The sequence below is a fragment of the Dermacentor andersoni genome, chromosome 8, assembly GCF_023375885.2.
Source record: "Dermacentor andersoni chromosome 8, qqDerAnde1_hic_scaffold, whole genome shotgun sequence".
Lineage (NCBI taxonomy): Eukaryota > Metazoa > Arthropoda > Arachnida > Ixodida > Ixodidae > Dermacentor > Dermacentor andersoni.
Window position 1 is genome coordinate 125,036,863 of NC_092821.1, and position 116,445 is coordinate 125,153,307.

The following is a 116,445-nucleotide window of genomic DNA, read 5'->3' on the forward strand; positions in this document are numbered from 1 at the left end:
TGGTTCGTCAGGCCCCAGGCTATTTTCAAGCGCCACAGCTCCTGCTCCGAGCCTCACACTTACGTGGAAAGGGACTGATGTTGTCCGCGATAGTCGGTGGCCATGATACGCACACGACAAACTGCCTTAAAATATTTAGACTTGAGGGAAAGCTTCTTTAACAAACGATAGTACAGCAATCAGCACTCGTATATAATTATAACCCTAATAATAATTGTAAATATTCATCTCATCTATGGGATCTAATGCGCGCGCTGTCATACATATACATATAGGGCGCCTTTTTTCGGCTTCTATAAATATATATCCTCTTGCCATATGGTGTGGCATTTGTTCCTTTCGCTTTTATTTTTGAACAAATAATTCCTTTCACAGTGACTATCTGTCACGTATACGTCAAAGTTCGCCGTTATTTTAATGGAGGACATGCTGGCCTAATTGGTGCCATTTTGTACTAGTATTGTTAAGTGTTTTATTGAGAAAGAGAGGTGCATCTGTGAACTGTTCTCTACGAATATGTTGCACCGGCTCCGAACAAAAATTCTTGGTTTCTCCGTACAAAAAATCGGCCGACAATTACGCTTCTTGATAATGCGATCTTTGAGCGCCGCTGCTGCCTTATTTCAACAACAGGCAACCGCATACGGGAAACCCAGTGCCGAACGGAGGCGGTTCTGCGTTTTGAATTGGGCGGCACACACGGCGATCCGCCGCTGGTAGGATGAGGAAACGGGTGGAGAACAGGGGCACTGAGTAGCAGTGGCGTAGCCGGAAACTTCGTTCGGGGGGGGGGGGGGGGGGGGGGCTCATGTTGCAGCTCGACCTCCTCCTTACGTACTTTGTGGAGGGATCAAATACATAAATACTAACTGCATTGCCATTGCCAAAAATGCTGCAAACGAATTCTGCAACGCTACGCACTGTCAAACAAGCAAAATATGTATTTTTTCATAAAAGAATATACTCGTATGTCCCAAAAATTGTGCCCAAGTTAACTGATATCAATGCTTCCATATTTTGTCTATTATATAAGTAAAGAAAATATCGCACGAACTTTAGAACTATATCAGTTCGAAACCAGGAAAGCAGTACATGCCGCAGATAATATGAAAAATGGAAAGGCCATGAGATAAACAAGTTGCGGACAAATATGTTAACGAAACTTTGTCACTCAAGAACCTTGCTTACATTCTTGTATATATGCAACGGCCAGCGAAAAATCCCAATGACGCTGTCATTTGTTCGAATGTATCAAGCATGGAGCAGCTGTCATCGGTCGTGTATTGTGAGTAATTGCACTGAAATTCTAGTCGCGACAGAGAGCACGCATGAAAAGCAGGAGTTGCGCAAAACATACGAGGGCGGGTGAAACGAAACCGAGCCACTGCGAGTATATGACAAACGGGGTACATTATTTAAAAGTAGTCTCCATGAGCATTTAGACATTTGTCCCATTGACTAACGAGACGTGTGATTCCTCCCTCATCAAACTCCTTGAGTTTCTGCTACAAGAAGTCTGTAACTGACTCTTTCACGTCATCGTCCGTAACGAATCTGGTTCCCTTGAGCTGGTTCCTCAGTTGCCCCAAAATATGGAAGTCGCAAGGCGACAGCTCTGAGCTGTATAGCGGATGTTGCAGCGTTTCCCAATTGAACTTTGCCAGTTTTGTATTAACCACATCAGCGACGTGGGGACATGCATTGTCGTGGAACAAAATGACACCATTCTTCAATTTTCCACGTCGTTTGTCCTTGATTGTGACACGCAGCCGATCCGGCGTTTCATAATATCGGAAACAATTGATAGCTTCTCAAGATTTAGGAAATTCTATCAGTAATGGCCCCTGACGATCGAAAAAAAAGTCAACAACACCTTTACGGCGGAAATGACGGCCTTTGCTTTCTTTGGGCATGGTGGATTCGAATGTTTCCACTGTAACCTTTGCCGTCGTGTTTCAGGCTCGTAGTAGTGGCACCATGATTCGTCCCCGGCCACATTTGCAGAAACGAAGTTGTCACCCTCGTTGTGATACCAGATCAGATGAGTCAAGGCAGCGTCGAAGTTCTCCGTCTTCTGGCGGTGGTTCAAAATCTTGGGAATCCATTGCGCACACAAGAGCCGATAACCGACACGTTCATGAACTATGGCGTGAACCCAACCGTAAGTGATGTTCACACGCTCTGCCAGTTAATCGATGCCTATCCATCTTTCTTGTCTAATCAGCTCATCGACCTTTGCGATTGTGTTGGGGGTGATTGCACGGTGGCTTTGGCCCGGTCTTGGATCGTCTTTGCAACTTTCACGTCCTTCTTTGAACCGCTTGCTCCAACACTTCACAGTGGCCAATGAAATACAATGTTCAACGTACACGTCAGCCATATGGCGACTAATTTCCTTTTGGGAAACACCTTCAGCTGTCAAAAATCTCACGGCACCACGCTGTTAAACTTCTGGAGCGTTCATTATATCACGCAACCATATTCAACCCAGTGTATTAGACCATTAAAAAACATTTATCCTCACACCTGCGTGTCACTTCTGTAAATGAGAGATGCATCTGTGCTACGCGCATGCCTCGCACATGATGAACCGAACAATTATTGCGCGGGGTGGGTAGGCTGACTTTCATTTGACTCGCACTCGTACAGTAGAAATGCGAAGACACAATGGAATATATAAATAGGAAGACAGAGCTTGATAAAGGGCAAAAATGTGTCACTGGAAACAAAGTTCACTGCACGTATACACACAACCTCGCAACAAGATATCTAAATATACGTATAAATCTCCAATAAGTCTACGTATATAAGAAAAAGTCACTGCATATAATGCGTCAAACAAAGCAAATAAACAGGTTGCGCTATCACAGATTCACAGATCACAGAATCCTGTAGATCCCGCCCCCATTCCATCTACTCCCCACGATGTATCGCACGCGGCGGAATGCGGTGCGCCTTCCTCCCCGCTTTTCTCCCTTGCGCACACAAGACTCAGCCACCATCGACGCGTACCGGCATTGTGGATTGGGGTCGAGCTTGCTTACGCTCGGACGCTGGCTGCCGGCGCGGTAAAATAGGTGAAGCAGCGGGCACTGACGCCCTGTTTGGCGACTGCTGTGTCGGACAGACTGTCTCGCACCTGTGGCGCTCATGCTAAGTCAGTCGTGGCGGATCATAGCTTTGCCGCGCCTTACAGCAATGTACCTTGTAAATAACATCATACGTTTCTGTGGGAGCAGTAGCGAAAGTAGTAGAGTCCGGGCCGCATATATTGAAAATCTAGAAGGCATAGCGCCTTAGCAACCGTGGTTGAACGCAAGTAGCTGAAAGGCCGCCGGTGACGATTAAGTCAGCACCAGCGTCGCAGGCGCGAGAAAGTCAGTCCGACGTACCTTCAGAGGCAAAGTTCTGACTGGTGTTGCAGAAGTCGCGGGGCGCGGTAGTGCTGAACTTAGCGTCACAAGTTGGCGGCTGGATGTAATTATATTTATTCAATCGTGTGTTTTACTAATTGCAACAACTTGTCATTAGTTCGCATTATTGCGGCGGCTCCAGGACACCAGAGCGGCAACGGGGACACCTAAGCTAGAACACGGACCGCCCTGCTTCCAGCTTTGATACCCCCCCCCCCCCCCCCCCGCGACCACTTGGGTGCCCTGGAAATCCTGCGCCGCTTGCTTTATATAACCTCAGGTGCTCTCCTGAGGCCTCTGTATGGCGTTTGGCCGTTACATGTGCCCTCCTGGAGCAGTGCTTGTAAAAAATCTAGTCTATCGTCGCGACGAAAAAAGCGACCCACGACTTATACAACAACCGTCAAAACCATGACTTTTCAGACACAGCGATCACCAAATGGGGCGTCCCTGCCCACTGCCTCACCGCGCGGGCAGCCAGCGGCGGAGCGTAAACAAACTCGACCGCACTCCGCAATGCCGGCATGTCTAGGGGAGAAACACATACAACACACGCTAAGAAACCTCCTCCGTAGTGCCTAGGCAGAGTCATATATTAAAGGAGCAAAAGCCCCCACACTTTATCTCTTACTTGCGCCTGCGCACAAAGGGCTGGCGATTCCTAAAATGAACGTCTCGTCAAATGAAAGACCACAGCGTTTCGTCACATCGGACCTCGCTACGTGCTTTGTGAACTTGTCTGATAATGTGTTGATTTGTCGTGTCTCGTATGTTACGATGTACGACATTAAAAAAGTCAATGCCCCTGTGGCGTCAAATGTTTATAGCATTAAACCCACAAAGTTCCGGAATTGAAAATCTAAAGCACAACTTTGGAAATGCCAATGCACCTTTCACATCACAAGTTTATGATAACTTTACACCCATAAAGTTTCGGAATCGACAACCATGCGCTCCGTAGGTTCCGCGGCCTCCGCGAAATGCCGCGGCGAGCCCGTTCGCAATAAGCCCCTTAAACTTCGTAAAGTAGCGACACTCTCCTCCTCCGCCTTCACTCCTCCTCGTTTTTCCTCTTTTTCACGCTCCCTCCTCGACCGTGGCCAACACCTACCTCCTAGACAAGAAGGTCCGAGTGCTCGGCGAGTGACGTCACGGAGAAGAGGCCGGCGGCGCGCTTGGGGATACGGGTTGAATGAAGGAATCGCGGCTTGGCTCACCTAGCAGCAGTATGCTTCCATTGACTACTCCACACTTTTTTCTTCAGTCGAAACTGCGGAATGAGCAGCAGAACCCTTACAAAGAATTTATTTAGAGGCACAGATACAAAACAGCTTTGTAAAGCTTGTGCAGGTAATGATGCCAGCAGATTTTTATAGCTCACGCTTTGTCGTCGTTGTAATATACGTTTTTTGTGAATTATTATTATTATTATTATACCCCACACATCATACCTATTAATTCAAATAAATTGAACCCATAAAAACGGTTCCTTCTGTATTTTTGTACTTATGGTATTTATGGCGCGGCAATGATGAATGTAACGCACTCGATTAGCTTCAAAATTGCCCATGAACAATTATATTGGGAACACATGTACTTATTCCAATCTAGATTATGCTTAAACGAATAATTTCGCTTTCGACGCACTAATTACCGCAGTCCACTAACTTACAACAACTCAAATAAGTGTAGAAATGGGATATAAAACATTCGTGCAGCTATTTACAAGGAAACAGCTGCCTTATTGCGCAGTATTAGATTTGTCGGACGATCCCACCGCTGTTACCAGTTGTAAGATTTGGGAGGTCAATCCCACCACTGGCATACAGTTGTAGAAGTTGTCGGACGATTCCGACGCTGCCACCATATGTAAGATTTGAAGTCGGGCTTGTAGGACGATCGGAGGAACTTGGGGCGACAGAACTAGGCGAGCAGGATTTATTTACAGTATTTGCATTTGAACATAGGATACATTTACACAGTCTAGCGTCACTCCCAAATGGCACCTGCAAGACGACGCATACAGCAAACGAGCACACAGCTCACGAGTACATTAACGAGCACAGAGCACGACGACGAGCACACTCTAGCCGCCGACAACAGCTCGTTATATCCACTTCGTGTTCCCTAAATCCCTAGGTGAGGCAAAACGTTCGACGGCATTGTAAACAAGCCGCCTCTCTGCGGGACGTTTTACAAACACACACACACACACACACACACAGGTTTCAGTGCCCCCTCCGCGGGCAGACGACCTTTGCAGCGCAGTCGTCATGGTGTCCATTGTCCTGCGTACCCGTAGCCAGGTGGTCACGTCCGAACACAGCCGGCGCCTCTAAATTCCAGAGCTGCCGTAGTCCGCAGTTCTCGAAAGGAAGTTCACGGTTGGTTAGCGCTGTCCTCACTGGTTCTCTGAAGGGCGCCCCCACCGCGGGTGGATCAAAACAAGTGTAGCGGGCTGCAATAACTTGCACGTTCCCACCTAGGCAGGCCATTCCTAACAGCTCCTCCATGGCCCGGAAAATCTCGCTTGACCAGTGCTGGCAACCGCTGGGCAGGAAGAGAATGGCTGGCGAGCAAGACGATGGCTTTGCTCTCTGCAACCCCTGCGCACTTGGAATGCTTTCAACCATCTCACAACAACTGGCACAGAAGAGTCGATCCCGGCAACACAATACCACTCAGCGTACAAACGCCCGGAATCAGCTGTTAACCCACCAGGCTTCCTATCAAAATTTCAATGCAAGCCACTCAACTGGGAGCCCCAAATTTTGCCCCAAAAGTTTGTGCCGCAAGCGAGTGTTCTCGTTCCCCCTGAGTTTAACCAGATCTGACTGTCGTGCTGCACAAGAGCAAAGGTTTACGCAGAACTAAACCGAAGGCTCTCAAATACTAATAACCAAGCATATCTTAAGCAGCCTAACTTCACGAACAGCCTGTTCTTACCCTATCGCAGTGGCGTACTTATCTCACATACTGTTGCCACTGAACAGTCTGGCCAACTCCATAGGTACGTAATCACAATCGGGCTAGCTTTGTGGTCCCTTTTCAGAACGCGCACTTGCGTCATACGTAAGAATTTCAACACGCTTACTCACATTTGTTCCTTTAGTCTATACAGGACCCGTACCTTAAACGAGCAACTAAACTTGCGTAACTCACGCACATCGCAGAACCCTTTAAAAAATGCGTCTGCTAATAACTCGTTCTACGCACGCGTACTAGAGAAGTCAGAATACGGCCTCCCTAAACACAGACGAGCAACCCAGTCAAACATTCTGCTTCCTTCCGTCCGCCCAGGACACGCGCTAAAGGAACTAAGAACGCTTCTCAGTGCAAATCATGCACTCACTGAAAATCTACGCGCTTAACCTTAGAAAATAAAAAAACACATAAAAACGAAGGTTAGCTAATACACACGCGCGTTACGATAGGCCTCTCAATGATAACCCTGACCTTCAGGTTACTCACGCACACAAAAAAGAAAGCCTGTCCACTCATTAACTAACAACTCGCGAAACTACATGTTTACATAAAACCCTTCTTTCAACTCTCGGAGCTTCTCAAACAAAGCATAAACAAACCTCATACCTTACCTATTGAAAGAAATTCGAGTCTCAAATCACGAAAAGTTTCAAAATGCTCAAAAAAAAAAAACACAACACATTTCAGTTCTACGGAAGCTCTCTTGGCCTCCCATTTCAAACGCTTACGACTGACTCACTTTTGAGCCGTACTCGAGGTGGTCGTGGTTCGCAAGCTACTCTGGCTACCGAGGAACAACAAAGGGGCTGACTCACTATCAGCTCCTCCAAGGAGTTACAGTCTCCGGCCGATTTGCGTCCTGGCGCCACGCTTTCATCGCGGACTCGACTGACCTCGTCTCGTCTTGCCACCTTGCGCTCCTTCGCCTTACACGCTGAACTTCGAAAAGAACGACGGACCGACAAGGAACATAACTGCCCCGTGCCGTTTGTCCGCGTCCGTGCAGAACATGCTTCTCGGTCTCTTTTCGACCGGTCGCTCGAATATGCTTGATGCGTACACGTCGTCAACGACGACCGCACCTTTCTTCTCCTCGCGCCCTGCCCTTTTGGGTCTCTCGCCGTCTTTGGCTGCGCTACATTAGTCACCGTCTTTCGGTCTTTATCGCCCTTCTTTTTACGGCGCTTTCTCTGAACTCCCTCTCATGTCGCCTTCTCGCGCCTCGTGCTGGCCGGTACACATTTCGTCGGCCCGGATCGGTCTCTTACCCGCACAGTCTGAATGATTCCTAACTAAATCATCGCTCTCGTGGCTACCTAGACTGGCGGTGAGCTGCACCGATCTCTGAATAATGCAGTGGTTTTCTCTTGAGCTACGGAGCTCGCAATCCTGCGAACTACCCTCAACTGCGTCGTCCAGCTCGCACATCACTTCGGCACGCAGATCTGACTCGACATGGGTGCTCGTGTCTGTCGGGTCAACAGTACTCTCTACTTCGCTAGCAACCTCGCTAACATTACAAGCGACGCACACGCGCGGTAACTGTGCCAATTTGTTCGCAGCTGGCCTAGCTCTCTCTACAGTCCTCTGTTGGCACAGCAACTCGTCGCTCTCACTCTCGCCTTTAACGGCCTCTGCTGCCACTAAGGCATCATTAACTGCTAGCACTTCAAGTTCACTTATGAACGTGCTGCTAATCTCGCAAGTGCTACTGCTTTCCTCGGCTTTCGATTGAAATCTGCTGTCGACTTCCTCCCACTTTCGCAGCGTCCAGCCTACAGATTCCTCAAGCCGCTGTTGACCTCGTGCGTTTAACTGCTGCAAATTTTGTATCCGTTTCTTCACTGCTGCAATTTCTTTTTCAACCTCTTGCCGTTTTTGCTCACGCTCTTGGCGTTTTCGCTCGCGCTCTAGCATTCTTGCCTAATTGATTCCTGTTCCTGTCTTTTTCTTAGAATTCGGTTACCTAGTTTTTCGATGACTTTCAAATCATCGCCACTTTGCAGAATGGCCTTACGAATCTCTGCTTCCGTCAAGTCCTCCTCTACGTCTACCTCGAGCTCTTCACACAACCACAACAGGTCAGCTCTCACTAAACACATTAGGACCATGGTCGCTACCTTAAGTATTGGCTCTGCTGTCACACAATACTTGCTGCGATACCCACGCAAATCAAAATACAAGTAAAAGATTCCCAGCGAATCAAATCCAAAAACACAGAGAAATTGAAGCCTGGTAAATCTTACAGCCAAAACCAAACGCTTACCCACTGAAGCAGCACCGTATCACCAGCCGTTCTCCGCCGTACCCAGTCAGTTGCAAGAGGTGATCAATCCCAAGTCACCTCCAACTTGATCAGGATACCGGTCGGTCACCATTTGCCAACGTCCGTGAGCTGCAATTGCTGTCCCCCGAGTCGTAGGCCGATCTACGAGCCGTAGGCGGATTCCATTGCTGTCAACCAGTTATTACATTTGTCGGACGATCCCACCGATGTTACAAGTTGTAAGATTTGGGAGGTCAACCCCCCGCTGGCATACAGTAGTAGGAGTTTTTGGACAATCTAGCCGCTGCCACCATATGTAAAATTTGGAGTCGGGCTTGTAGGACGACCGGAGGAACTTGGGGCGACAGAACTAGGCGAGCAGGATTTATTTACAGTATTTGCATTTGAACATAGGATACATTTACACAGTCTAGCGTGACTCCCAAATGGCACCTGCAAGACGACGCATACAGCAAACGAGCACACAGCTCACGAGTACATTAACGAGCACAGAGCACGACGACGAGCACACTCTAGCCGCCGACAACAGCTCGTTATATCCACTTCGTGTTCCCTAGATCCCTAGGCGAGGCAAAACAACGTTCGACGGCATTGTAAACAAGCCGCCTCTCTGCGGGACGTTTTACCTCTCTGCGGGACGCTTTACAAACACACACACACACAGGTTTCAGTGCCCCCTCCGCGGGCAGACGACCTTTGCAGCGCAGTCGTCGTGGTGTCCATTTTCCTGTGTCCCCGTAGCCAGGTGGACACGTCCGAACCCAGCCGGCGCCTCTAAATTCCAGAGCTGCCGTAGTCCGCAGTTCTCCAAAGGAAGTTCACGGTTGGTTAGCGCTCTCCTCGCTGGTTCTCTGAAGGGCGCCCCCACCGCGGGTGGATCGAAACACGTGCAGCGGGCTGAAATAACTTGTACGTTGCCACCAAGGCAGGCCATTCCTAACAGCAGAGTTTCAGCTTTTCTCTTCCTTGCCTTAGCATTGGCATGCAATATCTTGTCATTCATCTTGAAGCCGTAGTTCTTCAATAAAATATTCGTGCTACACCACAAAACGTGCCTTAACACAAATTCACATTTGTGTCCATCCTCTCAGGCGTCGAACTCTGATGAATCATCACTTTCTATAAAGACACTTTCTGTAATTGAGTAATTAACTTTCCGTATTTTTCAAAGGTAACTATTTAAAGAAGTTCTGAACATCTTAACCTGGAAAGCGGTAATACAATGAAGTGTGCACGTCGTAGCGCCCTAATCCAGGCACTCTGGGCTTGTTGATCTTACGGAAACTTGAAGACATGATTTTTCTGCCCCGATTTGTACATGTAATTGCTCCAGCAATTGGGCACGCAGTATTTATTAGGCATATCTTGGCATGACACTCCACATTCCGGGGCAATGAAGACTCGCGGTACACACAATCGCAAGCACAGCACAAGTGTTAGACTACAAGCACTGGTCACGTCTAGAAAAAAATGTGCGTTCGGAAGCATCCAGCAGCATGGCCGAGCATGCTGGGACTTGTTTAATACCGAAGCTATTCAAGGTTCAAGGAGCGGCAGGGCTCCTGGAACTAATCGAATTGTCACCGCCGTCGTCCCCTCGGCCTTCTCCGAATAGCCGGGGTTAACCATTGTACATATTCCGCGCTCCATTTTCAACACAGGTGCGCTGCTCGTAGCTTCGTAGCACGCTGCACGGAACTTCTATGTAGGCCTCTTTTGCGTGACGTAGCTCAAGGGGAGAGGGTCAGCCAGAAGGCCTTAAGTTCTCTAGAGGGTGTTGCCGTGGCGCCGCCTACACTGCTAGAGCGTAGCAACGGCGCCAACATGCGCTCCTCGCCACTCTGTAGACGCTCCTCGAGCAATAATGGCGCTGATGCACGGCTCGAGGGTCCACGTGTTGCCATTAGGCCAATAGCGTCGCGGCCTTAGCCTAGGCCAGAGCGCGCGAGGAGGAGGCGGCATTCTTCAAAGCGTGGTCGTACTTTACGAAGTTTAAGGGGTTTTAGTTCGCCATCAGCACGCCCTTGAAAGTTTGTGCTCGGATGGGGCTGCTTGCGTTATGTGACTCCCGGTGCATGGGCGCTGCCACAAAATCCAGCCCGAGTTCGCAATGTTCGCCAGGAAATGTCTTTTCAAGCGTGAGAAATACATTCTATACAAAATCCAGAATGATTTCCGGAGCCAGGGGGTTGCTTTGGTTGGCGGTGCATGGACAGCACGAAAACATTTCGGGGGGGGGGGTAGGTGCTCAAGCCCCATAAGCCCCTTCCCCTGGCTACGCCCCTGGCTCCTTCCTATCTTTTTACTTCCTCCATGATTGTAAGCTTGTTTTGTCTAGGGACCTTAAGTGGTGCACGATTGAAGCGCCACTAGGTGAGGGGGGGGGGGGGGGGGGACAAACACAGAAACAATAAAACTTATCTGAAAAAAATGCTCGAAAAATTTTAATCAGGTTACTGTCATACGAGTAAATATTCCGTTTCAAATATTCTTGCTATACTAAAAGAACGAATGTTAATTTTTTCTATTTCCCAACCTATTAGTTCGTTCTTGGTGACCCCTACCAACCAGTGATTTTGGCGCAAGACGTAGCGAGGCTGTGTAAGTCAGCTTATGTTGTGCTCATTTGAACGTCGTGGTTTCAACCGTGTTCTTTTATTTCCTTGCACGTTTGTTCAACGTGTGGCGTGAATTCGAATTTACTTCAAATTGTGTGTGACCGCACGGCATTCATTGGCGAAAGGTGTCAGTGCAGGATTTTTGTGGTCGTGCAAGTTCACGCTGCGACATCCGGCGCGCTGTCTCGTCGTGACGATAAATGCGGAAGGCTTCGCGAAGAAGCGTCGTGCTATGTTCGTTCACTCTCCGTAACACCGTAATTTTGCTGCCCATAACGACGGGCAGCAAAATTAGTAAGTCGAATGTTTTCTAAATGATAATGCGGGGCAATGTTGTCTTGTCTGATAACTGTTGGATATGAATACAAGGTGCCGCACGGAATTGCGAATGATTCTGCGAAGAGGTTTTGCATGTGTTGCTATACACTACGACTGTGTGCTGGCCGTAGTACTTTTCATCCATTGAAACATGTTTTGTTTGGCCAATTATATTGGTTGCATTATTCTAGACGAATAAAAGTGAGGTTACTTTTGAAACATCTGTGGCACTGTCATTTATTTCCAACCTACTCACTCGCCTTCCTAAGGAACCGACTGGAGCAATTGCCGTCCATAACAGCCTAATTATGTTCACATTAAGACACACGCCACTCCTATAGTTTAATGACACGCTGACACTTCAGCTGAGGGGAGTCGCAAGCTCGCCTGATCCTCAAAATAAAACTGCTGGCGTAACGGTCGAAATGTCGGACGCTAAAGAAATTCAAACATCCCCCCGCCAAGCAGCATAAGATCTTGACGTCACTGTCATTTTCGTTTGTGAAGTCACTTTTTTTTTTGCTTGATGTTAGTTAAGCAAAACCAGCCTCGCGCTTACCAGCCCAACATCACAGCCGCTAAGCAACCACGGCGGATCATTACAGCGTTGCTGACGGCTGCAATTAAGTGGTGAGGTGCCTTTGCCAGGGTGTGCGCCTCCTCGTTACCCGACCGGACGTGGGAGGGGTCCATTGCAGCGATAGCTTGAAGCCGCTCGAGAGAAATGCACGAAGCTTTCCCGCCAACAAGGCGACGTCAAGGCCGCGATGGTCTCCGATCGCTAAAGGGTCCCCCACCAGGCCACATAGCAAATTTTGGTTATACGCTGGAAGTTGTTAAGTGCTCTCTAAAGAGTGTTTTACCACAACATTTAAAAAAAAAATTTGTTCATTAGTAGCAGAGATATTTGAAAGGGCTCAGACACTCTCTCCACTTGCCCCGTCTGGTGCCCGCAAGCGAAATACGTTCCCTGCGCTCTCCCATACCGGAGTCGGAAGATCACCTGACCTACCTGCCTTGCGTTCTTTCGCTGGCCTTGCGAAAGAACGCAAGACCAGCGTTCTTTTTAAAGCGAATGTTTCTTTCCCTCTTCCTTCGACTTTTCCACTGATGCTGCTGCCTGGCGCACTGCGTCGAGGGGTAGTCCAGAGCGAGTGTATACATGACCGCAGCGTGGCAGAGGAAAGGCGACGCGAGAAACTCGTTACCTTTGCACCGCGTTGAATGTGCACAGTGCCCTCTGGAGCTCCCTGAGCATCGCCACATTGGCCTCTTGATAACTGTAATTATCCGTGACCTCCCACAAAAGCATTTTAGAAATTACAGTGCTTACCTTTTTCATCTATGCAGAACCACACGAGGCCTACATGCCTTTCCCGAAAAGCGTGTGCTGTTGAAATCCCTGGCGCTTTTCCACCGTCGAGAAGACATCCAGGTAGTGGAAGATTTCTGCAGCAAGATTGCAGGTCAATCAACGTGCACAGGATCTCTCGGTACGATTTCATCATGCCGCATTCACTGGATTGGTGCATGGACTTGCCTTTCTCCACTGAGGAGCTCGATGCGGCTCTTGCTTTGTATAACCGGTCGTCGTCACCTGTACCAGATGGCATATCGTGCTGCGTCTTGTGCCACCTGGGTAAGCAAGCACGAAATGCGTTGCTGGATATATTAAATGAATCCTGGTCGGATGTAAATGTCCTCGAGGATGGAAGACAAGCCGTCTCGTACCACTCCTCAAACCTCGCAAGTCACCACTACAGCTCATGTTATACCACCCAATCACTCTGGCTAGTAGCGTAGGGAACGTGATGGAACGCATATCTTTGCCAGATTGGAGTGGTACCTCGAGGTCTACAAAGTTCATCCAAACGCTACGGCCGGTTTTCGACGCCTCCGCTGCTCCATTGATAATTCAATCGATGTGGTCACATAAGTTTAAAATCAGTAGAGATTTAAACGATATGTGGCACTATGTTTCTGCACATAAAAGGAGCATATGACAATGTTGCTCATGGCGCCATACTTGATGCTCTTGAATCAGTTGGCCTTGTTGGTACAGTGGACCGCTGGATCCGCAGCTACTTATACGTGATGTATTGCTTTGTGCAGACTGGTGACCGTCTGATCTCTCAACACTGCACACACAGTGTTCTCCAGGGTGTCGTCTTGAGCTCCACACCATTCAACCCTGTTCATCTCGTTCTTGTGGAATGCATACCAAGTGCTGCACAGTTATAAACGTGCGCCGGTGACATCTGCGTGTTGTCAGGATTAGGGGCTCAATCCCATCACTCGTGATCCGTTGTCAAGATTGGAGTCCGGCATTAATTAGAAGGTAGCTGGCCCATGCCGTCGTCCAACTTATCCACGCTGAGGACGTTGATGAAGGGAAGGACTGCTTCTCATCGAGAAAGAGTAATATGGGTTTATTTACAGTATTTACATGCAGTTCATCAGTCTAGCATGACTTCGAGAGAAAGTACGTCAGTCTAACACGACTGCTTGACAGAATGTCTCAGTCCAACATGACTGCTTAAGAAAAGTGTGTCGAGCATCCGCACAACAGCGGCTTATAAACACTCGGCCTCCCCCACCTTGATTCCAAGGGGACGGAAACGTTCGTCAAGTCATTGTATACACGCCGCCTCTCCCCGGGACGGCTTACACACACACACACACACACACACACACAGGTGCACGGTCCGGAGCCGACGTCAGAGGGGCTTCGTAGAACTCGGAGCTGACCCGGGTAGCGTGACCGAGTAGCCATAGTCCTGCGTCTTGGTCGGCGCGTGGGAAGGGTCCCCGACGACGTTCCCGCGGCAATTCCCCCGCTCGCAGCCGACCCGGTTGGCGGTGTCGTGTTGCGGCACAAAGCCTGCTTCGTCGAACTAATTCAGTCCCAATCACGACGAGGCCGTTTACTTACAATGGCGACGAGGTGACGCCGTGGCTAGAGGTTTGCGGCGGCGCTCCAAGAAAAGATGACGCCCGTTGGCGCAACTGGCAGGCAAAACTTGCACGTCATCGGGCCGTTCTTAACAGTGTGGACTTAAGGTGTAACGCGTCCTCAGGTGCGCGCGAGACTTCCAAAATTTGGCAGCCATTCCATTCTGTGAAGGTGGATGACCAGTGAAGCTGTATAGATGATATAACATACAACACAGAGATACGTAAATATTTTGGTGTTGTTCATTATTTCCTGCAAGCTAGTGCAGCTTTGTGATCGCTGTGGTAGACAGCCAAGGGTTCGGTGACGACGATGGACAGCTTTTTGGAGAAAAACACGAGCGTGTCGTGGGCTTTGGCACCTTGGGATCGGTGTAGCACTGTAACCCGAAACGCTCGAGCATAAACGAGGGCAGCCAATTGTCATCTGACCGCGACACGTCCACGTTGAAGTCGCCAGCGACGAGGATTAGAGTTTGATCGTCATCGGCCGGACAGAGCGGCCATCCAAAGCGGTCGTTCATGAAGTCCTCTACGTCGTGCTTGGAAGAGGCAGGTCTAACGTACACAGTGGCAATCAACCTCCAGTCAGCGTTCTTCACGGTACACACGTCGGCACGCTTTCTAGTTCTTGCATGGTGGACGAAACTTCGTAAGGCCCAACGGCGGCGGCTACGTCGTTCCAATGACGTGTATGGCAACTCCGCCAGCTCGCGAGTATATTCGACGGGCGCACGCGTTGCCGGTGTAGCCGCCGAAGAAATTGGACCACGTCTCGGAGAGGCACAAGACGGATACCTGTCGGAGTAGGGCGTCATAGGACACGTCCGCCACGTACAGACGCAGCGACCTGACGCTGAGAGCCACCAGCGATAAGTATATCGAAATTTTACGCTGGACCGATGAGCTGCAACGGAATAAGCTGTGGAAGAAGACGACGACGACGAACACGCGAGCATAAGGTCCCTAGATAAAACATTGTTTTATCTAGGGATCTTACGCGAGCATAGACGGCATAGACACGAGCGCGTTCGCGCGGTTGCGCCGAGGGGCGCCAACGAGGTAGTTCGCGAATTGTTCGCCGAAGATGGACGATGGAAATCCACTAGACATGTACAGCTTCGCTGTAGAAGCCACGACTTCAATATCGGCGTATGTTACCCAACAAGGCCTCCAGATTCCACCTCAGAAGTGTGCGCTGGTTGCGTTTACGCGCAAGCCAATGACGTCGTACGCCATATCTTTCAATAGTCAAAATGTTTGTTAGGCCAGGACGCATTTTTGGTAGTGATTATTTATGTAGACCTCAGCTTTAGTCTCTATGTGGCCTACCTAAAGACACGACATTTCACACCATTTCAAATTTATTGGAGGAAAAACGCGGGGTACGTATACAAGCGATGTTACAACTCTATAGGACGCTGTTTCTCGTATATTTGAGATACAGCTTAGCTGTACTGAGCAATACCTGCACAAGTAACATCCCCATAATCGAGAGCGCTCAGGCGCAGGCACTCAGGATCTGTATTGGATTGCCGCGCGGCACGTCAACAGCGGAAACCATTGCGATAGCCCAAGATTACCCAGTCGCAAGGCAATATCATCAGCGAATCGCAAATTACTAAGGTATTCTCCATTAACTCCAATGCATGCTCACTGACCTGGAGAGGCAAAGCCGAAGGGTGGGTCTAAAAATTAATCTGCAGAAAAGTAAAGTAATGTTTAACAGTCTCGGAAGGGAACAGCAGTTTACAATAGGTAGTGAGGCACTGGATGTGGTAAGGGAATACATCTACTTAGGACAGGTAGTGACTGCGGATCCGGATCATGAGACTGAAATAATCAGAAGAATAAGAATGGGCTGGGGTGCGTTTGGCAGGCATTCTCAGATCATGAACAGCAGGTTGCCATTATCCCTCAAGAGAAAAGTTTATAACAGTTGTGTCTTACCAGTACTCACGTATGGGGCAGAAACCTGGAGGCTTACGAAAAGGGTTCTACTTAAATTGAGGACGACGCAACGAGCTATGGAAAGAAGAATGATTGGTATAACGTTAAGGGACAAGAAAAGAGCAGATTGGGTGAGGGAACAAACGCGAGTTAATGATATCTTAGTTGAAATCAAGAAAAAGAAATGGGCATGGGCCGGACATGTAATGAGGAGGGAAGATAAGCGATGGTCATTAAGAGTTACGGCATGGATTCCAAGGGAAGGAAAGCGTAGCAGAGGGCGGCAGAAAGTTAGGTGGGCGGATGAGATTAAGAAGTTTGCAGGGACAACATGGCCACAATTAGTACATGACCGGGGTAGTTGGAGAAGTATGGGAGAGGCCTTTGCCCTGCAGTGGGCATAACCAAGCTGATGATGATGATGATGACTCAGTCGCAACTCATATGACATTGAAAGTGCTCAGAGCACACATCAGGCACATTGCCCGCGCCCATTCCCACCACCTCGCCGCGCCGCCGGAAGATCGGCTCGGTACTTCCTTTTGCCAGATCACATCGGCGTTCTGTGACTGCTTCCCTAGAGATTATACGCCTACCGAGAGGCCGCCATCACCTCCTTGGTATTTGGCTCACCCGCAAGTTATATTCTCGGTACCAGCATTCCGACGAAAGCAGCAGCTATCTTTACTTACGCTACATTAAACATATTAAGGAGCATCTACATATTTACACTGATGGTTTGACAACTGTGGAGAGAGCTGCAGGAGCTGTGATCTTCCCAAAAAACGTCATGACCATTCAGTTTAAAACCGCTCACTGGACAACGTCGACTGCTGCGGAGCTTGTTGAACTTCGCAGCGCACTTTGCATGATTCATGAAGAACTACCACGAATATGGAACATATTTACCGGTTCCAAGGAATCCTTGCAATGTCTTCCATGCGCTCTACACCGTGGCCCACAAGGCCAACTAGTGCTAGAAATAAGACCACTATGTCACCAACTAGCCGAAAAAGACATGACACCACTCTTCAGGGGCTTCCAGGCCACTGTGCCCTCATGGGCAACGAACATGCCGATGAAGCTGCTAAGAGGGCTCACGAAGCTACTGCAAAAGAACCCACACCGCTATCATGGACCGATGCAGCAACAAATCTTCGCATACTCGCGCGTGACGCCACGCGATCCATGTGGAACACGCCACGTGTCCGGCCCACTCACCTGCATGGACCCATCCATCCGACTCCGCATTCAATCTGGACTACTCCGAATCGAAACCACTGTTCTATACCGACTGTGGCTTGGAGTATCTTTCACGAATGCATTTGGTTGCCATATCAAAGTTGCTCACAATGCTGCCTGTGACAGCTAGAGTAGCGAGGAAGCCATCGAACATGTCCTCTGTTATTGTCCTCACTACAGCTCCCAGAAACAGTCTCTCGTGACGGCGTCGGCACGCCTCGACGACCGGCTATTTTTCGAGCAGACGATCTTGGAGTGCCGGCTGGTGCAGTCCTTACGCCAGAAGCCGACGAAGGCGCTACTGAAGTTCTTTCGGTCAAGCGACCTGTTTGAACGAATGTGACACTCCCGCGTTCCTCTCTCTGCGTTGGTGATTTTTTTATCTCCCTCTCTTTCTCTGTGTATGCTTTTCTTGGTCTTTCTGTTTCTCCTTATCCCTTCTCCAATGCAGGGTAGCAAAATGGATGTCTATCTTCCGGTTTACTTCCCTGACTTTCGTATCTCATTTATCTCTCTCTCTATCTCTCTATTTCGGCCCAAGTTTTCAATATCACTGTCATCAACTAAGTCACTACTAAATAAACACTAATTGTTCCAAACTCGAACATGCTGCATTACTATAGAATGCAACTCATTTAAACGTGATTGAATCACCTAGAATAGCAGAAAAGAACTGCGCTCATTTTGTACTCTGTATTAAAAGCCGCAACCGCAAACACACCTTCAATAACTTTCAGTCAGAGCTTACCACCCTTTTCATCTTGCAGTCAGGTCTTTCGTGTAGGAATTTTTCATAAAATATGTGATTACGGGCCCTGCGAGTGAACAAACCTCTTGTCCCCTTTATATTTCATAACGACAAGATCTTTCTTGCAAGGTTGTGATGCCACTGTGCGAAAGTCATGTTTTCTTTTTTCTTTTTCAGTGCTTTTAACCACGCCAAGCGAACCACCTTGCCGCACCCGTCCAAGATCATGAGCAAACTATGCGATCTTTAACTGATATGTTATATATTTTATTTTTGTATTTGTATTGTTTATAACCGTCTTGCCTCAGTGATGTCAATTTGATCCCGAGGTTATATGTAATTAGCAAAAATATAAATAAATGCAAGAGAAGTCTCGAGAAGCTACACTTGACGTACCGCCGACCGATTCTTGTTCTGTAAGACTTGCGTCCCTGTCCCCGCTTTGAAGCAAATGTAAGGAGTATGCACACCATGTTTTCCTTATGCACAATAAAGATTGTATTGTATTGTATTGTATGAGGGCAATGCCAATAAATAAATAAATAAATAAATAAATAACCAAGAAGGTACTCATTCGCTTGTTATTTGTCCTCAAGTAGGTTTGTGAGCCTGTTTCCTGGGAATTTGACAAAGGGGAATGCGAGAGGGGAAAAGACAATCGCGTTTTGTAACATACTACTACGGCATTCTTCGCCAGATGTCCTGTAGGCAACAAACAAACTGCCCTACAAGCAATTTGCGCACAACATATTTGCCACAGAAATAGCTTCCTTTAGAGTGCATAGTACCAAGCTAGCCAAGAGTGCACTTACTCCATTGCGAAAACTGCACCGAACAGGAAAAAAAAAAAATAAGGACCCTTCTTCTAGCTGCAGTCACCGCAACGATCTTTCTGGAAATTGTCTATGCTGGTGAGTCGGACATATTGCACAAGTGCTACTTCCTGGGCCAGTTCGTTCATACCGACATTTGAGAAAACCAGCGAGAAAAATGAGACGCACACAAGACGGAAATAAACATTGTAGTATTTCTTCTTACCACCGTGTTTACGTCTCAGTTTTTTCGCTGGTTTTTCAAGTTTCAATATTGCAGAACTTTCCTTTTTTTTCACTGCATGAATTATTTTCTTACGCTTAGCAACTTTAGCTGCTGGAGAGCTATTGGAAACAACAGATAAACACAGCACACACACACACACGTGAATCCTAAAGGAAAATGAGAAACGAATCATAAGAGGTATAGTAAACAAAAAGAACAACATAACAGCGAGGACGGACGCCAGAATAAGTGAGATATACTTTGTAATATGGACGCTCTGTACCTGTAGTGTCACTTGTAGTCATTTTGATACTAAAATTACATTTCTTGTTGTCTAAATGAAGAAGCTAAGATGGCTGGCTACACTTGCTAGCAAGAATTTCAAATGTCAATGGGAATTCCCATTGGTTTCACAACCAATGGGAATTTCTGCTCTGTTAAGACATGACACATCCAATTTAATCGATCACTGCGTAGGTCGCAATGCCTGCTGCACACTGAAACTTCGAATTCGAAGCTATATCTGCCCGGCTTCGCTGGAATTCAGCTTTTTTCGCTAATCCTCATGCCCTGTAAAATCTTGTGGACGACTGCACGTGTCCCCTAATTTACGACATCTGAAGGTAAGAAGTTTAGGTAGCCCATATTTGTATGGCAAAAAGTGTCAGAAGACAGGAGAAAACATTATTTCTTACAAAATGTCTCTATTTGAAAAGAAGGCTTTAATACTCCGTTTCATACATTGAGGGCAATGCTTCTCTCACTGCTCGCATTCGCTACTCAAAGATAGTGCGTCACATATATGAAAGACATCTATATACATGTAATGTAATGAATCTCATCGCCCATACATTGTGTGATATTTATATGTAGCGAGATATGACGTAATTATTACTTGGAATGCGTAGCTGATGCGAACCTATTTACCACCAAAACAGGCGTAGTGACGGTTTCTTCGACCAGTAGCCACAGAAAGCGCAGACATTGCGCTCGCGATCAGAACATAGTACGTCGCATATTGGAAGCAAAAGGCTTCACCAATAATTCGATGTATGACGTAGCCTTGCATCCGCAAGTTGTAGCTGTAGTATACTAAGTAGTTAGTCCGTAGATAGCGCCGCAAATTTAAAACAACTAAATTGCAAAACGCGCGCAACGAGTCAACTGTGACCGCACTACTTGCGTAATTTCTGCAGCGTTGCTACTATCTGCTGCTATATACGAAACGTACCGCATTTCCCGGTGAGTGAGACGCGTTGTTTTTCTAAAACAGTTCGTCGGTGCGTCTTATATACGATTCATACCCTAATTGAGATAGGAGATGCCATATGGCTGCCCTAATGGTTTCGCCTAGACAACTTTCACTTGACGCGAATAAAACAGTTTCAATTTTGTGCATACAGAAAAATCGTGCGAGGTGTCTTTTTTCCTGGTTTGCCTAAATATCTGATAAGTGGCGCGCAGGAGTTGCGCTCGTCAGAATCAGGCAAGTACGGCATTTCGCGACGAAGATATGTGCATACGAACCCGTTAGCACCTCGTTGCAAAGTGTGTACTTTTATTAAACGTGTGTCTCATAGAAGGGTGCGAGTTATACACGGAAAGATATGGTAGTTGGTATATGAGAACTGTAGCGTGCAGCCGTAATTTACGGAAAGGAGGCAACACGACACTATAGCGGCAAGTCTGTGCACGCCAATGGTGTGTTGGGAGGGACTGAGGCATGGTGCGAAATGTTGCCGTGTGAACTTAATCTCGGAAATGTGCAATTTATTTTTCGTGGATCATTGCTACATGGTGCCCTTAATTGCCGAATATTTTGATGAAAGCTATGATATCTCCTCTGAACCTTTTGTGAAAAAGTCACAGGTGACTGATATTGTCAAGTCTAAAGATCACTTCGTGTGCATTTCTCTGGAGGCACAAAATTCACCAACCATGTCAATAACGTTTCGCTGAAAGCTTGAAATAAAGGTGACTCCGTATAATTGTTGAATTGAATTTTTTTTCACATATGCAGTCTACAATATACCACTTACTTAGCTTTCACCATGCTCATTTTACTTCTCAAAACTAGTGCACACAAGCTTGGCCACGATAACACATTTCATATGAAAAATAACTCAATCCTGCACAACAGAGCTCATTGTGTAGTTTCTAACTTTATCAGTAGACACTCAACTAACCACTTGTTCAATTAACTTGCGATTATTGATTTTTTCAATTTACGCACCTATGTAGGGTACGCTTTGGTGCACCATTCACGCAATGATGCACCAATACGAGTCACTTTGCCCTCGTCGTTCCGAGCAACGCGCAGAGCAGCTCCATCATTTAATAACGTTTATTTATTATGTTTTCAACAATACTGTCTCTCTCTGAACTGCTAGTGAAAATGCAGAAAACACTTATGATATGGTCCAAGTTGCATGGACGTGGTAGGGAACGACTATGAATAGTTGCAGACTTCGCTAACACCTTCAACGAAATAAATCACAAAACTTTCCTTCAAAAATTTTAGCACATTAGCATGCAAGGGCTAATACTCGACATTTAATTTCCAGCCCTATCTATAATCGCACAGTAAAATGATCGTTGATCTACATATAAAACTTTGAAGCACGGTGACCCCCAAGGTGGCTGCAGGCCATTTGTCGTTCAAATTTAACAAAGTTGGTTGGTTGGTTAATTTGGGTTTAATGGCACAAAGGCAACTAAGGCCATGCTGCGCCAGACACAAGACAAAATGAAATGCAACGTTAGAGTAGGTAAACCTGTATTACATTATAGTTGGTGTAAATCACCAGTTTTTTCTAAAAAGTCGAACAGGTTAGCAAATGGCACTAGGAGGTCATCTGCTAGTAATAGGGCAGGGTGTAATGGAGTGTGAAAATTATATAGGCTGTGTAAAAACCTCCGTCTGAGTGTGTAGATGTGTGGACATGTTATTAGGATGTGTATGACTGTGAGAGGTTCAAGGCATTTTTCAGAGGTTGGCGGGTTTTCTTTTCGGAGGAGGAAATTGTGCGTCAAATGTGTGTGTCCAATTCGAAGTCGACACAATATCATCTCGTAGAACCGTTGCTGGTGACTGCGTGATTCCCACTCGCCGATTACAGGTTTAATAAGATGTAGCTTTTTTTCTGTACAATGGTCCCATTCGTGTTGCCACTTTGACGTTAAGGCCTTCCTAATGACACGGATACTATCTTTATATGGGAGTGTTGTGTTTGTTATGTCTTTGTGCGCTGCCATTGATGCGCATCTATACGCTGCTTCGTTACCCGGTATACCAACATGGCTTGGTACCCAGCCAAACCTAATTGACCTGCCGTATTTGTTTATTGTTATCATGTTTAAGATATCCCCTATCAGGGGTTCACATTCGGATTTCATGTGAAGAGCCTTCAGCGTGCTTAATGAATCAGTGTATATGATTGTGTTTTTGTGTTTTTCAGCGATGATCTTTTTAACCACAGAGCATAATGCATAGACTTCAGCTGTGTAGACAGAGGCGTGCTGTGGCAAACAAATACTTCTTTCCCAATGTTCTGTTACGGCCCCCACACCCACGTGTTCTTTTATTTTAGAGCCATCAGTGTAAAATTCCGTGTAATTTTGATATTTGTCCTGTAGAAAGCGGAATTCTTGTATAATGTGTTCTTGTGGGTGTCTTTTTTCTTTAAGTGTGTCAATGTCCAGTCACATAACGGTGCGAAATCGTGCCACGGGGACAAACGCTGTGGTTTTCTCGAAACCTGAAGGACTTCGCGAGGAATGTTATAATTCCGAATATATTCCTCATATCGTAGGACAAGCGGCTTAATCATGTTTGGTTTGTTCGTATAGTGTAAGCGTGAGTTACACTGTGTGACAATGTTGAAGCATATGTGTTGCGGTGACGACTGAATTCTAAAAATTAAAATTAAATTATGGGGTTTTACGTGCCAAAACCACTTTCTGATTATGAGGCACGCCGTAGTGGAGGACTCCGGAAATTTCGACCGCCTGGGGTTCTTTAACGTGCACCTAAATCTAAGTACACGGGTGTTTTCGCATTTCGCCCCCATCGAAATGCGGCCGCCGAGGCCGGGATTCGATCCCGCGACCTTGTGCTCAGCAGCCCAACACCATAGCCACTGAGCAACCACGGCGGGTGACTGAATTCTAAGTACGTAAGAAAAAGTTAGTAGCACTCTGCGCTGCTGTAGAGGAGGTTCATTACAGTCAACATACAAACTCTGGACAGGCGATGTTCTGTAAGCGCCACTTGCCAGTCGCAGTCCAAGGTTACGAACTGGATCAAGTCGACGGACGTAACACTGTCTGGCTGAACCGTATATGATGCTACCATAATCTAGTATGCTGCGCACCAAAGTACGGTAGATGCGTAGCAGGCATTCACGGTCAGAGCCCTAGCGCTTCCGGGACAGGACTTTAAGGACGTTAAGTGCATTGTTCGCTTTTATTTTAAGGCTCTTTATGTGTGCCAGGAAGTTTACCTTTTTATCAAACAGAACACCCAGAAGCTTGTGTTCTTGTTTTAGTGGTAGTGTGGCTTCTTGTAGCTTAAGGGTGGGATCCGGTTGTAGGCCTCTTTGTTGTGTAAAGACAACACTAATAGTTTTTTCACTTGAGAAACGAAAACCGTTTTCAGACGCCCACTGCGTTAGTTTGTTTAGTGTAATTTGAATTTGCTGTTCGCAGGATGTCAGGTTCGATGCACGACATGCAATTTGTAGATCATCCACATATAGTGAATGAATTACAGAAGATGGAATTACCTTATTGACCGAGTTCATTTTCACCACAAACAATGTTGTGCTTAATACGCAACCTTGTGGCACACCATTTTCCTGAATTAATACACGTGACAACGCCGTTCCTAAACGCGCCTGGAATGTTCGGTCTGACATGAAATCGGCTAGACATTTGAGCATTCTACCTCGGATTCCTAAATCTGCTAAGTCCCTTAACATACCAAACCTCCATGTTGTGTCGTACGCCTTTTCTAGATCAAAGAAAACAGTGAGACAATACTGCTTGTGTAGAAAGGCCGCACGTAACTCGTGCTCTAGCCGGACTAGGTGGTCCGTTGTCGAGCAACCTTTCTTGTACCCACACTGGTGGTTATCTAGAAGGTTTTCCGTTTGAAGGACGTATGTCAATCTTATGTTTATAATGGCTTCATAAGACTTTGCAAGGCAACTTGTAAGTGCTATAGGCCTGTAGCTGGTTGCTGTTGTGGGAGGTTTTCCAGCTTTCAAGAAAGGGATAATGATGGCTTGCTTTCTTCCACTCTTTCGGCATTTTCCCCGTTTCCCAGATTATATTTAAAAAAACGAAGCAAGGTTTCAACTGCATTAGGAGATAGATGAGCGAGCCTTGCGTAATGTACTCTGTCCGGACCAGGTGCAGTTCTTTTGTCAGTGGTGAGTACTCTATTGATTTCCGGTAGTGCTAAGGGGGCATTATACGACCTCTCTGAACTTCCAGGACTCGGAAGATTGAGCTTTTCCACTGATTGCTTATATTTTAGAAATGCAGCAGTATAGTTTACCGAGCTTGATATATCATGAAAATGCTGCCCTAATATGTCTGCTTGTTCTACTAAATTTGATTGTGTGTCTGGGGGTGAAAGTATGGGTATCGTGTAAGGAGCGTAGTCGCCTCTAAGCTTACGAACCTGATCCCACATTCTTTTGGAAGTTATCGAGCTATTTATTGACGAGACATAATTTTTCCAGGACTGTCTTTCGGCTAGTCTGCGTATGTACCTGGCTTTCGCTTCTGCTTTCTGAAGGAGAGTAGATTGTCTTGTGTTGGGTATCGCCGAAAGATACCCCATGCTTTGTTTTGTAGTTGTCTTGTTTGCGTACATTCCTTCGTCCACCAGGGTTTTAGGTTTTTTCTTAAAAAGCCAAAGGATTGTGGGATTGTTTCTGCTGCTGCAGCAAGTATACAGGTGGCGAGCTTGTCATTCATTTCGTCTATGGTTAACTCAACCGATATGTTATCCAAAGTGGCCTGTTCAGTAAAGAGAGGCCAGTCTGTTAGATGGAGTTTCCAACGGGGTGGCCTCAGTGGGATGGTAGGAAAAGGAGATGTTCTTTTAATGATAGCAGGCATATGGTCACTACCATAGGGGTTATCAATAACACGCCACTGATCATCTCCAAAAAGAGAGGGAGAGCACAGTGCCAGCTCTAGGCAACTCATAGCTCCTGTGCTTGGGCAGTAGTAAGTTGCCGTACCGGTATTTAAAAGGCATATGTCGTTTTGTTAGGATAAAATCTTTAAGTGTTTGACCCGTGGTGTCAGTTGTTTTGCTACCCCACAACGTGTTATGTGCGTTAAAATCACTGCCTATTAAAAATGGTTCAGGTAGCTGGTCTAAAATTACCTCTAGATCTCTTACGGTAAAATGTGAATGTGACGGAATGTACATTGAACAAATGGTGGTGGTTTTGTGAGATAAAACGGTGACAGCAACGGCTTCTATGTGAGTGTTATTGGGAACTTCTTTGGCTGCTATACCGCCTGGCACAACAATGGCTACACCACCTGACAGCCGGTTCACCTGAGTACGGTCGCGCCGTTCAGCAATGAAACCTTTTAAAATGTTTTTGTGTTTTTCGCCTAGGTTTGTTTCCTGTAAACACAGGGCCACAGGAGAGAAGTTACTTAACATGTCTTTAATGTCACCCAGGTTGTGTAAGAAACCTCTACGATTCCACTGGATAATAAAAGCCATTTTGCAATGGAAAGGTAAGAAATGGCACTACGAAAAAAAGTAAGAGTTGAGATGTTAGGTGACATGGATATAAAAAGGCTAATACAAATGAGTGATAACCTTTAGGTTATCGCTTTCTTATTTTGGGTGGTTATTGGGATTTTGTCCCTCTTACCGCGCTCGAGAGAGCGCTTGTCCTTCGGTGTTAATGACACCGGGGTTTTCGTGTCGATCTCCATCGCTCTCTCTGAAGCGCTGGACGACCGAGAATTGGGCGCCCAAACACGTGTCTCGGGCCTTGGAGTTCGTTTGATCTTAAGGCCCTGCGGGACTGGTGTCTGCAGGGCCTCTGAAGATGATGGAACAGCACTGGCTGCTTCCACCACGGGGTCGGGCGGCGTCACTACGGGACCACTGTGCGTGGGCTCGCAGGACTCCACAGGCCTCTGTGACGATGCCCCCATCTTCGTCACATCGGCATAGCTACGTCGCGAAAGGTACCACAGTCGCTTTCTGGCTTCGAAGAACGAGATTTTTTCTTTAACAGTTAGCGCAATTACTTCTTTTTTCTTTTTTTCCAGCAAGGGCAAGACCGCGAGTAAGCGGGATGATCTCCTTTGCAGTTAACACAATGTCGTGAAGAGGTGCAATTCTCAGATTGGTGATCGTTGGAGCTGCATTTAGCACAAGTTGTTTGTCCTCGGCATGCATGTGAAGCATGTCCAAACCTTTAGAAAGGGGGTTAACCGAGGGGCCCGATTTTTATTAGTCATATCATAAGAAGCCAACAAACACTGACACCAAGGACAACATAGGGGAAATTACTTGTGCTTAATAAATGAAATAAAGAAACGATAAATTAATGGAAATAAAGTGGATGAAAAAACAACTTGCCGCAGGTGGGAACCGAACCCACAACCTTCACATTTCGCGCAGGTTCCCAACTTGCGCAGGTTCCCACCTGCGGCAAGTTGTTTTTTCATGCACTTTATTTCCATTAATTTATCGTTTCTTTAATTCATTTATTAAGCACAAGTAATTTCCCCTATGTTGTCCTTGGTGTATGTGTTTGTTGGCTTCTTATGATATGACTAATGAAAATCGGGCCCCTCGGTTAACCCCCTTTCTTCTGGTTATTACATAACGAGGGTCTCGAATCCGGCAACATTGATGCCTTCAGGTAGCATATGTGGGTTTATTGACCAGTTGCCTTCACCCTAAAAGATCCCGTTCTCGTGACGCCTGCGGCAAAAATGACGTTCCACGTCCGCCGCCAAGGTCTGTGAGTGGTGGCACTGGCTAACACTCCCAGGGTTCTACTAGGACACATATATACCCAAGAAAGTGGATGGGAAAACAGCGCCGCGGTAGCTCAATTGGTAGAGCATCGCACGCGAAATGCGAAGGTTGTGGGTTCGGTTCCCACCTGCGGCAAGTTGTTTTTTCATCCACTTTATTTCCATTAATTTATCGTTTATTTATTTAATTTATTAAGCACAAGTAATTTCCCCTATGTTGTCCTTGCTTGGTGTCAGTGTTTGTTGGCTTCTTATGATAGGCCCAAACCTTTGGCACTTGAAACATCGTCTGGGGTTCGGGATATATGGTCTCACATTGACTTTAACATAACCTGCATCGAGTGAAGTAGGCATTACGCTTGTTCCGCAAGTCGGTATGTTTGGTTGGGATCTCTTGGTCATTCCTGCGGATGACAATTCTTTGGACTTTGGTAACATTTTGTTCCTGGAAACCTTCCAGCAGTTCTTCATCGCTCAAGCCAATAAAATCTTCCTCTGATATCACACCCCTGCTTGTATTTACTGTCCTGTGTGATGAAATTGTTACTGTCGCGTTGCCAATACTGGTAAGTTCCGAGAGCTTTGGCGCTTGATTATTGTCACTTAGTTCTAGGAGGAGGTCCCCGCTAGACATTTTTAAGGCTTTGTATTTAGGTCCGATTTTTTTCTTTTAGACACTTGGCCACTAGGAATGGCGAGAGCTATCTTACTGGTACGTTGTTTTCGCTGTGCAGCACATAGAACTTGGGAAATGATGGAGCGTTGCTCCGAAAGCAGAATTGAAACGGTACTTCGGTGCGGCATATTTTCAGACGCCGATCATGGACTACAGAGGCTTGCGCTGCCATAGGAAAATGTGCATGTTCGGCAACAGCGCCGACCACCCACCACGGAGCCCAACGAGGGGACGTGGCAGAGCTTGTATACAAGCCTGCCCGACGCCAGTCGTACGCCATCACTATAACCAAATATGGCGTAACCAAGGTAGAATAGCCAGGTTAACCCTTGCCGCCAAGGAGAAAGGAAGTAAACAGAAGAGAGAAGACAGGAAAGGCCAGAAAGTAAGAGAGAAAGACGAAGATTCGAGGAGAAAGAGACAGAAAGAGGCGACTGCCGATTTCCCCCGGGTGGGTCGGTCCGGGGCTGCCGTCTACGTGAAGCAGAGGCCAAAGAGGTGTGTTGCCTCCGCCGGGGGCCTTAAAGGTCCAAACACCCGGCATCGGCTCAACCCCCAGGATCCCCCTTTCCCCGGACACCGCTGAGTCGCGCACGGCTACACGCGGGAGGGTCCAACTCTCGTGTGCCCGGGTACGTGGTGTCGCAACACACCAAAGGCCTGCTGACGAGACGCCCCTGCGGGGCAAACTTAAGAGGAAGCTTTAGCTCGGGCCCAACTCCGACGCGGCCTATTCAAATACATGTAAAAACGCAAAAACGTTTTTCTGAGATAACCCCTGGACCGATTATAATGAAATTTGTTGCATTTGAGAGACAAAGTTAAATTCTAGTGACTGTTGGAAGCGGAATTTTGATTTAGGGCTTGAATTTTGTTAAAATGATTTTCAAAAATTCAGAAGTTTGAAAGAAATAGACGCACGATGTTTACAAACTAATAGCTCTGCATCAAAAACAGATGTCGCGATTCTGTAAACGGCGTCCATTCGACCATTCAAAGCGGACAAATTTGATATGTCAGTTTACATCTTACGTGAATTTGTTACGTTGTTTACGAAGGTTCTGCAAAAGTTGTAATTACACATTACTCCATTTTTTGAGGTTCATGTGTAACATACCAATTTTGTCCGCTTTAGATGTGCTATCAGGTACAATTCACAGAATTGCGATATCATTTTTTCTTGCGGAGTTACGGAGTTGTAAACTTGATAGTTTTGTTTTCTGAAAATTTGCGATTTTTGCCAAATTTTTATAAAAATTTGACGACCTAAATCGAAAATTCGAATCCAACAGTCACTAGATTGTAAGCTCTTCTTTTAAATGCAGCAAACCCCGTCAAATTTGGTGCAGTGGTTGCCGAGAAAAACGAATTCTCCTTTTACATGTATTTAGATAGGAGCACCCGAGCTAAAGCTTCCTCTTAACAAAATTATTTATTAAAAACCGTCAAAATTTTGTGTTGGACGTCTACACCAAACGCTATATATACAGTGTGTGCCGAAGTAAATTTTGATGCTATATAACGCGTCCAGATTATGCGCGTTTAATTTTATCTGAAGATGACGCGAAATTTGTTAGTAGAATAATAAGATACACAGTTTCCTAAGCTAGAGTCGTGGTCTGTTTAGAATACTCTCCTGATAAGCTGTGGTAAAATAAAGACTATATCATACAGTTAGAGCTAGAAGCTTGAAATATTTCATGACTTCTCTCTCACGTACCATAGAGGCAGTAAAGAATGCAATATACAGTCATATAACGCAGGCATATACTTCAGTGAATCAATTCAAAGGGAGTCTTAAGGGACACTTGCTCCAAATATCTCCAAAGTAAACTCGTTCTTGTAACCCGCATTCTCAGAAAATTTCGGTATTTATAGCCTACAGACACGAAGTTTGCGTCATACTATGCGTATAATGCGAAAGCGTGGGTTCGTGCCCACCTGCGGCTAGTTGTTTTGTTCATCCACTTTCATTTACATTAATTTATCATGTCTTTAATTCAATTAATAAGTATATGTAATTTCCCCTATGCTGTCCTTGGTGTCTGTTTGTTCGCTTCTTATGATATAACAAATAAAAAGCGGGCCCTCGGTTTCTTTTCTTCTCGTTCATGCGCTATAGAATCGCATGTAAACCACTGCAGTCATTCTGCACAAACGTCACAAATATCACGTTTAAGCGATGTACTTGTTAGCATTAGAACTTAACGGTCTATGCGAGGCCCCATCAAGTAGTCCTGACTAGAGTTCCCGTTATTCTAGGACGAAATATTGTTCTTGTATATGCAGGGAGCATTTGCCGGGACACTAAACCAAACTAAGACCAAACGTAATCGCTGTCTAATCTAGTGACCAAGCTCCCTTTGTCAAGACATCGCTCGGCAGTGTTGGGACACATTAAGAGGAAGCTTTAGCTCGGGCCCAACTCCGACGCGGCCTATTCAAATACATGTAAAAACGCAAAAAACGTTTTTCTGAGATAACCCCTGGACCGATTTTGATAAAATTTGTTGCATTTGAAAGAGAAAGTTAAATTCTAGTGACTGTTGGAAGCGGAATTTCGATTTAGGGTTTGAATTTTCTTAAAACGATTTTCAAATATTTCACCGTTTGAAAAAAATAGAAGCACGAAGTTTACAAATTCATAGCTCTGCATCAAGAACTGATATCGCGGTTCTGTAAACGGCATCCATTAGATCATTCAAAGCGGACAAATTCAATATGTCATTTTACATCTTACGTGAATTTGTTACGTTGGTTACAACGGTTTTGCAAAAGTTGTATTTCCCTGTGATTAATTTTTTTTATATTCATGTGTAACATATCAATTTTGTCCGCTTTAGATGTACTACTAGATGCAATTCACAGAATTGTATTATCATTTTTAGTGGTTGAGTTACAGAGTTGTAAACTTGATAGTTTCGTTTCTTGAAAATTTTCATTTTTGCCAATTTTTAATAAAAAATTGACGACCTAACTCAAAAATTCGAAACCAACAGTCACTAGATTTTAAGGTTGTCTTTTAAATGCAACAAACCTCGTCAAATTTGGTGCAGTGGTTGCCGAGAAAAACGAATTCTCCTTTTACATGTATTTAGATAGGAGCACCCGAGCTAAAGCTTCCTCTTAACAGCTGTACATGGACACACTGCTTTCTGGTGGGTGTGCCGTTGAGCGAGTTGACATTTTATGACGTTTTTTTTCATTTTCTCTTTTTTTTTCCCTTTTTTCTTGATTTAGCGCAACTTGAAATGAATGTAGGAAACAAGACAGCGTTTTGTTTCTGAAACGGACACTTACTTCCAGCATAGAGCAACCAAGAAAGAACATTTATTGAGGGTAGCAGTGCATAATATAAAACATTTGGCCAGGAAAGGAAAGGGAAAGAAAAAAAATCCCCGCCCCATCCAGTCCGTGAAGAGTGTCACACCATGCAAGTCAAACTTCGCAAGCAGTCTATATTGTAAATATTTTGCTCCACCATTATTTCACCTCATTTTCACTTTTGCGTGCTTCGCGTAGTAAGCATGCTTTAGGAGGCAGAGATAAGCCCGTGCGACGAGCCCGTTCACAAGCCAACTCTCGCTTCACAGTATAGGCAGCCTCCTCCTCAGGAGCACGCACTACTCGTTGTCTTAATTAATTAATTAATTATGGGGTTTTACGTGCCAAAACCACTTTCTGATTATGAGGCACGCCGTAGTGGAGGACTCCGGAAATTTCGACCGCCTGGGGTTCTTTAACGTGCACCTAAATCTAAGTACACGGGTGTTTTCGCATTTCGCCCCCATCGAAATGCGGCCGCCGTGGCCGGGATTCGATCCCGCGACCTCGTGCTCAGCAGCCTAACACCATAGCCACTGAGCAACCACGGCGGGTCTCGTTGTCTTCCCATAGTTGTAGCTTGGATGAAATGTGCGGAACCACTAAGCCAAAGCTCCGTATATTGGGCGCTAGGACCACCACTGGAGATGTGGGCGCTGCAATCGTTTTGAAGGTCGGTTGGATTGGTCTCACGATTGGTGTGGCTGCTCAGTGGCTATGGTGTTAGGCTGCTGAGCACGAGGTCGTGGGATCGAATCCCGGCCACGGCGGCCGCATTTCGATGGGGGCGAAATGCGAAAACACCCGTGTACTTAGATTTAGGTGCACGTTAAAGAACCCCAGGTGGTCGAAATTTCCGGAGTCCTCCACTACGGCGTGCCTCATAATCAGGAAGTGGTTTTGGCACGTAAAACCCCATAATTTAATTTTAATTGGTGTGGCTGCCGGCACTTCTTGCTGGCGCGAGAATTGCCGGCAGCCAGGCGCTCCTAATAATGCGTATCAATCGCTGGGCACTGTTCGTTGGCCGCAAACTGCATGCCAGCATAACATTTGTTTCTTTCGCGGCAGGGTGGAATCAATCGTCGATAAATTCGATGTTGATCTGGCTTGATCGCCGAAAATGCACCGTGTGACAACCGTATAAGATCCGCGTGAAAGATAGCATTCTCGATCACAGGGGGAAAGGGATCACTCCAAACCCTTTCCCCCCTGTTGAGCTCTTTTCTTCTCCCGCTAGGTCACGTGGCCCCTGTTTAGCGAAGTCCGACAACGACGGCACAGCTTCCACATAAACAGCTTCGCTGCAAAAGGAAGAGGGAAAGGCAGCGACAAACAATTACATGTGCACCAATAGGAGTACGACAACGGAACGTTCCCCTTCCAGTTCCTCGGCGGTCACCATAAAATACCCCTCTACAGTTTGTATCCGTGCTTCAGTCCATGGGTCTCCGACACAGCCATAGTAATTTGCACCTAATATAGTTTATTTTTCTGAAAAAAAAGTCTCCACAACGGAGTGATTGTCGCGCTCTGTAACTGTTTCTGGAGGCAACACGTTGTCCAGTCTGGAGCTCAGCTCGTGCCTTATCAAGACCATGGCGGTTTTTTCACGCGATTATGGCGTTCATCGGTAGCTCTGCAAGATCCTAGACAGCTGCGTTTGCATTGGTCCTTTGCTGTTTGCCTGCAGGCTTTGTTTTATGACACACACCGCTCGTTTCACTAAACCATTCGTTTCTAGGTGATACGGGTTGATGCGCACGTGATTTATGCCATTCAACTATCTTGAATTCCCGGCTTGAAAACTGCGGTCAATCATCTCTGACGATTGTGAGCGGCAGCCCAAAAGTGCTAAAGATGGTGCGCAAGGCACCGACGGTTGTCCCAGCAGTGTAAGCCTTCAAGGGCACCGCTTTTTCTACTTGCTGTGGGAATCGACCAGAATTACCACCCTGTAGCCATCTACCGGACCGGCAAAATCAATGTGAAGACGCGACTACATTTGCCTAGTTTTGCACCGCAAGTACCATCCCGGACGACGCAGAGCAAGGACAAAGACTCTCCGCAAACGTTTCACTGGCGTCGTATTCAAACGAATACATGCCCCAACCTGCCCCACTTACACAGAATACACCCCACGAGGTTCATTGACGAGTGCCCGTGGTGCACAGACACACCCACACTAAGACACATCACATGGGAGCGGCCCAGGAGGCCTCCGCACATAGACAGCCCCCCATTACACCAACATCCACTAATGAGGAATGGGCAGCGGGAGGAATGGCTTGCGGACGAGGGTCGGGAGAGCCAGTTGGCTCCTCTGGACCAAGCCCAGCGAGCCGCTCGTGCCAGTGGGGCCCTGGAATAGGGGTTCCAACCATCGTGCCTTATTTCATTTATATTCAATAACGTTTTTACTCATTCACACAGCCCCGATAGTGGCATCAGCTCATGCATAATAGTGTAGTGGACACACTTTCATGCGCTAAGTGTGGGGCCATTGGCAGTTTTTCTTCCCCCTGATTTGGAAGGTCGACGCACGGTGTTGAGGCGACTTTCATGCAATATTTTTGTGGTTTCGCTTATTCTTCGTCGCAGCCTGCAAGTGTTATTTACGCGATCATGTTTAATTACAGTGCATAGTGATCAATATAGTATCGCAACCGCTTATCGAGTCGGTAAAGGAATTACACAGCTGCCGTCGTAGCCTGAAAGCCATTACCATATTTAAGTTGCAAAGAGGCAAAAGGAAAAGAAAATGCTGCTTACACACTTTAAAAACTTGCAATCTGAAACAGGCTCCGTCAGTAACTGCACGAACGCGAGAATCCAAACGTCAACTGACGTTCGCGTCGTTGAAATCATGCAACATGATTTCCAGCAAAGTGAACCCTTCAGTCATGTAAGAAAATCACTTACCGAACCGAAATAAAGCTGTGTTGTTGCTGCCGTTCTTGCAAACACGATCCGAAGTTCTCCACTCGAAAACTCGTATCACTGTAAGCAAGCGAATAGCACGAACGAACCGCCACCACTGCTGCCGAAACTTTCAAAATCGGCAAAAAAGAGCGCGATGCGGCACTGTAGCATATGGTGCCACTTGCGCTACCGGCACTGTGCTTGAATAAAGCTGTCTGATCTTATCTCATGCTTGCATATTTCCACTTTAAAACAACTTAAATGCACAGCTTTGTTTTTGAAAAGCACGCATTTTATTTTTCTTTACTAGCTCTTTACGTAAATATTAAATGGCGCGCCTCCTTTACGGGCTGCAAGTCGCAGCATGCTATCATTGCGGCGCCAGATTTGAATCGGCAAACGCACGCGCTTCAATACATAGTACGTGCGTAGGAAGTCGATGAAGTATCGGTTTACACGCGCTCCATTCGTGGCGCTGATGAAAGCTACGTAGGGTTTCACATGCCCCATCAACGCAACTATCACCTCACCTTTTCCGAAGCATGCCTGCAACTTCCCCGCAATATCTTAGTTTGGGCGACTTAGTTCATCGTGACAGTTTTCATAAAAACGCGCAAAACACGAAGACGAATGGAACAGATACACTGCTCACATACATCAGCGCCCCTCCTGTCGTATGTACTCCTTTCGTCTTCTTGTCTAGTGCGTTTTTATGAAAACTGTCAACTTAGCCGCTTACAAAATCGAATCGGCCCGATCTCTAACCGTGAGGTGCTGGAATTGAGCCAAATAAGACGAGGCTGCAGCACAGTTCGGACAAGTAAACGGGCAGTCTTGGTTCGGGCACCCCCAGCCTAGGACTAGATGCGTCGTATCATAAGAAGTACCTGCTGCGCTTGTTGCTTAATATCGCGGATCCAGGCCCTTGCTGAGCCATTCGCCGTGAGTACGACGCCTAGGATGCGTACAGTCGCGATCAATTTGAAGGTGATCGCTCGAGCTGCGACCAGCGGGCCTTCCAAGCAGCATAGCGGCCGATTTCGGAACTGCGAAGATAAAAATTGCGCTGCCTTCTTCCCCTTTTACGCTCGTACAGGCTGCAACCGTCACCCCCAAGACTAACTCGCCACATTTTTGTGTTTGTTACCGTTTGATGGCAATGATGTGTGCGCGTCCCTGCCTCATGCATACATTGGCTAACAATGACGCCTCTGTGCAATAGCTGATAAAGCAATCGAAACGAATTCGCAGGTTATCTCGTGAAGGGTGATGAAAAGCTGCGAGTTGCCAGACGGGAGTGACACCTGCTCAGGAAACAGCAAAAGAGAGAGAGGGAAGCTATCTGATGTTTCCCTCTTGACTGACGGTGATGACGTAATGTGGCGCTGCTCCTAGTTTCGGTCGCCGCTCGAGCGATCACCTTCAAATTGATCGCGACTGTACATGGAAAGCTGGCGTCAGAGCGCATATAAGTGCAGGTGCATAGGCGTGTTTAGAAACCGTAGACGTCCCCAGATGTTTGCAACCGACATGTAGAGTGTCATCTCTGTTGAAACTGTCAGTCCTATGGATTGACACACCTCTTCGGCTGTGTTGAGTGCTTCCTGTAAGGTGGATTCCTGTCGTTGCAGGTCGTTGTGAACACTCCATACGGTAACATCATCGGCGTACTTAATGTAACATACGTCCGAAGTTGTTGCAAGGGCCCACCCGAGGGGTAACGATGCCAGGTTAAAGGGCAACAATGCAAGCACAGACCCTTGTGGCACTCCCCGCTTTGCGTTGAAGCTGCCGGTTGCATGCCCCACCACACGGATGGCGAAGGTCCATTGAGTTAGGGAGCACATAACGAAATTACAGACGCGCTCGGGTAGTCCCACGCAACGCATAATTTCAAGTATTGCCATGTGGCTAACTTCATCGTACGCCTTGCGCGCATTCATGGCTAATATTGTTCGCACCCGGCGCGTCCGATTGCCTGCCAAAACCATGCCAGTAAGCGCTCCAAGTCGATCTTCTGAGCCCAGGTGCGGACGAAATCCAGTTTGTGCAGGGTGACACCATTTAAATTGTTCAAGCCACCAGGTTATTCGCGTAGCAAGCATTTTCTCAGCTAAGTTACAGTGGCACTCAAGGTAAAAGGGTGAACGTTTCGGAGATCCTTCAGTCCAAGCGTGATTGATGTTATCCAGGAGTGAGACCAATGATGACCCTGTAAGATTTTTGAGCAATAGGTAAGGTAATCCGTCTGGTACAGGCGCAGTACGTGGTCTCGACACGTCAATAGCTGCTATCAACTCTGCCCTAGTGAACGGTGCCTGGATTTCCGCGATTGCCTCTGGATTAGGGTGTCGGCCGACCGTTGAAAGCAGGATGACAGGGTGATATATAAACGAGAAGAAAGGGGGGTTAACCGAGGGGCCCGATTTGTATTATTCATATCATAAGAAGCCAACAAACACCGACACCAAGGACGACATAGGGGAAATTACTTGTGTTTAATAAATGAAATAAAGAAACGATGAATTTATGGAAATGAAAGTGGATGAAAAAACAACTTGCCGCAGGTGGGGAACGATCCCACAACCTTGATATACAGGGTGATATATAGGGGCAGGAAGCACATCATTGTGTCGGAACAATGTCCGAGCGATTTGTCGCGCCGCATTTTACGGCGTATCTGCACAGGCGAAAAGCACGGAAGCCATGGGGTCGGGCTGGGAATGCAGTGTTAAAATGCAGTAAACGTAGACATGTGCAAGGAATGAAAGTGCAAGGTTGTAAAAAATATGTAGCCCAATTTTCATGAATGCTCAATTTGGCAGTAATGCATCCCAGCATGCTACTTTTGTGATTAGAGAAACAACTGTGGCAAGTATATCTAAAACTTGCTTTGTAGAACTATTAGAAACCATTGTGTTGGACTGATGCACGCAGTAAATGAGAGTACTATAGTACACAGTTGCTGCTGTGAATCATGCCAGCTAAAATCAAAAAATGGAACGCATAAGTGACATGTTTTTTTGCATTGCTTGGTGCAGAAAATATGACCGAGTTGTGCCATCACTTTTTACTAAGCTGTATACAGGGTGTCCAACTATCATACACCAAAACTTTTAAATATGCAAATGCCACGTAGCTGAAGGTAATGTGTGCTGTCACTTGGAGTTACTGAGATTATTTTTTCATTCTATGTAATAACATGATTAATTAATCAACTTCTGAAATGTTACAATTAGATAAAAAGCGTCAATGAGAAAATTGTAGAGCAACATGAAAACTCTTGGTACAGCTTTCTCTTGCTCAATATGTGCTACATAAGTGTTTTTCCGAGCTTGAAATATGCCCCCGAACTCACACAAAGTGCCTCGAGCGGCCAGTCGAACAGCAATTTTGCGAGTACTCGCTGGCCTCGTTCACACTCGGAAAAGTACTTTTATGTAGCGCGCCTTGAGCAACAGAAATATGCATCGGTTGTTTTTCACGTCAATTTTCTCATTTACCTTTATCATCTACTGTTATTATAATATTCGAGAAGTTGATCAATTAATTAAAACAAATTATGTGATTAGGTGGGATGTAATAAATGATCGAGTATCTCCAAGTGACGGCAAGCAACATTACCTTGGTTCTGTCCAGCTACAGGGCATTTGCATATTTTTAAATCTTGGTGCATTATAGTTGGGCAACCTGTATAATTATTTTGAGAGAACTTGTATTTAACGCACGCAAGCAGTAGCTTCAAATGCACGATTACATGATGTAGGATACACAAACATTTTTTTGGACAAAAGCCATCTCAAGGTGCAGTATAGGTGTCTAGATTTGTTATATGTGTCGTTCTCCTAGTGTATAGCAGCTAGGAGGTCATTAAAACAACTAACAGAGATAAAATGCTAGAAGCAACTAGTATTGCTGACTGCAATGCATTACAAAAATCTGAGAGTGGCAGGGAAATGCTTTGTAGCCCATTTCCCGTTGTAACATGTCAGCAGAAGTTCCTTTACATATGGCTCCTTAGCAAGTCCTCGTGGCCAATAGTATACAAAATAAGTAATCTATATAAATGACTGCGATTGTGGAGGAAGCAAAAATATGGAATGTATTTTTTCATGGAAGAGGATATACTGTTGGATCTTTTCTTGTATAGGAGCCATGAGCAAGATGAGCACTAAAATTTCACCACTACAGTTGACATCCAACGGAAACACTGCAAGAAAATTGGTAATCATACTTACGGAATTTTTTATAAGTTCTCAAGCCTAGAAACAACACAATGATCTGAATATGACTACTTTGATATCAATTAGCACAAGAATCCTATTTGTAATCAAGACTAACAGAAACATCTCTTTTGGTACATCTGCCAAGTATACTGGGTGTCCTAGCTAACATGGACCAAGATAAAAAAAAGAAAAAAAACCCCAAGAGCTCGAGAGAAAGTGTATAGACTGCATAGTAGTGGCAGTCATGTGTACATAGTATTCTTTTCATCACGAAATATTAATTACTTTTAATCAGTGAACTTATAAAATTATTGCTTGAATTGCACACATGTCAATTACAAAGTTGTAGGGCACCTTAATAACCTCCAAATCCACCATTTATTTCGTGCTGAAGTGTGCCTGCTCGTTTTTTCCAAGAAAAAGCAAAAGCCCACGAAATATGTGAAATATGAAATAGATGCATGCTCCTCGCCACTACTCAAGCGCTTCCAAGCAACCTTTGAAACATATACGGCTGCATTCGTTTATCACCACATCGCATCGTACAAGGCTTCGTCATGTAGGAGGACTCTAGAGGTTTCGCGACCTAACTAGTGTGGTACGTGCGATAAGCGTCAGCATCTGCAGAGGCATGAATGTTGTGCTCGATCATGAGGCACTCTGGATAGCTTAAACCTTCACGTATCATGAAACAGAGCTATAAAAGAAATTCAAGAAATGTTTTTAAAAAAAACTGTGCACGAAAGAGCACAAAAAAAAAAGAAGCAGCTCTTGGACGAATAGAATAGAGCAACTGAGCAGTTTATTTCAATAAAATATAAACCGAAAGCATGCAAGGCGTCTCAATCGCCCACAAAGAAACATCCAAAGGTGCAAATGGTTTACCAATTTACCCTTTCTGCCTCTTGAACTCGGGAAAATAGACCAAATAAAGCAGTTTTTTTACCTATTTCTATCTTTGTCGCAAGCTTCTTTTATTTAAGGATAGGGTGACATCATGAAGACGCATTAAACAGTCTCGTTTTACACCAGTTTTATCTCCCACTGCCACTTATAGCATGTGCTAAAACAGGTCACCATCTGAAGCAATGGAGTACTTGCTTCTTTCCAAAACTTGTGATGTTGCAGCTTTGACCGAAGACGTTGGAATCTTGCGGCAGACCGCTTATTTTTGCTTTTAGGGTGCCCGGTGTGATACACGAGATCTTTCACATAGCCCCACAAGAAGAAGTCCAGCAGTGTCACATCCGGTGACCTTGCAAGTCAGGATACAGGTCCGTGCCGGCCAATATACCGTGCAGGAAAAAGCTTGTTGAGCCACGCTTGAGACTGAATACTACTATGCACAGGAGCACCATCATATTGAAACCAGATGTTCTGAACGTGCACAAGTGGAACGTTGCAACAGACGTCATTCACGGGGACTTCGAGGATGTCATTGTAGTAGCATTGCATCATTAGTGTGTTGTCAAAAAAGATGGGTCCTATGATGTTGCCATTAAGAATACTGCAGCACACATTGGTACAAGTATCACCACGCTTCTTGATCTCAAGCGCTCTCAACCACAAGCGTGGTGATGCTCGTATCAGTGAACCCTCGGTTTTTCGACAAAGGAACTGGCCGATCTTGGGAGCAGCACTTAGAAGTTGTTCTGTATCGTGTTTTCATTGTGCGATGCAGATGACAGCACAGTTTTTCTTGTTGTTTTGATCCTTGGCAGCAGCTATTTATTTCTGTGTCAAGAAATAAAACGCTCAGTTGTTAGTGCGCCTATGTGGCTGTCCATGTCGCCTTCCTTCATCCGTTGCTTTATTTGGCGCCTTCGTTGTAATCATGTACTATAACCAACTCGCCCACCAGCACGTGCTAAATAGCTCTAGTCAATATATTGCTCTAAGCTCAAGCAGGCACATTGCTACATCTTAGAGCCCTTCTGAGCAAAGAAATGAACTATGGAAACACTACGCACAAGGCAAATTCAATGTTTTATTCTTGTCTTGCATGTTTCACACAGCTCTGGTCACTGCAACAGTGTCAAGGTCAGCCAATCCATATTTGGACAAAACATGCAGAACCGGTCTCGCACCAATGACAAATCTCTTATATACAATTTGAGGTTATGACATAAAAGACGCGACCAGGGCACATTGTCTAGACATTTCTAACACACAGGACATAAACACACATCATTACAACAACAATTTCGACACATCACAACACAACTAAACACCTGACTACATTTCCACATGTGATCATAGTCATATGGCAGACAACAGTGCACTTGCATCGTTGCACCAAAAAAGCTGCACAACAGAAACCGAGCACAGCATGACTTGCAGCACATTTTGGGCACTTCAGACTGTATTGCTTCCTACAGCACTGTCCAGCTTGGTTACATTTGCTCAAACACTCCAAGCAGTGTTAACACACGCACACCTCACACTGCAAAATTTTTCTGAAAACAAAAATATGTTAAGTAAGCACCAGAGGTATATCCACAACCAGCTAGTGTTACAGTTACCTTAATCATTATGTATCAGCAAAGTACTCACTCAGACAATCTGGCCTCATCATGCATTCACTACTAGCATGTTAGTATGTCTCAGTATGAAATGTTATGCTCTAAAAATAAAGTAAAAATAGCCACTCTGGGAAAAGCATGACTAGTCCCAGTAAGTGTACATTCTTGACCCAAAGTCTACTCCAGAATAACAGAAAGATGAAATGTTAAAGAAGAAAAAAATTCATTTACTTAACATACAATGAACTTTATTTCAGTGAGTGTAATCAGTCAATACAAGAGCAGACACTGTGGACAATTTCCAACATTTCAACTCACTTTAGAGATGTACAAGCTGTCTCCTCTCGAGATGCCAAACTCAACTATTTATAAACATGTATGAATAAATATGACACCCTGACTTGCGATTCTCTCAGCAATGTCAGAAACAAACAGTGCTCTTCCAGTAATAGGAAATGTCACTGTTTCTGTCAAGAGACGAAAAAAAGAATAGCAGGTCTGTGATATTAACATAATATATGTACAGCGGCTCGTATTTATTAAGCCTATAATTCTTTATTTACTTGTGCTCACTTAGCATCTCAAATAAGCTCATCTTTCTTGACTGTTATTGGAGAATAATAACAAAAGAAAAACACTGTACCAAAGATGAAGACCAAAGAGTTGGCTGAAGCTTCAAGATAGAACATGACCAGTGTTACAACACACACACTTGCTGCTGTAAGTCATGTTGACGTCGCTATGAGGGTGGCCAAGAAGCAGTTAGAAATGACGGCTACACATCCAGCCTATGTTAAATCTACGTTCACTTGCAACACAAATGAAACACAGCACAGCACAGATGCCATTATTGGCTACACTAACTATTTACACTACGTACAGGGCTTCTCAAAGCAGGCACGTTGAGACTTGACAACCAGAAGTGATGAAAACACAGTGTGCTCAATGGCTAGCCAATCCAAGAGTGCTGTCAAAAGGCATCCTGTCTGAGCACTCAAAGTGGCCAGCACGCTGTGGCACACAATGTCTGTGTGTCTGCAAATGCACTTGTCACAGAAGTTCACACGTCAAAGGTCACCACCATGACCAGGGAGCTGTCAACAGTCCATGTTGTTATGATGCTTGTCACAGAACAGCCTTCAATTCACAATGCCTAGAAAGAAAACGAGCCATACTGCAGAATGAATGGCACTGAATGCAGCATAACAAGGCATGAAGGCAGAAAGGGTATTAAACCTGTATGTTGCAGGAGTACTTGCAAATAGTGTCAAAGAACAAGCACAGCTGCCATGTTATGCAGTAAGGTCATCTCACTCTCTTCCCTGTTGTACAGGGTCCTCTGGCATTATCTGAAAGATATATCAAGCCAACTAGTGCAGCAGTATGTTTGGTCTCTAGTTACTTTCACAGCTGCCGCTACTTAGTGCACATCTGATTAGGATTAAAGTAAAAGGTAATCAGACAGGGGGACAAGGAGTGAACACAAACTTCACCAGGGTATGTCCACTGAAATGGAAGTTCATGCAAATCACCTCTCGCAACCATAAAGAAACAATCAAAAATGTCGTAGTTTCGCCCGAAAAGCAAAGATTGCAACAGCAAATTATTAGACAGCTATATGCAGTAAGGTTAGTAGATATATCAGCTGTAAACTGCAGTAAACATTTGCTTCATAACTAAATCACCAAGTGCATTGTCACACGCGGACAGGCGAATATGAACACATCTCAATCAATGGCCGTCGGCACTCGCTGTCGCAGTGCTGTTTTGGTTGAGTGAGACCTTTGCTTTAGCGCCCTTGACACTAATTAAAACTACGAACCTTGCTTCGTGTAGTTGTCTCTGCGCTATCGCCATTGATGTTCCACCTTTCTGGAAAAACTGCTACATTAATTCTTCATTTTTTTTTTTCAGGAACAATATCTATGTGTTTGCACATTTGTGTTTAATTTGAGGGTGCCATCCAACGAAGGCTGCAGGCACTAAGCGCAGTCAGCCATTTATGGCGCCATGCGATGCAACATGCTATTCATGGATGCCATGAACCGTGCCGATGCATTGCTTTAAGCGCCATCTTCACCACGCACGCTAGTGCTCATAGACACACTGTTATGGCACGACTTTATTGCAATTTGTTTATAAATGATTAATGACAAGATACTATTCACCGGGAATGTTCTGGAAATTTGCGAAATGATCTTTTCTGCTGAAACTTTAAAACCTCAAATTAACGAAATTTGTGATTTAACTAAGTATTCTGCTGCAAATACAACTTTGTTACATCGAGGTTCAACTGTATTTGCCCGATTCTCGCATTCCCACTGTTCCCTTGAATAGAACACATACCCATTTTCTTACTGTTCAAAGCAGAAAACCTTATCAAATAATTCCGCAACAATCGCAAACGAGATGGAAGCCCACACGTACTATCGTGAGCAATATGAGCGGGAACACAGGAACGCACAGATAGCCTTGAACCCTGCTTTGGGCGATATGTGGTGGCCGCCGTCGGAAACAAAGTGGAAAGGAGGACGCTGTCCTAATAACTGTTGCCACTCCCACCATGCATCCCATTATACGAGGTGCGGAACTTCATACCGCCAGCGCACATTTATATAGCTGTTTGATATTGTGGTTACTGATAACCTTGTGCACCGAAGCGTAACCAATAGCAGCACTGTTTTTAAGCGTAAACATTCGAGAGCTACTTCCCTGGGAAATCTGCCCGTCTGTCTGGAACGCGTGACACGATGCACTCCATAAGATATACATCAGGTCCTATGGGAGTATATCTAAAAATACCTTACGCTAAACACAGGAACGGCCACCTAAGAGCTGTGCTCTAAAAAAAAAAAAGAAAGCATGACTAAGAAAAAAAAATCGCCTCGCTTTAAGTCACTGCGCGTGTAACCGTCTTAACGGCTATCAGCGGCCAGTGAAATGCCATAAGCTTCCATTTGCAACAGACGCAGGCGGGGTGGGAGTGCAAACAGTTAGCGGAAGAGCGCCCCCCCACCCTTTCCTCTCTGTTTTCGACAGCGCCATCTGCGTAACGCTCTAACTCGGTTTCGAGGCTATTTGCCACGCGTTCCCGTGTTCCCGCTCATATTGCTCATGATAATACATTAACCACTTCACTACTTCGTCCTGCAATGCATAAGTTTTTCCATATGTCACAAAACACATGACGTGACTTGTTGGTTCTGGCTCAGCCTGTAAAATAACTTCCCTTTTGAATGAGCATTTGAAATCGAACACTGATAGTGGCGCATTGTCGTCTAACACTACGTGACAACTACTTCTGTCGCCATCTTGCGATGGTAATGATGATGCTGCTAGCTAGCCTGGCTTTGATGGTAGACTGTTGCGAATGTGGTTTTTGTTTCGTATTCACTTTCACTGCACCAGCAATCTTCAAGCCAATTTTCTTTGAAAAAAAAAAAAAGAAGGCACGCATTTGGATTGGCTAAAATACTGTAATCAATCATTGTGAGCTACTGCTTGTGCTTGAAGATCTTCCTAGGGCAGGCCAAAAATAAGCATTCTCAGCGGGAGATTGACATGTTTGATGCATTAATTATACCCTAATCTACACGATGGCAGACGTTGCTGCTAAAGTGCATGCTGACCACTTAAGTTCAAAATATCTGGTGAAGGCCAATGTTAGAATTGCAACATAACTAAAGTTTGGACTCATCAAAATGTATGGGTGCCAACCAGGACCTTTGCTCAGGATTGAACTATGTGAAAGAGCTAATTAACCGATGTTAAATTATTCGAAGTCTACTCTACCGTGAAATTATAGCAAATTGTGTTTTTAAAGACTACTTTATTAGTCTAAACTGATTTGGTCCTTCTCTTTAGAGCCCCTTAAGCGTAATCTTCATAGACGCAATCAGGTTTGAGGCTCAGCTCACCTCCGCTACGAGATGCAGCAGCTCTTGCGGCAGTGGAGTGCGGCCACGGCCGAGTGCCTTCGGTGGTGCTTGTTGCGGCCGTTTAGTTTGAGCTCTGCACCACGAGCCCCCACGGGGTGCGAGGGTGCGAGTGGGAGGCCCGGCCTTGAGGAGGAGCCGTCCACCAGAGACGAGCTCATGAAGTATGACTTGAGGCACGACTTGAGGGGTGTGGGCAGCGGCAGCTGCTCGATGCGGTGCGAGCTCGTGCAACTCACGATAGAGCGGTAGCACAGCTCCTGCAGAGACAGCACTGCACAGAAACAAGAATTGTAAAGATGTGCCAACAGAAAGAGCAGGTTGCTAGCGGTTGCAGAATCTCTCAATGCATGACACCAGCACACACAGTAAACAACAAGACAGGAAGAAAAAGACAAAACTTGTTCAGCCTCTCATTTTGTGTTGTTTACTGTGCACTCCTATCATGGATAAGTTCCAAATCTACTGCTTTGCTATCCTTATCTAGTCCCTGAACGCTTCACCTGGAATGAAGCATGAGCCTTCATCATCTGAAACTCAATAGCAGTGCCACTGTGAGATTTGGCACCACACCCGCTGTTTGTGTACTTTTCTTCTGTCTTTATACCGACCAAATACAAGTACATTGCAGGCCTCATTTGGCAAGCATAAGTCGTACTGGAATGGTTGTTGTAGGTTATATCCTTTGCTGAGGCCGCCTTCGAGCATTTCCAATGCTTATCCATATGGCATCACAACACTCGTGCCGGAATCATTGCGAGTTCATCTCTGCACATTACAGAAAGGCAGATGTTTTGTGGCACGGCGTGGTGTCAGCTGTGCAGCTGCCCTTTACCAACAAAAAGCGATTCTGGTTTGCACTAAATGTTAGGCATACGGTGCAACTTAAGGCGTCAGCTTATACATAAGGGTCTACAGAGGCTGGGTCAGGGATTCACTGGGTTAAGTTTTAACCGTTCCTACGTTATAAGCAGGAGCGCATTGACAAGGTTTTACTAGAATTAAAAAATTATACTTTGTGATCAATTAAATGTTGCATCTTATATGACCTTTAGCAATACAAAACTGCGATGAACTGCATAAGAACTCATGCAGTACATTACCTTTCCTATCACAGCCTTAAAATGAAGTACAAATTATGTGAAGTAGACAGGACAACAAATGGCCTCCACCAAAAAGTCCACAATATCTGCCTAAGTTAGCCCTTTAATTCAGAAAGCTGAATTCCTTTCCCCTAATAAAGAGCTATCCTACATTTATATATGCCTGCTTTTTCTTCTGTTTCTTTGAAAGGTGCTGTTGTCTGTATATTAATTTAATATACCCATTGGTCGTCTGACAGAAGCACTCCCTCTATATCCTGGTATAGATCTGGCTACACTCCTGGAAAGAGATGAGTCACAACAGAGACTCACTGCAACACCTTCGTGGTAAGCTTATTTAGCCCTCCAAACACAGTCTTTCCAAAATGCACTCACCTCGGTTTGAGCGCCAGAGGTGTTTCATGCCATTTCGGCGCAGGGCCATGCGAGAAAGCTCCACGAAGGACTCGGTCACATTGAAGTCGCACAGTGGGCTCACCTGGCGTGATAAGAGAGTGCAGAGAGAGAGAGAGAGAATGCACCATTTCCAAGTCCTTGAACTCACTTTCCTGCAGGCCTTACTAGCGAAGAATGTTACACTGTGCGAGGCCACACAAGGAAAGAAAACAGGCAGGAAGCTGATTGGGTTGACTGTCCTATTTTCACAAATTTCATAAAAAATTTATTTGAAGGAACACATAAAATATTCACCTAGAAGTCTATATAATTGTTTTCTTGTAGCAACATGTGACTTTGTTGAGCAAGAAATTGCCACCGAAGGTGCTGTTGCTGTTCCTCGACGAACGAGCTGATGCAGTCCCCATGTGACCTCCCTCTGTGCCGCTCTGTGAAACAGCTAGTGCTGAAGTCACATGAAAAGTACAAAATAGGTGGCGCCACTCCAATTTCCCATCTTCATCTTTTTCTCGCTTACAAAAGGTCTGTTCTGACTATGAAGACTAGTTCGTTTCAACAGAAGACTAATCTTTCAATCTAGTTAGACTTAATATTTTCTTTAGTATCATTTTAACTGTCCTACATATTTTTCTGTCCACACATACTGATACAGTAAAACCTCGTTAAACCGTACCCGCTTAAACAGTAGTTTCGGTTTAAAAGCAGTAAAGTCAATTCCCCGACTCAGTGGCCATTGAACATAATGCATTTTGTATCCGCATAAACCGTACCAGCTTATTGCGTACGCATCGGTTAAAACGTAGTGTTTCCACTTTTTGTTGCGCAAACAAGGTGGTGCGTCGTCTCCATCGGGCTGCCCAGCAGAACGAGCCTCAGAGATCGGTACAACTGCCTCCAAGCGCCCTGTAGGTTTGCACGTGAAGCCGCATTAACATCAACATCATTTCGACGCCGTGCCCATGCCGTGCCAGAGAGCGTTGCGGCGTCGTGCAAGCGAGGACTCGCGTCATGCCGAAGCTCGGATAAAAAAGACGCCGAGTGCTCAGCATAGAAGAAAAATTAGACATCATCCGTGCTATCAAACGTGACACGAAGAAGTCGGCGCTGGCCCGCGACATGGATCTGCTGTTGACTACAGTGTGTGGCATTTGGAATGCGAAGTTGCTTGGCAGCGCTGCTGCGACCGCGAAGAGATGTCGGCTACGAGGTTCGACTTTTCGCCATCGTAGCCTCTTGTTGCCTAAGTGTCGACTAGCGACAGTGATGAGGATGGCACGGAGAGCGAGAGCACGGGCTATTCAGGCCCGACAGTGGCATAAGCTGCGCGCTACGTCAGCCTCATGAATGCAATCGTCACAACGAGAACAGGGGCGCGATAACGTAACTATTCCAAACCAAAAGTTTTCCGAACTCCGGCACCCGACGATGAAAAAGGCGCCCCGGGACTTATGCAGCGCTACTGCGCGCGTGCACGGAGAATACGTAACGCCAACGAGGAATCTGCCGTGCGAGTGTTTGCCGAGAGGAGGGGGCTGGCTGAAAAGCTGGCACGCAGCTTCAGTAAGTTTGAGGCCGCTGTCGTCGTGCTAGGCCGCCGCGGCATCAAACGAAAATAACAATTATGTCGAGCGAAGTGAATAAATACTGCATGTTTTTTCCCCTTTCATCGCACTCTCTCTGAGTTCCGTTTTCGACAGGTAAGTGGGCGATCTCATGCTATTTCGGTTAAACAGTACTACCGTTTAGTATGTACTTTTTCCGAGCTCCGGCCGACTATGGTTTAACGAGGTTTCACTAGATATATATATATATATATATATATATATACTCTTTTTTTTTAAGGGATCTGAACTAGAATATGGCAAATAAGTTCAGCAGCAGTCCATAAGGGGGAGTTCATGAAGGGGAAATTTGACATCTACACTGCTGTAGCACAAAGGGTGGATTACACTTCTTTATTTCTTTTATTTATTTATTTATTTATTGTACCCTCAAGGCATACAAGCATTATAGAGGGGAGGGGTCAATCATTCAACATAAATACAGTTATTTGCACATACACAATTAAAAATTTTCAAAAATGGGAACGAATGTAATTTCTAATAACAACGAAAATTCACACTGTCACGCAAGGCTTGTACAATGATTACGGCAAGAAAATACCATTGCAACCGATTGAGACACTAAAAGATGAAGTTTCCAACCAACATAGAGAAGAGAAAAAAAAAATGTTGGAATGCGTTAAATTCCGCTGGAAAGAGCTTCACGAAAATGGTCACAGTTGGTAATGTTAACTAATGAGGCGGGAAGATTGTTCCAGTCGAGGCTGGTTTTGGGCAGGAAAGAGTGCGAGTATGTTGCAGTGTTTTGGTGAGGGACATGGACTTTATGGTGGTGATCTAGTCGAGATGAAACAAAATTAGGCGGTTTAATCAGATGGGTCCTAAGAACATGATTATGATGATAGATCTTATGAAACAATGCAAGTCGGGATAGTTTCCGTCTATTTGCAAGCGGGGGCAGATTAAGTATTGATTTCATGTTAGTAACGCTGGAAGTTCGATGATAGTTATTTAGGATGAAACGTGCTGAGCGATTCTGCATTGCCTCCAAGTTATTGGTAAGAGTTGCAAGGCCAGGGTCCCAGATTGACGATGCATATTCGAGATTAGATCGGACATAAGTGATATATAACTGTCGCTTGAGTGATGAAGGTGCGAGAGAGAAGTTTCTTTTCAGGTAACCAAGCATGCGATTGGCCTTTGATGTTACGTGCTCAATGTGGTACTTCCATGAAAGGTCATTAGGAATATGAACACCGAGGTATTTATAGGTAGTTACGGATTCTAGCGCCGTGCTGTGAAGAAGGTAGTTTGGGCAAGGCATGTTATTAAGCGATACTCTCATTGATTTACATTTAAGAATGTTAAGCTTCATTTTCCACATTTCACACCAAGCAGAAATATTATTTAGGTCACTTTGAAGGATTATTGTGTCAGTGTAATTAGAAATGTTGCGGTAGATAACACAATCATCAGCAAAAAGACAGACAGAAGAAGCGATGCTAGTAGGTAAATCATTAATATAAATCAAAAACAGTAATGGGCCTAAAACTGAACCCTGTGGCACTCCGGAGGAAACAGGTGCCTCCAGGGAATCGGTTCCATTCACCGTGACGAATTGAGTGCGGTTAGAAAGAAAGTCGCGTATCCAGTGCAGTACTAAAGGGTCAATGTTTAGGCTGGTTAGTTTTAGTATAAGAAGCTCAGGGTTACACTATCAAAGGCTTTTGCAAAATCCAAGTATATGCAATCAGTGATGAGGCCGGCGTCAAGGAACGCGTGAAGGTCATTAGTAAATGTTAGCAGCTGTGTTTCACAAGAACACAGCTGCTAACATTGTGGTGCCAACCAGCCTATGGCTGCAGATCTAGATGGAATTTCAACAATTTTGACAATACAGCAGAGTTCCATTTATCAATTTTCTTCAGCTACTTCAATCTTGACCGAAAGTCCCACACACTTCTATAAGCACAAACTTTCATTTTTTTTTTCAATCCTAAAAATGGCCGTTGCCCGATGATTAGGACTTGACTGGTCAGCACACATGCGTCTGACCCCATAGTTGACCACATTTGCGACTCCAATAGTGGCAGTGTTCTTGGGAGTGCTTAGCATGCAATGAATGCGTTGAACATACGTCATCTGCTGAAAATGCCCATTTGCGGCCTGCCTTGGGGATGATTGTAAAGTGAAAATGGTAGCTCACAAAATATGATTACGGCGGTTACCCAATTCAAATGGGGGTTCTTGTTTTTCCAAGAAAATTCAACCCAGAGGTGCTTGAGCTGTGTGTAATCCGATACGAAACCAAAATTGCGTTTCTAGCCTCCTTAATAGCCAACTGTGACCGCCAGCCTAGCCAGCGTCATAGCTATAGCCATCACAATATGGGGACCATGGATGATGACAGACCTGAGTTTGTGCATAGCATGATGATGACAACCCGCCGCTTTCAGCCCGATTACAAAAGCACAATCAAAGGATAAGTTATCTTACATTTAAAGTTAGCGGCAATAAGTCATGTCACATGTTTTTGGAGTTCCGGAGAGTTGCATGCATCACAGGAATGGTTAGCCTATAGGCGTGGGCTACCATCCTGTTTGCAATTGCCAGAGTCATTTGATAATCGCAAAATGTCTTAGACTGATGACGATAGACATTAAGTAAATAAAGTTCTATTATCCAACAGTAAAGTTCATTGGTTTCGTGTTTTTCTTATTACCAGAGTCGGGAGGCATGCTAAACTTTTTTTGCTAGAAAATAGGGTGTGCCTTTATTCCTATTTCATTTATGGGCTCCCAGGTCCCTCTTGCGTTTGTTTTACCCTTTCAACCCATAAAATGTGGGTGCCTGTTCGATTCAGGGGCACATTAGCATTGGGGTAAACACTGCCAAATGAACCAGTGTTGTATTTCGGCATTTTTTCTGCCTCTCGTTTAAGTTGACCTGCTGGATAATTTGATCGTTGCTCTGGTCAGGGTTGAATTACCCATTCTATTAAAAAAGAATTGACAACATCGTGAAACCTAGCACTCTAATGTCAGTGCATCGCAGGCTACGTTGCACAACAGGAAAAAGCAAAACAATAATAGTGACCAAATTTGTTCAGACAATACCTAGAAACATCAAAACTGTTAAAAAGAACACGTGCCTGTATTATTTCTGGTTGTGAGTACCATGTGCTATTTCCATGTACAGTTGAACCCACTTATAACAATACTCAAGTTCCACGAAAATTCAATTGTTATTACCGATAATTGTTATAACTGGGTTGCATGAAAAAATTAAAATAGGGGGACAGCAGAGCTGTTGTGAGAAAAATATAATGGCAAGGGGGCCAATGCCCCTCCCTACCACCTTTCTGCTGCTGATTGTGTTCACTCATTTTGCTTCCCGGGTGCTCCAAACGCGTGTAACAAGCTGCAGCTGTCAGCGTTAAAGAATGGCACTGCTATAACAACTGTAAAGAGGGGTCATGGATGGCAAGCGGTATGTGAGCGCCACCAAGGCATCGCTTTGGTGGACCCAAAAGGGGCCTTTTAAACATTTAAGAAGGTTGCCGCGGCAGCCTGTCAGGTTCACAAATTCAGAAGAAACGTTGAGGCAAGATCGCCAAAACCATCTCGCCATGCAATTTTCACTGGCTTTCATGAGAAAACCTGATGTCCGTCAACCTTGCATGCTTTACGCGAAGCTTGCAGACATCCTTCTTCAAGGCATCCAGGTGCGCAACATAGTGCAGCGGAAGGTTCCTCATGAAAACGAAGCACCGGGGCGACTGAATTATCTGCCGGGCCTCCTGTGAGGACAACGTTGAGGCAGCTTGCTCCACCGTGTCATCGCTGCCGCCGTCGTCATCGCTATCTGATGCAAGCACATTCGCGACAATTGCCTCATCGGTAGTTTCCAAATCTATAGCCCTGCACTTTCCTTTCACCAGCAACATCGTGCATTGCCAATGATCAGCAGGCGGATTAGCTATCTTCCGTTTCGGCAGTGAGTCATATGCGGCTGACAAACTGTGTGGCCAGGAACAATTTCGATGCAACCAACAAAGATGAACACGAGCGATTAAGCTGTTTACAGAAATGCACCGAGTGAAGAGCCAAGGAGCAATTTGGGAGCAGTGCAGTTGGCGCAGTCCTTTCATGTTTGAAAGGGTGGCGCAGCGTAGAGCTTATTTATTTATTTGTTTTACCCTCAGGGTTTGCACAGTACAGAGGAGAGGGGCATCACCATCGCCATCATCATCAGTCCATTTTATGTCCAATGCAGGCCGAAGGCCTCTCCCTGCCATCTGCAATTATCCCTGTCCTGTGCCAACCGATTCTAACTCTAATGCCTGCAAATTTCTTAATTTTATCACCCCACCTAGTCTACTGCCGTACTCAACTGCGCTTCTCTTCTCTTGGCACCCATTCTGCAACCCTAATGGTCCACCGGTTATCTAACCTATGCATTGCATGACCTGCCCAGCTCCATTTCTTTCTCTTAATGTCAATTAGAATATCACTTATCCCTGCTCGCTCTCTGATCCACATCACTCTCTTCCTCTCACTTAACATTATGTCTAACATTCTTCGTTCCATCGCTCTTTGCGCAGTCCTTAACTTGTTTTTGAGCTTCTTTGTCAGTCTCCAAGTTCCTGCCCCATATGCCAGCACCGGTAGAATGCACTGATTGTACACCTTTCTTTTTAATGATAATGGTAAGTTTCCAGTCAGGATCTGACAATGTCTGCCAAATGCACTCCAACCAATTTTTATTCTTCGGTAAATTTTCTTTTCATGATCAGGGTCAGAAAGACTGAGAAAGCAGTAGAAAATGGATGCAGCCCAAAAACAGTGAGAAGGAAACTAGGCATCAGACAAACCAATATGTATGCACTGAAAGATAGACAGGGTAATATCATCAAAAATTTCGAGGACATAGTAATATCAGCTGAAGAATTCTATACTGACCTGTACAGTACCCAAAGCTGCCACGATACCTCCATTCAAAGTAGTAAAGAACAGGTTACAGAAGCTCCTTCTAAAACTAGCGATGAAGTTAGAAAGGCCTTGCAAGACATGAACGGGGAAAAGCAGCAGGAGAAGATGGACTACCATTCGATTTACTCAAAGATGATGAGGACATAATGCTTGAAAAACTAGTGGCCCTTTATACGAACTGCCTATCGACTTCAAGGGTCCCAGAGAACTGGAAGAATGCCTACATTACACTAATCTACAGAATTGAAATATTATAGGCCCATTAGCTTAGTTCCAATATTATATAAAATATTCACCATAATAATCTCCAATAGCATAGGAGCAACACTGGAATTTAGTAAACTAATTGAACAGGCAGGTTTAAGGAAGCGGTACTCTACAATGGATCACATCCATGTCATCAATCAGGTTATTGAGAAATCCACAGAGTACAGTCAGCCTTTCTATATGGCTTTCATAGATTACGAAAAGGCATTTGATTCAGCAGAAATACCAGCAGTGATAGAGGCATTACGTAAGCAAGAAGTACAGGACGGTTACGTAAATATCTTGGGAAGCGTCTACAGAGTTTCCACAGCTACCTTAATTCTCCACAAGAAAAGTAGGAAGATACCTATGAGGGTCGTTCAACTCAATCCGGGACTATTTTTTTCTTTCCAGGTTTAAATGGACGCCTAGGCTGGAGGTTTTGTATCCAGTAGAAACTTGCACCTGTGTCCTGTTACTGGTAGACGGCACTCACTTCCCACGCTTCTGAATAGACTTATTCAAGATGGTGGACAACAGTGTGATCGTCTACGTGGAATAGAGTGTTGTGAAGTTTTTATTGAAGGAGGGCATAAAACCTGCTGAAATTTACAGAAGACTTCAGGCTCAGTACGGTGATGAGACACTCCGCCGTTGTAAGACATCTGAATGGTGTAAGCGCTTCAAAGATGGCCGTATCTCTATTACTGCCGATCCTGGTCGTGGTGGATCATAGCCCACGGCAGTCATTCCTGAGAACATTCAGTGCGTGGAGCAGCTGATCGTGGACAATCGTCGCATAACTTATCGTGAAATTGCAAGGGTGTGTAATCTGTCGTTAGGAACAGTGAACACACTAATTCATGATCATTTGTTGTTCCGAAAAGTGAGTGCACACTGGGTCCCAAAGCAGCTGTCTGCCTTTGAGAGACACACAAGAGTTGAAATCTGTGGAGAACTGAAGGAACGCTATGAAAGGGAAAGCCAGGATTTTCTGAATCTAGGCACGACATGTGACGAAACATGGGTTCACCATTCACCCCAGAATCCAAAAGAGCATCGATGCAGTGGAAGCATATGGAATCACCACCTCCCAAGAAATTTTGAACAGTTGCGTCTGCTGGCAAAGTGATGGCAAGTGTATTTTGGGATAAACAGGGAATTATTCAGGCTGATTTTTTACCCCAAGGTGTCACTATCAACAGTGAGTATTACTGCAGTGTTCTGTGTGATGTGCACAAGAGTTTACGGAAGAAACGTCCGGGTTTGATCACAAACGGTGTGGTCCTTTAGCAGGACAATGCACAACTGCATACCACTCAACGCACATTCCAAACAATCCAAGAACTTGGCTGGGAGATATTACCACCCCCCCCCCCCCCCCTATAGTCCTGACTTAGCACCAAGTGATTTCCACCTGTTTGGGCCCATGAAGCAATTCCTTGGAGGAAAACATTTCAAAACTGATGATGAAGTGAAGAATAGCGTCCTACAATGGTTCCGTGGTAATGAAATCTTTCTACGCCAAAGCCCCCCCCCCCCCCCCCCTCCCAATTCCAGCCGTTCGTTAAACGCTGGGATAAGTGTATAACTGTAGCTGGAGGTTATGTGGAAAAATAAATCCCTATTCCACCCTTTGAAATTTGTTCTTCTATTTGTTTTTTAAAAAAGTCCTGGATTGACATGAACAACCCTCATATAAAGAAAGGAGTCAGACAAGGAGACAGTTTCTCCAAAGCTATTCACTGCATGCTTGGATGAAGTATTCCAGCTATTTAACTGGGAAGGCTTAGGAGTAAGGATCGACGGCAAATATCTCAGCAACCTTCGGTTTGCCAATGACAATGTCCTGTTCAGCAACACTGGGGATGAGTTACAACAAACGATTGAGGACCTTAACAGAGAGAGTATAAGAGTGGGGTTGAAGACTAATATGAAGAAGATAAAGATAATTATCAATAGCTGGGAAAGGGAACAAGAGTTCAGGATGGCCAGTCAGCCTCTGAAGTCTGTGAAGGAGTTTGTTTACGTAGGTCGATTACTCACAGGGGAGGGGCATACTACAGACCAAAATTTGAAAAAAAGAATATATATATATATATATATATATATATATATATAACGTTGATACAATAACAATAAGGAGCAGGAACAATCGACAAATTCATATAAAAAATGTACAGTTGCAACTAAGAAAATAAAAAAACAGAGTAATTTCAAGATCTAAAAATAAAAAAAACAGGCTAAACAGAAGAATAAATTGAGTACAAATAATTAGGCATGTTAAGCATGTTATTCAAGAAACACTTATAGTGTGATGCATGCGTAATAACAGTACCTGCTTCTGGCAGCTGATTCCATTCGGAGGTGGTCCGAGGTAAAAAATGCATGTGAATAGGAACACGAATGGGCTGCACCCATTCGTGTTCCGAGGGGTGGGAAAGCAATGCGAGAGGCATGCGGAGACGGCTGGAAAATGAGCGCACAGCGGTTGTTGGGGCAACAGGCCATCGTTAAGTGGCTCGAATTTCTTGTTTTCATTTTTTCTCTTGAAGGATTTCGCATTTCACGTTTGGCACAGACACCCAGCCGCCAGACTTAATCGTTATTATGGATAATGCGGCATTGGGGCATTGTAGTAAGCAAGTTATTTCACCATGAAAAACATACAAGAGTTGACGGTGCAGCAGCTTCTGATTGTTATAACCGATCTATTGTTAAAACCGGTATCTTTATAAGTGGGTTTGACTGCAGTTAATGTTACTGACTCCTGTTCGACAGGAACACACATAAGCAGCAGATTTGAAATGTATAGCTTTGGACTAATTGTTTCTGTATTACGATGATGCGCGTAGCACAAAGAAGTACACGGAGAGTCAACCACTGATTAACACTCGTCTCTGTTGCCCAGTGGCTGTCACGGTGTTATGCACTGGTCATTACAATACAAAAACTCGTGTAGAGGACTCGAAGCCACTAGTAGTAAAGCGATTGTGTGTTGTTACTGGCCATGTTGAAGCCTGCAGAGAGCTAGCTGCTGAAGCACCCACCTCAAAGAAAGCCATGCCGTGCTTGTGCGCATACTCGGCAGCCTCCTGGCGGCCCACCTCCCGGTTGAAGGCAAGGTGCAGCCGGTTGCCCAGCAAGACCTGCGATGGTTGAAAGATGTGGCATGTGGTAAATAAATGGGCACACAAGACACAACTATCCGCTGCCTGCAGCAGCTTCTGCAGCAGAAATACTCTTACTTTTCAGAGCACATACCTCAGGCTTTGGCACAGTTTGTACGACACCTTTGTATAATCAGTCAAGGGGGAACGTGGCAATGAAAACATTCTTTTTATTTGTGCGAACAAATTAATGAAATTTGGTATGCAGGTGTGATTGGTTATGTTGACATCATAACTGAAATCAGTTTTGTGCTATCAGTTATAGTTCTTGAGTTACAACACTTGACAGCCTCTAATGGTCATATCCGAATGCATTAATTACACGTGAGTTCACCTAGATTTTCCCATCGGCACGTTCACAAAGGCCCATACAGTGCAATAAAGCTATTGGTTTATTTTTTAACTGCTGAAAGGAGCATAAAATTTTTGAACAACTTTTGCAAAAGCTTATCATAAATTTTTTTATGGGGTGCAGACAAATATGGACAGCTTTATTGCACCCAGTGTTTCAGGATCTAAGTACAACAGACAGAATGACTTTGTCTTCATTCATTGTGAAATGGCACTGGGATGACTGAAAGCAACTGCATAAAAAATGAAAGCTGAGAAAACGGAGCTCAAAGTTTCATCTTGGGCAGTGCCGTCCAAGCAAGGAGACAGACCTGGGTCATGAGCGTGGCCAAGCGTCATGACCGGAGTAGTCTGACGAGTCACAGCCGACAATGATGGGCTCTCATCTCTGGGAAGCACGGTAGCGAGCTCAATGTAGCGACCACTGAGGAACTTCGTGACGATTGCAAAGCTCCACCAAAATGTTACGTGTGAAAAGAAACATAAAAAAGGGGACTATATAAACTGTATTTACTAGAGCAGCGTAGCCAGAGATCAAGATGGTAACCAGCTCGTGTCAAGCACAGATGCCTATCTTCATCTTCCTTTGCGCCATGTCTCATAAGTGCCTGTTATATCGCAACAATATGAATCTCTGTGAAGCTTTTGTTGCTGGGACACAGCCCCCCTCCCTCACCTTAGAGACGCCGGGTGCATGCCGCTCCACCTCCTGGAGCCAGCGCCCCAGGCCGTCGAAGGACCACCGGTTCGTGATGTCATACACCAGGAGGATCCCCTGGGCGCCCCGCGAGTATGAGCGGATAATTGTCGAGAACCGGCCCTGACCCGACGTGTCCCACAGGTGCAGCCGCACCCGTTTGCCATCCAGCAGCACCGTCGTTGTCCGGTATGATGCAAAGCCACCAGGGGCACTGCAAGCAACACACCAGACTGCAACATTAGCCAACCTAGATTAACTTAGAGTTGCAGGAAACAAACTTCCACTTGATCAGCATGGTGGTGCATTTTCACAAAGGTAACTGAAAAATTCAATCGTGCAACTAATGAAATGGCCTGTCCAAGTTTTTCTAGTGAAGTTTTCTTTTAACACAGAACACGTAATGTGCCTCGTTACATACAGAACAGAGGTACTACACATTTAGCTACAGTAGTTTAAAGACTTTCATAAGAGCTGCTGTGAATGGTTTGCATATGAGCTAGGTGGTGGTTCATAGTGCGACAAAAACTGCAGGCAACTAACAAGGATGGTTCAGGACAATATTCATTAGGGCTAGATGGTGCATATTTGAATTAGGAAGGAATAGCGCCAACTAAGACAATCACGAGAGGAGGACAAGCGCCAACTTGATCTATCTTTATTCACCGAAAAAAAATCAGCAAATACAAGGAAAATCACAGACATGCGCAGAAGCATGGGGGTGGGGGCTTAGGTGGATGCTGCCCTAGGGGCCGCAATCCAATGAATAATGATACGATAATGAACGGAAAGAACTTGGAGAACTATACAACGCTGCAGCATTTCAAGCACAGACATTAACAACATTATTACCAAATGCGCTTATGTCGTGCTTTTACTTCTTTGTCTCTTGAGTTTGCGCTGAATTTTCGTAACCATGAATCCGACATTCCAACCAGTCTAACCAGCAGTCTTGATTTAACAATACTGCCATCATGAGACCAGTGGGTGTTCAACAGTACACGATGTTCAGCAGTCTATGATGTTGGGTCAGTTGGTGTATAGCTGTCAATGATTGTGTTACAAAAACTAAGTGTAAGAAAGCAAAGAGAGACAGAAAGCTTCTCTTTTTTTCTTGCTTCTACTTCTCTTATTTTGCCACAAATGTTGACTAAGTGTTCAAGTGGCTGAGTGGGTCTTGAACATGTACTATATCTTGCTGAACAAACAAGTCAGTGACCTTTAGCCCTCCTACTTTCCATAAACAAGCTTATCTACCTCACTCGTACCACTTCCTGCATAGATAAGCCGGGCCTAACAAATACAGGTGCCTCAGCACTGCCACACGAGAGTGCTTGGTAGTGCCTAGGCTACCTGTGCCCATACACGGGGCACCGTCAAGTAATTATTACAAGTGAACGCAAAAATATCTTGCAGACCAGCAACGGCAACCTAAATGTGGCACTGTTGTGGTGCCAATTGCTAAGTATACATGGCCCAAAAATGTTAGCCTTTGGATCATTCCTTAGAATAATAGGACAGAGTCCTATTCTCAGAAAGTTGTGGTAAAGCAGCCTACTTGCAACATTTTTGTCCCACACCTCACAATTCATACAATGTACACACAATGGTTTAGTGGAATGAATATATGAAACCCTGTGTGTGTACATCCATTATTTCGGTTCACAAATGAACCAGATACAAGTGCACACAGTAACACTCATTTACTGTCCTTTTAAGACTGCCTGCAAAGCATAGGCGAAGCCAATTTCTGCTTTATGATACATTTTAGTCAATATGATGTTCTAATATAAATTTATTTTGAAGTTTATGTTTCTGTTATTTCATTATACAAATTTGCCACCACCCCCCAAAAAGAAAGATAAAAAACTTTGATAACCTTAATCACAATCATCTAGTGAGGCAATTAGGGGAAAGACCTGCTTCATTTCATTGTGTACAAACAAAGCACTACTTACACTGATATATATTTACAAAGTACGTTACAAGACAAAGTGCAGCACTAACCCAGACAGTTGACAGCTTGTGTAAAGGGCAAGTTTAGGGTGGCAAAACACCACAGTGCCTACTACAGCTTTCCTCGGCCCACCTTGGTTAGCTTGGCTAACCCAACTCACCAAGGCAGAATAAATGTGTGCAATACCTAATCCCTGCCATTATGATAAGCCAGAAGAGGTCAAATTGTGGAGGAGTACGACACAGCAACGCAATACATAAGTAATACACTGATTTTAATAAGTTGCATCATACTTAGTAAAGATGTTTCACCGGTTTATGTCCTAACATGAGTCCTTGTGATCTCCTGTATTCATCACAAGCACCTTGGGATGACATTGTTGTTAATCCTTGCCCGTCACATTTCTGAGCGCTATTCATAATTTGGCAGTATTACAAACTAGCATAATAAAGCATCATTTGAGTCCATGCCACGGTACTGGATGAGTGGCTTTAGTAGCTATGTTGTGCAATGCACAGTCAACTGCGTAAGTTGACTGACAGCTGTATGTGAGAAAAAGTTGAATATCTCTGCAGCCTCAGAACGCAGCCTGGTATTCTGATTTCCATCCTGTAATTGTATGCACAAACAACACAGTGTTGCACTGGTTTACTGGGTATGGTTATGAACTGTTATGCAATTCAATATTTTCTCAGATCCGGCAGACCATCAACTTTTGCCATTAACTGAACAGACACACCACCGTATTTGCCCCACCATTCATGACTATAATTTCGCTCCGCTTCCCTCTTCCCCAATGCAGGGTAGCAGGCTAGAGCACAGCAGCTCAGGTCGACCCTCTCTCTGTCGCCAACTGGCCCAGAGTGGCCAGCCAATAGGGTCACGTGGGGAGGAAGGCTCACCTGAAGGGCGACTCGAGGGCGCCATCCTCGAGTCCGCCGAGGATCTCGCCCTTGCCGACGTCGCTGTCGCCGACCAGCAGGAACTTGAGCAGGTAGTCGTACGCCTTGGCCGCCGAGCCCTGGCCGACGACGCCGGGCCCGTTGGCGGCCGCCGGCAAGCCGTTCAGCGCAGCCTCCATGGCTCACCACGCTGTTGCTCGCGCTGCCCCCAAGCGGCCACGCCACCGAAGAGGCGGCACACCACCACGCGGGCTACGGTCGCGCTGCGTGCGAGAACGGCGAAAAGGCGATGCTGAGCACGAGCACACTGAAGACCTTGCAGAAGAGCCGACAGTGTAAGGACGAATTGGGTTTCGAACAGAGCGGCAGACGGCCGAGACAGCGCACACAGGTCAAGCCTGTAGTTTTCGTACGCCATTCTTCTGTCGCGGTTTAACGGCAACGAAGAGTATTTTGAAACAACGTGGGGAAGGGCAAGGGCGGGAGTGATGGGAAGAGTTAACATAGCAACACGTGGACATTTGAACTCCGCCGTCATTAAGAAGCGCAGGTGCGAGAAAATTGTCGGCGGGTGAAGCGAGGGGGCACTGGAGATGTCGAGACTAAACTCTACAGCGATGTGGACGCAGACAATAGGCTCGAGCACTAAACGGATGCAAAGAAAGACGGATGAAGGGGCGTGTAACGCCGTCGTAGAACTAGCGCCACGGTCACGTCAGAGCGTGCTGCTCGGAAAGCAATTGCATAACGTTGTTGCAAGTGTCATTACGCATGACACCCGACAACTCTTCGGATAATAGGTGGGAGGGTTATTAAGCCACCCGTAAAGGGCCGCAAGCGCAGTAGCCACAAGGGGCCAGCAGCCGCTCATTGCGGCAACAATGGAACGGGTCTCTCCGCATTCAAGCGGCCTCATGTGGCGATGTGGAAGAGAGGGTGCGACGCCGTGACTTTTACCTGGAGGCGAAATAGCGAAAAAGGAAAAAGAAAAGGATAAAAAATAAGGTCACTGTGTTCGGGTGACCGCTGCCGCCAAAGGGATATGGCACATGGACAAAATTATGGCGGGAAAGAACTAAGTAAACTTCCGTTCCTTCTTTAACCAGGGTGCCTCGAAAGTACCGGACGGCACAGGCGGTCGTACCGCATATTTGTTTGTTTGTTTATTCATCTTCAAAATACCGCAGGCCAGGAATTGGCCAAAGTAGGAGGCATTACATTACATAAGAAGATTACAAGTACGTTGAACAGAGAAATCTAATAGCAACATGTCAAATCATGTGACACAGGTTAATAAGATTATCATAAGAAGTCAACAAACACTGACACCAAGGACGAGGTTGTCCTTGGTGTCAGTGTTTGTTGGCTTCATGATGTGATCAATAAAAATCGGGCCCCTCATGTAACCCCCTTTCTTCCAGGTTAATAAGAGTGGAATTCCAGCTACAAAGACATCAACTTCAAAACTATCGTATGGTAAAGAATTCTACTTTTCGATAGATCGCAGAAAAAAATAAAGCGTTTTTTATGACTGTTCATTCTTGAGACAATTGGAGTTGAGCGACTGTGACGAGTTCGTCGATTCCCAAGGAACATGAGGTATTCAATTGTTTTTACTTTTAATTTTCCCTAATAAAATATTACGAAAGTCGTGGATAAATCGGCCGTACCGTGTGCAATATCGATCCATTTACTTATTGGTTCATCTGTTTTGACGCCCCAAAGCCGCACACGGACTGTGAAAGACGCCACAATTAAAGGTGCCGAATGAATCTTGAGCACCTCTAAATCGAAAGAATCTCCATGAACGAGCGTTCTAGAATGACCCGCTCTAACATTCGAGCCTGCGCAGGCGTATACTCGCTGCACTTAGGCAGAATTCAATTCCCGGCAGCCTTTAAAAAAAATTAAATTATGGGGTTTTAACGTGCCAAAACCATTTTCTGATTATGAGGCACGCCGTAGTGGAGGACTCCGGAAATTTCGACCACCTGGGGTTCTTTAACGTGCACCTAAATCTAAGTACACGGGTGTTTTCGCATTTTGCCCCCATCGAAATGCGGCCGCCGTGGCCGGGATATTCGATCCCGCGAGCTCGTGCTCAGCAGCCCAACACCATAGCCGGCAGCCTTTCGATGGGGACGGAATGCAAAACGCCAGTGCAACGAACTTTGGCTGGAGTGGTCAACATTAAACCAGAACCCTCTGACTACGGCGTCCCTTCAAAGCGCATGTGTTGGCACTGCAGCGTTAATTAAAACACTTTGCATATCATTAAACTGCCCTTCCCGTTATACCTGACCCATACTACGAGCGAAGTCCTCGGACTGGCCACACTGAATCTTGTGACGCCCTCCCATCCCCCTCCCCACGTGTAGGGTAGCAAACTGGACGAAGCCTGGTTGTAACGTCCCTGCCTTTCCTTCCTCCCTTCTCTCTCTACCCACAAGGAGCGTGCAAACATACCAGGTGTGCCAGCAGGGAGCGCTACACCTACGGCACTCGAAAAAACGAAATTGCAGATGCCACTGACGACGCCTATCGACGTAAGCAAATAGCCGAACGCTTCAAGAAAGTTGTTCGCTTTGTTAAAGGAATGATGCGATTGGTATCGTATATTTGCTACAGTGAGGATACTTAGGCTACGTTCGTTGTTTCATTGCGAAATTCCGTAGAGAACAGAGTAGTTAACCAGCACACCCAAGGGTCGCTTTACTTACAACCGGATTCGTGCACCAACCACGAAAACGTGCGAAAGATACAAATAAAGCTATTCGGTTTAAAACCGAGCGCATAGTACACGTACGGCGTCCTCCTAAATCCAATCAATGAAGCGCAGGCACGTCCAAGAGACGTCGGACCACGTCAATCGCGCGCTGAGAACAAGACGAAACCGGAAACCGACGGTCGGGGGCCAGACGCTCGTAAAACGTGCGGTCGCTGGCTGTCTACAAGGCCCGAGTGGTTGCAGCTCAACTGATACAGGGCACGACCACAGGCGGGTAAGAGTAGCGCGAAAAAAAAACAAAAAAAACACTGCTGGTCCAGTCGGCGGCACTCGCCCGAGCAGCATCTTGAACCGCGCCACGCTACGACGGAAGACGAGGCGCATACGAGCGCACTTCAAAGCGCAGCAGCTGCTGCGACGTTCCTTTATGACGTCAATTGCGCGCCCTTTGAGGCGTCGTTGACTGTGCTGCGTGAATAACCGGGAGCGCCGTCGTTTCGTTTCCGTTCAGTTAACTCTTCCGTTAGTTACTCTTCAAAACGCGACAGCTGAAGCATACTAGCGTATACGCGAGGATGATAACACGCGGGATGCACTTAAAGCACCTGCATACAAGGCCCACCACCACAACACCGGCTGCAAACTGCGCAAGTTGATTTGTCGTTGGCGGCCCGAGCGGTATACTTCACGTGCTGAACGAAAAATTAAGTCGTGGGATTTTACGTGCCAAAACCGCGATATAAGCATGCATCCTGAACGCCGTAGTGGGGGGACTCCTGAATAATTTTGACCGCCTGGTCTCCTTTAAGGTGCACCCAATGCACGGTGTACGAGCGTTGTTGCATCTCGCCCCCATCGACATGCTGCCGCAGCGGCGGGGATTTGAACCCGCGCCCTCGGGCTATAGCAGCGCAACGCCACATCCACTATACTCCACCACGGCGGGCACTTCGCGGGCTATAGCCTTGGTTATTTGCCTAATTACGTGTGAAACTCCGACGGAAAGGCCGCCAATAAATGGTAGGGTTGGTACATCTCGAAGATCCTTCTCTCTCTCTCTCTCTAACACACACACACACACACACACACACACACACACACACACACACACAAAGAAAAAGCAAATACGGTGTAGGCTATTGAACTTGTGTTTTCTGGAACGCGCACTGCATTTTATTTTGGAACTTCCTTAAGTGGTTAGGTCTCGCTTCTGCGATAGGAAATAAATAAATAAATATTATTATTATTATTATTATTATTATTATTATTATTATTATTATTATTCACAAGTCAATGAGGCATGGCGACCTGTTCGAGCGGTTCTCAGAGAACTCACCCTACAGGCTACTGCGTTCTTCAGATTACTCTGCGAAAGCAAAAGTGAGCGTGCTCCATACCGTGTGCAGTCTGTGGACTGTCGTGAGCTGAGGCTGAAGGCAGGTTATACACCTTCGCTAGCGTGTTTCGAAACAGGTGCGAGCGCACGTTCGCCACGGTTCGACGCGGATATTACACGGCGTCAGCCAGGGAGCTCTCGCTGGAACTGTCTCGCGTCACCCCGCTGACAGTTTCAAAAGCCAAAGCATTACGGAAGCTTCTTTTTAGTCGTCATAAATTACTGTCCACCGGTGCAGTCTTTATTGTGATTCGTGACGAAAGTTGTGCGCACGCCATCTCCATGGAAAAAAAATAAGAATGTCGGTCTCCCCCCCCCCCCCCCCCAACGCCGGATAAAAAAAACACACACACACACACACACACACAATCAGAGCACAGGATAAAGCAGCGGCCAAGCAGGCTACTCATTCCGCAACAACTACGCTGTCGCAGCGCACGGTCCACTGAATCGAACTGACTTTTGCGGTTTCACGTGCCAAAACCACGATTTGATTACGACGCACGCCGTAGTGGGGGTCTCAGGATTAATTTTGACCACCAGGGGATCTTTAACGTGCCCCCAATGCACGGAACACGGGCGTTATTGCATTTCGCTCCCATGTAAATGCGACCGCCGTGGCCGGGATCTTATACCGCGACCTCGTGCTTGGCGGCGCAGCACCATAGCTGCTAAGCCACTGAGGCGGGTGCGCCTGATCCACTACTCAATCTTCTTAGGGCAGATATAATAGTTCGTGAGATCACAGCAAAGAAAAAAGCAGAGAGAACTGAACATCAAACCAATAAAATCGAATCAATTTGTTCAAGTTAAAGCTTGTGTTCCAAATTCCACGATCGTTACTTGTTCTCCCAACAACATGATTCAACGCGAAGTCATGGTGACCACACGCCGGCGTCAGAAAAGAGGGGCAAAGCCAAGCAGGGGCCGATCGAGACAAACCACCAACCTGCGCTTCAATCGAACGCGCTGTCGATAAAAAAACGCGGCGAGCTTTCGGAAATCGCGGAAACAAAGCGGATGAATCCCGCGGCTACGGCGGTGGCGAGGAGGAGAGGGACAAAGGCCGGGGAATTAAGGAAACGCAAATAGTGGCGCGCACACACACACACACGTACAGACACACGAGCGCAGCACCGCATCCACCATGAGAGCGAGTTCAGCTGCTACGGCGGACAGCTGCGGGGCGTCGATGGAAATCGGGCTGTGCGATATCAAACGAGGCACGCCGGGTTATTGGCCTCGTTCCCTCCTTTTTTTTTTTTCAGACAAAAAACCTGTCGAGTTCAAATAGCGATGAGAGAGGAGGGTTCCGAAAAGAGAGGTCGAGGGGAATGAAGGGGCCGAGGTCGCGGAAGGACGTTCGTTTAATTTCTTCTCCCCCCCATCGTGCCTACTACTATGTAGTACCTCGCTCGGGTAGCGTATGCGCATGGTGGGTCCCCGCTCGATTGTCGCAGGCCACGTCGTCGCGTGCGAAATCCCGAGTTCCGCCGTCGATGGCATCGACCGCCTTTCTTGTTGTCCCTCTTTTTATTGCCTTTTTTTTTAAACCACCGCCGCCGCCGTTTTGTTCTAGGACAAAAGGAGAACAGTAAGCAGCGGCGCCGAAAACACTGGGGGAGCCAGTCAGACCAGAGCGTTTTCATATCGCCCTTCGGAATGAGGTCTGGGACGAGCGCGCGGCCTGTAGCGTAGGAGCGGGGCATGGTGCGCGTATCGTACGGAAGGAAAATTAAAAAAAAAGACCGGGGACGGGAAGGCACGGGGGAGATTTCAGTGTCGGGCGGCAGTTAGTGAATGACGCCGCGCACGAGATTCTCGATGCACACGGGCGGCCATGCACACAGGTGACCAAGGTGGACCAGTAAGAACAGTAAATTCGTTCACGATTGGTAACGTATTCTGACAATACTTAATTATTTATTTATTTTTCACTCGTTCGGTGGGAAAGGATCGTTCTGGAATTTCTTTTAGCCGAACATTTGTCTCCTTGGCAATGCAACTGAAGTTCATTACGAATGAACAGTTAACCGAACCCTTCAGTTCTGAAAGGTTCGCTCAGCAGCCATCTAGCTGAACACTGCAAGAAATGCAAATGTACAGCTACGCTTTCGGAAGGCGCAGTCTTAGGCAGATATCCTGAACAACGCGAACGGGGACATTTTCGAAGCCTTCGTCATTCCTTTACGAGCGGCAAAATCAGCGTGCCTTCGCCATCGCTACACCGCGATGAGATCATGCATTTATCCAGCACGTGATTTCCCCCTGTTAACGTTTATCGTACGTCCTGTTTTCTTGCGTTCTTTCTACTCATTTTGCGTTTAGTATATGCTGACGTCGGCACAAAACAACCAAACAAAAATTGATTGTAAGCACCGTGTTCCTCTCTTTTCGTCATCGCCCTTTATTTATTTTGCGCTGTTAGCGTCAAGTTAAGAATGACGGTTGGTACGTCAATTTGTCTGAACTTCGATCGATCGTCCTTTCGGGTTCAAACGGCCGTGTTCCGTTGCAACCTGGTCACTTTCAACAAAGTGTTGCGCTATAAACGTAACAATTCACAGTGATTACCATGTGCGGAGTGCATTAGTGCCGCCTGCGTTTACAAAAAAAAAAAAAATGATTTCTTCGAAATTCCGGCCAATGAAGTCAGATAAACCGCAGTAAATAATACCACAAGAATGTCTGAAGCTACAAAGCCCCAATATCAGACAAATCCAAGTACCAGCTACATTTTATCCCGGCAGTTGAACGTACGCAGCGCCACAATTCCCTCTAGTGGCTTCAGTAGGAAACCCTATGCCGTGCTGACTGAACCGCAACACTCGCAGCTCTCGTATAGACACTATTTAAGTTTTAGAACGACAGAAAGCTGGGCTAGTTGGTAAGGATTCATAATGCAAAAAAGGGGTAAGGCGTGCAGACACGGATACAAGAGAAGAGATTGGACAACACAAACGCCGGCGTTCGTGTCTGCACACCTTACCCCTTTTTTTGCACTATTTAAGTCATTGTATGTGCCCCCAAAGGTAGCATATGGGTAGTAACTCTAGAGACACTAAAAGAGCAGGCGTTCCCGCTAGTAGTCTCTGCAGGAAAACTCAACGCTGCTGCAAGCGTGACTGCGCGAGGCGTGAGAGTGAGTGTGCGCGAGTCGGGAGGGACGACACAATGTAACAACAGCGGCGACAGCGTCGTCGTCAACAGCAGCACTTCGTGGCTCGGAGCGAAAACAATCTGACAGCACGCGAGGGGAAAATAAAAAAAAAGAACTGTCTCCGGCAACGCGACGGGCCGCCCCTCAAGAGACTGCGCAATGTGTACGTGCGATGTTTGTAGAGCGCCGTGCGCCAGAAGCCGTATGCGGGGCACGTGACGGCCTTCTTGTCGAGTGCGAAGACGCGACTGTATACCGTGCAGCAAAAACATACTGAACGCGCCGCACGGGTGACGAACATAGTAAAGAGAGCGAACTCGAATCATGAGCTTAAAGGGACACTCAGGACATGATTGAAAGCAACGCAAAAAAGTGAGGGAAGAAAAGGAGGGCGCGAGCCAGGAGGGAGGAGGAGGAAATAGAGAGAGAATGCAGGGATGTTAACCAGAAATGCGTCTTGTTGGCTACCCTGCTCTCTGGGGGTGGGGAAAGAGGGAATAGAAAGATAAGATAGAAAGAGGAATGGGAGGGGGAGGAAAACTGCGGGGAGATCGGGCACGCACGCGGAGGGCCTGAGAGAGTCAAAGACGTTCACTGTTGTCTTTCTTCAGGGCGACTGGCGCGAGGTTAGCGCTCCCATCATGTCAATACATCATCACGTAAAAATCCATCGCCAAATATAGCCCAGCAAAGCATGGTGCTGGACACTGAAGAGAAACGCTGGATCAATGTAGCCTGATAAAATATTGTTTCTAACCTATATTTTCGTTAATTTAGAGGAAAGGTTGATTACTAAAAGAGAAAATGAACTTCCACCTTTTTGAAGAATTTCGCGCCTAAGCAGCTGCGCTGGCATGTCAATATGACGTCACAGATTTCATAATATCGTCCCGTATTTGAGTCATTGTAGCGCAGTAAAAGCTCTCAAAATTTCCTAGGTTCTGTCTTCAACTCCTTTAGAGCCCTAAGTAGTTCACCTTTACCGATGAAGAAATAAACTAGGCGCGAGCAGACGTGTGAAAATCCATGACGTCACCGCGATGCTGGAGCGGGAAATTCAAGGCGGCGTCTTCATCCGTGTGCCCCATATCACGATAACATTCAGCTTTTTTTTTTAAGTATTCCAGAAACCTAATTTCCGAACTAACCTCATGTTATTTATTGTCCCATCAATGACATGCCAATACACACTTTACGTAGCTCGTTAAACAGTTTTACGTGCTCACAGGTGGAAGGACCCCCTACTATTTTGGTTCTTTAACCGCGTCGTGACGGCAATTAACACTAAGCACCAGCGCGGCAGACGACTGTTCTAGTGAGTAGCTCAAGCATGTCGTCGCCTTGACATATATCAAAGTACAGGGTGTCCACATGGAACCTCTCCGATTGCAATAATAATAAGAAAAATAATACATGCGGTTTGCGGCATCATGCATCGCAATTCGAAAAAATTTTGCTGTTATTTTCTAAGCACTTGTTTTGTTTCAAGTGCCGAATAAACACCAAAAATGACAACACCTAAAGATTGAGCCCGATGTGTGATATGCGGTATGCAGAAACGAAGTTGCCCATTGCTGTGCAACGACATTTTCGACGTGCATTTCTACGGAGACTACCAGACTTATGGAGTTGATTAAATTGATGTCCCAAACTGCAGGTATCAACGTACCATATATAGTCTTTCATTTTATTTTCATTTTGAAATCGGGGAGGTTTCATGTGGAAAGCCTGCACTATTCGAGCGCGCTGCCCGGCGCAGAGCGTTATAGGACTTTGTATCTGGATAGAAGTATGAACACGCCCTAGGTCGCTAACCAGAGCAGAAAACACACAAACCTGCCTCGATCCCAAGAAGGAAGAGAAACCTTCGGCCTTCGTCTAAGCCCGCATGGGTTTCCTTTGTAGCTTCTGCTACTGTCGGGCGGATGCACGGTGTATATATTCGTACACTGTGGGCGGATGAGACGTTTTCCCCTTTCCCATCCTTAATGCCACCTGGATTAAATTCAAGTGACGCTCGCCAACGGTCGGATCGGATCTTGACATTCCCAAGCCAATTGCCTGGCAGCCACTATTGTGCCATGCCTTGACTTTGATAGGCTGCGGCAGTTCGTCAGCACCTTTACGTGGGATCACCTTCAATCATTTACCCTTCACGTCCCTGTTCCACTACTGCGCCTACATGCACTTAAGTTCGTAGGTCAACTTAAGTTTTAACTACAGTTCATACTTCTAACTGGACTTTAAGGAATCTCCGTAGTGCCCACTTCTGGAATGTCTCAAAGGCTCGTCGAATGCCTCGAATTAGGCCCTGGCGCTATATGCGCTGCGGCGCCAGCAAACGACTCGGGAGTTAAAACCGGGCACCTATCGAGGCATACCACTCGTATAGTAAAAGCCGCACGATGCATTAGCTCAAAAGACTGCCTCAACAACATCGTTATGTATGTGGAGCCCGTCTCCATCCAGTCACGTTATCACGCAGGCGGTGAAACGGCCGTTCCGGGAGAAAAAATTAAGAAAAAAAAAAGAAAAGAAAAACGCACCTCTTCATTCTGCCGTGTTCAGCATCTCAAAATATGCCGCGAGAGCGCATATCCCGCAGACGACACGCATTTTATCCAGCGGTCACGAGATTGCATTCTAGACGACCATTCCACGTACTACGCGGCCGCCTCAGCGCTCAGAACGATCAGTTAGGAACCGACTCGTGTCATAAGTACTAGTGCATGCAGATCTCCCTTCGCTTCGGGAAAGGTTGGCGTCACGCAAACGAATTCAGCAAACGCATGCCTCAAAAGCGAAAGCGCCGGCGTTTTACATATACCGTTTCTCAGAATCGGCACAGATATATATGGACGAAAGCCGCATTCCTCGCAGACGCTCAGCCCGAATCTCGGAGAAGTTCCGCTTTTCACGTATATGCCGTCTACATTTGCAATTCTTTTTCTCGCGCGACAAGGTGTATGAAAAGACGACGGCAGCATTTCGCAAGTCATTCAATGTAAAGGTTGGAAACGAGGTAGGCGGTGCACATCGTTCCAGACGGAAGCAGACGATCATTGGGCATGCCGCTAAGAGACAAGCAGGAGTGAAACATTGATAGCATGTTTATATCGACTTGTCAGAGTTACCTTATCGCACTTCCTTAGCGCCTGAATACTTAACATTGACCCTCGGCGTTCAGATTGAACAATTCTGCGGTATTACACTGAGCTGCGCTGCTAATGTCGCATGCTAGAACCCGGCCGCATTCCGATGGGCGCGGAATGCAAAAACGTTCGTGTACTTTGATTGATGTGCACGTTAAAGAACCCCAGGGGTGTCAAAATTAACCGGGAAACCTCCTCTATGGCGTGCCTCATAATCAGATTGTGGCTGGAACGAAAAACGCCGGAATTTATTTTCATTTCAAGCACATCAGGGGTGATATATCATGAACGTTGTCAAATTCCACCATATTGCCGAACACGTCATTTTGTCAGTCTTTGATTGGCCCGCGTGGCTGCAACGGCTTTTGCGATCGATCGGCTCAAAACGACGCCAATGCAAAGTTTGACAACATTACGGAATTCGACAATGTTCACGTCAGCGTACCAGGTCAGGCGCCGAACAGCAATTGACCAGAAGTAAAATGAATCTCAAAGAAGCATAGACACGTATACTCCAAAATTGTTGAAAGACAGGCTTCTCGCCGAACGTGAAGATATGTGGCACGTGATAAGTGGGAATAAACGGTAAAAACAAGACAATTTAATGATACTAAAGTTGGTCACGAAACGCTTGAGATGGTGTCACCGACATTATCGTGAGGTCATGACAAATAAAAAATTGCTGGCGTCGTGTAGGAGTAATTGCTATATAGATATAACCACGTTGTTAATAAAAGAAAAAAAGAAAGCGAACAAACTGGCTGCGCGCGTTTCCTCTGGCTATGTTGGCGTCTGCGATCATATAAGAACAGGGTGAGTCAGTGTATCGTCACGTCATGATGCATCCACTTTTTGTGTACCCAAACGATTGGCCCGCAGACACAAGCATTACAGTAAATTATTTCGGCCTGCTCTGACATCAGAGTATTTTATCTAGGGTTTAAAGGGTTTCGACTTCACTTAACGTAACAGAAGATAAGAAAATACGAAAATGTAATGTCGGTAGGCTCTTTCACCTCGCGTGCCTTGACCAAGGCAGCAAATCGGACTATATAGTTGGGCTGTCATACTGAAAATATATTATGTGGAGCTAAAGGGACAAGCACAAAGGTAACATGTGACGACAGAGCGCGCTAGCGCTGCGATATCGTCTCGTGGCGCCTTGTGATGCCAGTGCCATAGGTGGGCAGTATAAGCGAACATACACTCGATCACCTTTATACTCGCTCACAAGTTATCAATCACAAACAATGGACACTCACATGTACTCATGTTTACACGTTACTTTCAGTCATTCGTCGGCAGTCATTCAGCTTAATGCTCGCGTCAACTCAAACCCTTCGCTCCTTCCTTACTCACGCCTGTGAAGTCATCGTGGGCATTCAGCGAGTGCACTTATCAATGAGTGCGCCGGCCTTTCGATGTCACGACTTCAGATCGCCCAGCAGTTAATCTTATTGCTAGTTTACTCAAATAAAAGGATGACACGTTGCATCTGTCATTGGCTCTTCTCGACTCAAAGGCGAGGCCAGAGATGCTCGCTTAAACCCTTTCAGTGCCACCGACGTACACCAGTACATTCTCGCGTTTTTCTTCCGCCGTGTCAATGACGCCAGATAAGAATGTGAGGAGCATACCAAGAGCATGTGCCATTACCAGTGTCATTTTAAGGCGAAAGCCTTATATGCCCCATGAGGCGGAAAATCCGGCGAGCGTCCGGCGTTAACATCGGATGGCAAGAAAGCACACGTGACGAAGCGATGACGTCATGTTCCTGGCGCTGGAGCTGCTGCGTCTCGCACTGCGAAATCCCACGGTGAACAGCCACGGCGTCGGACGGACGCCGCTGCCCACTTCCACAATTGGATTACGGTGGATATACAAATTTGAGCAAGGTACATTAAGGCGTGTTAAGGTGGAGTTTTAATTTAAGGTGATAACTTAGACAAGTTCTAGTGCTTTCGCATTCAAATCACGTAAGGATACCTAAGTGACTGTCACTTTCTTTGTCCTTCGACATTGCCAAAGATAAACCGTTGTGTTCACTTGTTCCTGTGTTTCCTGCCTTTTGTCTTTGTCGTCTTGCGCTGCCCCTTCAAGATGTTCAACCAGAACCAATCCGCCCAAATGCCGATTCTTCTACAGTCGCTTCATAATATCAGAGAGAGAGAGAGAGAGAGAGAGAGAGAGAGAGAGAGAGAGAGAGAGAGAGATAAAGAAGCAAAATCGACGCTGCAGGTGCACGTCACCTCCGAAAAAAAAAAAAAAATACCGACACTGAAAGGGCTAAGCATTATGATCACAGAATACTGCATCAAACCGACTTACCCAAAAGTCTACTCCTGGGCACGAGGCGACGTACTGCACCGCGTCAAGTGTAATCCGACGCGCCTAAACAGTTGCATCAACCCAAGACTTGCGGCTATGGGTATGGTGTTCTGGAAATCGGCGACTTCCGCCATATTGTTCAATTCGACATATTTATTTATTTATTTAAATTAGCACTTTCATAGAACAACGCAACTACCGTAGAAAAAGATTACTAGTGAATTCGCAATGTCAAAATAACACTCAAGACAGAACACACCAGGAACATTAAATTATTAAGTCAGAAGGCCGGCCAAAAAAGAAAGACTCAGTGCCCTTTCACTTTGCGAAGAAGGATGACGAGCGAAGCTGTGTATGTGGGCCCCTTAATGCGGACTGTACCTCCGCCCCGGGTCGGCCCGGCATTGCACTACCTTCGGGATTTTTTTACAGCGAAAGCTGTATATGACTAAACTTCGGCAGTTTTTTCGGCGTACGGCAACAGAAACGGACGGACTTAGCGATTTCTAACAAACCCATACGGGTGCAGCACGGCGGCGCAGATGTCAAAATGCGGAACAGATTAGTACGCTCGTCGTGAACAACAGCGCGACGTCAAGGTTAAGTGTATAAGCAGGAAAGGTATCTGCGCTAAATACAGCTGTGTTACCGATGGGCGGACACGTATAGTTCGTACACCCGAAGAACAACATGCGTACGATGAGCACCGGAGGGAATGGCAACGGGAATGTAAACGGCGCCGGCGCGAAACGACCACCGACGAAGAACGTTCCAGCGATGCTGAACGAAAACGACAATCGCGTGCCCGAGCACCTCCGAACGAGCAACAACGCCAGACTCGCAACGCAAGAAATGACAGCCATACCACTCTGTGAAGATGGAATAGCAGCGAAAACACATTGCTTTTCGTGCGAGTGCTTTGACTGTCGTCAGCTTTCGCTGCCATTCCATCTTCACTGAGTGGAATTCTTTTTTATTTTTTTAATGGGGTTTAACGTGCCAAAACCACTTTCTGATTATGAGGCACGCCGTAGTGGAGGACTCCGGAAATTTTGACTACCTGGGGTTCTTTAACGTGCACCTAAATCTAAGTACACAGGTGTTTTCGCATTTCGCCCCCATCCAAATGCGGCCGCCGTGGCCGGGATTCGATCCCGCGAACTCGTGCTCAGCAGCCCAACACCATAGCCACTGAGCAACCACGGCGGGTACTGAGTGGAATGGTTGTCATTTTTTCTACACGTGGACACGATAGTGGGGAAAGTAGCCCCTAACAGCTTCGCTGTATAAAAGGACATCCGGAGCATTACCTGTGAAAGAATACAATAAAACTAAGCTCTTAGCTCCGACTGTCCCAAAGGGGTGACGCGCAGTCTCCGACTGGCTCAAAATGCCGCCATTACGTAGTTCGACAATAGCAGCCCCAGCTCCGCGACGCTAATCTTGGCCACGTACAGGAAGGAGTCCGCGTCGCCGATTCCAGCAGCGTGATAGAGCGCGGCGCCCAACCGCTTCGTGTCGCCCACTCAGCGGAACGCCGCGGTGCCGAAGCCACCTACGCACCGGCGGCGGCAGCAGAATCGCACGTAGCCGCGCAAAGCGAGCAAAAAAATGTGGGCCACTGCGCCTCCGTCATGCCTCGAAAAACACGCGCTGGCGCACGGACGTGGCCAGCGCGCGCACGCGCCCTCCACAAAGAAAAGAAAATAAGGATAAAAAAAGTAGCACTTTCTAGTCAAGCTTGCGCCTTCTTTGTTTTGTTTTTGCTCCTCTTTCGCTCCTTCTAGCGCGTCCGTCGCGTCGCATTTACACGCGTATCCGCTCTATTTCTTCGCCCGGTTGAGCGCTCCTTGGGCAATCCTCCCCCCCTCCCCCCCAACCCCCACCCGCTCAAACCTCCTTCGTTGCACGAGTGCACCGACATAGCGGACAGCGGCCGACCAGAACGCCACGAGAACTGCAGAAACGCCTATATAGCAAATAAAAATAAATAGAAACGAAACAATACAGAACCGGATAGCGTGCCGTATACGAATGGCAGACAATAAAAGACCGTCCAAAATACACAAGTGTACGGGAAAGGAGGAGAGCGCACGGCGGAGGGAAAGATGGAGAGAAAAAGGTGCCCGAACAGCGTTTTACTCCACCAGACCTGCCGCTCGCGCACGTAAAGTACACTCCCCCACTCTCGACTACTGCTCCGGCTAGGGGCCATACTCCGGCGGAGCGTGCTAAAGAACGCCGTTCCACACCGCTGCTCCTCCCCCCCCCCCCCCCACCTCTTTATTTTCCTCCCTTAAAACATTCGGGACATAAAAGCGCGGTCAGCCGATATTAGCGCCGAGAAAAACAAGAGAACCGAGCCAGCGACCTAGATGGACGAGACTGTTCGGATTCGCACGTTTCGTTGATTTCAGTTATCTCGAAAAAAATGGCCGGCACGCACGGTAACCAGCCGCCACCAACGAATAAAACATCGCCCGTACACCAGGCAGCAGAAATTATACTGCCGTCAATCTCCCTCAGAGCTCCAACATCCATTTTATTTCTATCTCTTCTTAAAAGAAAAGAAAAAGAAACGAGCGCAATTATACGCTGGTTGCTGAACTTCCCATCGTCTCGTGACCCACGGCAGACGTAATATAAAGAATAAATATAACAAAGAAGAACATTAAAACAAAGTACGCGCAAAGCACGCCATTACTGTACCGCAGTTCGCGCTGCAGACATTAACGATTAATTCCAATGTGGCGGTTGGCGCGGTAAAACAGTATTTTGATAACCTCAACTTTTTTCCCCATTTAAATTGACACTAAGAAGTAAAAGGTTCAGCTATATGAGCATGCACTGCGCCTTCGTAATCGTAAAGCGCCGACTGTTACGCAACGCGGTGCACCCCACGAGTTGCTGCATCAGCCCGACGTGACGGCGCGGATTTCTGCACCGTTAACTCGGGCGCAGTTAATTGATTACCGGCAAATAAGAATTATATGCAGCAGAGACACCAGCCCCCGTATAGGTTCCTTTGCTTGCGCTTCAGTTTCAGGGAACAAACCGAACGTGGCGAGAAAAGAAAGGCCGTGTTGGGACATTGCTTAATTATAAGTCTCGTCACATCGTACAGTCGGACCGTGTCAGCGCATAATACAAAACGTTATAAAACAGGCATGCCGCCAATTCTAGCTATACAATATAAAACACGACACAAAATGCGTGCTCTAATACAGTGCATCATTACGCTTACAATGAACCCAATGACAAGTTCGACTAATTATAAATCCTATTATATACGAAAATTATGGGCACAAAGAAATATTCAAAAAGGCGCAAGAACAATGAAGCAGATTATATGAAGTATACTGTCTGTATACACTTACTGAAATCGGAACTGCAATATTACACAAATACAAGCCGATATATATACACAGACACCACGCAGGACAGGCCACTTGCAATATTTACTAATTGCGGAAAAACTCGTCGAAAATTTGTGCAGAACCGTCGAGCACGAGCGTGGACTCCGAGACCACAACGGCGCGCCGTAGCGAACTCGGAGGCCGCGACGGCCGTTTCCCGATGGGGAGGAGAGTGCAAAAGATCGCCCGCGTACTTAAGATTCAGCTGCACGTACGAAGAACCTCCGGTAGTCAAAAGGAAACCGGAGACCCTCACTACACGGCGTCTATCACAGCCCCACTGTCGCCCGGGGACGTTAAACCCCGTGGATCAAATGAAAACAAAGCGAGACTCGCGCGCGAGCGAGCGGGAGCCTCCCGGGGATGACAGACAACACGACCAAGATGGACAGGCCATCGCCCACAGACAAGGCGCACGGGTTAACAGCCACTTAGCAGAGGGGGCCGGACAGGCCGGCTCACGGAATTAATAAAGGGCCCGAGCCCGACTACCCACGGGAGCCGAGCACTCTATATTAATCGCGTCGTTTGCCGGGACGGGAGATCTACGAGCCACGCTTCAGAAACAGGCTTTCGACGACGCCCAACGAAATGAGACTGCCACCGCGCTTTATTACACTCTTGGTGAATAAAAGTTCGCGCCAGTTACGAACCGAAAGGTAGCAACGGCTTGTTAATAAGATCAGTAAGATCTTAGCAGCCGGAGCTAGTAACGGAGCAGGAAGTAGAATTCACTAAAAAAAAAAAAAAAAAATTATGGTTTTAAAGAAAACGAGAGAACGGAACTGCTACGCGGTTTAGTCATTATTCACCCTTCAAAATATGAAAAAGAAGGTCATGCTGGCCATCGTGCTTCGGGTAGCTGCATTACAGAAACCTAAATAATCGATGAAAGGGAACGCAGCGCACGCAGAATACAGAATACTGCACGGCAAGTCTGTGAGGACTATGTGCAAATACAGCCGTATACCTTTCAAGAGCACAGGTTTTACGGGTGAGCACCTATGTATCATAAACGAGATGAGACAAGCACCACGCCTAGAGCTCTAACGACGAGATTCAGACAGCGAAATTTGCATAGTTTACGAAGCGAAACATCAAAAGTAATGGGACTGAGCCAGTGAAGTAGGAGTGCTTACACCGTAACACGACCTAACCACAGACTGTCAAGGACAACTGATATACTAACAAGTTACGGCTAACTATACATAATGCCTTGGTTAGTTTTTGCTTTCGCCAATGTGTGATTTCGGCTTGTACGCTGAATCTAATGGCTATGCTATCTTTGGCGGCCGGAAAAGTAGCGGTGTGATATCGTGCTCTCGGGTAACTTACTTCCACTTGATGTTTCCGCTTTGCAATTTCTGGTTCACGTTTAATTTGTCCGTGATTGTGGAGGCGTATATATTCCTAGAGCGCTTGAGCGGTACGGTATACGCGAAGGCCAGTACTACGAATTTTCCGTATCTTTCCGATTACACTTGACGATCACCACCACAAGGCACGCTCGACGCGTGCCCGGTTTGAAAAGGCACATCTCGAATTCGCACACTTTCAAGATGAATGTCTCGAAACTAGCGTCATCTTGAGAATTCGTTCCAGGTGGTACCGCCTTGTGAACTCACCATGCAGCTACGATTCGTAAATTGCAATACGTGCCATAAAGTAACAATTAAGAACAATTGTGTGCATTATTCAATAAACCATTTTGAGTTCTCGTTGAAGTAATGCCCGCTTCAAGAACTTGCTTAGAGGGTTCGAACTGTGCTATCTGCAAGAGGCGATTGAAAAAAAAAAAAAGACATTTGATGCACCTAAAGGAAGAAAAGAAACCCCAGGAATGGCAAACGCAATGTCAAGTGCCTTTGTAAATTAACTTATCAGAGGACACGTACAGTACACTTGCTCCTCGGCTATCGCCAGTATACGTCCCGCTTGCACTTACCACGATCTTGCTAAACCACGATCTGATTATGAGGCGTGGTGTGGTGTGGGTTTCCGGAAATTTGGACCACCTCGGGTTCTTCAGTTGATGTATTATACATGGCTCTCAAATAGACCACTTATATGTGAGTAGCACTTTTGCAAAACACTCGTAAACAATGTAACAAATGTTCGCATGATATAAATGGATATATCAAATTTGTCCGCTTTGGATGATCTAACGGATGCAGTTTACACAACTGCGATATCTGTTCTTGGGGCACAGTTACGAATTTGTAAACCTCGTGCTTCTATATTCTTTTCAAGCTTACCAGTTTTGGAAAATTCTATATTATACATTCAGGCCCTAAATCAAAATGTCGCTTTCTACAGTCACCAGAATTGACCCTTTTTCTCAAATGCAACAAATTTCATAAAATCGACCCAGTGGTTACCTCAGAAACACCTTTATGAGTACTACATGTATATGAATAGGCGGCATCGCAGTTGGGCTCGAGCCAAAGCTTCCTCTTAATGACACCCTAAAGAGAACCACTAAAGAAATTTTAGCTTGCAAAAGTACCTGAAAACTTTATTTACGTTAAGTTAGCGACAATAGGTTGATTATTGGAAGAGAAAAAAAGAAGGTCGAATTTCAGTCTTTTTATTATTATTATTACTATTTCGCGCCGAAAGCCAAGCGCCAGTCCGTCAGTGTCATGCCACGGATTTCAGCGTACTTTTTCGTATTCGATACTGTTCTTGGGGCAGAGTACAGATCAGTACAGAATCGCAGAAACTTGCAAGATGGAATCATTATCACCTTTTGAATACAATACAGTCCATGTTTACCCATAAACAATTAACTACAGGCTTTAGCACATGCCATCAAAATTCATGACGTCATGGCGTGCTGGTGCTGGAACTTCACGGCGGCGGCGCCACTTGTCTAACGTTTTTTGCGCCCCTGCTGACTTACCAAGCCTCTTATTGCACTATATATAGTAGTGTTCTTGGTATTGTAGTAGCCTGATTTACTACTACCACAATGCCAAAAAAATCCGCCTGTCGCAGCCTGGCAGCCTGAACGCGATGCTCCTGTTCCGGTTTCTAGATAGCACCAAAAAAAAATTAAATTATGGGGTTTTACGTGCCAAAACCACTTTGATTATGAGGCACGCCGTAGTGGAGGACTCCGGAAATTTCGACCACCTGGGGTTCTTTAACGTGCACCTAAATCTAAGTACACGGGCGTTTTCGCATTTCGCCCCCATCGAAATGCGGCCGCCGTGGCCGGGATTCGATCCCGCGACCTCGTGCTCAGCAGCCTAACGCCATAGCCACTGAGCAACCACGGCGGGTAAGATTGCACTAAGCATACGCGAATAACAAAGTCGCGTACGGCTTTAGCTGGCTTTCAACATTTTATCAGCACCCATGCCGCACGAACTCGTATGATCTTTTCACGCCGACAAGAAACGGAGAGAATGTATTCGAGGATACACTGAGTGTTTAGCGCTTCAGTAATGATACCATTGGTGCTTAACGATTTGAGCGGAATAGCAATCACGTGATCAAGTCTGACGATGTCGCTTCATGGCGCCGCTATCGAGTTTATCTGGACACTTGTACTTCCGTTGACTTAAGTCATGCGACTGCTGTTTGACTTGAGATACGGGCTGTCCAGTTTTTTCTGCTCATGGCAAATAACTTGACACGGTTCAACGGAGACTTTCGCCCAAAACAAATACATCTAGAAAATCTCAACAGCGTGCAACGAGCAGTGCTGGCGCCAATGATAGGAGTGGCTTTCCCGAGGGACTCGCCGTATCCGTTAAACGCAACACCTGGTGTTTTAAAGTCTTAGACGTATAGTACTATACTCGCGGACAACTTTCTGTGGCAATGAAGGGAAAGCTACGGGGGCGGAGCTTCTGCGCATGTGTTACCGCGCCAAGTAGTCCGCCAGGGTTTGACAGTGCTTTTTTTTTTGTTCGGAACAGACGCTGAATCGACGCAGCTTCCACGTGCGACTGTTTCGCGTTTGCCCGAACGCGGAAGGGAAAAGCCGCAAAATAACGTTTACATTCAGTGGAGTGTTTTATCTAAGTTAACTGTTGCCAATAAGCTGTTTATGTTTTCTTTTCCCCAGCTTAAACTGACGTAGATGAAAACACGGAACTCTTTTCAGAAGCGCTCTCACTTGTGCGCACTTTGCCTCCGTAGCTTTTCCTCCACAGAAAGTTGTCCGCGAGTATAGAGGTGTGCGAATATTCAGAAGTTCCCAATAAGAAATAAAAAATTCGATTCGGTATTAGAATCGATCAGTCGCTATTTATGAATACGAATATTCTTCTCATAGTTTTCCAATATTTCCTTCCAATCGCCTATTGCGCGGGACCAAGTATAAAAATGCAGTGAAGTTGCCATAAACTTCACAACAGTGACCAGATATAGTGGTCACAAACGAAGAGAAATCATACGTATAATGGAGCACGTTACATCCTTCATGGTAACAAACAATTCCGCATAAGCCGCTCATTGGCTGCTAATGCTCCATTTGTGCATTTAGGGCAAAACTCTTTAAAATACACAATGTATCGACAGGAACTTGCTAACATTGTAACCGTACTAAGATGCGAACGAAGTTTTATAATAATTGAGAAAATGGCGATTCATACATTATTGGAGAACTATTCGAAAAGTGTTCTATATTCGATTCGTTCTCAAAAATTACTAAATACCCACGCACACGCGTAAACAGTACTAAAATTACACTTTTTACGGCCTCCTTTTTAAAGTGCTTTAAGTTGTAAAAACACATCACACGCTTCTCGCACGTAAAGGTATGACACTTAGCAAGAACAAATTATGGATATATGGTAATTACGGAAAGATATAATGCCGAGTTTGGCCTCAAAATGCCTTTAGATGGTGTCATTGTCATGACATCATGTCAGGGCATTTTTCGCTCACGTCGCGTAGCAACACCAACAGGTATGGTGAAATGGAACCAAAAATGAAAGGCGCAACGTAAGGATACATGAAGACGGCGGTGTAAATTTGATAGCAAACAAAAAGGTTAGCCGATACTCTCTAGTTGAAATTAAAAGGGAGACAGAGCTGGGCAGGCCACGTAATGCGTAGGGCAGAGAAAAAGTGCTTCTATTAGAGCTACATAATAGGTGCCGAGGGAAGGGAAGCGCACTACAACCGAGAAAGAGGAAATTTGGAGGCACAACTTAGCATCCGCTAGCACCAGACAGGGGAGGTCGCTAGGAGAGGCGTTCGTCCTGTAGTGGACTAAACAGATGCGGACGATAAGATTTATCAGAGGGAAAAAAAAAAAAAAATGCTGCGCGCGCTGCTTGTGGCTTCAGTCACGTGCCAGTGACGTCACGACGCACCCGTCTCTACGAAAACGAAACCGGCTCGCAGAAAGACCTATTATGGTTAATTATTTAGGACACTCCACACGCTTAACAGCATTCTTTCTGTGGTGTAGAGGGCTTGATCCGTTATTTAATACAAATAATAATGATATTCAGTAAGAAATGCTGCGTCTCTACTACTCCTTTAACCTGTCAGGTGGTGCAGTTGAACGCTGGGAGTTATTGCGGAAGGGCACTGCGTCGCTTAACGCGTGTTGACTTTCAACCTGCTTGTATAGTAGTCTTCGCGCAGGCCTCTTTTGCACTGACGAAAAAAGAAAGAAAAACGAAAGGTTGATCACTACTTGCAAGAGGGAGCATTCAACTCGCTTATTTGTTTGTGAGAAATAGGGTTGGCCATGCCTGATGTCACTGCACATGGCAGCCCTTTTAACTATTAACACGAATATAAGCGCGATCACGGTTCACTGGTCGGTATTTACCGCAACTAATAGATAGTTCCGTCAACAATGTTCCGGATCCTTCCAATGAAGCAATGTCGTTCTTCGTTTACACTTTCCCTATTAGCATCATTTATTTTCTTGTTGGGCAGGGGGCACCTATGCACAGATTGCGTTTATCAGTGTAACGCTACCATTTTCACCACCGTGACAATGTGAACTTGTTGGTAGGTCATTATTAAGAAAATGCTCGTAGCGCAAGTAATATACACAACTTCGTTCGCAATAGCTACCGTTTGTAATACCTACGTAGTAATGGACGGTCTGTCCTTCCACTTAAACAAAAAATTATGTTGTCATATGGTGTCCTTTAATATCAACGAGAATCTCACTACCTGAAAGGTGGAGCTTCACAATGCAGCCAGATGCGAACCCGCGACTGCGCTTACAAGCAGAATGCTACAATACGGCCAAGGGTCTGTGTGCGCGAATTTTTTTCGACCCGAAGGTAAAACATTGTGCCGCCACCACACCACATTTCGTACCGCAGAATGTTCAGAAAACTGTAACTGACCATATTTCCACTGAAGATGAAACACGTTCGACATAAAGCGCGCTATCATGGTCGTTTGAAAAGAGGAATTCCGAAGCGATCGTAGCGTGGCAAACATCCGGGCGTGTCATCGAAAACCAACGGTACGCAAACCAGACTTTCTGCTCTCGGTGTGTGTTTAAAAACTTCGCATGCAGAATCACAAATGATATCCACTGAGCACCGATACTCAAAAACATCTGAATATCTCCCGTGACGTTCAATAAAATGCCACCTTAATCCAGCCATCGGATAGCGAGTTGGACGAGCACTCCACGTAAACACCTGCTAGAAAGATGAAAACAGCAACAAAATATCCTTTGCCGCTGCGCAAGAAACGCGACTGGGAACCTAATTTGCACGCGCGATTACTTCACAAGAGAGCCAAGAACGCACAACGCCGCGAGCCGTTTACTTTCACGGCCACGGAAAGGCGCTAAGCTGCTTCCTGTATACGCATTCTGGACACACGCAACTTTCCCGCGAACGCAGAAAAAAAAAGGGAAAAAAAAAAAAAGAAAGCAACGATCGAGGCAATTCAGACAGGCACAGGCTCCGGACGACCAAACATAATAAAGAAATCGAGCGGAAGTCACGATAAGCGGCGCACATTTATGCGGAGATCCACCCAGAGGTTTCACAAATATGTAAACGACTGTCGGCGCACGCGACCAGACGCTCCGAGATTGCAGCCGCTGCATCCGAATCGGCAAGGATATGGGAGTGCCGCCGTCGCGCGAAGACTTCGCGAGAAAACCCACATGCCTTCGTGACAGATGGCCGAGGGGCTCGCCCAAGCTCCAGCTTCGGCCGGCATCGTGACGTAGGTCGAGAATATTTTCTCTCTCCTGGCCCGTCCCATCACCGCCGCCGCAACCACGTCCAAAATAAACACGACGATCCCAACCGAGGATACAAGCCGCGCGCGCCGTAAGCGGGAAATAACAGCGGAGAAATTAGCGGCAACTTATTACGCCGAAGGACGCGCGTTGCGGGCATGCGAGAGACGTCAACAAGCTGTTAAATCGCCATAAAGAAAAGAGAAAACAAAGAAAGCGCGGAAAAAACGAGCGTCGCAGCGCTCGACGCGTCAGTGACGCGTCCGTCGTGCGAAATAGGCCTAGTGACGACTACGGCGGAGTGAACGCACAACGCAACGTCCGCCCAATATCGCACGTCGCTAGACAGGCTCCATAAACAAAGGGCAGCACGCGTGGTAACAGCAGCCGCTCGCTCAGCGGCACGAGCCGAGCCTTTGAGACGCTGTCACGAGCTTCGAATCGAAGAAGAGTTCTCGATAGCTCAGGGAGCAGCAGCACTCACCGTGGTTCGTTCCAGAACAGAAGCATTCTCCACTGCGGTAGCTCCCGCGAAATCGTGTGCGCGACAGAGAATAACAAGCCGGGACTGGCGTAAAGTCACTCGTAGGATGCTCCTCTCCCCGAAAAGCGTATCCCGGAGCAAAGTAGAACACGCACGAACGATTTCGAGCCCAAAAAACTGACCCGAATCGGCGTACAACACGCTCGCTAAACTTGATACCAAACGACACACATATGAGCTTCTGGATTGCGGCTTGGCTTTCTGACTGCAGTCACATGCGAAGACGACCACAAAGTAGATTTGAAAACTGTTGCGGTTCCGGTTTGCCTCGTTGGTACATTCGCCGCTCTAGGTTGCAAATAACAGCTAATTATTTGTATGAAATATATCATATATTATAAAATGTGGCGTGTACTGTACTTCTTATGCTCTTTTATTCAACAAACATGTAAATGAACATACCTCCACGCACCTGCCCAACTCACGCAACTTCACAAAGCCTAGAATTTTGCTGCCTTACTTCTGCAAGTTTTTTCTAAATATTTTTTAGTCTGTTGCTTGAATATACCTAATAAATGGTGGCTTCCTGTGAGGCTAAGATGTAGTGTCCAAATCCCGGACTCATCTCTAATACAACTTGCGGATCTTAAAGGCTATCTTTTTACTGGTTGAATGAGATGGAAAAACTCTTACGAGCCGGATACACGTCATAGACGGTGGGTTTTGAACACCTACTATAAAACGACCTTTTATTACTTTAGGCTCAATTCAGGTCAATACGTGTTGTCGGCTCGAAACATTGGTATTCAAGATGGCAGCCTCCACAGAAAATAAAAAGAAATGCTCTCGAAGAGGAGACCTCCGCGATTTTTGCTTGTAATGTCACTTCGCGCTCGCCGGTCGCCTTCGATCGTAACGATTTGAAGCACCTAGCAACGGTTGTGGCACGGCCCGCTTAACCGCTGAGATTGTACACAACACGTTGTCGCTTCACGACACTGCGCCGCCGCCGCTAATGACTACAATCGCTCGGCAAGAGCTGGAGAAACACAGCGCCAAGGACGACGCGTGGATACTGTTTCGAGGGGAAGTGTACGACGTCACCAAGTACGTGAATGAACACCCCGGCGGTCTCGCTATCCTCAGGTACGCCGGCAAAGATGCCTCCAAGGCTATAAGCGAGCAGGCGGCTCACAAATGCGTCTTCAACTTCATCCTCTCGAAACTCAAGACTTTCCACATTGGTAAACTGGCGGAGGCGACCTAACACAGGGAGGATGCATTACGAAGGGTTAACCGGAAAGCACGGATTACTTGTAGTGAAACATTCCTGCGGTGTATTCTAGCAGACGAAGGCAAAGATCTTGCGCGACGATGGTGCGGAATCAAACGTTGCCGCGGAACGTAATGGCTTCAAGGGATATAATTCAGCGAGAACATCTGCCACGCTGGATTGACCGAAGTTGATCAGTGTGAACACTTGATCACTGGTCCTATCTACGAAGCTCGGAAAAGGGCCATGTGATTCAGATTCAGCGTGTGCAGTTTATTGTGCTCTGCAAGTGACCTATACCTACAGGGCTGTGTCAATACCTTGTTTGTCACACCTTGAACGTGATTGACGGCTGCAGTGTTTCAGCTTCCAATTTATGTGAAATTTCGCCTTGCAAGCAGTAATAAACTCGCATTTGTTAAACTCGCATTTTATGTTATAGTGTGCACTTAAGAAGCTCTTACGTTCGGATGTCAAGATTCAATAAGTGCTTCGAATCGGAAGAAGGTTCGCGTCGCTCATAAGATGATTGTCTGCGTTGGGCCCAAGGGTTCTGGCAAAACAGCGCTTCTGAAATGCCTGCAGCAGCGTCTGAGTGGTAAGGGAAGAAATGTCGAGTTGCGGGACACGCGGCCGACGATAGGTGTCAACATGACGCTGCTGAAAATTTCTAAGAACAAAACGTGTCAGGTGCGCGAAGTAGGCGGCGAAATGGTGCCATTTCTGCACCAACAGACTTCGGACGCCACGGGTCTTATGTTCGTGGCCGATTCTTCGAACGTGTTCCAGTTCGGCGAGACTTACGTCACTCTTCTGGACCTGCTCACCCTTCAAAACCTAAAGAATGTACCCTTCTTGTTGGTCTTTAGCAAAACTGATGCCAACCAGGCCGTTCCATTGGAGGAGTACAAGGATGCTATGAGGCTTGCTGATGTGCTTAGTGCTGCTGCGCAGGACATTGCAACAGTGGAAACAAGCTCTTTGACAGGTTATGGCATGGACGAGATTATTGAATGGCTGTCTCACATTCCGACAGGCTGACATTAAGCCTTGAAACCGTCCTTTAACTATGCCCATTCATTGGCATGTTGGTTGCCGAGCGCCTGTCATTAGACACGGAAGCTGTGCTGGCTGAGTGTTCTTATTATGCATCATGAGAAAACATGCGGAAAGCGGGAGATCGAAATTCAAGACAATGAGCAAAATGAGAACAAGGTAAAAGCAGGAGCCAACGTTTCGACAAGTGGACTTGTCTTCTTCACAAGTCCACTTGTCGAAACGTTGGCTCCTGCTTTCACTTTGTTCTCATTTTGCTTATCTTATTATGCATCATGTGCAGTAGTGCAAGAGCCATTGGAACATTTGGATGATTGATGATTGATGAACATTCGGATGATTAGTGTGGAATGAATGGTCCTTGATGAGTCGCATGAGTCATTTGCACTGTGACTTGTAAAGGTAACGGCGAATCCAAAGAACTGCTGATTGTACTCCTGTATATGTTTATGTGCATGCCTATGCATACCTATTTCTGCAGCAAAGCGAGTTAAAGCCAAACTTCTGCATGTATCCTCACACTGTCCCAGGAGTACTTGTACTGATAGCTGATACCCTGTAAAATTTCAGGTCACGTTACGTTTGGCCTGTGCTGATTTATATGCGGTTCTCCATTGTTTATCTCTTTTACGTCACCATAAAAAGGCATACTTGTAACATGTTGAACATTCACATTATAACTTGATTACGTCTTCTTTGCTGGTGACCTCCTATAAGGCTAATAAACTAACAAAGACATGTTTCTGTTGCATCATAACAGAGCAATTTCACCCGTCTAGATGCTGCTAGAAATCCTCTGTCTTTGTAAACAATCGGATAATCAGTACGTCTGTACATTTACTGTACTGTTAAAACACTGTCATGTCTGAAATTCATTTGCAGCCTCATATACAGAACCAATAAAACGATTTCATTCGAGAGACACCCTATGATGTCTGGAATGCACATTCTTTTTTTCAAATACACTAAGATATGTACAGGCAGTCAAAGTGCTGCTTGATTTGTCACAGTAGTTAGTCATATTTCTGGGCATTCCACAGATTTCCAATGTTTGGTGATTGTGTGTGTACACTATTCTCAGATTTGGCACTATAATATTTATTTGTTCTTGTGGAGAATAGAAGATGTCTTTGAGGAACAAATGGTAAGTGACACATTTGGAAGAACTAATGACTGTTTCTGACCATGTTTACACACCCTACTCATGTTGATTAACAAAACAGTTTCAAGGGAACATGGAAGCTTAGAGTGGTCAAACAAAGGTTGCCTGAGGCCAGAGCCAACATTTCAGCAAAGGCATTTGTCGAGTTGTCGAAGTGTTCGTCTTCAGCCTGAGGCTTCTTTTGCTTGGCTTGTATTGGTCACTTCTAATCATGTCAGAAGGTGGCTGCACCTTGAGCTTGTTGGTATAATATACTGAGGTCTTAGGCGTAGTGCACCCAACACTGGGTATGCTACACCTAAGGCACTATGACCTCAGTATGTCTTACCAACAAGCCCAACGTGCAACCTCAGTCGACTTCAATTTTGGTTCAACAGGCCCTCTCCTTCATTAGGGCCAATGTGTGTTCTGTGTCATTTTTTTGTCCAGTGTGGGGTGTGCTACTCCTAAAGTCCCAGTATGTTACGTCAGAAGTAATGTGCAACTGTGCCCATAATGCACCAATGTACTTCCTGAAAGTGCCCCACTTTTCTTTATCGAAAGAAAATATCATACGAGAATTAGTCATGTAGTACTAGTGGTCACTACTAGTTTTTGCTTAAACATACAGAGAATAAAGAAAGAAAAACAAACTACAAAATGAAATGCTACTCATGTCCTCTAAACAGGCACCGAGGATCAGACAAAAATTTCCCAGTGCAGTGGGAAAAAAAAACGTTTCAGCTTTTGTGTCATTGTTTTATGGTCTAGCTGGACTAATCTTTCACAATTTGTGAGGGCTAATAGTAAAAATTTTGTGAAGCAGTTAAGTGCCTCTAGCAATAATAATGTCTAACAAAGCTCACAATTGCAGGTGCATAACTGAATAACTCTTATTTGAAGGTTTCATGTATCTGGTTTTAGCTTTGGAAAGTAAATCTCATAATTTTTTTCTTGTGACTGAGTAGGTCACCTTATCTCTAAGCAGGATCCTAGGTGCAAAGAAATACAATTGATTTTTTTCCTGCATATAATGTCTTCTGAAAATATCTATGAGTCTGAATGCTTATACTTAAAGAGCTTTCTTAAGTGTAAATATACATATATTGGGGCACTCATGTAAATAGATTGTGTGTGCTCGTGATAGTTACTTATTGTATTGTGGTTACTGCTGTTTGGCTGGCAACAGTCTGTGTGCACACCACAGTGTCAAGTATTCTCTGTTATGTCAAAAGTTGTAATATTGAAATATGACCAAAAATCTGCAATTCATAGAATGAACGCACTGACTTGCGAGTATAGATAGATAGAATTTACTGACAGGAAAGACAGACAGGTCGACCTGAGCTAGTGCGCTCTAGTCTGCTACTCTGCACTGGGGAGGAGGGAAGGGGAGTGAAAGTACTGGGATGGGTGATGATGATGAGAAGTGGTGAGTGCTTATGTATGAGACAGTTGCCCTGCTGGAGCCGCTCGTCTAGCTTGGTGTCCTGCAGAAACTTCAACAGCGCTTTAGTTGCCTGCATTGAAGTTGCAGTGTCATGCCCTGGGCCGAGGATAGCTGCCTCCGACAGTAGTTGCCTGCCAAAGCTGGCTAGGGAACTTTTCCAACGTCCTTCACTCCAGCATATATGCTGGGCAATCACACAGTATGTGCTCCAGCGTTTCAGGCGTTTGGCAGTGTTCACAATCGGGACTGTTCGACTGGCCGATGAGGTGTGAGTAAACAAATAGCTTCCATATAGGAAAAAGTTCAAAAAATGAGACGCAGTGATTGGCAGCAGAACCCACCTCACTATGACTGTCGACGGTAATGCGATAGCATTAAATAAATACTGCGACACTACATATTGCCACCGCCGAAACTAGTTACATCTGAGGCGTGTACTACAGCGGAATTCCTGTTTCGCGCTTTCCTAAGAACACGGCGCCACCCAGCGTCGCCACCGCGAAGCTTGCGCATGGCCTCCGGAATGCAATGGCGTGCCAGTGATTCTCAGAAATGCATCATGGGACAACTGGGCTCCTCTCTCGCGCTTTTTTCTGGACCCGCCGCGTCATCTAGTGGCCCTGCAGAGAAGTCCGCGCGTGGCCTCCGAGACGAGAAGTGTGGTGCGGCAGTGCCTACGATCGTTGAGAATTGTCCCATCACTTGTCGCACACTCAGTGGAACATACCCTGTGACCCAAGTTGGCGAGATATTCATTGAAGAACGGCACATACCCAGTACATTCGTGGCGCAGCTCACTAAAGAGTTTGCGTTAATTGAAAAGTGGCACGTGCCCAGTGCATTTGTGGCGAAGCCTGCTAATGCGTCTCCTAGTTGCTGCGAAGCTTGCTTCTAGTTGCTGTCCTTGAGGAACCCTTGTGACGTTGGTTCGATTCCGTTCAGCGTCGGATAAATTTAAGGGATCTTTTTCGACATTGTAGAGCGACACGCTCTCAGTGGCACATACCTCGTTACCCAAGTTGGCATCAAAGTGGTCAATTGAAGACCAGCACAGACCGAGTGGCATATACGAAGTGCTCGAGGTCATCATCAAAAAAAAAAGAAGTTTATTCGAACAACAGTACCTATCATGGCGACGGCAGAAATGCGGCTGCAGTGTCCACATATAATTGATATCGCAATAATAATAATAATAATAATAATAATAATAATAATAACGGCGTCGGTTACAGGAGGTGCAACGCTTTCGAGTGATCCAAGGCCAGCTCCTGCCTGTTGGGTGAACTTGTCGGTGAACCACTCGATCAGGCAAATGACGTCAGAGGTGACGTGGGGAAAGACAGTGACGATGGCTTCGACATGGTGATCGATGACGACAGCGGTGAACTGATCGCGAAGCTTGTGCGCTGATGCAGGCTTCGCCTCTGAACCAGCAGCGCGAAGCAGTGACGACAATGCAGCGCTCACCGGAGCCGCTCTGGAGCGGCGTCCTCACGCGATGATTATTTAGACGCCATAGTTGCTTGGCAACTCCAGAATACGTTGATTTCGCGATGGCGATAAACAAATTGTAGCCACGAGAGAAGCGCCGTATTTAAACTTGTCCATAACCTTTTAATCGTTTGCGGATTACCGGCTTACTAGAGCCGTGGACAGCACACACCAGTTTTTTAGGCGTCGTCAGGAGCCAGCGGTGTGACGATGACGTCGAACGACGTCACAGAGCGCAACCCGCTCTAACGCCTTGGGCAATGTTTACACACACCGCGCGACAGCACTGGTAGCAGCATTAGCAGCAGCACAACATAGCACAACAAAGCTCGTAGCGACTTCTTGTGAGGGGGTGTCCAGCCACAATGCGTTTGAAACATTTCGTTGCGTTAGTGCTTGCCCTCGTCGAAGGAATCCCACAAGAAGTTTGGACGTTAACGATCATGTCGCTTCGAAATTTTGACACAAGCAGTCATGTGGAATATGACATGTCATGGCAGTGTAAGCTCTATATGCTCTCTCGTCAAACTGCAGCACTGCAAACTGCAAGATATTGCTACCATTGTTGTTGCTTGCTGTACATACCTCCGGTAACCGGTATTCCCCTGGCGAATATGTTCACGAAAGAGCTAAATCAAGTTATACTTTTCACAAAACACCACGGGTTACCGGAGAGTCATCATGATCATCATCATCAGCCTAGTTACGCCCACTGCAGGGCAAAGGCCTCTCCCATACTTCTCCAACTACCCCGGTCATGTACTAATTGTGGCCATGTTGTCCCTGCAAACGTCTTAATGTCATCCGCCCACCTAACTTTCTGCCGCCCCCTACTACGCTTCCCTTCCCTTGGAATCCAGTCCGTAACCCTTAATGACCATCGGTTATCTTCCCTCCTCATTACATGTCCGGCCCATGCCCATTTCTTTTTCTTGATTTCAACTAAGATGTCATTTACCCGCGTTTGTTCCCTCACCCAATCTGCTCTTTTCTTATCCCTTAACGTTACACCTATCATTCTTCTTTCCATAGCTCGTTGCGTCGTCCTCAATTTCAGCAGAACCCTTTTCGTAAGCCTCCAGGTTTCTGCCCCGTAGGTGAGTACTGGTAAGACACAGCTGTTATACACTTTCCTCTTGAGGGATAGTGGCAACCTGCTGTTCATGATTTGAGAATGCCTGCCAAACGCACCCCAGCCCATTCTTATTCTTCTGGTTATTTCAGTCTCATGATCCGGATCCGTGGTCACTACCTGCCCTAAGTAGATGTATTCCCTTACGACTTCCAGTGCCTCGCTACCTATCGTAAACTGCTGTTCTCTTCCGAGACTGTTAAACATTACTTTAGTTTTCTGTAGATTAATTTTCAGACCCACCCTTCTGCTTTGCCTCTCCAGGTCAGTGAGCATGCAGTGCAATTGGTCTCCTGAGTTACTAAGCAAGGCAATATCATCAGCGAATCGCAAGTTGCTAAGGTATTCTCCATCAACTTTTATCCCCAATTCTTCCCACTCCAGGTCTCTGAATACCTCCTGTAAACATGCTGTGAATAGCATTGGGGATATCGTATCTCCCTGTCTGACGCCTTTCTTTATTGGGATTTTGTTGCTTTCTTTGTGGAGGATTACGGTGGCTGTGGAACTGCTATAGATAGCTTCCAGTATCTTTACATATGGCTCATCTACACCCTGATTCCATAGTGCCTTCATGACTGCTGAGGTTTCGACTGAATCAAATGCTTTTTCGTAATCAATGAAGGCTATATATAAGGGTTGGTTATATTCCGCACATTTCTCTATCACCTGATTGATAGTGTGAATATGGTCTATTGTTGAGTAGCCTTTACGGAATCCTGCCTGGTCCTTTGGTTGACAGAAGTCTAAGGTATTCCTGATTCTATTTGCGATTACCTTAGTAAATACTTTGTAGGCAACGGACAGTAAGCTGATCGGTCTATAATATTTCAAGTCTTTGGCGTCCCCTTTCTTATGGATTAGGATTATGTTAGCGTTCTTCCAAGATTCCGGTACGTTCGAGGTCATGAGGCATTGTGTATATAGGGCGGCCAATCTTTCTAGGACAGTGTTCCCACCATCCTTCAACAAATCTGCTGTTACCTGATCCTCTCCAGCTGCCTTCCCCCTTTGCATAGCTCCCAAGGCGTTCTTTACCTCTTCCGGTGTTACTTGTGGGATTTCAAGTTCCTCTAGACTATTCTCTCTCACCTTATCGTCGTGGGTGTTACTGGTACTGTATAAATCTCTATAAAACGCTTCAGCCACTTGAACTATCTCATCCATATTAGTAACGATATTGCCGGCTTTGTCTCTTAACGCACACATCTGATTCTTGCCTATTCCTAGTTTCTTCTTTACTGCTTTTAGGCTTCCTCCGTTCCTGAGAGCCTGTTCAATTCTATCCATATTATAGTTGCTTATGTCCGCTGTCTTACGCTTGTTGATTAACTTCGAAAGTTCTGCCAGTTCTATTCTAGCTGTAGGGTTAGAGGCTTTCATACATTGGCGTTTCTTGATCAGATCTTTCGTCTCCTGCGATAGCTTACTGGTTTCCTGTTTAACGGCGTTACCACCGACTTCTATTGCGCACTCCTTAATGATGCCCATAAGATTGTCGTTCGACCCGAGAGTGTATAGCAGCAATAGGTAGCAGGATCAGTCATAGTTGCTCGCTTTGCTAACCAAGCGACGGTCACCTTTGCATTTGCCTCCATGGAAGAGGAGGAACATTATTCATAAAGAAAGAATCCTAGCCCTCAGGTAAGGGTGTGATTTATTCTGAAATGACCTCGCTGGCTTTCTTCTCCATGATTTTATAATGAATTCTACCAGATAAACTTGCTCCATATAAGTTGTGGCCTGGTTTTCAGACTGTTTTGAGATAGGTTTGAAACAGCAGCGTGCGCAGACAATTCTAAATCAATACATTTTTTTCTAGTAAATTTACTTTAATTATACGTTACTGAGGGTACTGAACATGCCTCACAGAAAATATAAGGCTACCCATATTTAATGTATCTTAAAATTGTGTATTGCTCAAACAGGAGTGCATGTTTCAGAGCAAAAATACAATATGCTGCAGCTGCGACTGATCACGTATGATACAGCAAGGGGATATAGTTATTTAATTTATATATAGAAGCACCTCTACAGCGACTTTATGGACACAACAATGTGTCATACTTTTACAAATGAGATATATATATATATAATGTGGGGATGCGCGACTCTCACGCGTCTCCTAATATGTTTTCCCCGCATAGCTCCCGTCTCCTGTAATCCGGCTTCACCGCGTTGCATGGGGCCCGCGGTGGTAGGTGTGGTTGAAGCGCAGTACGAGAGATGGTGCGAGTGTTGCGCTGCTAACGCCGCCTCACGGCGGGGTTACTTGGGCGCGTAAAGGAGAAGGCTCTTCCTCTTCGGCTCGAGTTGGGCAAGCAGCGAGGGCGTGCCGCGCGTGCGCCCATCCATGCTTCTGCGAGACCGTCTCGTGAGGCCTCGTGCGAACGCGCCACCGTTAGCGCGACCGTACGCGCGAACGACCAGGCGTTGGGATCCAGCATGTGGCGAACATATTCGCTCACTATCCTGTCGCGGTGAGTCGGACTTCCGCGGTTTGTCGCGCGCCCATCGGCATGTTTTGCGCATAGCAACTCGGCTAGCAGGCATTGATCTATGAAAGGTACAATAAATGCCCTTGTTTGTGTTTGCACTACTGTGTTGTCGTTCCATTGTCCCAAGAGCACGGGTGAGAATCCCACAATATGTGCGTGTATATATATATATATATATATATATATATATATATATATATATATATATATATATATATATATATATATATATATACCGTATTTACTCGATTCTAAGCACCCCCTTTTTTTCATGATCGCGATGCCCAAAGTGAGGGGGTGTGCTTAGATTCGAAAAATCTAGAATGACCCTTCCCCTTTTCGCTGCAACATCACGACGAGACGGGTGCGAAAAATAAAATTTTATTTTGCAAGCACCCAAAAGAAACATCGGTGCAGACCGTGAGCCCACCGCTTGTGTCGGATGCTTAGTCACTATCAATGCCACTCTAGAGTCCGCGCGGCTCTGCAGTCCGGCTGTGCGGCAAGATCGCGCCGCGGACGCCATTCCACCTCGGGACGCCGACGGCTCCGGCTCGATGACAGAGCGAGCAAGCGTGCTTGGCGGTCTTGGCTACGCGCTCTTCGTAACAAATAGGGGGGTGCTTAGATTCGCATGCAAACTTTCTTTCCCAATTTTTTTCGTGAGAATAGAGGGGGGTGCTTAGAATCGCGAAAGTACGGTACATAGCAAGGCATATAAAGACAAAACACTTCACTATTCTGCTTACCCACTATTTGTAATATCGAAAGACAAATCATCTAGAAAATGGTAAGCAGTATCTTACACAACAGACACATTTCAAAGCTAATCTATTGCGGGAAGATGTTCTGCAAAACGGCAGAAAAAGAGGAGGAAGGCGTCAAAACAAGACCTAGCGGCACGCTACTTCATTCGTGTATGGTCGGAGGAAAATTACTGCATGTTTAAAACCATTAACGATACATGGACGCATACGACTTCGTAGATATGGAGAAGTTCGTGAACTCTGGCAATCTACATCAATTGACATGGCGGTAACAAAACGTCAATTCCATGCCGGCAGATTAACGCCACACTTGCTGCTCCAGTAGCCACTATCGCCAGAGATCCCTCTAGTGCTTTTTGTAGGAAGCTCTGTGATTTGGAGGTCTTTGATCGCACAGATGTAATCAAACTTCGGCGACGTCGTGGACGTTTAGGTAGCGACGGATTTCCATCCAGCAGTAGTCGTTCATGTGGGCGACTCCGACGCCCTGCCCCTCGATGCACACCACTGTCTCTTTGACGACGCCGGCCAGACTGGTAAACTCGTGAATGCCGCACTTTTTCAGATCTCTCACCGTTTGTCTTATCATCGACATAGCCTCGCTGTCAGAAACTCCTGCAAGGTGCTGTGCCTTCTCAATTAGCCTTTGGCAGTCGTGCGCAGCAGCTCGGACACCTTCACCGTTGTCGCAGCCTGGCCGTTGTCGACCGGGCTGCGGCTGATAGAAGGCTGGCTTTACGACGAGTCATCATCATCATCATCATCAGTCTACATTAAGTCCACTGCAAGACGAAGGCCTCTCTGCGATCACCAATTACCTTGTCCTGCGCCAACCGATTGTCCGGGCACAGAGATTATCAGTACCTTTTGCTGCGTTACAGGTCTGACCGCCGCCTTGGTCAGTTGCTCCGCAGCTGCTGGGGACTGAGGGTCATGGGTTAATTGTAAGAATCATGAGGGAGGAAGTGGCCGAATGCTGCACCAGGGAGGCCAATTCCTGCTCTGGTGAGGGAGTGTCTTTGTTGAAGCTTAGTGGGCCTTCCTAATTGGATAAGTATATCCCCACTAGTTATGGGCGTTTTTGCCAGTGTCAGGTTCCACTCCAAGCCTGGAGATGTTGCGACGAGTGATGTCCTGCAAATAATGTATTAATTTTTTTAAATAGAACTTGTACCCCACTGTGGGTTCTAGGAAGGTCGTACAGCAAAAATAGAATACTGCGCAACGCCATACTGTGTAGGTCAACGTTAGTAATGCAAGCAAATGAAGAGCACATCGATGATACAACGCAATTATTTCACATCTGTGACAGCATTTTACATTGTATTATAACACCAATAATCGCACAAGCTTTAGTACCCGCAAAAGATCAGTTACAACAGCATCACATCTCAATCAGGAGCGGAAACATTCCACTATTGTCTGCCGCAGGTACGCTTGCATTATGGATGTTACAATTGTGGTTCACTAAAAAAAATTCTGAACACGTTTTGTTACAGACAGAATGGTGATTAAACAAAATGGATTTCGCTGTCTCCTTGCATATATGCACGAGGATTTACCATAATCCGACGTCCGGCTGTACCTTTTTTTTCTATTTTAAACATCAAATTAGGGCGAGAGACTTCGTTTCCTTCTGCAGTACGTTTCAAGCCTACTCGGTTCAAACTTTGTTGAAAAATAACTATATACTGGTGCAGTATGAATTTTCTGAAACTTCGGATGACATAAACTTTCTGATCTTATGACTATTATGCTTTATTTTGTGAGTGGCGGGGGGGGGGGGGGGCGGCGGCAATAGCCCGATCTTAACACGGTCACACTGAGTGTGCGCTTTCATTGCCAGAGCCACGATGGCTGTGTATAGCGCGCGTAGCGTTGGGGCAGGCATTTTCTCAACGCCATTACTATTGTGGGAGCTTTTTATTCCTTCTCCCTGCCAACTTACCTCATGGGTTAAGGCAGGTGAACATAAGAAAGTATTCTATTCATTTTGGCAGCGCAAGATTGAATGCAAAGCGAAGGCATAGAAATGAAGAAAATGGACCGGACCAGCGCTTGCCCCGTCAAGCTGATCCAGAGAGCTGAGTAGATGGCAAGAGCCAGCGGAGCCCTTAACTATAGGGGTCCCGTCCATTAGCGATTATTCTGATTATTCTTTTAATAAAGTTTATCGATCCTATCCCCTCTGTCCCGCTCATTTCTTTGCGTGGTGTCCGTTTTTGCGCTACCAATATATCTGAAAGCTATAGGCCGCCTTTGGCATATATTATTATAGTCACCTGTCAGTCATTTAAGCACTATAACTACCAGAATTCCTTGCCACGGTGGTGACCTAGGAAGACTCATGATTTATATAAACTGCACTGACGGTATATGTATATACGTAGCTTGATATAAGTGAACCGTTGTGGTTTTCGTTACCGAACTTTCCAGTAGTTTGGCCTTAATTTTAGAAGATTGTAGGGAGCTTTAATTGCCCCTAGACGTACATTAGCATGTTCAGAATAGAGGCTTAAAGGTGAGGGGAACGGCAGATGCTGCTGCTGATTATTATTTATTCGCATCCGCTTCGAAACGCAGCTGTGACAAATGAGTATAACCCACGTGAGCTAATCAAGTAATCTGTAGATTTATATCACTCTAGCTTCTTGTCGGTCTCTTTCATCTTCTTTCTTTCTTTTCCTTAAAACCTCTATATATACCTACATATCGTATCTGCACGACTATACCGCGACCCCGATTGTTACGCGCAGTAATATTACCACCAAAATACATATATAAAAAAAAACTTCGTGCTCATTCTACCGCTCACATCAAGTAACAAAACCTGAATCGACGCCTACAGTGTTGAACCGATTTCATGGAACATACAAGACATGCACACCGCTGACTCTTAGCGGCTAGTCACTATTGGAGTCCGACGACACCTCCTTATCGCTGTCTGCCGGCCACAGAAAGACACCTTCAGCTCTATTTAATCCATCAGAAATGCCACATTTCTTGAAGGCTCGCGCAACCATCGTCTGTGGGATGGCATAGAGCCACCTTGCGATGTCTACGAGCATCGCTTTCTTCAGACGACCCGCTGTTTTGAAAGCGTGCCCCTCGAGCCAGTCATTGTATGCTGCACGGACGCGGTCTTCCATAGGAATATTTGGGCAAGCATACAGAGGCTGGATTTGAGTTGTCATGCCGCCAGGAATTATGAGAAGGTCGGTTTTGCAGGCCGCTAGCTTTTACAGCGTAAGCTGTCATGGGCTCACTGCAATAGCCATTTCGGTTAACGCTGGTGTCCGTCGAGTCCCGTCCGTGTCCGTCGCAGCTATCGCTGGGAATGATTAAAAAAAAAAAAAGAACCAGTTCCGACCGGGATCGGGCCCGGGCTCGCTGCGTGGGCGTCAGCTACTCTACCACTGAGCCACGCCAGTACTTGCAAGCTTACAGCCCGAAAATGCCCTCTTCTTAGAACCCTACCTTTGCAACCTAGTAGTGGGTGGGAATACCGTGTAAAGTACTTAGGGACTCAGCTATGACAATGGACATTGTCCATCCTGCGTTTGTGAAATTTGATCATTTCACGGGGGAATATGCGTGGATCCGGCAGGTAGTCCAGAAGAATAGTGTTTGCTTGCCCGTAGCCGGCGTGAAGATTGAAGGGTCATTTGGACTATTGCTGACTGAAGCAGCAGTATCACCAAATCTGTCGAAACACTTTCCCTACTTATTTGCAAATCACGCGGAAATGATGTTGAAGAACGAGGGCCTCAGTTTTGGCGACCATACGGTCCAAGCTCTCACGTGTTCTAAGGCCCAAAAGGTCGCGGCGGAGATAAATAACGGCAACGAAGCCAAAATATGCCTTGTGACAAAAACACTCGGGAAGCATAGCAGAGACGCGGTTTACACGATCGATGGATAAGGCTGAAACCTTTAAATCGGGCGGCGGCAGACGCCCCCTAGCCGTGACTACTACTATGTTTTGTTCTTAGTGAAGGGTGCAATTTTACTCTTGCCTTGATTTTAGCCACCAATCAGATAACCTCCGTTTGCTTATTCCTACCCGCTTAAAGTCTATAGCGCCTCCGCTGTCTGTAAACTCCAATTCTTTGAAAAAGTCAGCCCCGTTGCTTTGAACTGTAGGGTGAAGCCGTTTACAGAAAAGTATCAGGTGTTCAGCCATTCCCTCTTCCTCTCCACACTAAATAATATCTCTGAGTAACTAGCTCAACAGTTGAACGGATGTTTGTAAATACGTACGCTGTAACATTCACCTCTCGCGTTGAATTGCGAGAATGACATATTTTCAGTGCAACCACTGCCTTTGTAATACCCCTTCATGATTCTTGAAGTGAATAAAATGTGAAAAAAAGTGACAACGGAATTCTTCGCATAGGGGGTACATGCTTAAAAGGTTGTATGAAATGATGATTTATTCGCAACTTGCACAATATTCCTACGCGAGAGGAAGAGTGCTAGGACAGAGAGAAGTAAGTCCTCATCTTCAGAAATTTCAAGATGTTTAACCTAAATTTGAATTCCTTAGATTTCAAAAAAAAGGAAACACAACAGCGTTTTCACTCGCACACATGTACTGAAGCATCCTTATCGTCCTTGAAACAGTGAACATCTTCATCATTATCGGTCCATAGATCATCCTCACCGTCCTCAAACCAGAGAGAATCATCTTCGTCCTCGGACCAGGGAGCAGCCCCATCGTCATCGACCCTGAGCAGTTCGATAACACGCCAACAGTAATGTTCTGAAATGTCGTGTAGATGATATCTTGTCCAAAACCCTTCGAGGTCTTCTACGTTGCGCCAAGCGACCCCAGCAAGCCTCGTGAATTCGCCGATGACAAAACTTTTCAACTGTCTCAAGGCTTGTCCAATCATGCCCTGAGCCTTGTTGCCAGAAGCAGTTGCGCCGTCCTCCATGAGTTCCAGGAGTCACACAGATGGCCATGCACCACTTTGTTGGCTCATGTGCCGGGGTCACTGTCAGGCTGGCTGGTGCAGAACAAACCAGCGTTCTGTCGAGGCACGACGTGCGTTATTTTCTTTTCTATCTCCCTCTCGGTTCCCTGCGCGCAGAGTTCGGGGTTAGCACATGCAATGGTCCGCGGGCCCCGAAAACAATGCAAACGTGGAACAAACTATATTGATTAGCATCAGGCCGCTAGCATCGGCAAGCCAACCACCTCTGACATCGCTCTCCCTACCTTTTGGGCCTATTTGCACCTTGACTCCTGGAAAGTGGTCCCTCCAGGGTTGCACGATATTTTAGGACATGGTTTCGTTTACGGTCGCTCTCAGCCGTCGTTGCGATCAACCGTCCCCATGATCGTCAAATAGCAACGTGTAAAAAAAAGGATAGAGAGAAACATGGGAAGAACGTAGAAAACACATACACAGCGCTGTGCACAAATTTTCTGTCCGTTCCTTCTTTTATTTTTACGCGGTGTTGTTTGAGAATCATGATTAATTGACTAGTCCGAATTTCAGCTCCAGTGAAGTTGAACTGTCCCCACACGCTCTTTGCTGTCGCGCACAGTCCGCGCGCTCAGCGTAAATTATCACTTGAGCAACAGGAAGTGAAGGCCTGTTTTCCATTAGTACTTTCTTCATATGTTATATGAATGGGCTGCAAGATTGTCACGTGACGCTCTCTTCTAGTCTTTTTTTCCTCCCTCCATGACCACGCCACAGTTTCGCCATTATAAATCGCGGTGTAGCGTAGTAAAGCGGAGAGAATGGAGAGTTTCAGGTTATGGGACGCAAGCCGCATCCAAGCGCTGAGGGATGGATGCAACTCCTTTTTTGAGTCATTTGCGCTCTTTCGTATGCCCGGTGGTCTGCGCCCTTCAACGCTTGCGTCCCTTAACCTAAAACTCTATTCACTGAAAAGTCGAGATGGATTTCTAGTCACGCCGCACGCCCGACGGAACGATGATAGACAGCTTTAGATTAGGGGGGACGCGAGGCATTGGGGCCCCCTATAGCGCTTTGTGCCACGACACTGCGAATGTACTGCGCATGCGCGGTAGCGCAGCCCCAAGCGCTAGGGGGTCCCAACGCTTTGGGTCCCCCTAATCTAAAGCTCTCTGATGTCGCGTCAGTGATTACCGGTCGCTGCATTTTGATAAAGGCGAAGTGCAGAGGCGAAGGCGAATCTAGGAGAAGGCCTAGATTCGCCTTCGAATAAGGCGAAGGCGAATCTAGTGCACGTTAACAAATCCAAAGTGACCAGGCATCAACTGTAACTCCATACGCGAGCTTGATACATGTCTTGAGATGATGCCCAGGCAGCCTGTATTCATAAACAGTAACTCGAGTCATTCCTTTCGTAAATGTTTCTCCCTGAACCAACAATGTCGTAACAGCTGCCATTGTGAAGTGCTCAAATAAGCTTGACTAAGCGGGTGTTCTTCAACGCGCGCTCAAACATCGTTATACCACCTGTATGGGGCCACCACACCAACGTGCGGCGCCAGGAATGAAATATGGCAACGCATGGAAACCCAAATTTTCGGATTTGACGTGTGAAAATGGCGATCTAATTATGACGGAAAGCGAGCTCTAGATTGGCGGCTGCCAGCGACGCCGAAATGTCTGCGCGGGTAGACATGCTTATATTGACATGGTTCATAAATTATATTGTTCGTGCAAAACGGGAAAAGATCTTTATTTTCATCTAAAAATGTATTCTAAGCGTTCACGCAGGGCCACCGGATCTGACCGGAGTCTATGCGCTACTCGCTCGCTCGTACCATGCGTCCCGAATGGTCGTATGCAGCATGTCGGACCGGTACGTATCGTACGATGGCCTGCGCGTGGAATGGCATCGTGAAGGAGGGTGTAGCAGTAACTGACACTTGATTAATACAAACCAAATAAAATGAGCATAATTATTGCTGACCCCATTGTAACCGTCTAGCGAAGCCTGCTGTGACCTGAACCGCGGTCCGCAATAAAATAACCTTTCGACCACACTTTTGGAATCAGAAAGTTATGAGTAACATTAGTTGCGCTAATGCGCCACAGGATATATTAGTGAACAACGCAAAACAGGACACGTGGTCACTCACCTAGAATTCTCTGAAGCGCTGTCTCACGCGTGGTCTCTGGAAGGTACAAGGCAAAGACTCAGCGGAATATGCGCGGGCACTTTTCGAGTACGGCGCAGAGGTAGAGGAATAGGCGAGTTAATTTTTGACACCTCTCAAACCAGTGCCACCGAAAAGGGCCGGCGCGCTTCTGCTTATGGTCCACAAAGCTGCCTACAACCCCTGCTGCTACCCTTTCCCTCTTTCTTTCCTCCACGTTTGTGCTGTCGCCACGTGTTTTCTCGGATTTCTGCACACAACCGAAAAGGGTGAGGGTCCGTAATGGAGGAGGACGCTGGGGACAGACGGGGAGAGAGCGCGCGTAATGGCGGAGAGGGTGGCAGCGGGCTGTCATGACGGGAGCTCGGGGAGAGAACCTAATCGCTTGAGAACAAAAGCTATTTTCCTCGAAGATTAGTCACTGTGGATCTGGTATGGTTTATCCCTCTGATAAAGTTGCCTGTTGTAGCTTCGAAAAGAAGAAAGAAAGAAAGAAAGAAAGAAAGAAAGAAAGAAAGAAAGAAAGAAAGAAAAGATGAGAGAAAGAAAGGAAGAGAGAAAGAAAGAGGGACAATAATATTTGCAGGGAACCTTCATGAATGGTCTCGCTCACCTTGCTGCTGTGAGTTTGTACTATATTTATGTTCTCAATAAGAGCTCCTCAAGAAGTTATGATGACACAGAATAACTTCGGTTATTGTTGTATTATAGTGTCCTCGATTATAATTATAGCACCACCCATTCTACAACGTAACCTTTTACTACTTTTGCTGCAATTCTGTGGTGAATAAAACCACAGGTACAGAAACGTTCATATAGATTCACAAGTGCTACTAGGGTAGTCTTTGAGCAAAACGAGGACAAGGTGAGGGACGGAGCCAACGCCAACGAGAGCAGGAGCTCTCACCTCGTTCTCGTTTTGCTCATCGTTTTGAATTCCCACTTCCCGCCTTTCCCGTGTTTTCCTTAGTGTAGTCTTTGTAGTTTTGCCAAGTAAAGGTATACTAACGAGTACCCTGGCTCCTTAGGTTCTGGGGGAAAATGGGCAAAAAGAAAATGGTAAATAGCCTGCTTGTTTTGTTTCCTTCCGTATCAATGTATGGCTCCTCGTCGGGACTTTCCAGTGCAATCGAATTAGGCTAAAAGTCGGAATAACTGAAATTAAAATAAAAGGATTTGACTGTACAAGATATTAAGTACTCTGAAATGCGCGATATTCAGATGCCGTACCTACGCAAGGGTTTCAGTGCGAAATTAAAAAAAAAGAAATATTGAATATTTCCTTCATTTTTCCTTGTAAAGAACTCCTACCAAGAAATTAACCAAATAGAGCTTTCCAAAGATGCCTCACCAGCCTGACGGATTTGGTGCTTCTTCGTTTTTTTTTTGTCCAATTAACAAATGCAATTAAATAAAGCTTTACGGTGCGCGACATACTACATACCGCTACATACCGGGTGCGCGACAGGCAAAACTCGGCAGACGACAGTAGCTGCAAGTCACCGTGTGCGCACGGCGCCCGCCCGTAATCTGCCGGGTCGTAGCCCTGGCCGTAACTACCTCGCTCGTTGCAAACGCCTTCTTCGTACTGCGTGCTGACAACGAAACTGGCCTGCTGAAAACGGAAAGAAAGTAAATGCAAATAGAATTCTTTGGATATTCGTTTTGCGGTATGTTTGTTTGTCCGTTCGCAATCTCCTTTCAGGTACACACAGTAGCCCGAGTCGTCTGCTAGCTCGGACCACTAGGCACGTTGCTGTCTTCCTGAGCTAACAACAGGGGCCTCTGGGCGTGCGCCCCAGCAGACAACTTGATGCTGGCTGCTTTCTGGCCTAGTAGACAAATTGCGTCACTGAGTATGTGCGACTAGGTATGTATGCGTGCAATACAAATAAAGGTAGCACGTAAAGCCTCTTTCATAAACACTCTGCTTTTGTTCGCATCCCAACTACGTCTCGTTACATCCATCACCATGATCGTCGCAATAATAATAATAAGCATGATAACATAAAAACATCTAACCAATTACACACCCGTCATAGGAAAGATCGCTAATCGCATTAACGTCGCCAATTATCTATAAATGATTTATGCGCAGCCAATTTCTCTTTTTCTCGCTCATAACATTTGCAGTGAGACAGCTCGTGAGACAGCTTTAGTTCAACGTTTGCCATTCGCGCCGCCCAGAACCATGCATCCTAACAAGTTACGCACAACTGCTCAGCACAACGATAAGTGATGATGATGATGATGATAATGAGTATTTATTGGCATTCACTTCAAAAGAGGCTGTGACAAATAGTCATCTAGCCTGCTTGAGCTAATCAGGTAATTTACACCTGATTATCAAGCTAGCATTTGGTCTACGACTCCTTAATCTTTGCTCCCTTTTACTTAAAACGCCTATATATTTGTCTTTTGCATTTACCTACGCCTGTGAGAGATCAGGTCTTATTGACCTCTTCCCTGCTTTTTCCCCACCAATACTCTGAACGTTTGAATTCTCTGCACTAGACGCCTAAGGTTAGATTTCAGCAATGGTTACACATCATTTTATTTTTATTAAAAAAGAGGCAAGACAGGAACATATACCGCAAAGTTCCGAGGATGAAGCAAATAATGTTTCGCATTAAGAAATTCCATGATGGATATTTATCTTGCTGTCTTTATTGTAAATTGTTCTTCGCTGTGCCCACCACACATAGTAACGTGAGCTATCCCAGAAATGTAGATTGTCATGGTGGTGACAGTATTGGGAAGTGTTTCTGCTTATCTCATTGATGTTTACTATCCCGTTCTTGGCCCATTTCTTGTAATGAATTCGTCTGATCGTTGAGACACAACACATACGAATGATACTACATTAATGATGCTAAAGTGGAAGGTTGGGCGAGTTGGCATGTCAGAACTGAGATTAAAAAAGCGCAACGTGAGGGTAGACCAGACGAATACAGGCACATACACAGCGCTGTGCATGTGTTTGCCTGGTCTCCCATCGTGAAGCGCTGTTTTATTACGTTAATTCAATATTACTCTATTCTATAGTACTTCATGAGTTCTTTCTCATATCGTCTTTTTAAAAATGTACTTCTGCTATGTAAATACAAATACAAAACCTGGGACACCCGATTTCTCGGACTCGCCCCCTATCCACCCTCCCCGCTTTGAGTATCTTTTTTTTTTCTGTTTCAGGGTAAACTACAATTGGACACATTTTCTTCAAATTTTTTTTTTTCGGACACACATTTATTCTATCTACAGCCTGCTAACAGCCGATTGCTGGCCTGTCCCCCAGCGTCGACCAATGCTACTTTCCAGTGCCATCACCATCATTAAATGCAGCACGCTCCCCGAGCCTGCCAGAACGCGCTCTCGTTCGAACGAGACAGACATCGGTCGAGCAGCGCCTCGGAGCAAGTGCAAGGTGCGGCTGTTCCAACTGTTCGCCTTCTCTCAATTTGTCTCGGTGGGTGCACATGTACATTTACGCTACCGCCTTTGTTGAAGTCATGTCCTTGCTTGTCACCGGTATTTTTTTTTTCAATCTACTCATGAGAGACGCCATAAATGGAAGGAGGCGGGGCAGACAGCTCTTTGCAATTAGGAATTTCTTTGTTCAATTCAACGTGCGCTGCTGTAAGGCTCTCTATGAGGGCCCCGAAATAATGTTGACCACCTATAGTTCTCTAACGTACACCCAGAGCACGGCACATGGATGTTTTTTAAATCAAATTCCATCGAAATTCTCATTGCCGGGTATCGCACCCACGCCTTCGTGATCAGCAGCAACGCTAGAGCTACCACGGCGGGTGTGGAATTGATTAATTCAATAAGTCTTTACACATTGATAAAGGTGACCGAAAGCCTCTTCGAAGAAATGGAACATTAGGGACGAGTCATACCCGGCAGAATAGGTCCGTTCCTTTAGCACAGGCCATAGAAATGAGTTGAAAACCTTGTGAAGCTGCCTACTGCCACAACTAACCGACTACGGTGTTGTCAGTCGGCCGTGAGTTGAGTGACATCGGAACAATGATCGCTGGCACTCTTCGGAACAATTTTGAATAACTGGGCTTCTTTCACGTGCACCCAACGCTCCGTCATTGGTAAAAAACCTATGCATGCTGGTTGAGCAGAATGCAGTGTGTACGTCTTCCTCTGGCAACCTTCAGTCTCATCGTTTGGCCATTTTCTTGACTTTTTATATTTCGCTGAGCTGAGGCCTAGACTAGCTGGTTCTTGGTTGCTTCTGGGGGTCATTTGACTTATTTTTCGAGTTTAAGCTGCCACCAACCTGTGGGCTGCGCTGCTGGAGTCAAGCCACTGTAATCGTTAAACAATACGGACGGACGTTATTATTTATTAAGGAACAAAAAGTATCAGCTAAAATGTATAATAAATGCGCTATTATATTCATTGGTCAGAAAACTTCCTCATCAGTAGACTCGCTCAGACCTATGCAGACTCAAACGGAGCTCGAATCGGTCCTAGGGGCGTTAGCCTGAGCCTAGCCCAGTAGAATTTTGGTGACTCTTGAGTCCGAGCGAGCCTGGCTGAGTAAAATTGGTGAGTCTGAGTCGAGAGCGAGCTCTCAGCACAAAAATATATTGGTGAGTGAGTTCGAGTGAGTTCCGTACATCTTGCCTATCTGTGTGAGTCAAATTACAGTTCGAAAAATTTTTTCCAGCTTTTCAATAGACTTTCTTAAGTGTCCGCAAATTATTAACCTGCTGTTCCCCCATCAATGGCACCATCGACCACGTCTTGAGTGAATATAATGGGCGTTTTGATTTTCAGGTTCAATCAGTGAGCATGGCTTACTACGACCCAGCGGCTCACCCAACAGCCCACGGCCACGCGGCGCACGATCCCACGGCATACGGGCAGACGACATACGTCCACACCCTACACGACCAGGCGGGGCACGCTCAGACGGTGTACGAGATAACGTCCATCACGAACGGAGAGACAGCTACCCTCAAAGGTACATGAAAAGGCAATCACCGTGGACCTATTGTGAACAAGTGGTGTGTTTGCAAAAAAAAAAAAAAAGATAACTTAAAGACGTATAATGTTGGCAAAAAGAATGCAAGAACGCCATACTTAATCGCTTGTCTTTTTGCAATTGGGCGCTCTGAACATTGATTTTCGCCGACTAACTTTTTAAATTATCTTTAAAGCTTGTCGAAATGCTATTTTGCCTGTGCTGACTCTGATGGTAAGGCTTGTTCGTTCATGTTACTTGTCGCCGCTCGGCGCGAACATCACAGGCTCTGAGCGAACCCGTACGTCCGCTGTAACAGTTGGGCCACCGGGTACAGTGTAGTGACCTGTATTTATTTATTTATTTATTTATTTATTTATTTATTTATTTATCGTGCCCTCATGGCCAGAGACATTATAGAGGGGAGTGGTACAAAAGAAAATGTGGTACATAGGAAGTAAACAAAACGCAGTGATTAATATAGGAGCAAAACACAATGCTAGAATACAGGAGGTTTCTTTCTATACAATGTTAACTGCTGTGTCACAAAAAAGAAATTCCTGGTTATACAATGTTAGCTATAGTTAGCTAAAGTAAATTATATGTAGAACTGCAGGCGCACGTACAGAAAAAAAAAGAACCACTTATTTCGATGTTTCGGCCGTAAATCACCCTTTATCAACAGTAAATTTACATGCGCAGGAAGTTGAATTTGCACATTTTCTCTTGAGGGCGTTGCCCGTGAGAACCATTTCTGAGCTTAACAACAAAGAGGTAAGGGGAAGCATTAACTCCAAGTGAACACAAACTGATGTATAATCAAATACATGCGAAGCACAGGAATGCTCTTCTAGGACAACAACCCAACCGATTTGAATAAAATTTGTTGTATAAAAGAGAGCAGGCAAAACTCAACCAGTCTATCAACTGAAGAAAGCAGAATTTCGAAAACAATAATTTCCAAAATTTGATAAGTACAGTTAACATTACAAAAAACGACAAATTCCGAACATCGTAACAAAAAGCAGATATCACAGCTCTGTAAACTGCATCTGCTAGAGCTTCTGAAGAAAAAGAAAGTGCGAGGACTGTACAGCTTATGCGATTGTTTCAAAGCCTATGAAAGTGTTGCACAAGTCGTACTCACATTCGTGGTATGTTTCAGAGCCGGGGGGAGACCGCGCAAGCATCTCGATTTCCGTATGTTCGCTTCCGGTCTCGTGATTTGTCAGCGCCGTGCTTTCGCCAGCTGACGTCACTGTGAGATCGCAAATTTAACACGGCCTACTCAGTGACGTATGCGGCTAAGAGAACATTTGGAAAGCAAGATCCCACTCCAGAGTAGAGTATAGTGTTGGGGTTGAGGACGATCCCACCGCTGTCATCCAGCTGTAGGAGTTGTCGGACGTTCTCGCCGCTGCCACCATTTGTAAAGGTTAAAGGTCGTAGAGAGGAACTAGGCATACAGGGTCTATTTACAGTATTTACATTTTAAACAAAAGATACATTCAACTGTCTAGCGTTACTCCCAAATGGAGATCGCAAGACGAAGCATACAACATACGAGCATACAGCTCATGAGCACGATCACAGAGCACATTGACGAGCACGCAGCTCACGAGCACGATGACGAGTACACTCTCGAGCACGAGCACACCCTAGCAGCGGACAACAGCCGCTTATAAGCACTCCGTTCTCCCTAAATCCCTAGGTGAGGGAAACGGCTCTGCCATCGGACTGTCCATAGTCGTTGGGGCTTAGTCGACCCGACTTGGAGGAGGAGGGCTCACACACACACGCACGCACTTTGGATTCCCAGAACCAGAGTTGAGCGCGTCACAGTCAGCAGACTGTGACGAATCCTGGGGCCCACGTACCGCAAAGCACCCTTTTGTTAGGGGAGCTCTTCTTGCTGCAGAGAGACCATGAAGGCCCGGCAAATCAACCAACAATACACGGGGCGCCAAACGTGGCCCGCCCTGCTGCCGTCGCCGATTCTCCGAACGAGGCGCATGGTGGATTAACGCTGCCGTAGTCGGCAGCTCTCCGAAGGAAGTTCATGGTCGGTTAGCGCTGCCGTCCTCGCTGGTTCTCTGAAGGGCGCCACCACCGCGGGTCGATCGAAGCAGCTGCAGCGGGCTGAGATAGTTTTGCAGAGCAGTACCCCTGCAGGCCGATCCTAACAGTAGATCAATATTGACCGCTTTGGAAATCTTAGTAGGTGCAGTTACAGAATTGTGACACCCTTCTTAATTTTCATTTCTGAGTTCCGAAATTCTAAGCATGATACTTCAAATTTTATTTTTGCGATTGGCAACATTTATCGAAAAGGATTTGATGTCCTAAATAAAAAAAAATTTACTTTTTGCAGCCGGTGAATTATTTTTTTTATTGAACTAACATAATCAAATACAGTGCATTGTATGCTGATCAATACGATTTTTCTGGGCTGGCAAATTTAAAGCGAAGCATGAGGTAAACGATCCTTCTAAATCAAAGTAAGCAACAAGCTTCTGTCACTATGCATCCTTCTAGAAACACATGTGCAACTCACTGAAGGTTCTCTTCTTTGTTTATTCTTTTTTATTTCAGAAGAGGAGGAGGAGGACAAGTAAGTATAATCTGTCGCTGGACGGAGCTTGCTGTAAACGAGGTAGCGGTATTCTTGCACGTGCAGCCATTATCAACACTTACAGGTCGAGTTAATCTCAAAGGAAGCACCAGATAGGCGCAGAGTAAGATTAAGTCATGCACTTGATCTTGGGATAAACGAGGGGCGTTAATGAAGCACTGTGCCACGTATCTGAAACAAACGCTTGTGCAGATCACCTTGCAAAAGCTTAACTATCACGATTCAGATCCATGCTTATCAGTGTTTACCATCTTTATGTAGGTATACTAGAAATAAGGAATGGGGCTCAACAAGCCGAATGTTAATCGTAGGCCAAATTTTTCATGTGATAGATGTTATGGGCTTCTGGCTGTCTGAACTGGGCAGAATCGTCTTCTATCGTATATAATGTGCCTCGCGCGGTTTACTCAAAGCCGAGAAGGCTGCGTTCGAGATCCGCACAGTTAGTGCTTACTCGAGAACCGCGATTGTTAGTGTGTCCAGACTGTTCAAGGGATAGCGACATATTATTTTCGAGTATACTTATTATTTATTTTTTTGCTTTAAGTGAAAAGATTCCTCTAAAGCCAAGAAAAAACAGTGACAAGGCTAGCAGCACCATAAAAAATCAGCATAATAGTTTTTATTAAGCCAGTTTAGGTTTCGCTTCTACTGTGCCGTGAGGTCATGACGCAGCATGTGGCCCCATGGTCACGTGCTACATCGGTCCCTCACGACGAATAGCAGCATGCGAGGCGACCGAGCTAACCGTAGCGAGTGGCAAAACGTCCCAATGTCCTGCTCTTACGTGATCATGGCGTCGCGACACAGTATCTTCATGGGACACGAAACCGAAAATGACAGCAGAAAAGCTATTATATTAGATTATTTACGGCGCTCATACGCTTGTCACCATATCTTTTTGTATGGTTTAGAGCTCTAGGACGTTCATTTAACGCTAAGAAATGAATAGTCAGAAATATCGTCAGTATTCCTTTTCCGTACGCCTTACGCTTCACTAACAAGATTATACACCTGGCAGCACCAGCATAACCTAGAACTATTCCAATCTGTTTTCAATACAAACCCGCCATTAACCATTAGTGATAGGTCGAATGGCGCGATCTATCTTGACTTGGAATAGTATTACGTTATTCCGGCCCACGATGGTCATTGTGCATGCGTAGGAGAAGCAGTAGATAGCTTTTTTTTTTTTTTTTTGCGAGCTCAAGTTATCACACATCGGATGCATCAGGTAAGCTAGTACATTAAATATCGAGGTGCGTGCGTTATTTATCTACGCAGACGGAGTTTCGCCGTGTCGGCAACCATGGTGTGCGCCACCATCATCTTCTTGATCCTAATGAGCGTACTGATCGCGTTCTTCGCCATGGGCTTCGGTAAGCATTTGTGTCTCGGTTAAATGCAACTTTGCGGGATTCGTTTCAGATTCGTACGTAGTCATGATCAAACTGTGTTCTAGTGTTAGGGGTCGCCACCGTTGCGCTACACACACGGCTTCGCGCTCTCAGATGCAGAGATATGCATGCAGAGAGATGCGTTCATTCCCCTTTCTTTAACCGAGCGCATCTGAGAGATACGCTACCCGCCGTGGTTGCTCAGTGGCTATGGTGTTGGGCTGCTGAGCACGAGGTCGCGGGATCAAATCCCGGCCACGGCGGCCGCATTTCGATGGGGGCGAAATGCGAAAACACCCGTGTACTTAGATTTAGGTGCACGTTAAAGAACCCCGGGCGGTCGAAATTTCCGGAGTCCTCCACTACGGCGTGCCTCATAATCAGGAAGTGGTTTTGGCACGTAAAACCCCATAATTTAATTTTTTTTTTTTTTTTTTTGAGAGATACGCTTGGCACACGGTCCGCACAATCAGCGGCATACGAAGCGCTTGCCAAGGTTTGACGCCTCGGCTGCTGCGCATGGCTCATACTTCTCCCACGCTGTTGCGTATGTACTCTTGGATTATTTCTTGCGCTACACGCCAGACTTTGGCGAGTGGGGAATCTCCTATCCCCACGTGCGCGGCTTTGTGCGTGTATGGATGGTCGTTCACGATCACCATGTGCGCCGGAGTTGTGCGAGTGACTCACCACGTGTACGCTACCTCTCGTGTACAGTGGATTGTATCGACATTCGCCGGTGTCGCGCTTGTGCGCGCGTTCGAATTACAACCACCGTGTGTGTAGCATTTGCGTGTGTGACAGTGACGCTCACCACGTGCGTGACATTTATGTCTACTGCGCTACCACGCGCGCCGCACTGGCGCGAGTGAACCCTGTGATTCGCGTGTGTTGTTGCCGCGTGCTTTCCTTTTTTTTGCGTGTGCGTGCGCCCACGTATTATAACGTACTATGGCGGACTTTGCCGAACGAAACAAGCGCGCTCCTCGCGCTTGCCACCGATGAACGTCGAGTGCTACAAGCATCGACGTCCCGCTAACTTGGTCCACGTACAGCCTTGGTCTTCGGCAACGCGAAGCCGCAGAGGCGAGGTCCGCAGAAATTCAAGAGGTCCCCAGGTGGCAGGAAGAATGCAGGGTGGCAACCATCGTGGCAACCGCCCCTACTCCCCTCTCTCGTCGTGCCGTCCGGGCCTCTGTGCGGGAAGAGACACAGCAGGCGAAGACCTCTGCGCAAGTCTCGTATGCACAGGCCCTAACCGGCCGCTCACGAATGTACCAGTCGGCGATGCTCCCTCCTGGCAGCCACCCAAAGCAGCCCCACGGACCCTCCGAGCCGGACCATCTGAAGCCGCCACCACAACTACGGAGGCACCAGCCACACCACCACCGCAGGCCTGTCCAGACACCCGCGACCAGCTGATCGCGAGCCTGCAGCTGACACTGAAGGCCATCGGAGAGATGCTGCCTGCTGATAGCCCACTCCGAGCCATCTGCCTCCAGGCTGGAGGCATGCCACCCACCCAACACCAGCATGGCTAGCAACCCATTGAGGTCCCGCCGCCGCCTCCCGAGGGTGCTCCAGTGGAATGTAAACTCGCTGCGGCGACGACACGGCGAGCTGTGTGAGTACCTCCTGCAGTGCGACTTCGACGTTCTCGCACTGCAGGAGGTATACACCGTGGCCGAGAACCTACGGCTCCCCGGTTACCCGGGCTCCTCGGGCGCCAGCACCTGTGCCCCACGCAGTTGCACTGCGGCATCTTGCCTAGATGGAGCCCATAAGACAGGGAAGCCACGCACGGCAATCTACGTCCGCAGCACACTGGCGCATGCTGTTCTACCTGTTGCTGACATCGCGGGTGGCCCCTTGGAGTCATGCGCCGTCACGGTACGCCTTGGCAGCCAGGACACGGCTGTGGCGAGCATCTACATTCGTCCAGGAAACCCTTGGGATCCTTCCAGCCTCGTCCAGGTGGCCGTTCGCCTCGGTGGGCATGCAGTCCTGTGCGGGGACTTCAACGCACACCACACGGATTGGGGAAGCCGCAGCTGCCCCCGCCGAGGCAAGGGCCTCACAGACGCTCTAGGCACTATACAGACGCCATCAGCCGAGCTGGCCTGCTGATATTGAACACCGGGAAGCCTACCTATCTCCGCCGCGGAGCTTGCACGGCCATTGACCTCTGCCTCATCACCGAGCAGTGCTCCTACTCCTGGGCTACACCTCCGGACACATGGGGGTCTGACCACTTCCCTATCGTGATCAGCCCCGGGTTTGGGAGAAGGCCTAGGTCAAGAACTTACCACGTCACAGACTGGTCCCTGTTCCGGAAGCACTGCAGCAAGTTGGACGATGGCCGTGACTTTCTCAGCGCCATCGCGGATTGTGCTCAGGCTGCCACCGTTCAGTGCTCTGCCCAACCAGATACCCCCGCTCCGCACCCCCACCTGCTCAACCTCCGCGCCTTCAGGCGCCGTATGGAGCGCAGAGCAATCCGGACGGGCAAGGCAGAGCATTGGACCGAGTACAGACGCGCGGATGCCCGCTGCAGACGCCAGGCCTGGCGCAGGAGGAGCCAGAGCTGGAGGAGCCTCTGCTCTGCCATGGAGGACAAGTCCAGGGGGCCCCTGGCTTGGAGACTGCTCAAATCTCTCACCGGCAGGACAACAAACCTATAACCTGTCCTCGCCGCTGCGATCACGCTGGGCGTGAGCGAAGAGGCCCTTGCGGAGCTCCTCGCCGACCAGTTCGCACCGGCTGTACCACGCACTGCAGCCATCCTGCCGGTAGGACAGCCTTCCTTCAGCCTGCCTAACTGCCTGCACAACCACCACCCGGGGTGGACGTCGAGCCAGGTTACTGCTATCGGCCAGGACCCGCTGACGCTGCACGAGCTCCAAGTGGCTTTGAAGAGGGGGAAGCGCCGCAGCGCACCAGGAGCCGACGGAGTGACCACCCAAATGCTCCGCAACCTGGCCGCCAGCGAGCAGCAGCGCCTGCTCTACTGCTACAACGACATCTGCCGGTCAGGGCAGGTGCCAGAGGCATGGCGCACAGCCATCGTGGCCCCCATCCTGAAGGCCGGAAAGCCGGCTGGAAACGTGAGCTCCTACCGGCCGGTCTCCCTCACTTCCGCCGCTTGCAAGGTGATGGAGGCCATTACTTTGGTGCGACTGGACTGGGTGGCCCGTACCCATGGCTTCCTGGCCGACGAGCAGACGGGGTCCCGGCGGCGCCGATGCACCGCGGACTCCATCGCGGACGTGGTCTCCACGCTGGAAGAGGCCAAGGCCTGCGGTGACGCCGTGCTCCTGGTGCTTATCGACATCAAGGGGGCCTTCGACGGCCTGCCCCATCCAGTCGTTCAGCAGGCCCTGGACCTACGTGGCATCAACGGGAACCTGCGGTGGTTCATTTCGTCGTTCATGGAGGGACGCACCCTCAGGGTACGAGTGGGCCAATCGAGGAGCTCCCCTCGGCCGGTGGCAGCAGGCGTCCCACAATGGTTAATGGTGAGCCCTTTCCTGTTCAACATGGCCCTGGCCCGGCTTCCTGCAGCCCTGCCGATCCGCCCCGTCTACCCAGTGAGTGCCTCCATCTACGCGGACAACATCGCCCTGTGGGTGCGAAGCCCACCACACAGCCACCGCAGCGCGCGCTCGGCCCTGCAAAGAGCCCTCGACACCGCCACTGCTTACCTGAGCAGCATAGGCCTTGCCATCTCGGCAAGGAAAACGGAGGCCACGCTGCTCCACCCAAGAGCAGCCGCCAGCCGCACAGCTACCCGGCTGCACCTGGAAGGCGCCCAGTTACCCTGGAGCACGGCTGTGACGTACCTGGGGCTGCGCATTGATCACCGGCTGTCCTGGCTGCCTGCTGTCAAGACCCTGCATGTCCAGGTCCTCCGGGTCCGCAAGGCAGTCTCCCAGCTTCTTGCCCGAGGACAGGGCTGTACCACTGGGTGGGCACTGCGGCTGTGCGATGCAGCAGCCACCTCACGCCTGCGGTACGTCCTCCCACTCGTGGCACTACCACCTGCCCGTCTCAAGAAGCTGGAGCTGCAGCATCGAGCCGCGATTAGGCTCTGTCTGGGCGCTCCCCGCAGCTCCCAAGTCGCTGCAACCTTGGCCGAGGCGGGAGCATGGCCCCTGTCACTCCTCCTCCTGCAGCAGGGGCTACGCCATGTTGACCGCCTCCACCATGGACCAGATGGCAGTGCCCTGCTCTTCCGAATGCACTCGCGGCACCATTCACAGATGGGCAGACTCTGTGGGCTGTACGAAGAGGTGATTGGGAGGCCTCCAGCGAACAATGCACAGCTGCCTCCTCCCCAGAGACCCCCCATGCCCATCACCACAGAGCTGCCCGGCGTTTCCAAACGGCGCTCCCCGACTTGTGCTCTTCAACACACGGCTGCCTCCCTCCTGCATGAGGACCACGGAGGAAACCTGCAGATCTACGTTGACGGCTTGGTGATGCCGGACACAGGCTTGTCGACTGCGGCCTGCGTGGTGCCCGCCTTGCGGAAGAGCAGGCAGTGTCACCTCCTCGACCATGCGACGTCAACAGCGGCAGAAGTAGCAGGCCTCCACCTGGCTGTGGACTTACTCGCAGAGGAGCTGCCAGCGACCCCAATGACCATCTACTGCCACTCGAAGGCGGCACTTCTCAGCCTGCTGAGACCAGAAAGGGCCAGCCTTGGTATCGCCCTGCTCTCGACAAGGCTGATGGCGCTCCAGGAGGCGGCCTGCTCAGTGTCCCTGCACTGGCTTCCAGCCCGCGTAGGGATACCAGGCAACGAGGAAGCTGATGCACTGGCAAAGCGTGCCCACCACTGCGTGGTCCCGCCCAGCCTGGCAGTGACAGCCAATGATTTCACAAGCCACAGGCTTCGACGCCATCTGCTGGCCTACCACCCGGACAAGCAGATGTCCTTAAGCCACCCTCCGCGACCACTTCCACAGCGCGGCCTCGCACGCAGTGAGACCTCTCTCCTTCTGCGACTGAGGATTGGCTGCTGTTGGACGGGTGCTCGCCGCCACCGGCATGGCATCATCGCCTCTCCAGCCTGCGCCTCCTGTGGGGAGCCCGAGACCCTGGAGCA

General features: G+C 46.7%; 2 protein-coding genes across 2 annotated transcripts; one reads left to right on the top strand and one right to left on the bottom strand.

The window, feature by feature from the left end:
• Positions 1 to 40,697: 40,697 nt before the first annotated feature.
• LOC126525557 (ras-related protein Rab-40B-like) lies at positions 40,698 to 84,654 on the bottom strand. Its single transcript, XM_050173464.2, has 7 exons — positions 84,413 to 84,654; positions 60,563 to 60,825; positions 57,683 to 57,917; positions 56,536 to 56,634; positions 46,666 to 46,768; positions 45,170 to 45,461; positions 40,698 to 42,405 (listed from the first exon to the last, which is right to left on the bottom strand). Exons 2-6 carry the CDS (start codon positions 60,739 to 60,741, stop codon positions 45,175 to 45,177), a joined length of 903 nt encoding a protein of 300 aa, XP_050029421.1. The 5' UTR covers positions 60,742 to 60,825; positions 84,413 to 84,654; the 3' UTR covers positions 40,698 to 42,405; positions 45,170 to 45,174.
• Positions 84,655 to 85,694: 1,040 nt separating this feature from the next.
• On the top strand, positions 85,695 to 86,847 carry LOC126525558 (ADP-ribosylation factor-like protein 16). Its single transcript, XM_050173465.3, has one exon. The coding sequence runs from the start codon at positions 86,211 to 86,213 to the stop codon at positions 86,724 to 86,726; it is 516 nt and encodes a 171-aa protein (XP_050029422.1). The 5' UTR covers positions 85,695 to 86,210; the 3' UTR covers positions 86,727 to 86,847.
• Positions 86,848 to 116,445: the final 29,598 nt, after the last annotated feature.

Bases quoted from the DNA above. Each gene is read 5' to 3' on its own strand.
- LOC126525558 (XM_050173465.3), top strand. From the start codon at position 86,211: ATGATTGTCTGCGTTGGGCCCAAGGGTTCTGGCAAAACAGCGCTTCTG.
- LOC126525557 (XM_050173464.2), bottom strand. From the start codon at position 60,741: ATGGAGGCTGCGCTGAACGGCTTGCCGGCGGCCGCCAACGGGCCCGGC. The intron at 56,635-57,682 runs GTGAGGGAGGGG...CAACCATCGCAG, and splicing joins ATGCACCCGGCGTCTCTAAG to GTCTTGCTGGGCAACCGGCT. The intron at 46,769-56,535 runs GTGGGTGCTTCA...TTATCACGCCAG, and splicing joins ACGGCATGGCTTTCTTTGAG to GTGAGCCCACTGTGCGACTT.